The sequence below is a fragment of the Sinohyriopsis cumingii genome, chromosome 14 (genome assembly GCF_028554795.1).
Source record: "Sinohyriopsis cumingii isolate HCF-2022 chromosome 14, ASM2855479v2, whole genome shotgun sequence".
NCBI lineage: Eukaryota > Metazoa > Mollusca > Bivalvia > Unionida > Unionidae > Sinohyriopsis > Sinohyriopsis cumingii.
The window spans coordinates 71,952,896-72,097,074 of NC_142974.1; the positions used below are offsets into that span (position 1 = coordinate 71,952,896).

General features: G+C 35.8%; 2 protein-coding genes across 7 annotated transcripts; one reads left to right on the forward strand and one right to left on the reverse strand.

Moving 5' to 3' along the window:
• Positions 1-52,134: 52,134 nt before the first annotated feature.
• On the reverse strand, positions 52,135-82,789 carry LOC149784130 (lipid droplet-associated hydrolase-like). 6 transcript variants are annotated; one of them, XM_089932224.1, is made up of 4 exons: positions 82,560-82,789; positions 78,853-78,982; positions 58,186-58,329; positions 52,135-53,968 (listed from the first exon to the last, which is right to left on the reverse strand). In XM_089932224.1, the coding sequence occupies exons 2-4, from the start codon at positions 78,959-78,961 to the stop codon at positions 53,286-53,288; spliced, it is 936 nt and encodes a 311-aa protein (XP_089788350.1). In that variant the 5' UTR covers positions 78,962-78,982; positions 82,560-82,789; the 3' UTR covers positions 52,135-53,285. The 6 variants fall into 6 exon arrangements, with proteins under 6 accessions (XP_089788350.1, XP_089788349.1, XP_089788348.1 ...); XM_089932223.1 differs by having other exon boundaries at positions 82,621-82,788; XM_089932222.1 differs by lacking the exon at positions 82,560-82,789 and adding an exon at positions 82,012-82,528.
• A 212-nt stretch (positions 82,790-83,001) lies between these two features.
• On the forward strand, positions 83,002-117,588 carry LOC149784131 (ubiquinol-cytochrome-c reductase complex assembly factor 1-like). Its single transcript, XM_089932229.1, has 9 exons — positions 83,002-83,171; positions 85,590-85,724; positions 91,620-91,715; positions 93,901-93,973; positions 95,893-95,950; positions 98,586-98,694; positions 105,986-106,069; positions 108,827-108,940; positions 111,741-117,588. Exons 1-9 carry the CDS (start codon positions 83,097-83,099, stop codon positions 111,882-111,884), a joined length of 888 nt encoding a protein of 295 aa, XP_089788355.1. The 5' UTR covers positions 83,002-83,096; the 3' UTR covers positions 111,885-117,588.
• The last annotated feature ends 26,591 nt before the right edge of the window (positions 117,589-144,179 follow it).

Sequence of the window (144,179 nt, forward strand, 5' to 3'; positions counted from 1 at the left end):
TGACAATATTGTGTGTATGTTCTGCATCATCTCACTCTGGGCTATTCCTTAGAACATTTAGTGACTCATTTTGATCCTCGTTCTTCTTCTAGAAACGATGTGAAAGTAGATAAATGGTTTTGTGACCATTATGCTTATCTTTTGTCTCAAGCTAGGAAACGTAGTGTCCATCAATGGCCTAATGACTTCCAACAGCGGAAATCACAATTTCATTCACAACGTTGTCAACCCTGTCCAAAATAATGTGTGAGTTGAAACAAATGTTTGTAATTTGAAGAAAAAAAATGTTTGATGTTATATCGTTGATTATTGTTGAAAATGTTATAGTTGTTTTTTAGTATTGAGTGATTTTGAATGCAAAATGTTGTGCTTTGAAAAAAATGCCTTTGTCTTTTGTTTGGCTATAGGAATCTTGATTCATGCTCTTTGACTTCTTACTATCCCTCTCATGACACTCATTGAACGTTCCGGCTCGAAAACCTATAGGGATGTTTTCCTTCACGTCCGCGCTTTTACTTTAAAAAAACGGGGTAGTTTCCAGTCTAACCATTCATTGTCGACTCTTCTTCCTACGAAGATGTGCTCCAGACTAGCTAAGCTAAACGAAGCCTACGTCAATTTGCATAGGGTCAGACAGTCTGATACCGAAGCCTGAAGAGATAGAGAATGTGAGAATGTTAAAAGTCACTGAAGACCTAATAGAAGAGCTCTTCAGAGAAGAAATTAACAGGGAGAAAGAAGAATGGACAGAAAGGTACATACTTCAGAAACAGCAGAGAGAGCAGCAACAGTAACAACAACAACAACAGCAGCAGCAACCTGAACCTGACAGAGGCTTTGTAGACTGTCGTATCGATGCCAAGGAGTTCTTCTCTTTCCGAAGAAGCAGACCTATCGTCAGAAGGCCTATCGTCAGAGGACGTCGCATTCTTAGAATATAAAAGATCGCCCTAGCTTCAACTTCACGCAAGCAAAAAAAAAAAAAAAAAAAACAGCCCTTTTCAGGGCTACCCTAATCTCTAGAAAAGAAATAACAATCGATTTGCCTATGTGTGTATGTAGAGTAGTGTGAATATAAACACTCACTCTTTTCTGGTGTGATTGTATATGTTTATGTGGGGGGGTAATTGTAAGCGCTCAAGTACGTTTGTGTGGATAGTAGATTATGATAATGTTTTTTTGCTGTTTGACGTGTGGGAATAGTAGATTTTGTGTTTGATTTGAATGCTTTGTTTATGTGGATAGTGTATTATTTGTTTAATGAAACTTTCTTTAGAATAGTGATGGGTAGTATAAAAAATTAAGTGAGTGTTTCTTTTAGGTCCGCGCGTTGTTTGGCCATGATCTAGCTAATTTAACTTTTGTTTCGGAGGATGTTTTCCTTCACGTCCGTTCTTTAACTATAAATTGAAAATCGCTCGGCAGTCTAGCTAACCTTGTTGATTGATCAACACTAGAGAATGAGCAGAAAGCTAGCGAAACTGTTGGAACTTCATGTGCACCTGGAATATGCCAGGCTCATACTAAATGAACTGGCCGCGGAGGCCATCGTCGAAGAGGGAAGGATGAAAGAGGAGGAGAGAAGAAAAAAAGAAGAGTAGGAAAAGGAGAGAAGAAATGGCTGTACCACAGACACAAGAAGGAAATTTCAGAATCCCCGAGACAGAAGATTGGGATTCTGAAGCCACTCATTCCGCCTCTGCACTTCCCCAAAAAAGAGTGAAAGGAGATTGGGGTAGGAGATGTGTGTGTGATGCCAGGCCGGGGAGGTGCAACCATTACCCAGGTGCTCTGAAGTTCAAAACAAGCAGCCCTTTTCAGGGCTACCCAAACCTTTAGAAAATAAATAGTAATCCATTTACCAATGTGTGTATGTAGAGTAGTGTGAATATATACACTCACTCTTTTCTGGTGTGATTGTATATGTTTATGTGCGTGTGTGTGTGGGTGATTGTAAGCGCTCAAGTATGTTTGTGTGGATAGTAGATTATTGGGTTTTGTAAGTGATCAAGTAAGTTGTGTGAATAGTAGATTTGGGTTTGTTTATTGCTGCTTCGCGTATGTGAATAGTAGATAATATGAGAAGAGAAAAGTAGGGGACGTTTTCCATCACGTCCGCGCGTTTTAAGTGATGATCTAGGTAATTTTGTGTTATGGGGATGTTTTCCTTGACGTCCGCGCTTTTCGTATAAGACCCACAGTGTTCGTCGTTCGCACCATTCTAAGGAATAAAGACAAGGAAGATGGTGGCTGTAACAGAATTGTTTAACCAGTTGAAGGACATTTGGTATTGGATGGTGGATGGAGCCTATGTAGTGGAAAGGATTGAACGTGAATGGAAGCATGAAGTTACCAGGGATTTTGTCAGAAGGCAAGTGACAAACATGAAATTAGCTATGGATCTGGTGAAGGAGATGATAGAAGAAGAAGCAAAAAGAATAAGACGCTTTATAGATCCATAGTATGTAAAGACTGGTCACTTGAAAGAAGCCATTGATAATGTGCTAGAAGTAAGGTGCTTTTTGGAAGACGTAATGGAATGGATAGAGTGGTCCTTTGTCAAAAATGGCCTGGACCATCTTAAGAAATCGGACGAACTTATGAGAAAAGTGATGGAGGAAGAGGTCATGAAGATCAAAGACAAGTGGAATATAGAACGAAAGGATAAGGAGAACTTAAAGAAAAAATAGGCCTTTGAAAAACTCAACAACAATTGGATCATAATACAGGAGAAATTCAGAGCGATAGGTCATCCAGACTGGATGCCAGAGAAGGAGAAGAAGAAGAAGAAAGGAATGATGGAAAAAGTGAGAATTTGGTGGAAGAAGTGGAGGAAATAAAAGAAGATGATGATGATGAAACCAAAGGCCCTTTTCAGGACCACTCCAATTTCTCGAAAAGACCTTGACTTTCATTGCCTACCCCTTTTTATTTTTTTATTTTTAAAAAAAAATAGACACCCCTCCCTGTTTCAATTTTCGCCTGTTCCATTTCCATAGACCCGTCAGGTCGAGACCTTATTAAAATAGGGTCCCGACCCTGTTCCATTTCCCCTTGTCGCTCAACAGTCCCAAAATATATTCCCCATGTTAAATTCCCATTGTCGCTCAACAGTCCCAAAATATATTTCCCATGTGAATTTCCCTTGTGGCTATATCGTCCCAGCGGTTTTCGTAATGTTAAATTTCCCATTGTCGCTATATCGTCCCAGGGGTGTTTTTAATGCTAATTCCCATTGTCGCTATATCGTCCCCATTCACTACTGTTGCGTTATACAAAACTTATCCAATAATATTAGTGTAAATACATTTTGTGACAAAGGTTAAGGTTTACGCATGCTTATATTCTGTTCCCATTTGCACATGGCTACTCACAAAGAAGTGTGTGCTGGGATGCCCTCTTTCCTGCTTCCTATGTTGATCGTAGGATGGATTTAGTCACTTTTAAATGCCGGTTCACGTCCCCCATTTTGCAGCAATCATGATAAATAGAAGAAAAATGCAGTCTTCAATGTACTAGATAAATGGCATCTGTCAATACCAATGTAAAATATAAACTGCAACCTTCAAAAGTAATTTACAATTTTAATTCCGGCAACTGTAATAATATACAAACTAGAAAATGACAGGACAACATTTACACACACACACACACACACACACACACACACACACACACACACACATATATATATATATATATATATATATATATATATATATATATATATATATATATATATATGGTATTTCATCTGTTGTGATGCAACCATCCATTCATCGCCCAGTAACCTCATCTGTGAGGGAGTGTGTAAAAACACGTTCAGTCATATCGCTATGATATCTGTATTGTGACAATTTATAGAATGTCCTTAAATCTTTTGACTTTGGAGAATCTATTTGTCAGTGATTTCGAGTATTCTGTAACAAGCCAAACAGTTGTGTCATTAATAATACATTTTTTACGTAAGAATGTCTTCACCAGCTTTTACGTGAAGAATTGCTTCGTAAACTCTAAGTCAATTCCGAGAGAGATAGAGAGAGAAGAAAGGAAGTTCAATCCTCTTGAAAGAGGTGTCACTCGATGATGTTGTAAATACAGCTACATATTTGAAAATCTTGGCTTGCGAGGGTAGGGGATCGAGCTGCAAAGACAAAGCCTGTTTGAGCTTCTGGCAAGCAAAATTTATTGAAATACTCAACATATAAACTTACATTTCAATATCAAACTACAACAAGCTCAATTTTCGGATATAAGAAATACTTATTAAACTACGATATTCTTTCACTTACCAACATCATACTTGTATAATAACTGCCGTTTAGAATGTAATACAGATAATTAAATATCGAATAAATTCACGATAGCAAAAGAATCTAAAATTCAATATTTCGGACTAATACCGTAATTGAAATATATTTTACTGAATTAATTCTAAAATGTCAGCATATTAAACTCTATTATTTAAATAGTATTTTATTTCTAAATTGACTATTACTGAGTATGAAGTTGGTAGCGAAAGTTGCTTTTACTATAATCAATAATATAATTATAAGTAAATATAAGTTCTTCAAACAGTTAAACTTTCTAATACATTAGGTTAAATAATAGTAAAGAAATATTAAAATGATCTAATATTTAAACATACTGATGTTAGGTTAACATCTTAACACTAAACATTCTTATAACACTAAAAAGTCTTATACTATGAAAAACTGTACATAGACGGTTATCTTACCTGCAAAGACAAAGCCTGTTTGAGCTTCTGGCCAGCAAAACTGATGTCGGCCCGTGGCTGGGGTTTTTATATCAGTTTCTTAAGACGGCGCAAAATATGGCGCGCTCCTAGCTCTTTGCCATGGCCAGAATCTCAAAGTGAGGCTTCGTAGTCTCTTACAGATTATTGTCTAGGTCTATGTACATTATTACGTAGGTACATCTGCAAGATCAGCACATTTGCCCTCTATAGGAATCTTTGGAATCTGTCTAGTTCACTATTTACGCAACCTAATGAATGTACTCTTTTTGTGCTGAGTCTGAGATACAAGTAATGTGCGTATAAGACGGTTCGTACTTGATCATAATAGCGTAATCATTGTTGAATAGTAGTATATAATTGTAACACGAATAAATGGATTCAATCTCAATATATTTTAGTAGAAGATTACTTCTAATATGATTTATCAATTTACTTCTAATACAATTTAATCAAAACTTACTCTTAATGCAGTTTAGAGGAATTTTCAATCTTGTTACTTGTACTAAAAAATTCTGTCCTAATAATACCCTCCGGTTCATTTGAGCCGAGTCCTCGAGGCTCGAGAGAAAAAAAATTACATTCATAAATAGAAGGAAAAAGGTGTCAGATCAAATTATACAATAATAAAACATTGTGAGACCTATTGTAAGTTCAAAAATACATAAGAAAAACACTGCAAATGCGGAGTAAAATACAAAATATACAATGAGAAAACAATGCAAGTATTCAGTAAAATATCAAAGGTACAATGAGAAGAAACACTGCAAAATACTCAGTAAAATACAAAAAATACAATGACGAGTATTTTTGCAAAATATTTAATAAAATTCCAAATGCAATGAGTAGAACATTTGACAATATTGGATAATATTAAAAAAAAAACTGATACAATAAAAAGATCATGGTACGACATTAAATAAAAAATCTGAAGGAAAAGATGACCAATAGGGTTTTAAAATATTTCAATAAAATTCTACGCAATCTACTTCTACAACTGGGCTTATGAAATAATTATAACACTAATATTATCATACATTTCTTGTTCACTTTATCTTACTTTATGTATGTTTATATTTCTCTTTTTTTTTTTACTTTGGTTTTGTATCGGCAGAACATAATTTGAGAAGATATCTAGAATGTGTGATGCGATGCGGTAATATGCCAGGTAAACCAAGTAACTGTGTAACGTGTGTTCATGATGCATTCATTAAAACTGGAATTAATAATTCGTTTTAAAGGTTGGGACGAAATTGGGATATGTAGCGAATTATATAGGTCACGATCTTTACGTGTTGCTAGAAACAGTAATGCGGATCCCTTGGCGTTATTGAATAACATATATAATAGGTAGATATGATCGTTTCAACTTGATTAATAGATTCCGTAAAAACATGCGGTTTAATCGGTATAGCAGGTGCCTTGCCTGCTGCCGTGTGACTAATTTGCTGATACTCAACCATTTGAGCAGCAATCATTTCTTCCATTCTCTAATACTTTTCACGCATGTTTTCGACAGTGACGAGCATCGCTTGCTCTAAAAATAGTAACGTTTTCGACTTTCGACCAATAGCCGTTACACGTTGTGTTTTTTAAAAAAAATTTAAAACCGATTATTGACCTGTTGGGTATAGGAGGAGACATCACTTCCATATCGAACAATAACATCGATAATTTATTATTATTCTATTGCGTCAGCATATTTATGTGACTTGCTAATGTTGCAACGTTTCTCATTGTTAACGTTCCAAATAGGTATTTACCTATTTTATTAATGAAGGGCAAAACTTCTCTCTATGACACATTTTATTGTAGAAAAGCACCTTTCTGAATTAATTCATTCAATAACAAGATTGTTGTATTAAACTGTACATTCATTGTAAGACGTATTGTATTTAGCTGTGAAAGACAATATTCGATAAACTCAACTGAACAATTCCGTGAGAGTCTGATGTAAAAGTGTGAATACACTTACAGACTGAACCATGCCATAGTGAGAGAGGCTAAAGATAACTCATAGTTTAAATTGTTTTTGTTCTGATATTGCGAACCCTGAATTCAGAGTTAAAAAGAAACAATATCCTACCAACCGAATCCATATTCCATCCATACCTTAAAGAGTAAGAAAAAGGTTTAAGAGATTTGGCGCCAGAAAGAAGAAAAAGAAATAGAAGGTATGAGGAAAGAATGGAATGGAGGAGGATGTGACTATAATTATCTCTCCCATATTCGAAGGAAATCACTTCAGAATTTCGTATTGAATTCAATGACGAAATATTCGACCTAGTCGTTTGCGACGTGTATTCGATTGTGTGCGCGTTCTGTGAAATGCTTCTTTTAATGCCTGCGAAACATTCTCCGTTGGTTGCCATGATGGCGTGGATCCATCGGTCCACTTAACCAGGTAATGTTTCTTTCCAGAAATCCATTTAGATTTCAAAAGTTTATCAACTGAGTACCATTCTGTACTATTGTCAGTTGGTGGGTCACCATTGCTCGTTTCATCATGTCGTGGCCAAGTCGACTGAGGGACTTTGTTAGCTGCATGCGGGGTTGGCGGTCGATAATCCCTAGGGTCTTTATAATACTTAAGCCTGTTGGCGTGTACGAGTGATTTCATTTCTTTATTGTCGGAACAACGGCGTAATCTGTACGTGTTATTCGGACCTAAATGAGTGATGTAATACGGACCCTTCCATCGTGGGTAAAGCTTTTTTGATAACCCTACCGGTATGTGTGCTATTTGTAGGTGTACATAATCTCCAACGCGAAAGGGCGGTTCCTTTGCTTCTGGTCAAACCTCTGTTTCGTTATGTCTTGCGTTTCGCGAGTGTTTGCTTTAGCTAATTCTTGAACTATTTTTAATCTTTGAATTAACTGATCTATGTATTGCTGTGTTTGTTTCTGGACAGTCTCTCGAGGTGTAAGAGACACATCTAAAGGTAAAGTCATTTCCTTACCAAAGACTATGTAATAGGGCGAATAACCAGTTGAGTTGCCAGCTGGACTCATTCGGAATGCCATCATTATGCTGGGCAATAGCGACGGCCAATCATCTTATTGTTTACTACAGTACGCTCTAAGCGATTGACTAATGGTGCTGTTTGTTCGTTCGCACGCAGAATTAGTTTGAGGGTGATATGAACTGGTATGGTGACGTGTTACTTGAAATAGTTCACAGAGTGCTAATACAATCTGGGACATAAAGTTTCGTCTACGGTCACTGACAAGTGTTCGCGGTGCGCCATAACGTGTGAATATTTCATTATACAAAACACTGGCGATGTCCGTTGCTGTCTGTGTACGTAAGAGAAAGGCTTCACACCAATGTGACAAACTATCTGTCACAAATAAGATATACTGGTAGCCTTCCTTACTTTTTGGCATGCACAAAATATCCATGTGCCACCGAGAAAATACGTCTTCTGGAGGCAATGGGTGTAATGGGGCCTTTCGAGCATTTGTGTCCCGTTTAATGAGTTGACATTGAGAACATGATGTAATGTAATCATAAACATTTTGGTACATTTTAGACCAAAAGTATTTTTGTTTGTAGCTTGATATGTTCTTTGGACACCTAAATGACAACCTCCTGCTTTTGAATCGTGATAAGACAGAAGAACATCTTGTCTCAAATTTGTTGGTAAGGCAACTTGTTTTATGAGTTGATCTGATGAAGTTTTGTGTTTTGCTCGAGGCTGGAAAAAATGATATAAGACACCATTTACAAGTTCATACTGTAGTTCTGAAAGAGAATCACTGAGTGTGGTGTCATTTGTGTGTACTGCGGATAGAGTTGGAATGTCTTCGTTAGTGTAGTAAAGTGTAATTTCTGTTAATTCTTTTTGAATACTGTGAACAGCTGGCTCTGAGTGAATAATCTGTGTGTCTATGTAATCTGGAGATTTCTCCGCTTCTCTGCGAGTGTTATCAGTTTGTTCGTAGTGTCGACATGAGAGTGCGTCAGCATTTGTGTTTTTATGTCCTGGAGTATATACGATGTCAAAGTTGTATTCTTGCAAGCGAAGTGACCAACCAATTAATCTACCTGAAGTGTGTTTAACTGTCTTAAGCCACACTAATGCTTTGTGATCTGTAATGACAGTGAATTTCTGATGTGATAGGTAAACATGATATGTTCTGATACCTTCCAAAACAGCTAAACATTCTTTTTCTGTAACTGACCATCGTTTTTCAGCGTCTGTTAAAGCTCTACCACCGTAAGCTATAACATGTTCTTTGTCATCTGTCCCTATTTGAGACAAAATATACCCTAGAGCGGTGCCGCTAGCATCACATGTGAGCCTAAATGGTTTGTTAAAGTCAAGATAAGCCAAGATAGGCGCTGAAGTCAAAGCTGTCTTAAGAGTTTCAAATGCCTTTTGACACTTATCTGTCCAATGGAATGAACTGTCCTTTGTCAACAATTTATTTAATGGTGCTGCTATGGTAGAATAACCGTGAACAAATTTTCTGTAGTAGTTGCACAAACCTAGAAAACTCCTAACATCTTTCTGTGTTTTAGGAACAGGAAATTGTGTAACTGTATTTATTTTTGATTCATCTACCTTGATACCTTTTGTTCAGAAATTATGACCAAGATAAACAACTTCAGATGCTGCAAATACACATTTTGATGGCTTAAGTGTCAAGTTTGATTGCCGCAAACGTCCAAATATAAGGTCTAAATGTTTGAGGTGTTCTTCAAATGAATTTGAAAAAATAATGATGTCATCTATGTACGCAAGGCATGTTGACCACGGTATCCCTCTAAGAACATGACTTAAAAGAACACAATAGGTGGCGGGGGCATTCCTTAGTCCATACGGCATTACATTCCATTCGTAAAGACCACGTGATGTTATAAAAGCACTCTTATGTTTTGATAATGGGTCCATAGAAACTTGCCAAAATGCTGAATTTAAATCTAAAGTACTGAAAAGACATGGCTGAGTTTGTCCAACTGCATCAATAATGTCTTCTAATCGAGGAAGAGGGAAGGTCATCGGTTGTGTCACCTGTTTAAGTTTCCTATAATCAATAGCAAAACGATAATCACCATTTTTCTTTTTGACCAATACAACTGGGGATGCATAACTAGATGAACTAGGTTTAATTAATTGATGTTCTAATAATTCTTCTACCTGTCTATCAATTTCCTTATTGATGTGCGGTGCCGCACGGTAAGGTTGACAACGAACTGGCATAGAGTCACCTGTTTCTATTCGGTGTGTAAACACATTAGTATTGCCTAACTCATCTAAGCTTATTGCGAAAACATCCTTATGTTGATTCAAAAATGAATGAAGTTCCTGTTTTTGGTTTTCTGTCAAATCTGAAGAGTGTAAATCAAAATTAATTGGTTCGCGTGGTTTGCTCGACTGTGTATTCATGATATTAGGTGTGTCATTCCTATCAAGAGTGTCATCATTAATGGTAAATATTGTTTGTGGGTCTAGTACGTCCACACATGCTAATACTGTATTGGCACGTACTTGCATAGCCATTGGAGTGGGGTTAATTATTTGTATAAAGTTCTTCTTAGAAACTGTCAAAATTGTTCTAGCTGGAAGAATTGTAGAATTTGGCATACTATGAGTCGGTTCTAGTAAAACAGATGTTCCTTTGGGAATTCTACTGATACTTATTGCAATTGTACTAACTGAGTTAGGTTGGATCATTGTGTGTTTTGTGGCGCGTGCCAGACCAGCCTGGTTATGAATCAAATTTATGGTTACCGTATCGTCTAACAAGGAGAGCGTTTGTGTATCTAGATTCACGACTGCTTTGTGTTTAGTCAAAAAGTCAATACCTAAAATAATCGAATGATTTAAATTAGGTACAACATAGAATGAGTGAGAGAAGCGTATGCCTCCTACTTTCAAACTGAGTTGAACCATACCGGAAACACTATGACGTTCACCACCTGCTCCTACAATTTTGGAAATATTTGATGGTTTGTAGTGACTTGAATTCAAACCTACGCGGTAAAAAAAAATTTCATTAATTGCTGATATATTTGCGCCTGAATCAACAAGTGCATTAGTTATCTTGTCTCTGACATAGGTAGGGATGAGATTTTTATGAATTGGCACTACCAAGCTAACTTGGGGCTGTCGAGTTCGCTTGTGGCAAGATTGTGTCCCTTTATTTGGCTCGAATTCATATTGTTGTTGTGATGAGAAGCATACTCGTGAAAAATGACCTGTTTTATAACAAGAGTGACATTGTTTATTTCCTGCACGACATACGCGACGTGAAGTACAGAGTCTACCACATCCAAGACAGTATTTGTGGGTACGACTATGTGGTTGTGGCTGGTAGCGCGCACCATGAGGTAATTGATATGTGTAGTTATCGCGAGGATAGTGTACTGAGCTGCAGGAAAATTTTGGAATTTTGGCTGGGTAAGACAAGTTATGATGTTGAGACCGAAATGGTTCCTTATTGACATGTACAAAAGATTGAGAGAATGAATTGTTTTCTATATTCTGTTCTGAGTTGACTGCTTTAATTTCATCTTTAAGTTGTTTAAGTTCCTCTAAAATTCCGTTAAGTGTAGGCCAATCATAGTTATCAGTGGTGGCAATAGATTTCTCTGCTAAATTTGCGGCTTGACGTAAATCATCCATATTTTTGGGGTTTTTATTCTGTACAATTTGTCTAATGGCTGGTTTTAAACCTTGTACTGCGACTGATAACAATATTTGATCTGGGATAGTTTGGTTATTTGCAATTTGTAAAAGACGACTTAAATAGTCCATAGCCGTTTCAGAAGACTCTTGGCGAGTTTGTAAAATTGATAAATCTAAAATGACATCGTCATTGTGAAATCTAGCCTTAAATGCAGTGACTAGGTCGTGCCAATTGGTTATGTCATTTTCTGGTAAGGTATCATACCAAATTTTAGTATGCCCCTGAAGGTGAAAAGGAAAAGCATTTAGAACTTTATCTTCTGATAGTTCATAAAACTTAGCCTATCGTATAAAATGATTTAACCATTTAACAGCATTCTGGGATTAGTCACCTTTAAAAATATCTAATGTGATAACAGACATATCTGTATGTGAGAATCTGATGTTTCCAAAGACAAATTGCACTCCAAGAAAAACTGCCTATATAATTATGAGTCACATTAACTGAATTAAATGTCAGAATGTTCTAGGCACTGACAGTATATGTTAAGTCCAATTAGTTTTCCAAGTAAGAGTTCTGTTAGGATTCTTTAGAACTGGCGGAGGTCACTGAGGGCTGCTACTGCTGAACTTGTGTTATGTGGGGCTTTCTTCGGTAGTCGTCTGCTTAATGTACTGGCTTTAGTTTTCAATCGTCGTCTGCGTAGTATCAAGGGAACCATAGTCGAATGGAGTGTGAATCACTGGAACTGACAGGGTGTTGGTAATGGCGTACACCTGTTACTGGGAAGTTGCGGTTAGTTGCTGGACATTCAAGCAGGAGCGAAGTAGAATGAACCGCGGATCGGCCATGTGGATAGATTAGTGCTGTAGCTGTTCTATGCGAGGCGGCTGCATACATAAGCGACATGAGGTCTGCTAGTCGTAAAGGTTTTGGTGCGAGTCTCTCTCGTAAATCATCAATATGTTGAGTGACACTTTATCCATGCTTTTCACTTCATTTTATTCTCCACCAACTTTTACGTAAGAATTTCTTCACCAGCTTTTACGTGAAGAATTGCTTCGTAAACTCTAAGTCAATCCGTTTCTCAATTCCGAGAGAGATAGAGAGAGAAGAAAGGAAGTTCAATCCTCTTGAAAGAGGTGTCACTCGATGATGTTGTAAATACAGCTACATATTTGAAAATCTTGGCTTGCGAGGGTAGGGGATCGAGCTGCAAAGACAAAGCCTATTTGAGCTTCTGGCCAGCAAAACTTTATTGAAATACTCAACATATAAACTTACATTTCAATATCAAACTATAACAAGCTCAATTTTCGGGTATAAGAAATTCATATTAAACTACGATATTCTTTCACTTACCAACATCATACTTGTATAATAACTGCCGTTTAGAATGTAATACAGATAATTAAATATCGAATAAATTCACGATAGCAAAAGAATCTAAAATTCAATATTTCGGACTAATACCGTAATTGAAATATATTTTACTGAATTAATTCTAAAATGTCAGCATATTAAACTCTATTATTTAAATAGTATTTTATTTCTAAATTAACTATTACTGAGTATGAAGTTGGTAGCGAACGTTGCTTTTACTATAATCAATAATATAATTATAAGTAAATATAAGTTCTTCAAACAGTTAAACTTTCTAATACATTAGGTCAAATAATAGTAAAGAAATATTAAAATGATCTAATGTTTAAACATACTGATGTTAGGTTAACATCTTAACACTAAACATTCTTATAACACTAAAAAGTCTTATACTATGAAAAACTGTACATAGACGGTTATCTTACCTGCAAAGACAAAGCCTGTTTGAGCTTCTGGCCAGCAAAACTGATGTCGGCCCGTGGCTGGGGTTTTTATACCAGTTTCTTAAGACAGCGCCAAATATGGCGCGCTCCTAGCTCTTTGCCATGGCCAGGATCTCAAAGTGAGGCTTCGTAGTCTCTTACAGATTATTGTCTAGGTCTATGTACATTATTACGTAGGTACTTCTGCAAGATCAGCACATTTGCCCTCTATAGGAATCTTTGGAATCTGTCTAGTTCACTATTTACGCAACCTAATGAATGTATTCTTTTTGTGCTGAGTCTGAGATACAAGTAATGTGCGTATAAGACGGTTCGTACTTGATCATAATAGCGTAATCATTGTTGAATAGTAGTATATAATTGTAACACGAATAAATGGATTCAATCTCAATATATTTTAGTAAAAGATTACTTCTAATATGATTTATCAATTTACTTCTAATACAATTTAATCAAAACTTACTCTTAATGCAATTTAGAGGAATTTTCAATCTTGCCACTTGTACTAAAAAATTCTGTCCTAATACATTTATCCCCATGTTTCAGTTTTGAGAGAGGTTGTCACCAAGGATACCCATTAGGACCACGCTTATTTATAATAGGAATAGGAATTTAACTTCTTGTAGTAGAACTAAATAGAACACAGGCATTTTCTATATAAAAATGGAGTTCAAACTGAGCAGTACGCTGGTCATGCTTTTTAATTATTAGACGGTTCTCCTTTGTCCTTCAAGACAACCATGCAGATTTTAAATGACTTTGCCTAGGCATCAGGTCTGCACTGCAATGTTTTTAAATCAAAAGCTGTTTGGAGTGGAACTAAAAAAAAATTCTAATGGAAACAAATATGTCCTGAAATTGATATTAACTGGCCAGTTGCCAATATTAGATTACTGGGAGTAGATTTGCCCCTGAATGTGGGGGTTAATATTGAACATAATTGTTTCACAAAGTTGGAGGAAGGAAAAGTGCTCGGCTGGTGGAGCAGAAGAAATTTGTCCCTTATTGGAATAATTGCTTTCATAAAATCCTTGAATTTGCCAAACTTTATTAATCTTTTTGCTGCTCTACCAAGTCCGCTAGCCCATATAGAAAATGAACTAATTACATTGTTTTTCGTGTTTATTTGGGGTGGCAAAAGCAACAGGAAAAAGGAGACAGTCTCGTAAATCAATTTAACAAAATGGGATTAAGTATGATTCACTTGCACTCATTTATGTGTTATATATAATTGTTCTGGTTAAGGCGCCTTGTGGCAAAAACTGGTTTCCGAAGAAATATTTGGAAATTTTGGAGGTATACTGTTATTAAAATTAGAAAAAACTAAATTGAAATAAATCTCTAAAATAATTAAAATATTTTGGCATGATGTTAATTATGCTTATCTCAATGGACAAATGAGCCATCGACTGTTCAGGAATACTTGTCTCACGACATTCTTAATCTAGTAACTATGGACAATTTTAAATCGTACACAAGGTGAAGAAGAACAAATAACGGTGTCATGCTTATTGAACACCTCTCTGATGCACAATGATCTCTATTAAGTTTTGATGAAATAAAGCAAATAACATAAACTAATAATTTTATACAGTATTTTGCTCTTATCTCGAAGAAATCAGTGAAGTGGAAAAGGAAAGAGTTTTCATTTGGTTGACCATTCGGTGCTCATTAAAAAACTTTCAGCCTACAAGTTTTCTCCAAACTCAGTTGCCTGGTTCACGTCGTATCTTACAAACAGACACCAGGTTGTTTGCACGGGTAAACATATATCCGAACCAAGCCATATCTTAAGTGGTGTTCCTCAAGGATCTATATTAGGGCCTCTTCTTTTTCTACTATTTATCAACGACGATTCGCTGACGATTCGACATTGCATTTATCTGATAAATCTCTAGACTCCATTAAAACTAAACTTCAAACCGACCTCAACAATATATCAGTTTGGTGTCATCAAAACAAAATGCATATTAACATCTCTAAAACGAAATGTATGACAATTGGAACAAGGCACCGTCTATCCACTAACATGGATTTACTTCTAACTCAAAATGGCTTAGACGTATCTATTGTCAAAAATCAAAAACTTCTTGGTATCTACATTGATCAACACCTCAGCTGGAATGCGCATATCGATCACTTATGTGCAATGGTAGTCAAAAGAATAACTCTATTAAAATTGCTTTCAAAATTTCTACCTCCACAATCACTTGAAATTTATTTTTCGGGTTATATACTACCACTGATAGATTACGGTTGTACCATATGGGGAAACACATCAAATTATAATCTGTCCCGAATTGACAGACTCCAGAAAAGGGCAGCCCGAATAATACTGAAACGTCCTGTTATGACTCCCTCAAATGTTTTGATTTCACGTCTGAAATGGCTACCTATACAAAAACGTATTCTTTATTTTAAAGGAATCATGACATCAAGTCTTTAAACGGTCATTCTTCAGCTTATATCTCTAACATAATTGAACTAAGATCATCAAATACTGAGCGTAATCTCCGATCGAGGACAAACAACGATCTCCAGATTCCTTGGTCGAAAACCAATCATTACAAAAGCTCATTTTCTGTATCAGCACCTACTGTATGGAATTCCTTATCAATGAAGATACGCAATTCAACATCCCTTGCTTCTTTTAAATTATCATTAAAGAAATTCTTTCTAGACCAGCTGGAATGATATATTAAAAGCTCTGAATAGAAAACTTTAAAATCATATCCATAATTGATATATATTTGTATGTTTCCCAGTATAGTCACACATAGTCATTCATGTCAATTATGTACGAATGAGTGTGCGACGATATATGGTTATGTGCATGAACTTCTATTTTTATTATTTTATTACAAAAAACTGAGGACCACATGGCCGATGGGCCAGTCATGACCAAATATGTTATCCTCGTTAAAGATAGTTTATTATTATTATTATTGTGGAAATATTTTCATTGTGCCTTATTTGTCGACCTAGAGTTTTGAAACATTTTCGACAAGAAATTCTGAGCTTTTTAAACTGCGAATCGACTTGTATATGGATTATGTCATCTAACTCGCTTTATCAAATGTCACAGATTGCTTACGTAAATAAATTAGTCAAAAGTACAAAAAATAATGTGTAAAAAAATACCTTTTTTTGGGGGTGGGGTGGGGGTGAAAGTGATTGTGTATGAAAATATCTAGGCCTACATATTGAGAAGGATTTAAAAATAGCTGCATAAATGTCGTTATTAAACATTTACGTACATCAGATGTAATCATGAACGGCGTTTGGGGGTGGCAAATGGGGCGACCGCCCCAGCCCCCACTCTTGAGGGGGCCCCGCACTTCAGGCCTAAGGTCGTCCTTGTGAGTCTCTCAAACTATATTCTCCGGTAAATTGGAAACGCTGATACGGGCCGCACATAATGCACGCAAAGATGCGAAGTCAACATAGTCAATTTTGTAACGCAATTAACAGTTGTTTGCAGTAGCATACCAACTAAGATTCCGATACTCTGGCTCCGCGCGGTCGTGGTCGGCCCTAGGCCCTGCGTACTCCTAACGCCGCCTCTGGATGTAATTCCGCTAAAGCAGCATGGACTAGTAATATACGTTGCGTAAATTTGATTATATATGTGTGCATTAGAACGGAAAGTTATAAGATGAATAACAATGGCAGAGACAGGTATTCCATCACATTTTCCTTCCTACATCTAATAATCAACAAAAAAAAGTATGTACCGATATGTGAGAAAGAGAGACAGGCAGACATACATACAGACAGATATGTGTTGTTTATGTACTTACAGCGATTGCCCAAGTGCTATGGCTGTAGTCAGGTTTTCCAAGTTTGAGATAGATTCGGCAGAATTGATCAGCTAAGGTTGCTAATAGTAAAATTAGTCTAACCACAATATATAAATAAACTACCGCACAATCTTTGGATTTTGCCTACTGGACTGTCATCAAAGTAAACTGGAAATGAAGAAGTATTGCTTATATTTTAGTACTGTATATTTACCGTTTAGTTTATTACTGTTTTCTCTCTTTAACAAAAGCTTTAGCTAAACAGGCAGTAAGGTACAAAAACGCATGAAGAAAAACTGAAATCTGTCCCTCCCTTTCTCTCTCTCTCTCTCTCTCTCTCTCTCTCTCATCAGGTCATGTTTTATTTTGATCACAAGGTTCAATAATGAAAATGCGATTGAATACATGTCTTCCCATCCTCTCTCTCTCTCTCTCTCTCTCTCATTATTTCATGTTTTATTTTGATCACTAGGTTCAAGAAGCAAAATTCGATGGACTACATATTTCCCCCTCTCTTATCAGTTCATATTTTATTTTGACCACGAGGTTCAATAAAAACAATGCGACGGAATAGTTATCTTCCCCTCCTCCTCTCTCATCATTTCACGTATTTTTTTGAACACGAGGTTCAAGAAGTAAAATTCGATGGGATTCCCCTCTCTCCTTCTCTCTCTCCAAACAAAACAAAACTGTGGAAAAAGCTTTTAGAATCAATGATGCAATATCCCTATTGCTGATAATCTGAAATAGGATAGTCATATCTTTAATATTCATGAAAAATGCGATGGAATACAAGTCCCCTCCCCATCTCTCTCTCTCTCTCTCTCTCTCTCTCTCTCTCTATCTCTCTCTTCTCTCTCTCTCTCTCTCTCATCAGGTCATATTCTATTTTCATCACGGGGTACGAGAGGAAAACTGCGATGAAATACTCATCTCCCTCTCTCTCTCAAACAAAAACTGGAAAAAGCATTTCAGTATCAATGATGCTGTTTCCCTATTGCTAGCAATCTGAAATAGCCTAAGTCATACCTTTAATATTCATGAAACTAGAAGTTACTATAGTTTAATTCCACATATCATCTCAAAATGTTTTCCCTATCTGCAACTCATTAAAAATTCATCATGATATGTATTCTGTATGGAGCAAACAAAACAAATTGAGCACTTATTATGTGATCGTTTAGTTACTGAACAGTTTTGGAACTTATTTGTGTGTGTGTGTGAGATTTGGATTTTTAACGTAGCTTTAACAATTTTTCAGTCATATCGCTACGATGTCTGCAGTGTGGCAGTTTATAGTGATGTCTAGCAATGGGGCATCATGCCGCAGACATGTAGCATGATTTCCCACCCAGTCACGTTATCTTGACACCAGGCCGACCAGCCCTAGCACTAATCTCTTAATGCTGAGCGTCAAGCGAAGCAGCTGTTAGTACCATTTTCGTAAGTCTTTGGTATGACTCGGCCGGGGATGAACCCACGACCTCAGAGGCGGACGCTCTAATCACTAGGCCACCGGAGCGGTGAAATTATTTGTGGACAGAATCCAAGCTTACGACCTAAATTTTAAACTTACAAGAAAATATGTCTTTATAGGGAACAAAACGTTTGATGATCTTGTGAACTTTCTAATCTCGCTTGCATAATATGTTATATACAGACCACATTGAGCATGAAAACTCCCAAATCTCACCCATTATAAAAATTGTGTTTTATCACACAAAAGGCTAGAAAAATATGTTGCCAAGGTGAATTAAAGAACTGATGAGTTTCAGAAAAAGTGGACCCTTTTGATTATTTTTGGTTTCATTTCTTAATTGTTCTTTACTTTCGCATCAAGTATCTTCAAAATATTCTTTTTATTGTTATCAGCTCTTAACCAGTCTTGTGTCTCAATCTTTATGCGAGTGGTCTTCATGCATTGTCTATTCCATACTACCTCAATCTTTATGTGAGTGATATTCATGCATTGTCTATTCCATACTACCTCAATCTATATGTGAGTGGTATTCATGCATTGTCTATTCCATACTACCTCAATCTTTATGTGAGTGATATTCATGCATTGTCTATTCCATACTACCTCCATCTTTATGTGAGTGATATTCATGCATTGTCTATTCCATACTACCTCAATCTATATGTGAGTGGTATTCATGCATTGTCTATTCCATACTACCTCAATCTTTATGTAAGTGATATTCATGCATTGTATATTCCATTGTCAATCAATATAACCTCAATCTTTATGTGAGTGATCTTCATGCATTGTCTATTCCAATGCTAATCTATACTACCTACATACCCACTCTATGGTAAAGGTGTAAAACGTACGCCTACCGAGTCATGATGTTGATTTGTTAGTTACTTAAAACCACTCCACCACATAACTTCAATTGGGAGCGAGTATGGAGGGCTAGGGTGGCAAGCATGGTGGAGACAAAACGTCTTAATATGACAGGTGAGTAGCAAAACTGTACACGAGATATTATAACAAATATATAAATAATTTTAGGCTTCAACTTGCAACATTGCTTCATTTAAGACATACTCAGCTGCACATGAGAGAGATAGAGAGAGAGAGAGAGAGAGTTCTTCTTGTTGTGGGGTTTAAAGCCATTTTTTCAGCACACGATAGGCTATGGATGGCGGCCAGTATTAATGGTGAAGGAAGAACCCGGGAAAACCCACGAGAAGTTAGTGGCAAGTTTTCTCACATACATACACTGGCCGAATCGTAGACTCGAACAGAGGTGTAATGGCAGTGATCCGTAACAGAGAGCGCTTTAGACCACTCGTGGCCCAGACAGGGAGAGAGAGAGAGAGAGAGAGAGAGAGAGAACAATGCCGAGCATTTTATCAGTTTTTAATTGATGCAATATGAAGCTGTTACAAGTTAATTTTATCGTTTGTTTTTATTTTTGAAGCTGATGTTATAGTGTGTGCACGTGAAAGCTGAAAGCATGCCATTATATTAGTCGATATCGTCAATCACATTTCCTCCATTATTCCATACAAAGTAGAAATTAATAAACTGATTGCCATCTTAACTATGGTACAAATTATCTTTAGTCTCTTGTTAGCTGCTGAGTTAAAAAAAAAAAATGTACAGACTTGTAAAGACTGTACGTCTGAAGGCGCATATCTGTGTGCGAGTCTCTCTCACATATAAAAAAGATGCTAGAAAGGAAGAAAGTGAAACAGCAAAATATATATGAGCCCATAATTCACAAAACTCCACAGCTTGAGTGCACATACATACATACTATACACTTAACGGTATTTCTCGAGGTTCTAAATAGCGTGTGACTTTGTTTTTCTGTTCATGTTATATCTCTGAAGTTGGATTAATTATTGTATTCATTTGTGAATAACATGATAATATAAAGGTAGTAAAGGCCTAATGGGTCTGTTATTATAGACAATTAGGAGCTATTTTTCACAGAACTTTAGTATAATCAAAATGTCAAGGAACTGGGGTTCCCCATGGTTCTGTGCTAGAGCCTTTATTATTAATTTTGTCAGCGATAAAGCAGACGACATCAACTCACAAGCGATACTATCTGCTGATAATACTTCTTATATTGCAACTTCTACAGATCCGTCAAATGTACACATAATTAAAAATAATGAGCTTGAAAAAACGTACTGCATGGACAAACAACATTCTTTTTTTCGTTTATCCCTTCAAAAACGGACATTAATTGCAAATAGGTAGACCGACTTTTCCTATCCCAAGTTCTCTTTACACAATATGCATTTGCTTCCTGATCCGAGTCATAGACAATTTGAACTAACATTATGCACTGAAGCTAAATGAACTTATTGTATTATCGTGATTATTCAGAACACATGTAAATATCTATGTTGTGCGTAACTACAAATTCTTTTCTACGTAAATTTTAGAAAATGTTTCTCGAATCTGAAACATTTGCTCTACTGAAGATACGGACAAATTGGAAAAAGAGTTAAATTGGAAGCTGCACCGATTATTTGCTCTATAGAGTGTTTTATACAGAAATTGTTTGGTAAAACTCTTACGCAAGGAAGGAAGAAGAAATTATGAAATTTCTACCTCCACAATCACTTGAAATTTATTTTTCGGGTTATATACTACCACTGATAGATTACGGTTGTACCATATGGGGAAACACATCAAATTATAATCTGTCCCGAATTGATAGACTCCAGAAAAGGGCAGCCCGAATAATACTGAAACGTCCTGTTATGACTCCCTCAAATGTTTTGATTTCACGTCTGAAATGGCTACCTATACAAAAACGTATTCTTTATTTTAAAGGAATCATGACATCAAGTCTTTAAACGGTCATTCTTCAGCTTATATCTCTAACATAATTGAACTAAGATCATCAAATACTGAGCGTAATCTCCGATCGAGGACAAACAACGATCTCCAGATTCCTTGGTCGAAAACCAATCATTACAAAAGCTCATTTTCTGTATCAGCACCTACTGTATGGAATTCCTTATCAATGAAGATACGCAATTCAACATCCCTTGCTTCTTTTAAATTATCATTAAAGAAATTCTTTCTAGACCAGCTGGAATGATATATTAAAAGCTCTGAATAGAAAACTTTAAAATCATATCCATAATTGATATATATTTGTATGTTTCCCAGTATAGTCACACATAGTCATTCATGTCAATTATGTACGAATGAGTGTGCGACGATATATGGTTATGTGCATGAACTTCTATTTTTATTATTTTATTACAAAAAACTGAGGACCACATGGCCGATGGGCCAGTCATGACCAAATATGTTATCCTCGTTAAAGATAGTTTATTATTATTATTATTGTGGAAATATTTTCATTGTGCCTTATTTGTCGACCTAGAGTTTTGAAACATTTTCGACAAGAAATTCTGAGCTTTTTAAACTGCGAATCGACTTGTATATGGATTATGTCATCTAACTCGCTTTATCAAATGTCACAGATTGCTTACGTAAATAAATTAGTCAAAAGTACAAAAAATAATGTGTAAAAAAATACCTTTTTTGGGGGGGGTGGGGGTGAAAGTGATTGTGTATGAAAATATCTAGGCCTACATATTGAGAAGGATTTAAAAATAGCTGCATAAATGTCGTTATTAAACATTTACGTACATCAGATGTAATCATGAACGGCGTTTGGGGTGGCAAATGGGGCGACCGCCCCAGCCCCCACTCTTGAGGGGGCCCCGCACTTCAGGCCTAAGGTCGTCCTTGTGAGTCTCTCAAGCTATATTCTCCGATAAATTGGAAACGCTGATACGGGCCGCACATAATGCACGCAAAGATGCGAAGTCAACATAGTCAATTTTGTAACGCAATTAACAGTTGTTTGCAGTAGCATACCAACTAAGATTCCGATACTCTGGCTCCGCGCGGTCGTGGTCGGCCCTAGGCCCTGCGTACTCCTAACGCCGCCTCTGGATGTAATTCCGCTAAAGCAGCATGGACTAGTAATATACGTTGCGTAAATTTGATTATATATGTGTGCATTAGAACGGAAAGTTATAAGATGAATAACAATGGCAGAGACAGGTATTCCATCACATTTTCCTTCCTACATCTAATAATCAACAAAAGAAAGTATGTACCGATATGTGAGAAAGAGAGACAGGCAGACATACATACAGACAGATATGTGTTGTTTATGTACTTACAGCGATTGCCCAAGTGCTATGGCTGTAGTCAGGTTTTCCAAGTTTGAGATAGATTCGGCAGAATTGATCAGTTAAGGTTGCTAATAGTAAAATTAGTCTAACCACAATATATAAATAAACTACCGCACAATCTTTGTATATTGCCTACTGGACTGTCATCAAAGTAAACTGGAAATGAAGAAGTATTGCGTATATTTTAGTACTGTATATTTACCATTAAGTTTATTACTGTTTTCTCTCTTTAACAAAAGCTTTAGCTAAACAGGCAGTAAGGTACAAAAACGCATGAAGAAAAACTGAAATCTGTCCCTCCCTTTCTCTCTCTCTCTCTCTCTCTCTCTCATCAGGTCATGTTTTATTTTGATCACAAGGTTCAATAATGAAAATGCGATTGAATACATGTCTTCCCATCCTCTCTCTCTCTCTCTCTCTCTCTCTCTCTCTCTCTCTCTCATTATTTCATGTTTTATTTTGATCACTAGGTTCAAGAAGCAAAATTCGATGGACTACATATTTCCCCCTCTCTTATCAGTTCATATTTTATTTTGACCACGAGGTTCAATAAAAACAATGCGACGGAATAGTTATCTTCCCCTCCTCCTCTCTCATCATTTCACGTATTTTTTTGAACACGAGGTTCAAGAAGTAAAATTCGATGGGATTCCCCTCTCTCCTTCTCTCTCTCCAAACAAAACAAAACTGTGGAAAAAGCTTTTAGAATCAATGATGCAATATCCCTATTGCTGATAATCTGAAATAGGATAGTCATACCTTTAATATTCATGAAAAATGCGATGGAATACAAGTCCCCTCCCCATCTCTCTCTCTCTCTCTCTCTCTCTCTATCTCTCTCTTCTCTCTCTCTCTCTCTCTCATCAGGTCATATTCTATTTTCATCACGGGGTACGAGAGGAAAACTGCGATGAAATACTCATCTCCCTCTCTCTCTCAAACAAAAACTGGAAAAAGCATTTCAGTATCAATGATGCTGTTTCCCTATTGCTAGCAATCTGAAATAGCCTAAGTCATACCTTTAATATTCATGAAACTAGAAGTTACTATAGTTTAATTCCACATATCATCTCAAAATGTTTTCCCTATCTGCAACTCATTAAAAATTCATCATGATATGTATTCTGTATGGAGCAAACAAAACAAATTGAGCACTTATTATGTGATCGTTTAGTTACTGAACAGTTTTGGAACTTATTTGTGTGTGTGTGTGAGATTTGGATTTTTAACGTAGCTTTAACAATTTTTCAGTCATATCGCTACGATGTCTGCAGTGTGGCAGTTTATAGTGATGTCTAGCAATGGGGCATCATGCCGCAGACATGTAGCATGATTTCCCACCCAGTCACGTTATCTTGACACCAGGCCGACCAGCCCTAGCACTAATCTCTTAATGCTGAGCGTCAAGCGAAGCAGCTGTTAGTACCATTTTCGTAAGTCTTTGGTATGACTCGGCCGGGGATGAACCCACGACCTCAGAGGCGGACGCTCTAATCACTAGGCCACCGGAGCGGTGAAATTATTTGTGGACAGAATCCAAGCTTACGACCTAAATTTTAAACTTACAAGAAAATATGTCTTTATAGGGAACAAAACGTTTGATGATCTTGTGAACTTTCTAATCTCGCTTGCATAATATGTTATATACAGACCACATTGAGCATGAAAACTCCCAAATCTCACCCATTATAAAAATTGTGTTTTATCACACAAAAGGCTAGAAAAATATGTTGCCAAGGTGAATAAAAGAACTGATGAGTTTCAGAAAAAGTGGACCCTTTTGATTATTTTTGGTTTCATTTCTTAATTGTTCTTTACTTTCGCATCAAGTATCTTCAAAATATTCTTTTTATTGTTATCAGCTCTTAACCAGTCTTGTGTCTCAATCTTTATGCGAGTGGTCTTCATGCATTGTCTATTCCATACTACCTCAATCTTTATGTGAGTGATATTCATGCATTGTCTATTCCATACTACCTCAATCTATATGTGAGTGGTATTCATGCATTGTCTAGTCCATACTACCTCAATCTTTATGTGAGTGATATTCATGCATTGTCTATTCCATACTACCTCCATCTTTATGTGAGTGATATTCATGCATTGTCTATTCCATACTACCTCAATCTATATGTGAGTGGTATTCATGCATTGTCTATTCCATACTACCTCAATCTTTATGTAAGTGATATTCATGCATTGTATATTCCATTGTCAATCAATATAACCTCAATCTTTATGTGAGTGATCTTCATGCATTGTCTATTCCAATGCTAATCTATACTACCTACATACCCACTCTATGGTAAAGGTGTAAAACGTACGCCTACCGAGTCATGATGTTGATTTGTTAGTTACTTAAAACCACTCCACCACATAACTTCAATTGGGAGCGAGTATGGAGGGCTAGGGTGGCAAGCACGGTGGAGACAAAACGTCTTAATATGACAGGTGAGTAGCAAAACTGTACACGAGATATTATAACAAATATATAAATAATTTTAGGCTTCAACTTGCAACATTGCTTCATTTAAGACATACTCAGCTGCACATGAGAGAGATAGAGAGAGAGAGAGAGAGAGTTCTTCTTGTTGTGGGGTTTAAAGCCATTTTTTCAGCACACGATAGGCTATGGATGGCGGCCAGTATTAATGGTGAAGGAAGAACCCGGGAAAACCCACGAGAAGTTAGTGGCAAGTTTTCTCACATACATACACTGGCCGAATCGTAGACTCGAACAGAGGTGTAATGGCAGTGATCCGTAACAGAGAGCGCTTTAGACCACTCGTGGCCCAGACAGGGAGAGAGAGAGAGAGAGAGAGAGAGAGAACAATGCCGAGCATTTTATCAGTTTTTAATTGATGCAATATGAAGCTGTTACAAGTTAATTTTATCGTTTGTTTTTATTTTTGAAGCTGATGTTATAGTGTGTGCACGTGAAAGCTGAAAGCATGCCATTATATTAGTCGATATCGTCAATCACATTTCCTCCATTATTCCATACAAAGTAGAAATTAATAAACTGATTGCCATCTTAACTATGGTACAAATTATCTTTAGTCTCTTGTTAGCTGCTGATTTAAAAAAAAAAAATGTACAGACTTGTAAAGACTGTACGTCTGAAGGCGCATATCTGTGTGCGAGTCTCTCTCACATATAAAAAAAGATGCTAGAAAGGAAGAAAGTGAAACAGCAAAATATATATGAGCCCATAATTCACAAAACTCCACAGCTTGAGTGCACATACATACATACTATACACTTAACGGTATTTCTCGAGGTTCTAAATAGCGTGTGACTTTGTTTTTCTGTTCATGTTATATCTCTGAAGTTGGATTAATTATTGTATTCATTTGTGAATAACATGATAATATAAAGGTAGTAAAGGCCTAATGGGTCTGTTATTATAGACAATTAGGAGCTATTTTTCACAGAACTTTAGTATAATCAAAATGTCAAGGAACTGGGGTTCCCCATGGTTCTGTGCTAGAGCCTTTATTATTAATTTTGTCAGCGATAAAGCAGACGACATCAACTCACAAGCGATACTATCTGCTGATAATACTTCTTATATTGCAACTTCTACAGATCCGTCAAATGTACACATAATTAAAAATAATGAGCTTGAAAAAACGTACTGCATGGACAAACAACATTCTTTTTTTCGTTTATCCCTTCAAAAACGGACATTAATTGCAAATAGGTAGACCGACTTTTCCTATCCCAAGTTCTCTTTACACAATATGCATTTGCTTCCTGATCCGAGTCATAGACAATTTGAACTAACATTATGCACTGAAGCTAAATGAACTTATTGTATTATCGTGATTATTCAGAACACATGTAAATATCTATGTTGTGCGTAACTACAAATTCTTTTCTACGTAAATTTTAGAAAATGTTTCTCGAATCTGAAACATTTGCTCTACTGAAGATACGGACAAATTGGAAAAAGAGTTAAATTGGAAGCTGCACCGATTATTTGCTCTATAGAGTGTTTTATACAGAAATTGTTTGGTAAAACTCTTACGCAAGGAAGGAAGAAGAAATTATGAATATTGTATTTATTTATAAATACTCAAGTGCCGAATTAAATCGACCTTTTCCCACATTGAGATATGATGCATCTCATTATCGTCTTCGTAACTCCCAAAGCATCACATCCATCTCTACTAAACATATTTTTTTTTTCTTCAGACGTCCTTTCTCCCATGTACGATTTGTCTCTGGGACTGTTTCTCTGAAGATATCCGAAAGCTCCTAATTTTCGTAACATCGAAAAACATTTATCTATATCAACTAACGTTTCCAATTTATTAGTTTCCTTTACCGAAACCTATTCTATTTTACAAACCTAATTACATTGAGAATGAAACGGTGTTCTCAAACCAGAGCACATGTTCAACGGTAGGAACACAGTATTATGCATCATTTATATTCGTTCTCACTTTGAAAAGCAAAATAAATAATAAGAAGGAAAAAGTGACCTCCCTTTATTTCATACTTGACATGCATTATATCCCAAAAGATAAAACATAATTCCACATGGTTCTGTTACGTAAAGCAACAATTTTGAACTTGACGGTAAAAAACAAATTATATATCAATTGTCCTAAAAATATTTTGCCTTAGATAAATTACTAATATAAATATATCTGTGTCGTACTGGGTATTTATTCTGAAGAAGAAAAACTTGTTGAAACTATGTCAGTTGTATTGTTACGTTGGGCCGCATTGTCCAATACCCAATCATTACCAAACTAAACAACATGATAAAGTGCATAGAATTATTCGACTTTTTTGTACAGGCCTTTGCAGTCAACTTTCTTTTTTAAATGGGTCAAAACAACGATATATTATTGTCCAAATTCTTGATACGCACAAAATACAGCCGTAAACAGGTATTACATTTTTACTCATTACTTGTGACTATATCAATGTGATAACAATGTAATCGTAACTTTTAGCCGAGTAATTGCTGAAATGGATATTGTAAATTTTATGTAGCCACGTCTGCCGCGCTTTCATTTGAAGTGCATTGGTACTATTTAAAACTCAGGAAAGACAATGCAAATGAAATATCAGAACCGTCTGCTACTATAAAGAAAGATTGTTTTTTTTTTTATAAATTCTGTGTGTGTGTGTAGGATGCTGTATTCTGCTACAGTGTATAAAGACTGGTTCAGATACACAAGTTATATTCGTTAAAATTGATAGACTTAAAGCCCTTTAACGAAAAGCATTTTGCCAGTGCATCAATTCACTATAAAGCTTTATGTAACTATTTTCAAAAACCTGAAGTAAAATTTGACACAATTATCAATCCCAAAAAGTTTGTGCATCTAATTATGATTGAAAAAAAAAATCCAAGTGGAGCGGATTCTACAATAAAGAACCATTGGTGATGGATGTAAAACTCATGAGTGGAAACCAGAGATTATAAATACATACATGTACAAAACCCAGGTGAAACTTGCTGTTGATAAAGCTGGATTGTTCGTGCTTTATCTCACTAAATACCATTCTTTTTTAAGGTCTGATCATCGTAAAATTCTAATTTTGTACGTTTTTTAATTGTGAATTAAATTTTAAGTTTTCTTCCTGCATTTTTTTTTGCATATGCCTCAAGTACATTAATTCTTTAACGTGTGTCACTGTGCGTATGTGTGTACGATCTCTGCGTATGTGCATAGTCTCGCCCAACTTCGTATCCATTTGAATAATTTGTATGCATGTAAGACGGTACCAAACGAGCGTTTTTGCCATTACATCTGGATACTTTGACAAAGAAGACCCCCCAGAAGGAACCCACATTATTGACCAGGGCTGTTCAGAACAGCCAGTAGTGACTACAAAAAAAGTAGGAAACACTATCACGCAAGAAACACTGTAAGATCAGGGTAGTGTGATATAAATACAGCCCTCAGAAAATGAGCCAATAACAGAGGGGACATACAAGATTCAGGCTAAAAGTACACATTAAAATGGCACACATGAAACTATTGAAAATGAAAGTACGGTCAACAAGGATTTGGAGTGGGAAAACTTTCAGGGGAATTACATTCATGAAAGTCAACACAAGCGTACACCACTGGAAAATGTGGATGATAAGATATAACACAAAATAAGTACCATGTGTTGCAAGATGAGCAGCAGAGAGACTGAGCCCACCAACTATTTCGTCAAACAGAACCTTCTATCGAAAAGACTCTTGATAGAAGGTCTTGTCTTCACAAAATAAACCCTTCTAGTCAGAAAACACTGATAAATAGGCTTTCTTCGCTGACCAGAAGGGTTATCTCATGAAAAATATCTACCTATATAACTACTTCTCGATACAAGGGTCTACTAGACGAAACACTCGGTGTTGTTTCAGTCTCTCTGCTGCTCCTGGAAACACTAGCGTTTCTAATTCTAGAATTTTTAATGCAAGCATTTCTGGAAAAATCCTTTAGGATTAGAAACGCTAGCGTTTCTAGTTAAAAATTGTATCTAACCCAATTCGATACCGTGTCCGAGGATCATGTAAATTTATCGTTACAAATCCGTGTGGTTTTGCCTGAGCACGACTAAAGAAATTTCTGAATTTATTTATGTCCATGTCGCCGCTGCACCAAGTCTGATGTATATTTCGTAACGTGTGTGCGTCAACACCGCGAGAACGTTACAGTTATCTCTGATCACTTTTGGTATTTGTGTATACCGTTGAGTTACATAAATCACATCAGTGTTTTTGTGTCGTCCACGTGAAAATATCCTGGCAGGGTTTGATTGTCGTCGCCGTTTCTGCTGCTGTGAATTAAAAATTTAAGTTAACAATAATGGCCAACATCGGAGAAGCTCATTCCGCTAGACTAGCTCGAGAGCGACTAGAAGCAATCAAAAAATGTATTCCTGTGCGAGACAGTGTAAGACAAAAATTACAAGCACGGCAGCAAGCACAAGTTGAATTTGCAACAGGTGCAGAAGAATTATTTAAACCTGTTACAACAGCTACTGAAAAAGCTGCGATGGTCACTGAAAGAGCTTTACTGGGAGAACCTAAGGATGATATGGAAGAGGAAAAGGAACGAAGAAAGGGTATTCTTCCAGTGCTAAAACAAACCGCTGAGCGGACTGAAAAGATTGCAAAAAGAACCAAACAAACAAAAAAGATTTTACGAGATCTTCCAACTGATATAGTTGCAGCTCAACCTCCACCCACCGCTATAGCTCAACCTCCACCCACCGCTGAAGAAGTCACTAAAGTCGCCGAAGCTGCTGCGCCCAAAGCAGCAAAGGAAATTGTTGAACTAACTGCAAAATTTAATCCGGGTTTTATTAAAATCCTTAAAAACACACCAGAAGAAAAATTACCTGAATTGATATTAGATGGTTTATATGAAAAAGGTAAAAATTTAAACGAGAAATATAAGTCCACGAATGATACAAATTTTGTTAAATGGGCGTATCGTGTATACTACGACAAGAAAACGGTCAAATCTAACGATTCAAAATTTTCAACCCTTGTAAATGCAATGAAGAAACTTGACGAAAGTAGACGACGAGGACTTCCACCTCCCTATTCACCGCTATTGGAGGAGCGTCCAGATGAAAAAGATGATGATGTTCTCGAAGATCTTGGCCTCTATGACGCTACAGGTAGTGGTCTTGGTGGTCACATTACTTGTCCTGATAATATCATCAATGATGTATCACGGCTAGAAATTCTCTTAGGAGGAAGGCGTGCCGGAAATAACTCACTAGAAATAATTAATGAAGCAGCTGATATCTGTCAGCGATTATTTCAAGGCGGCATCATGGATACTCACATCTATCGAGAACTTATTGATGAACTCGTGGACAGCGACTGAAAGTCGCCGCGATTGAAAAGCGCCACAACTAGCTAAATAAATAACTAATTAAATAAAATGATCGTACACAATTCTCATCGTAGACCAGTCATGGTCAGGATGGTAAATTCACGAGTACCCGTATACAGGATAACATATGGAAACGGATTAGGCGATGTTGTTCGGGGTTTATTCGCGAGAATGGCACCTAAAGCAATACCGATCGCAAAACAATTATCGATGAAAGCCATTGATGTTATTAAAGATAAAGCTACTGGCGCTGTTGGTAGAGCTGCCAGTAAAGCATTCCTGGCAATCAAGGATAGACTAGCGCGATTAATACGCAAATCTCAAAGAGATTCACCTCAAAAAGGTCCACTTCCGCCAGTAAAATTACCAGCCACCGCAGACATGCTAGCAAATGTTAGTAAAGTAATAAATGAAACCTCAAATCAAAAACTAGCAGCGCTGATAAATCCTGAACAAATAAACACAAGTTTGGTGGCGGGAAGTGGTCTTCGTTTTAGACGATAACTTCTATAATAAAATGTTTAAACGGGAATCCGACCCAGCATTCGACATAGACGAACCGGTTCTTAAAAATGAATCAGTGCGTGATTATCAGTATTATTCTTATGACGCACGAGAGCCAGATAAACGAGGACGAATTGAATTGCAAGTTCAAGATACAAGTAGATATTTCCTGCCCGCTGAAGCATTTATTGAGGTAGAAGGAGAAATTATAAAAACAGATAATACAGAATACGGACCTGAGGCTAAAGTCGGTTTTGTCAATAACGGAATTATGGCCTTGTTTGATAGTGCTATCTACATGATTGATGGAAAAAATAGTGAATCGATTCAGAAGGATGTCGATGTTGCTACAACAATAATTGGTCTAGCGAGATATTCTGATGATTATACAAGATCAGCTGGTCCATCAATGATGTTTGCCAAGGATACTTCTAATTTTCCTAACAGTGATCAGTACAATATTAGACGACCGAAAAAACACTCTGCCGCTGCCGATGACGCTGATGTGGCGCCGGTGGTTCATGGTGCTAATGAAGAATTTAATTTAGGTTTCGCTGCACGTAGACAAATGTTGAAAGGTAATCGTAGAAATTTTTCATGTGCCATTCCGCTGTCGCACATCTTTGGATTTTGCAGAGATGTCAGAAAGGTAATTTTTGGAGCAAAACATACGGTCGTGCTTGTTAGAAAAGCCAACGACAATGATGCTATATGGCGACCTCTAGGTGACGAGGGTAAGGTAAACATAACAAAACTATCACTGTGGATGCCGGTAATGACTCCGGCAATTACTGAAGAACAGCGACTGCTTTCTTTTATGGATCAAGGTGGTAAAGTGTTGTTATCGTGGCTTACAACAACCACAGATAGTGTTCAAAGTACCAATAACGGTTTGTTCACATGGCATATAGCATCACAGCAGGGGGTTTCTGCACCGCGACATATTTTCATTGCTCTTCAGGATGCTGCACGGGTGGATAATGAAACACGTTCGCATATGATATTTGATCAACTTGGTATCACTGATGATTCTCTGAGAATAAACGGGCATCAAGAACCATCTGAGTACATACTGTTAGATTTTGGTAATAATCATGTTGCACGTGCATATCAACGATTGACAAAGTATCTAGCGTGTGATCTAAATATCGATACTGGTTTGCAAATATCACAATTGGATTTTATATCTCATTATCCAATCTATTACTTCTCGTTAGAGCATCTTGATTTAACCAGACAGTCTGTTGTTGATATACACTTTCGGGCTACCGTGAATAGAGACGTGGGAGCTATAGCTAATTACAGAGCAATCGCGGTCATACTTTCCGATAAAGCAATGTTGCTTGAAGGTGCTGACGGCCGAATGATTTTCGCTGATGCACCAGTACAAAATATGTAACAATTAGATCAATCTCGTATTAAATAAAATGTCTTACAATCACGTTAATGTCACTCTGACTCCTGGTCAGGTCAAGAAATTACAATCGAAGAACGCGAGCACATGTGGGACAAAAATAACACTAAAACACGATCAGCTAATGGGCGGTCCAAACAAACTGTCATTAACTAAAACCCAGCTAAAACATTTCAATAAAGCAAAGCAAGCAACGACTGGAACTCAACTTGATTTCTCTCCTGCAGCTGTCAAAGATATGGTTAAAACAGGCAGTATATTTCCTCTTCTCGCAGCAATACCAGCACTAATAGCTGCTGCTGCTTCCGCAGTCGCAAAAGCAGCCGCGTTAGGGGCTGTTGGAACACCTGCTGGAATGGCATTAAAGAAAGCCACAGGGAAAGGATACAAAAAAGGGGAGATCCGCTCGCGGATCAGGGCCAAGACTTCCAGGAACTCCACCCTCATGGTACCCAAAACGGTTCTAGACATCACTCCAATGTCAAATTTTGATTTGGTCGATGCTGTTAAACAATTAAATATAAAAAATTTCAGAGGCGATTTATGCGAGATCAATTACCAACACGACCGAATAATCCAGAAACCGGAATTATTAATCTTGATAACAGTGATGGTCCAGGAACTCACTGGGTTGCTTACGCGATCGATCCACGTGGAATTATCTATTTTGATTCGTACGGGCTAGCACCGCCAATTGAGTTTCTGAATTATGTCAGCAGAGTACAAAGTACTCTGGTGCCAGGCACTGCAATTTGGTATTCAACGTTACCAACACAAACACTGACCGATCCTCCGATATGTGGCCGTGAAGTATTAAATGTTCTTGATGCGATCTCGAAATCAAAGATTTCTCCTCACAAAATCGTGCACGAGTATACTATGGGTCGATTTAAACAGTTTCCTATCAAATAATGGTTGATATTTACGGATTATCTCTTCTCGAAACAAAGACAAAAAAACGCGCCGATGTGGATTTATCAAAATATGCGACCAAAGATGAAATCGATAATCTTTTAAGTCTGACCGGGATAGAACCAGATGAGGTTGTTATTTTTCAGGACCAGCACGGAAAACTAAAAACCAGCGATATCAAATGGCATGAAATAATTCGTAGGGTTATTGGAGCTACCGATGATAACATTCCAGTGTTTACCGACGGCGGTAAAGTCAAAGAGATAATATGCAAAACATTGCATCAGCCCGTGTAAGTAAATCCGGTGATACAATGACAGGTGAACTTAGCATGAATGGTAACAAAATAGTGGTTTTAAGAGATCCAACATCCCCCGAAGATGCCGCAAACAAACAATGTGTAGACACGAGTGTCCACACAAGCACTAGCGCCGTTGACAGTAAACTAACCACGTTACGGGCAGAGTATGATGTTCATGTAAACGCGTTCTCAAGACTTCGAAGAAACTTCGCAAAAACCGATGATGCCACGGATAAGTTCTTTGGAACTCCTCCCGTCATCGACATGAAACTTTCTGATATCAAGACCAACACTGACACGATCAAACAAACACAGCAGGATATCGTATCGGGTATTCCTGATATCGTTAACAAAACCAGTCTGATTAACGTCCCCACTGGAGTTACCCCCGGGCATATCACCAACATAGTATACACTGTATCATCGGGATTCTCAACATGGTCTCAAGAAAATAATACTATCAAATATACAGCAACAGCCACTGGCGTGTATAGACTGTCTGTGTTCAGTGCCGCTAAGTTTGAGATCTTTACAACATATCCCTGGAGACATTCCACCGATAAATATTCCGGGGTTGTGACTATCATATTAAACAAGGAAACCGAAGAAACATTTATACTGGAAGCCGCAGACAAGAAATTAACCGCAACATCTTACTGGTGGTGTTTGGAATTTGTAGCTGAAACGCCTCAATTGGTTACCGCGTAAAATAATAAAATGAAATCAGCACCAACGACATCATTAGATGCTCAGCAATATAGATATGATCAAGCACGCGAATGGCAGTCAGAGTTAAAAGATACTATTGACAAATGCGCAACAAAGATAAAAAAAAATACAAACGGGGTGTAACTGTATTAGACACAATAGTGTATTCAGTGTCAGCGGTAGTTGCATCTACTGGGGTGCTATTATCAGCGCTGACACCAGTGACAACTGCAATCGCGATTACAATTACAGTTTCAACATCAGCGACAATTGCAGGAGTTCCTAATATTATCGCGAAAAAAATATCCTCGTGTGCGTTAACAAAATTGCACGAGTATGAAAAGTTAAACAGCGCGGCCACAAGCACCTACTCGAAATTGTCGTCGTTGATATCATCCAGTCTTGACGATACAACAATATCAGATTCCGAATTCGCGCAGATGGCAGCCGCGTACAACGATTACGAAAACACAAAGTGTTTTTCAAAGAACTTTTATTTGAAACGACAGCAAATAAATAATGACGGAATTACTTCAGCAGATAGTCGCAAATACAAACCCGTCGCGAACATCTTTGTTAACAGTAACATCAACTAAGCCAGAATTCAGTGTTAATTTTCCAACTGCGATTCCAGCATGCGAAATCGCGTTAGCGCAATTACGAGTATATCACAGTTGGCCCATTATCAGATCAAAATCGTTTGGTGGATTGCCAGCAAATAATTCGTTTGTGTTTTCATACAAAAAAAAATCCGATGGCACGCCAGACTGGAATGTCATTGGGTTACCAACCGGGTCTTATCAAATCGAAGAAATCAATGATGAATTACAACGTCGAATACAAAATATCACAATAAAGAAATCCAAAATAGCAATAACTGTTCACGAGCCAACGCTGTCATCCGCGATCGAAATAAGCACCGGTGCCGATGGCACTGACTACGCCGTGGATATATATCAGAGTTCAATCAGAACAGTGTTAGGATGGCCTGAAGTTGCTCCACCGGCACCACCAATACCACCTGAACCTAAAAAGTCTGATTATGTCACTGACAAACAATCGTATCACGAAATTACACCGTCATACAAAGAAACTCTGGATCACATAAAAGGGTCAACGTCTAGTCGTCATTTTTACTTCACCGACAAGGACACTGTTCAGTGGGGTTTTACCCGGGACCCTGAAACTTTGATTATTACCCTAAACAGTATTACTGAATATTTTAAAGAAATTAATCAAGAACATAAAACACAACTAACACAGCTGCGGTGGTTCTTCCAAGAACATCTTTTTGATATAGCGCTACGTAGCGAAATTATAAACGGATTGAAATATCAAATCAGCTCGCATATGACATGGAATATCTTAACCAGCGAGTAATTCAGGCAACAACTGATCACACTGATACCGACATACATCGTAGTAAGCAAAAATTTTTAAACTTCTTTAGAATACCAGAGGCGAATCTACCAAATTTTAAACTTCCTTGGTATAACGTGCCCAAGTTAAAAAAATCCGTCACCGACCTTATTGATGAGTCCTTCGAAGATATACTTGCACAATACAGAAAAACACTGCCGGAGCCAACTATCCTCAGACATAACAATAACACCGAAGGGCAAGGCCGTCATGAATCCCTGGGCATCGTAAATATAACCGATCTGGTCGCGGTCAATCTTGTGTGTGATGCCATCGATGGCAGTTACAGTACAGACACGACATTATCAAATCAAGCCCAGCAAGGATTTATTCTTTATTCATTTACTCCGAAAGAACCACCTGGATTTCTGATTGTGCAAGAGCCAATCAATCCGGTCTATCTACGATGTCATAATCCATGGCTGACCAGAATAAATTTCACAATGACAGACCAGTCTGGGAATCCCCTTGATTTACGGAATGAAACACTACATATTAGTCTCCTTGTGAAATCGTAAACGATTTCCAATCCTAAAAATCTTCGATTTTCGGGACTTTCATCGTAAAACGATTTTTCAATTAATAATATTATATTATAATAATGTCCCAAAAATCTTCGATTTTCAAGTCAAAGACTTCCCAGAAATGCAAAACATTTCCGAAAAAATGTGATGATGATTTCATTGATGATAGCAGTGACGTAACTGACGATGATATCACTGATGTCACTGACGATGATAGCGCTGATGTAACTGACGATGATAGCACTGATGTAACTGACGATGACAGCACTGATGTCACTGACGACGATGTCACTGACATCACCGACGACGACGATAGCAGTAATGTCACCGTCAACATAAAAAATATTTCAATAAATTATAAAAAATATAACACTAGTAAAAATCGTTTACGATGAAAGTCCTTAGGACTTTACAATTAATCAAGCAAGTATCATATAATGTATCACCACGTGAAATGTTTCATATATGATAAAGTACTTCTTGATAGCGCTGTCAGAACCGGAAAAGTTAACCCGGTAAAAATAATTGTTGATATATACGGTCATGACGATTTTATACTGACTGATGCACAACTGCAAGTATTGATAAAAGATCATGTTGTGATCGCGCATTGCGATGCACATCAAATCCTCGAGTATATACGCTTATTTAGATCGTTAGATTTATATAAATCTCAAATATGTACCACCACATAAATGCTTTTGTGTATGACAAACAAGCACTCGAGCAAGCAGTCAAGGCTGCATTTGCACAAGAAGAAATTAACGTTAAATTGCTCATTGATGAATACGGAGAAGAAGATTTCTTACTAACACAGCAACAGTTAGATAGTCTCAGATGCGAGCATATTACCGCAATAGTATGTGACAGAGATCAAATTCTCAATTATGCACATTCCTGCATTGAACCCAACCAACTAATCACCCTGATTTCATCACCTTGACGAAGTCAAGGATTTCATCTCCTTGACTCTGTCACCTTGACGCTGTCATTGATTTCATCAAGGGGGGAAGTAAAAAAAAAGTAATATATTTTTTTTACTTTCGATTTCACTTCCAAGTACTTGACAAAGTCAAGGTGAGGTATTTACTTCCTTGATTTCATCAAGGATTTCATCACTGACTTTGTCATCCTTGACGCTGTCAAGGGACATACAATGTTTCAATTTTCTAACGCGATTATTTATTATCTTTTTCATCTCATACTCGGCTGCCAATGCCAGCCTGATCTTTTCAATTGCACGAGACAATGGAACAAATTCATTTATTTGTGCTTCTTCTACGCTGGCCAGTGATTTATGTAACTTATTTTGGATCATCTTTATGAAACAATATTGAGCAGGAAGAATATAACGCCCTGCGCATTTAGCTTCATATAATGATTCAAAATCAGACAGAATTGTTTCAGGAGTTAGTGATATATTAAATCCTTGTTTTTCTAATTTTTTAATAGCATCAGTCACATTTTTGATATTTTCGTGATTCATATTTATATATATTTTTATATATTTAAAATAAAAAATGTGGGTCGTTTTGACCCTTGTATTTACAATATTTACAATTGCATATATAACTTAATTCTAACTTATCCTAGGTACTTAATTCTAACTTATCCTAAGACTGTATATAACTTAATTCTAACTTATCCTAGGACGGCACAAACACATAGTATTTACAATATTTACAGTAGAAGCATATTTACAGCATTGTAGAAGCATATTTACAGCAGTTGTATTTACAATATTTACAATTGCATATATAACTTATCCTAGGACGATACAACATATAGTAGTAACTAAGGACAGCACAGACAGATGCGGGGTTATATTCTACGTCCAACAAAGTTGCACTCCCTCCCCGAAATCAATCCCGTTGAGTGGTAAAAGACCACCCCTAACGGGGTGATAACGGGGAAAGTTGTGCAACTTCGTTGGGTTTCGAAACCCGTATATTATTCGGACGATATCGTATATAAACCAACTGATACTTGGAAGTTCAAAAATAGCTCAGCGTGATTTGTTTAAAATGTTTTTTCTTAAATATGATCGTGTGGAAAATACAGATGTACCATAACCCCGAACAAGTGTAATAAAATAAAGATTTTATCTGTGAAAAAAAAGATAAATACGCGTTTGTCCCTGACTTTGTCATTCTTGACGCTGTCACCTTGATAAAATAAAGGGAAGTTATTTACTTCCTTGTACACAGAAAACCGTCTGCTCGTACCTGTGAACGCGGAAGTGTTATAGCGCGCTGTCATCCTTGACTTTGTCAAGGTGACAAGGGGGAAATAATTGTATCATTGACTTTCACGCAGTCACTGTAGAGTTATCTACATAAGAAAATATAATCCAGCTATCAAACTTACGTGAAAAAGTTGATTTGATAATATTTTCTGCAACACGTTGAACCGAATGGGAGTTAATAACAAAATACTTCGCAGCTGAGTTCATTGAGCGAAATATATTTTCTTTATTAGTATTTTTGTTGAGAGATCTGACAGCTCTGGGAATTTTTGCAAATTTACCAGTGCCACCTAGTGCAGAATTCTCGCTCGGAGTAATGGATCGTAAATTTTGGAGAGAGTTATTAAGTTTATTATTATCTTTGTGATCGATTACAAGACCATCTTTGGTCTCTCCAAAGAAACATTCGTACACGGCCCTGTGATTATAATAGTTTTTACCTCCAGCATTAAATCGGAGATAACCAGAATTATTAACGACACCAACTGGTTTTTTCAATTTGCAATGTCTCACTATTCCCTCGCGAGATGCTTCATAATTCTTAATGGTTGGATGTGGGACAAATTCTTGGCTCATTTATATAATAATATATTTGTCTAATTTATAATTTGTCTGAAAACTTAGTTATATAATCACGCTCGGATTTCAGCGCATCTCCATTATTTTTTTTATTGTAATATCGCTTGAGTTCACGGTATCGCTTTCCTCCGCACCCCGCACATAACTGTGTTTTACCTCTGACCCCAATGCCACATCACAGGCATGGTATAGGTCCTGTGCTTCCTCGTTTGATGCTTTGTATGTGTTCACCGCAGAATTCCTTCCTGCAGGGCTTATTACAGATTGTTACAGATCCAACTTTTAACCACTTGCAGTTATTCATTTGTATATATATATAATATTTCTTATTTAAATATTTGTCTTAAATATAATATGAAGGAGTTATTTGGCGCCGGGAGATTCGATCTTGACAGACTAAACAGAGACTCACGACGACGAAATCTAACTGATCTATTTAATATTATCAGGAATGCCAAAAAAGAATTCCGCGACGACGGCGCATCTCATGTATGGTCGTCACTTAAAATTATCCGCAACATTGACGAAGTCAATGTCGTTGATAAAATCAAGGATGACGAAGTCAATGTCGTTGATAAAATCAAGGATGACGAAGTCAATATCGTTGATAAAATCAAGGATGACAAAGTTAATGTCGTTGACTCTACAATGAATGATGCGCGAGCGAAAACAATTATTGATTATCTTCCCCTTGATAAACATCAACGCGGTAAGAAATATTTTTTCAGAATAAAATTTATTGTGCAAACAGATTCCGATATATGGATTATCCGTGACAAACTCGACCCTGTTCTTGATAATGGAAAAACCGTTCTGGTAAGTAAAGATTCCAAACCAGGAATACTGACCGGGATTGATAAACCATATTACGCTCGAGCGTATCCTGTAACCGCAGTCATTTATGGAATCTATCCGGTAAAAAAAAAAAAAATTGATAAACTCACCCCGATGAGAACGACTTTGTCAACATTGACAAAGTCAATGTCGGGGCTGAATTGTGTAGCCGAGCGAGTAATGGAACATTTTAAAAACGCAAAACGAGGAAACGGTTTAACCGATCTGCGACGTGAAAAAATAGCAGCATGGGCTGAGCAAGTCAAGGATACTGGGGCATCAATAAATGATGTTGCTGTGCTATCAAGTAAATTAAAATTTTCAATAACAGTAAAAACACTAACCGGGGAAATATTATATAATTCGAAGCATTATAAAAAGTCAGGATCACCGATTGAAATTATTGATCATAACTCTCATGCCTGGACTGATGCAGTTACAATATTTCCACGAGATCGTGTTGTAAATCTTTACTCGGAAAACATATTTGATGTTATTTACACACTAAGTAAAACCGACCCTGTGTCAGTGTGGTTATTTAAGAGTTCCGAAGATGGCGAATATGATCAATTTGTAAAACCCAACGGTGAATTATACCGGACGGAGTCGTTGCAACAACAAATGAAAAAACTCGCAGAGAAATATGTGAACATCGAAGGAAACATTGAGCAGTTATTGGTTAATTGTTTTACAGTTCCAAGTGTTGCCGCTCACGCCGCAAGAGAAAGAAATTCGTGGAGACCAACCCGAAGTCAGTTTCTTTCGGATATACAATTGAGTTGTGTCGAGTATGGGCATGGCGGGTTGTGGAATACCCGGTATGACTACCGGGATATGATTTCCGTGGATATGATTGCTTGCTACCCAGGAAGCTTTCTCGGGATGGGCGAGTGTCGCGAATATTTTAAGCGATTTGGACATCCCACGAACTCGATGACACGAGTTGCTATAAACGGTCCTTTACCCGACTTTGACTTGACAGGATTTGCTCGTGTGACTTCGTTTGAATTCGCCGCGAGACTTCATCCGTGCTGTTATGTTTGGTTTGGCAGACACTTCAGTGAAAAGCGCTGGGTACCAATAGTGTTATTGCGATATATGCTTGACAGCCGAATACTGGTATCGTTGACTGTCAGTGAAGCAATCATATCATATCGACCGCAGACCTCAGTTTGGTTGCCAACACCGGAGCGTATCAGTCTCGATGAAGTTATTAGCGAGTATGTACGAGAGAGTCCAAATACCCCGATGGATGTCATTGTCGGTGAGGCTCCTAAAGTTCTCAAGATCAAACTTAGCAATAGTGAAAAAACAGCAAAAGATCTTGGACGAAGAATAATTGGTAAATTTACTCAAGGTGCTGCATATGATCACAAACTACATCACTCGCGACTGATTATCGATGATGCTGAATTGGATTTTATAATTGCTGACGCTGTTGCAAGAAATATATTTTATAATCGGGAGGACGCTTACTTGTCCGACGGGAAAAAGTTGGGCACAATTGTAAGTTATATCGACGGAGAATCGCCTCAGTACACACATTTAAGATCTTCAATGCTGGCTTATGTTTCTATAAATTTGCTATCAATGATAAATCGATTTCCTGACACCGCAGTTAGAGTTGCAACGGATTCATTTTATATCAATAAAAGATACTTAGAATTACTGGCTCGTTTTACAAAGAGCGTCGAAGACTTTTGCGATGAATCATGGAGTTCGTGGAGAATAAAAGCGGAGATGTTACATGAATATTGTGAATCCGCTGATGTTGCAATTAAGGATGATTATTGTAAATCAGAATTATCAGAAATGTCTTCGACAACTTCGTTGTTGCCATCTGTGTATGATCCAATCACCAGACACAAAACTGTTTATTTAAACGGGCCGGGTAGGTCTGGTAAAACAACTCAAGCGATTGAATTATTTGGAAAATCGGATATGATTGTGCTAACACCTACACACAGGCTTGCCAGGGAGATGAAACAACGAGGAGTCAATTCTTGTACTTATCACAGCTTTTTCAAATACAGCGGCGGTGTGTGGACGTCAGATCGAATGGGAACAAAATATATTCCCGAGAAAATAATTTGGGATGAGATATGTACGGTGCCCTTGGAAACATTAAAAACATTTCTTGATTGGCTGCTAACGAAAAATACTGCAGTGATTATGTGCGGCGATCACGGTCAACCACCTCCGTTTGTCGGCGCGTCTCCACATGATTGGTTAAAAGATTTTGTTGATTATTAGGAAGAAGTGTCTGATGATCATAGAGCACTTGATGCAACGTTGAAAGAATTTAAAACATTAATCAGATTACAACCGAATAAAATTCAATGTGAAATTATGCGCGAGATGATTCCTGAAACTTCGATGAGCGACTTTTGGGGTGTGTGGAAACCAGACGATTTGATAGTGGCAAGTAGAAAGATAGTCAGAGACACACTTCAACGGCAGCTATTTCAATTACAACAAGAAAAGTTTCCAATGTTGCCAGTGCCGTTATGTCATAGACCAGCTGATACGCGGTTACAAAATATAGATGTTGATATACCAGGGCGCCTGACTGCGTCAGAGTCCGGGAAACAGAATTTAGTACTGAATGATATTGTGTTAGTTGATATTAATGCTGTCAAAGATGCACTAAAAATGAATAAATCCCCGTGGACGCTAGGATACGCAATGACAATTCATTCATCTCAAGGACTAACTATCAGTGATACAACTGTCTGGATTGTTGATGATCGAATCGAATGGTCAAACTTAGTCTACTTGGCTGTGTCCAGAGTCAGAAGAATATCTCAACTGCGAAGGATTGTCTTGGAAGAGTCAATAACTGATAAAAACAACACCGATGGTGATGTAATAAAAAGAAAACTCGCCGGTTACAAACAGAGTGACAAAAAAAAAAATAAATAATCACGATTTCGATCTTGATGTTGACTTCGTTGTTGCGCTGAAACAACAGCAGAATAATCACTGCGCGAGCTGTAACTGTATAATGCTATGGCAGTATTCGAGTAATAATCCAAGACAATTTACCGTAGACAGAAAAGATAACAATCGCGGTCATACACGTAATAATATCATGTTGACCTGTCTTGAGTGCAATCGACGTCCGGGTGCTAGCGCTAGTTAAGTGATCGCGGTGGTAATTGTGTATCCTCTGGAATTACTTGTAATTGCTCACGTGTGAATCCGCGTTGAGGAGCAGTTGAATCCAACCTGTAGATTGCTGGTCTACCAGTAGATCTTGTCACAGTGGATATCTTGTGTGTGGTAACACTCCAAATGGGATCAGTCGCTCTTCGTTTACCACCTTCAAGTTCACCCGGTTCATATAAACATCTAACTGTAACATCACCCAGTATTTTTTGTTTTTCTTTCTTTCGTGGTATATTTTTTTGAAAAACACCTTGTGTTTTTGTGATCGCGATGGCAGGTTTCATGTTGGTTGTTCGTGTGATCTCATTATTTAGCACAGCTATCACGCTTGGTAATCTTGCAACCCATTCGCGCGATCTCGTATCTTGAATAAATTCCTTCGCGTATTGATATCCAAATAACCGCTCAGCAAGTGTTCGATTGAATCGCTCAACAATTGCCTGATCGCGGTGAATTTCAGTATGTCCTCGTCTGATGGTGACGTTATGTTGTTTCATCAGTGATGATACTGCACCCTGAAATTCTTTGCCAGGATCAACTTGTAATAGATTTGGCCATCGCAGACCATTCTGTGGTCCACCACCTCGTTGATAAATTCGTTTAAAAGCAGAAGCAACCTCAGATGCTGTTTTAGTTGATAGCGGTTCAGCATCTTTGTATCTACTTGCAACATCAACTACAGCTAACGTGTACTTGTATGTACATCTTCGGATAGTATCATGTGGCAGAAATAATATATCAGCCTGATGAACCTCATTTGGCACACTAACATCGAAATGTGCAAAGTGAATTTGTTTAGGATGCGGTAGATAAATTTGCCATATTGCCTGTCGGGATAACCACTTTTTAGCAGTAACTTTTGTAACTTTTTCTGCTTCAGCGAATTTACTAATTGCTGCCCTACCTCTCCAATATCTGCTTGGGGAATAATAAATCGACTCCATTATATACCAGCACCTAGCGCTAATTTACCTTTCATTGCAGATTTTATTAACCAGGATGCTAACTTTTCTTTTAAAGATTTATCAGTGATGGCATTTAACGCACGAATTAATTTCACGTCCGCGAGATGGCGCTGTTGCAAATCCTTACTTCGGTAAGCTACATCATGAGCATGACACGCCTTATCAATAGCCTTTATCGGATACTCACCTGGATTGGGCTGATTCTGGTCATCAAGTCTGATATCAAGTCGGGTTCCAGGACCACAGTAATTATATCCTGGAAGATGTTTTTCTGCCGGGTATTTAGCCCACGGTGTTCCTGGTAACTTGGCTAACTTGGCTGCGATATCACCTCCTTTTTACAAAAAATAAATTTAAACTTTTTTGTGCCACATCATTCACACTTGCCTGTAAGCATTTGTCGATTATTTTTTGTAATATTGTTGTCATATCCACAGTTGGGGTACGTGCTCGGCATTTCACACAATATAAATCCATATTATTTTTATGATATATCTAATGGAGATTACTGACTTTTCTGTGTCAAAGCGACGAGAGCCAATTAAACATAACTCAGTGCTACCAAATTCTGTTCGAATGATTATTATAGGTCCATCTGGGTCGGGTAAGACAGAGTTGTTACTTAATTTAATAATGAAGTGAATGAAGTGGGATAAATTATATTTGATAGCACTGTCAGTGGACGATCAGCGATGCTACAGCGTGTTAAAAGATTTTTAACGAAAGTGCAAAATCGATAAGTGAAGATGTTGTTGATTTTATAACTGATATTGATGAAGCACCGAGTATCGATGATATTGACGGGAGTATTGATAATTTAGTCGTGTACGACGATGTGATGTTGGACAAACAATCAAACCCTGCCAGGATATTTTCACGTGGACGACACAAGAACACTGATGTGATTTATGTAACTCAACGGTATACACAAATACCAAAAGTGATCAGAGATAACTGTAATGTTCTCGCAGTGTTCAACGGCGTTGACACACACACGTTATGAAATATACATCAGACTTGGTGCAGCGGTGACATGGACATAAATAAATTCAGAAATTTCTTTAGTTGTGCTCAGGCAAAACCACACGGATTTGTAACAATAAATTTACATGATCCTCGGACATGGTATCGAATTGGGTTAGATACAATTTTTAACTAGAAACGCTAGCGTTTCTAATCCTAAAGGATTTTTCCAGAAATGCTTGCATTAAAAATTCTAGAATTAGAAACGCTAGTGTTTCCAGGAGCAGCAGAAAGACTGAAACAACACCGAGTGTTTCGTCTAGTAGACCCTTGTATCGAGAAGTAGTTATATAGGTAGATATTTTTCATGAGATAACCCTTCTGGTCAGCGAAGAAAGCCTATTTATCAGTGTTTTCTGACTAGAAGGGTTTATTTTGTGAAGACAAGACCTTCTATCAAGAGTCTTTTCGATAGAAGGTTCTGTTTGACGAAATAGTTAGTGGGCTTAGTCTCTCTGCTGCTAGATGTGTCCGTAAACAATGAAGACCAACCCTCTGTGGAGAAAGAAAAATGGGAGACATACAAAAAGAGGGCTTAATAGAGGATCTTATAGGGATGCTACCTTTAACCGGAACTTCAGCAGGGAAAGTGAGGCAGAAGAAGAACAAAAAAACTCACTATCCCCGGAATCAAGCCAAGAAGAAGAAATAACCGGGGAACTGACAATAAAAATTCCCCAACTAAAAATGTCCCAAAAGCATGGCAGAAAACTATCCAAAAATGAAAGATAAATTAGTACAAAGCATTTTACCGGGGCACTAATGTCCCTATGCTTGACGGAGAGGGCAGAGATTGCAAAAATTATACATATCTAGCAACATAAATTATATACTATACAGAAACGATTCCGAAGATACCAAATTGACAAACTGGATATGACTATAACAAATTACGTACGGAATAAGAAACTACATTACATACCAAAGGAATACCTATTTAGAGAAAGAAATAAGGGAAGCATTAACCAAGCCATCACAGATACAGGAAAATATCAAATATTATAGATTAAGGAATCTAAAAGGCCAACCGGAGCACTTATGGGAAGCCTTTATATACACTGGTTTGGGTGGATATATATATATATATATATATATATATATATATATATATATATATATATATATAGATAAGGAGAGAGAGAGAGAGAGAATAAACTGACATGTCAAACAGAACCTCCAAGAAAACTTGCATGCATTAGGTTAATAATAACTAAATATAGGGACAAGGTAACTATATGGGAGGAAAAGAACAACCGTAACATATATAATATAAGGGATGAACTTACAAAACATACAACAATTTAATTTCAGTGGAAGAGTTATATGGAAAACATGGGCACAAATTTAATCAATGAAAATGATAAGTTTGATCTTCATGTATCTAGATGATGTATGGCTAACAGAGGATGCAGTCATACATAAACATATGATTAGAAATATGCCCAAAAGTATGTCATGTAAAAAATATATATTTAGCAAAAACACATAATTTTAAATTGTACAGCAAATAAAAATGGGGGGGGGGGGAAGGATACAAAAACAACTGGCTTTTAAAGGGGATATGATAACCAATTACTGTATTTAGACAAGATAACAAATAAAGAAATACTACATGTAATAACAGGCTTTATGATAAAACGAGGCAATGCAGGCAAGTGATTATTATAGAAACTAAAAGACATGGTAAGAATTTAACTAAAGAGAAACAGTGCATATTAAAACCTTCCTGGGCCACTGGCGGGGGACAACTGTGGGAGATGGGCGCCACCTTTACCGCCCCGCCAAGGGGGGCTGTTCCAGCCAGTGTGCGGGCTTGATGGTTCCCTCTCACACGTCATAGGGGTTATGAGTCTGGGAGGGAGCCTTGGATACCAGTAAAAACTAACAGCTAACCTCACAAGAGGGAAACCTACTAATATAATGTTGACTAAAAGACTAACTTAGGTAGGAACACAACAGAAAGAAGAAAGAAACAAAAACAGTCGGGAACAGGGAACCTGCGTTCCGGAGGAAGTATTGAGTGTAGATAACACTGGACTCTGTCACAAGGTGCTACGCAAAGTGAAACCCCTGACACAGCATATGGTTAAACAAACAAAATCAAGGGGTTGACATGAACAAAATACTAGCAAAATATTCCTCTCCAGAAAAAAAGAGACAGAATGAAAATGTTTTGGCGGTTATATTACCCCCCCCATTTTTTTTTTCTTCGGACAAAACAAAAATGAGTCGAACTGTGCCCCAACAGAGGACAACAATGTATAAATAAAATGATGTCGCCTTCTTAATCAGGCTAGGAATTACCCTCGATAAAGGAATGATAGATTAATAACTAAATCAAACAAAACAAAAATGGACACATCAGCTGCTTTTTCTTTGTACAGTATATGCTTTCAAAGAAGATACAAAAATCTCATATAACGGACATAAACTATAAGTTATAAATTGATTTTTTAAAAAATAACGAATGTAGAAATATACAACTTGGGTAATTTTTTTTTTATACAAACATCCTTAACAACAACTTGTAATGCATACAAACAATATAGCAAAAACACACAGAAAACACAGGACTAGGGAGATCCTGGGGAAAGATCACTGGAAAACATAAGGGTTGGGAATCTGCCTTGGAAAATGAAGTCATTGGTAGGATGAACAACTCCTTAGAAGAATCACCCTGGGTTATTCATACACTAGGGATACACACCCTTATCAAAATTATATTATATTTCAATGAATGTTTTATACAGAATTCTTTTTAATAAAAAACAACACAACAGACCTTAGGGGTACAGAAACATGTAAAAACACCTTTTATTGGCAATTAGGGGTGGGGGCATCTGTCTGGTATCCCCCTAAAAAATGGATAATTTAGAATTGCATGTAATTTTTAGTAAAATCTATTTAACCTGATTTCTCTGTATTTAATTTTTTACAAATGATATTTTATTGGGAGGTGGGCATGTGAATGGATGGGTGTATAATTTAAGTATATAAACAAGACTTATTAATAAACAGTAGTACAAGTATGTATGTATGTATGTATGTATGTATGTGTGTGTATGAATGTACGTATGTATGTGTGTATATATGTGTGTATATATGTATGTATGAATGTATGTACTGATGCATGCATGTGTGTATGTATGTGTGTGTGTGTGTGTGTGTATGTATGTATGTATGTATGTTACAACTTGATAATCGTAAATTAAGTAACAGAAAAAGCAAATAACAAAATAATATAGTGCAACAAATAATATATTTCCATAACATACAAAGTGAAAATTTAAAAGTAACTTATGGTTTTGTGAATAAAATCTCAAATAATCCTTAAAGTCACAAGACATGTACAAAAGTATAGGGTGTTCTGAAAGAAATCCATGTCTTGAATATGCTGATGTACCAACAGCCTTGAATATATTGAAGTGCCAAGAGTCTTGATGTATCACATTGAAATAATCTTTAATGTATTTGAATGAATTCACGATAATCCTAAAACAGTGTTTTAATCCAAATAATCAATGAGTACTTTGTAAATTCCAACAAATAATTTTTAAAAAAAGAAACCTCTCAAATTATATTTGAACACAACTAAAAGACTGTTATTAAGAAAATAAGAAACAACTGTTTACTTCGTCTACCTTATATACAGGGTGTCACTCATCTTATGATACAGTATAATGACCCGTAGATTCGCAAACAAGGTCAGATATGTTCACAATTATTAGTATTATTATTATTAATGGGCTATGAATTTATGTCTAGATCAATCTAGCTTCTCTTTAATTCTAATCCAAATGTGTCTGCTGTAATGTTACATAAATAATGCTGTTTAAAATGAGAAAATCTTTGTTCAACAAACATTACAACTTCCTCTTTGTCATCATTATCCCTCATTTCTAGGATGATTTTTACCTTTACCAAGTTGATTATGGTTGAATTTGTATGCAATAACGATGTCAGATGTACTGCTTAGCTGGACTAATTTATGAAAGTATGTTATAAAAAGCACTGACATCCACGTTAATTTATATTTTTCTTGACGGGGTTGAGTACTGTTGGAAACTTTTACAACAGTTCTGTCCACTCTTATGTTACATGTTTAGGCTCGAATAAACAGCAACACAAGAATGAGTGAAAACAACAAGCTTTGAAAAGTATAACAAATAATTTATTTCCCTGGAAAAATACTGTAAAAATGAAAAAGTAAGAACTTACAGTTTTAAGAATCAAATCCAAAAATAATCCACAAATAAAATTTTAGAAGTCCTAATAATAAAATGTTCTACCGAATTCAAGTTACGAGTCCCAATAAAGTATCCAAGATGGAAGGCGATGGCATATGCTGTATCCTGTATAGTGTGGCTGACTACAGTTCCTTGTAAAACACAATAAATAATCCTCTGGTTTTGGAAATCTAAATAAAATTTTTAAGAAATGTCTTTGTTCAACAATTCTGTATGAGGACACATATATTTCCAGAAAAAAGAATTAATCCTTTTGAATCCAAATAATTCGAAATAACTCCAAACGACACAACAAACAGTTTCCAGTGTAAAAGCTCAACTGAGATTATTTGTCAGAAATGATGGTTTAAAAGTTGACTTTTATATCCCGGATAAGGGTCACGTGATCATGTTTACAAATTTACTATAATCACATAGCCCCTGTATGTCCTTGATAAGAACCAATCATTTTACTCCAAGAATGAAATAAAAACAAGCTGTTTACTTCACTAAATACTATTTACAAGCCATGGGTCACGTATACAATACAGCCTCGATCTCATTCTTATTACTTCCACAATAAAAATGAATAAAAAAAAAAGAACTTGCTGATGTGACTGTTACTAAATTTGAATTAAGGTCGGAAACCAGGTCAGCCTTATCTTTACAGACATGAACAGTCAAGGTCAAACTATTTCTGGAAAAAAGTACGAGTTCCTAGTAAATAGAACTACATTATTTTGGCATATAATAAAACGTAACAAAGAGATTTACAAACTTACAAAGAATTAAATCAGATATAAATTAAATCAAATATACATAACACCACATAAACACACCCTGCCACCACACCCACGGGAAATAGTGTGAAGGACTGAAAGCATGAGGAAATAACCATAGAAGTATTTAGACCCTCCTTCATATATGGAAAGTTTATTTACATGACTTTCCTCCACAATGGTGGTAATTAGGACTTTCCTCCACAATGGTATTTAGGGAATTTCCTCCACAATGGTAATTGCATAAGGACTTTTTGTATACACTGATAATCAGGATTTTCCTCCACAATAGTGATTATATAAAGACATTTATCCACAATGGTAACTAGATTTCATGAGTTTCTGCCACAATGGTAATTACATAAAATGTTTATTGTACAACTAAACTCACTGGATATTCAAATAACATTAATCTAATAATTTAAAAAAAATAAAAATAAATTATATTAATACAAATTAGTCACAATCGCTTAAAAAACAAATGATGAACAAAACTTGACATACCGGTACTTAAAAAAAAAAAAAATTCTCACTACTGTCATATGATCCGAGTCTATATTTGCTAAATACTGTCTTTTATAGGATGAACTAATGAAAGTTGTTGTGAGTAAAGAATTCCTCAGTTTTAATGAAATATAGGCATAGTAATATTTGTATCTGACAATGTATTTAGCTTTTTCTGTATTACTGAAATATAAGTTTAGTAATATTTATATCTGACAATGTATTTAACTTTTCATTTGCATACAAACATTAGAGAAAGCTATCCTAAAGCTTTCATCCTTACAGTGAGCAATGCTAACAGATTTTCCAAGATATGTGGTACTGAAAGCAAGAGTTAACGAACATCAAAGACCAAGTTCAAGCTCGTCTGAGGTATCATGGCACATCCACAATGTTTGCCGTGGCCATACAGTAACTTGAAACTCTGTAAAAATCCTAAAATGAGAACAAACCCGGTTCGAGTGGGGTGCCCGTGTGTTGTGTTAAGGAACTGATTTACATCCATGTGCACAAACCGATGCTGAACAGAAACAGGAGCCATTACAGCCTACCACATATCTGGACAATCTGTTAACATTGCTCACCATTCCATCGTGCGATTTTGACAGTCAATAGAGATCACATTAAAATACATTGTCACATTTTCAAAGTGAGAATGTTTTGTGCAAGTTGAATCAGAGAATTTACATTTACATTACATTGGCAAAGCTCTAAATGTTCTTTAAATAGATTTATAATTTGCCTGCTATATTGAATACATTTATTTTACCAAGAGGCAATATATATAATACAGAAACACAAGTAATGTTGTGCACTGTCTCTTTCATTGAAAAGGTATGAAAATTACAGAACGCAGACTAAACTGTCACAAAATTATCTTAATGTGCTCAATGTATTTGCTAGTCTTAAATATTAATTACAATTACAGTCTGTATCCAAAACTCCCAAACCATATGACCCTTCATTAAAATACATGGTCCCTTTTTTAAGGCAAGCATGGTCATGGACCACATTCTGGTATATCATAGTAATATTATATGTCAATTGTATTTCATTATAAAACAGTGTCACTATAAGGCCATATACACCAAGGTTCCATCAACACCAGTACGATGAATACGTAATTTGTTACAGTACTTACACACAATATCCAGGTTATTGGTAAGCAAAGAGTATCTTTCTGGTAGTATTCTGCATAGCATGTTCAAATTTTATAAGTTGTCTCAGGGGGACAATTCATTGTAAAAAGAAATAAAATTCCACCTTTCTGATCGTACAAGTTACCTCCCTTTGTATCAACACTATAGTTCTAGTTCATTGGCCAGAAAATACATACTGAAAACAATTACAGGAAATTAAGGCAAAATGAGCTGAAGTACCTAAAACTGATATAAATTCTTCCTTCAATATCATTCATTTTTAATTGCATTGATCTTTGGAAGAAAGATATAATCAACAGAAGCATCATTGTAAGAGAAATTTTAATTTTAAAATTCAGGTTTAAACATGGTAGACATCAGCATAAACATCGAAAATTCTGGTAAACAAGAAAAACTTGGTACTAACTGTTTATGATCATTTTATTTGCTCTGCTGCATATTATTACAAGATATAAGAAACCACACAAAGTTAAGATTAAAAAAAAAATACTTAGGTGATGTATCAAAAGACGAGAGCATGCAAACTCTTCAATGCCTATTTCAAGTAAAAGCAACTTTAGCCCATGACCTGGTTTTATCTGGTTACATTTACATAACACAAGCACATTTAAAAATCAAGATAGGGCCCATGCCATGTAGGAAGTTGTATATACCTTGCCTATGGGTTCCCATTCAGTATTGCTAGCTTTGTGAGAAAGCCTGCCAGTAGCTTCTCGTGGGTCGATGGTTCTTCCTCCACCAATTATACAGGCTGCCATTTATAGCCTATCTTGTGCTGAAAAATGGCATTAAAACCCTACAACAACAACCATTCAGTATGCATCACAGCAGTCATCAAAACCAGATGATTAATATCTACCAAACAAAATCTGTTACACCTGAGGTTAGGTCCCCCTTAGCATCGTATATTCTTCATTAAGTCTGTGATGATACATGCTGCATTATATTGGTAACCTGACTTTAGCCCTTTAAACAATTTTCTTACATCTATTGCTTTTTCCAAACAAAGCTTTCTGTGAATCTTTACCTCACTGTTCCTGTATGATTAAAGTGGCTTTAGATCGATTTGTTAGAAAACAAGATTTTCACTAAATTAAGTTAATACATGCAAATTAAGGTTGCTGTAACTATTTGGTCTTTTATTCAAAATTGTCTTTCCGTGTGACTATAAGAATAAGTTTTTGTTCAATAAGAAAAACATCATTAAAAAAATCATATTTTTATGAGTGAGCATAGATGTTTTGACTGTTGCTATAGTTCTGTGAAAAGATGTCTGTTTAACATTATTACAAATTAAGTTAGAAAACACCAAAGTTATTATTAATGTTATTGGCCTTAGACAGCTTTGATATGTGCAAAAACCAAAGAAAAAAAATGATACTTGTTGCTGCTTTGAATGCATGCTATTTACTAAATTCACCATTATGTCTAACAATGTGCTGCAGCATCTCATCTTCACAGCTCATCCTTAGGATCAAAGCTTGTATAAAGCCATTTCCAGACTGTATCTGCCATTTCTTGACTAGCATCAAGTACAAAAGCATGGCTGAAGCCTTTTTTGCAGAGGCGAATGTCACCATGAAAGAATGATTTTCTCATATCATGACAATATTCCTTTGGACACCATCCGTCGCATTGGCCATAATAAAAGCTCAATTTTGATAAATGTTTCTGAACCAGGTCAACATCCAACTTGTCTACTGTCTGCATTTCTTGATGAGCCATGTACATGGCATTGCTGGCACACAAAGGATCAAATAGATTCATAGATGCATTTAAAATACATTGATTGACTTTCCTGTCTTTGAAATACCAAGCTAAAAGTTTGTTCTTCAAAGATGGTGACAGATATGATGTGCAATACACAAAACTGGTAATGAGCCATCGCAGGTATTTAAAAATTGGTGTTGCCACTATCCCATTTGGAGATGTTTTCATTCTTTCTATCGTTGGAAATAAGAGAAAACATCGGTGAACACAAGACTGGTCTATCTCCTCTAGCATTTTTATTATCATGTAACAGCCGATAGAATGACCAATCAAAATCAGGCTTACATCTTTTGGGATGTACTGCTCAATGAAAGACACCTTGTTCTTGATTTGTCCTTCCAGGGAACATACTTTATTTAGGTGTTGAACTGAAAAGAAATGAAAAGTTATATAATTCACAATGAGATTGTTTGTATTAATTGTTTGTTCACTGAGATAACAAATCAGCACAATAAGGCAATATGGCACTGATTGTAATAATTCAATACATGTACATATAAATAAATGTGTGTTAAAGAACTTTAGCAAGATAAAGTCTTACAAACAAATATAAATACACAGTAATCAAAGATTAAAGTAGTAACCTAACAGTAAGTTAAGGTTTGGAGCAGTTAATATGACAAGCAGTGGGCTTGACAGGCCAGTTAATATTACAAGTACCATGTCAGTTAATGTTACAAGTGGTGAGTCTGATGGGTCTGTTAATATTTCAAGTAGTGATACTAATGTGGCTGTTAGTATTACTGTAGTGAGTCAGATGGGTCTGTTAGCATTACAAATAGTGAGTCAGATAGGTCTGTTAATATTACAAGTAGTGAGTCAGATGGGTCTGTTAGTATTACAAGTAGTGTCAGATGGGTCTGTTAGTATTACAAGTAGTGAGTCAGATAGGTCCGTTAATATTACAAGTAGTGAGTCAGATGGGTCTGTTAGTATTACAAGTAGTGTGTCAGATAGGTCTGTTAGTATTACAAGTAGTGTGTCAGATAGGTCTGTTAATATTACAAGTAGTGTGTCAGATAGGTCTGTTAATATTTCAAGTAGTGAGTCAGATGGGTCTGTTAGTATTACAGTAGTGAGTCAGATAGGTCTGTTAATATTACAAGTAGTGTGTCAGATAGGTCTGTTAATATTACAAGTAGTGTGTCAGATAGGTCTGTTAATATTTCAAGTAGTGACTCAGATGGGTCTGTTATTATTACAGTAGTGAGTTAGATAGGTCTGTTAGTATTACAAGTAGTGAGTCAGATGGGTCTGTTAGTATTACAGTAGTGAGTCAGACAGGTCTGTTAGCATTACAAGTAGTGAGTCAGATGGGTCTGTTAGTATTACAAGTAGTGTGTCAGATGGGTCTGTTAGTATTACAAGTAGTGAGTCAGATAGGTCTGTTAATATTTCAAGCAGTGAGTCAGATAGTTCTGTTAGTATTACAGTAGTGAGTCAGATAGGTCTGTTAGTATTACAAGTAGTGAGTCAGATGGGTCTGTTAGTATTACAAGTAGTGTGTCAGATGGGTCTGTTAGTATTACAAGTAGTGTGTCAGATAGGTCCGTTAATATTACAAGCAGTGAGTCTGATTGGCCAGCTGATTTTTCTGCTTGCAATTTCCAGTACAGTGTTTACTTGTAAATATGAATCTTCTCATCAGGACAATATTATGTATTAACTGACAACACAGAGAATGGCACAGAAGGCTGATGCCAAGGCAGTGGAAGTTATGGGCCTTGCAAAAGGGACATACAATTACAGGTCCTCCAAGATGTCCTGGACAGGATTCACACCCGCTACCCAAGACATGTGAATCAAAGCAAATGGCTAAAACAAGATTTGGAAGATGGAGATAATACTGAAGTATAACAAAATGGCTAAAAAGCCATTATTTTTGCATAAAAATCAGGCCACAGAGATCAAAATACAGACCATAGTACAGTCTAGACATTAAAGGTCAAGGCCAAGGAGAAGAATAAATGGCTGAAAATACAAATGTTTCTCTAGTATTAAAATCAGTGACCTTGGTACATTTGAGTTACTCTTGTCGACATGCACCGAATATAAGCTTTCATGCATATGTAAAATAGTGTCCAATGTACTGAGGGCGTAATCAACAAACAGCTAAAATACATACGTCACTCAAGTGTCAATATTAGGTCAGAGTGATGAAGGCTGTAACACGATTCAGTTATGCTTGTTGATTTGCTTCCACATACCAATTTTATGTTGCTCAAGCAAGAAAATGTATGAATGTTGAACAATCAGAATGAGTCTAATTGTTAGACATTGGTCTGTTGACTGGCTGAATAAAATGACTGAACCAAGGTCACTCTGTACGTGTAACATAGAGTGATGCATTTGCAGATACGTTTCTCCGAGGAAAGGTGGAAGAAAACCTTGAATGTCACCACAAATGTTAAAAAAAGAGGAAGGTGAGACAGTATCTTTTGAAATGGGGACCTTGATCAAGTTCATTTCTTCTCAAACTTATGGTATTTGCCAGCCTATACGATGATACCGTTTGACCAGAAAATCTTAGCTTTGTCTTTTACTCTGAATCGACTTATATATGGATTACGCCATCTGAATTACTTTATCATATTTATCATAAGGAAAATAATTCTCCTAGAGTATGAAAAATATTGTGTAATAAATATTTCATTTTGGTGAAGAAATTGTGTATGAAAAAAATATAGGATCCCACATTGAGTATCTTAAACAATTACATTATCATCAGTATTAAAAATTAACACAGACCAGATGTAACTGTGCTAAACCAGCATGTATGTTGTTTGTAATATATGTTGTTTAAATTTGAATACATATATGTGCATTAGAATTGAAAAGTTAGAAGATGAGTAACCATGACAAAGGCATATTCCATCACAATTTTCTTCATGCATGTAATGATCAAATAAAACATATGTCCCATTGACAGAGAGACAGACAGACTGAGATGTCTTCACAATTGTAAATCTATATTGGTCGCTTGCCTGATGACTGATCTTACTCGTGTTCAGACTTATTGCAGTACCATATTCCATTATTAATTAATACCACTAGGTAAACAATGCATCCTAGTTTTTGTTGCCACTTCCATTATTAAAAGATTCACATAGCTTTGAAGTGGTATTTACATGCTCATTAAATATGCTACACTGTATTCAGTCTATCCAAGCTGACACCTGTTTGAGATCAAGATTTGGCAGACCAAATCAGATTAGCGAGGCTACCAATAAGGAAATGAAGCTACCCATAGGTGTTATGAATGCCGTACCATACAATGAAATGAATACCAGATGGTTACTTGTGTAAATTTTTCAGCCAGTGACATTTTTGAACTTGCAGATGGAACCGAAAGCAATTTAAAGTACATCTAGCTTGAGCAAAGATCAAAAACAATTGCTGCCTAAGTACAGGAAGAGTACATGCACTTTAAAAAAAAGGTTATTTGATGGGAATGGAGAGGTTGTTATACTTGCAAAGAAAATTAGCATGCAAAATGGCCATTTTTGGGATTTAACCTAATGGAGTCTATAAGGATATAACTATTGTAAATATTTAAACCTTGACGGAGTATGGTATGTATTTCCATAAGTTTACATTTACTGTTTCATTTATTAATGTTTCTTCTTTTGATGTAAACTTCAGCAACACAGGGGTAATATGGAAAACAAAAACAAACAAAAAATACAAAGAGTAAAGAGCTGAACTATCTCTCTTTCTCAAATATGTTGGCCCCAACTATCATTATGACCATCAGGTGCAAGAAGAAAAATGTGAGGGAATACATTTGCATCCTTCTCTCTGTATCTCTCTTCCTTCCCCTTCCCCGCAAAAACAACAAACAAACTGGAAAAAGCATTTTAGTATTAATGATGCAATTTCCCTATTGCTTGTAATCTGAAATAGCATACAGCAATACAGTTAACATTTATGAAACTGGAAGTTGTTATAATTCCACACAGCATCGCAAGTTTTATCCTCTCTGTAACCCAATAAATTTTCAAGTCAGTGATATCATATGTTGCGAAAAGTACACAATACATTTTAAATAATTCATGTGAAAAAAATTTGGTACTTTCACTTACATTAAATGATCCTGAATGGAAAGTTTACAGAGATACAGATAGGATGAAATTCGTGATGCTATATGGAATGTGAAGTTAAAAACACATTCTGAGGTATTTATCTGGCCTCGTCTTATACTCAGCATCGACTTATATATGGATAAAGGATGGAAAATTTGCCATATTTGCTGCCTCGACTTATATTACGCATTGACTTATAGGCTGTCAAATGTGGCAATCACTAAGCTTCAGTAATTCATACTATTAATTAAAATTTTTAATATAATAGCTGCACTATAGTTCTTGACAGACCGTATGTTTAAGATAATACTGAAGCAAGTATTTCTGTTATGAAAAAACAGAAAGGCAAGCACATCTACTGAACCTTTTGACCAGACAAAGATCTTTCCTTACACTCACCCATCATAATGGGACTAAGTACGTTTGCTATCACTGCACTATCAATACCCACAAAAAAAAAATTTAGAATTGCAATGAAAACTAGTAAAAGATTTTTAATGTACCATCCATTTGGCTGGTTGTGGAATGTTCTTTTGGTATGCTCACATGTCCTGTATGAGCTATTGCCCAGACTGGCACTCGTTTCCCACTGTTTTCATACAACACTTGCATGAAGTGTTCATAGTATTCTGCTACTCCAGGGTTTCCTGAAATAAAAAAATTAATTTCTTACAAATAGTGAATTGGTAATATCCAAGATATTTTTAAAACTGGTTGAGAACAGTGTGGGTTAATGACTGTTATGCAATACAAGTGGTTTAATGATTGTTATGCAATACAAGTGTGGGTTAATGGTTGTTATGCAATACAAATGTGCGTTAATGATTGTTATGCAATACAAGTGTGGGTTAATGATTGTTATGCAATACAAGTGTGGTTAATGACTGTTATGTAATACAATTGAGAGTCAATGATTGTTATGAAATACAAGCATGGGTTAATGATTGTTATGCAATACAAGTGTGAGTCAGTGTTTGTTACACAAAACATGTCTGGTTAAAGATCATTCTGCAATACAAGTGTGGGTAAATGATTGTTATGCAATACAAGTGGTTTAATGATTGTTATGCAATACAAGTGTGGGTTAATGATTCTTATGCAATACAAATGTGGGTTAATGGTTGTTATGCAATACAAGTGTGGGTTAATGATTGTTATGCAATACAAATGTGGGTTAATAGTTGTTATGCAATACAAGTGTGGGTTAATGATTGTTATGCAATACAATTGCTTTAATGGTTGTTATGCAATACAAGTGTGGTTTAACGATTGTTATGCAATACAAGTGTGGTTTAATGATTGTTATGCAATACAAATGTGGGTTAATGGTTGTTATGCAATACAAGTGTGGTTAATGATTGTTATGCAATACAAGTGTGGTTAATGATTGTTATGAAAAACAAGTGTGAGTCAATGATTGTTATGCAATACAAGTGTGGGTTAATGATTGTCATGCAATACAAGTGTGGTTAATGACTGTTATGTCATACAACTGAGAGTCAATGATTGTTATGAAATACAAGCATGGTTAATGATTCTTATGCAATACAAGTGTGAGTTCGTGTTTGTTGCACAAAACATGTATGGTTAATGATCATTCTGCAATACAAGTGTGGGTTAATGATTGTTATGCAATACAAATGTGGGTTAATGGTTATTATGCAATACAAATGTGGGTCAATGATTGTTATGCAATACAAATGTGGGTTAATGGTTGTTATGCAATACAAGTGTGGGTTAATGATTGTTATGCAATACAAATGTGGGTTAATGGTTGTTATGCAATACAAGTGTGGGTTAATGATTGTTATGCAATATAACTGGTTTAATGGTTGTTATGCAATACAAGTGTGGTTTAATGATTGTTATGCAATACAAGTGTGGTTTCATGATTGTTAGGCAATACAAATGTGGGTTAATGGTTGTTATGCAATACAAGTGTGGTTAATGATTGTTATGCAATACAAGTGTGGTTAATGATTGTTATGCAAAACAAGTGTGAGTCAATGATTGTTATGCAATACAAGTGTGGGTTAATGATCGTTATGCAATACAAGTGTGGTTAATGACTGTTATGTAATACAACTGAGAGTCAATGATTGTTATGAAATACAAGCATGGGTTAATGACTGTTATGCAATACAAGTGTGAGTCAGTGTTTGTTACACAAAACATGTATGGTTAATGATCATTCTGCAATACAAGTGTCGGTTAATGATTGTTATGCAGTACAGATGTGGTTAATGATTGTTATGCAATACATGTGTGGTTAATGGTTGTTATGCAATACAAGTGTGGGTTAATGATTGTCATGCAATACAAGTGTGGTTAATGACTGTTATGTCATACAACTGAGAGTCAATGATTGTTATGAAATACAAGCATGGTTAATGATTCTTATGCAATACAAGTGTGAGTTCGTGTTTGTTGCACAAAACATGTATGGTTAATGATCATTCTGCAATACAAGTGTGGGTTAATGATTGTTATGCAATACAAATGTGGGTTAATGGTTATTATGCAATACAAATGTGGGTTAATGATTGTTATGCAATACAAATGTGGGTTAATGGTTGTTATGCAATACAAGTGTGGGTTAATGATTGTTATGCAATACAAATGTGGGTTAATGGTTGTTATGCAATACAAGTGTGGGTTAATGATTGTTATGCAATATAACTGGTTTAATGGTTGTTATGCAATACAAGTGTGGTTTAATGATTGTTATGCAATACAAGTGTGGTTTCATGATTGTTAGGCAATACAAATGTGGGTTAATGGTTGTTATGCAATACAAGTGTGGTTAATGACTGTTATGCAATACAAGTGTGGTTAATGATTGTTATGCAAAACAAGTGTGAGTCAATGATTGTTATCCAATACAAGTGTGGGTTAATGATCGTTATGCAATACAAGTGTGGTTAATGACTGTTATGTAATACAACTGAGAGTCAATGATTGTTATGAAATACAAGCATGGGTTAATGACTGTTATGCAATACAAGTGTGAGTCAGTGTTTGTTACACAAAACATGTATGGTTAATGATCATTCTGCAATACAAGTGTCGGTTAATGATTGTTATGCAGTACAAATGTGGTTAATGATTGTTATGCAATACATGTGTGGTTAATGGTTGTTATCCAATACAAGTGTGGGTTAATGATTGTTATGCAATACAAATGTGGTTAATGATTGTTATGCAATACAAGTGTGGGTTAATGATTCTTATGCAATACAAATGTGGTTAATGGTTGTTATGCAGTACAAGTGTGGGTTAATGATTGTTATGCAATATAAGTGTGGTTAATGATTGTTATGCAATACAAGTGTGGGTTAATGATTGTTATGCAATACAAGTGTGGTTAATGATTGTTATGCAAAACAAGTGAGTCAATGATTGTTATGAATTACAAGTGTGGGTTAATGATTGTTATGCAATACAAATGTGGTTAATGGTTGTTATGCAATACAAGTGTGTGTTAATGATTGTTATGCAATACAAATGTGGTCAAAGATTGTTATGCAATACAAATGTGGTTAATGATTGTTATGCAATACAAGTGTGGGTTAATGATTGTTATGCAATACAAATGTGGTTAATGATTGTTATGCAATACAAGTGTGGTTAATGGTTGTTATGCAATACAAGTGTGGGTGGTAATGATTGTTATGCAATACAAGTGTGGTTAATGGTTGTTATGCAAAACAAGTGTGGGTTAATGATTGTTATGTAACGCAAGTGTGGTTAATGATTGTTATGCAATGCAAGTGTGGTTAATTATTGTTATGCAATACAAGTGTGGGTTAATGATTGTTATGCAATACAAGTGTGGTTAATGGTTGTTAAGTAATACAAGTGTGGTTAATGGTTGTTATGCAATACAAGTGTGGGTTAATACTTGTTATGCAATACAAGTGTGGGTTAATGATTGTTATGCAATAGAACTGTGATAATGATTGTTATGCAATACAAGTCTGGGTTAATGGTTGTTATGAAATATAAGCATGGGTTAATGATTCTTATGCAATACAAGTCTGAGTCAGTGTTTGTTACACAAAACATGTATGGTTAATGATCATTCTGCAATACAAGTGTGGGTTAATGATCGTTCTGCAATACAAGTGTGGGTTAATGATTGTTATGCAATACAAGTGTGGTTAATGTTTGTTATGCAATACAAGTGAGGTTAATGACTGTTATGCAATACAAGTGTGGTTAATGGTTGTTATGCAATACAAGTGTCATAATGAATGTGATGCAATACAAGTGTGGTTAATGGTTGTTATGCAATACAAGCATGGATTAATGATCATTCTGCAATACAAGTGTGGGTTAATGATTGTTATGCAATACAAGTGTGGTTTAATGATTGTTATGCAATACAAATGTGGGTTAATGGTTGTTATGCAATACAAGTGTGGTTAATCATTGTTATGCAATACAAGTGTGGTTAATGATTGCTTTGCAACAGAAGTGTGCGTTAATGGTTGTTATGCAATACAAATGTGGGTTAATGGTTGTTATGCAATACAAGTGTGGTGAATGATTGTTATGCAATACAAGTGTGGTTAATGATTGTTATGAAAAACAAGTGTGAGTCAATGATTGTTATGCAATACAATTGTGGGTTAATGATTGTTATGCAATACAAGAGTGGTTAATGACTGTTACGTAATACAACTGAGAGTCAATGATTGTTATGAAATACAAGCATGGGTTAATGATTCTTATGCAATATAAGTGTGAGTCAGTGTTTGTTACACAAAACATGTATGGTTAATGATCATTCTGCAATACAAGTGTGGATTAATCATTGTTATGCAGTACAAATGTGGTTAATGATTGTTATGCAACAACTGTGTGGTTAATGGTTGTCATGCAATACAAATGTGGGTTAATGATTGTTATGCAATACAAAGGTGGTTAATGATTGTTATGGAATACAAGTGTGGGTTAATGATTGTAATGCAATACAAATGTGGTTAATGGTTATTGTGCAGTACAAGTGTGCTTAATGGTTGTTATGCAATACAAGTGTGGGTTAATGATTATTATGCAATACAAATGTGGGTTAATAGTTGTTATCCAACACAAGTGTGGGTTAATGATTGTTATGCAATACAAATGTGGGTTAATGGTTGTTATGCAATACAAGTGTGGTTAATGATTGTTATGCAATACAAGTGTGGTTAATGATTGTTATGAAAAACAAGTGCGAGTCAATGATTGTTATACAATACAAGTGTGGGTTAATGATTGTTATGCAATACAAGTGTGGTTAATGACTGTTATGTAATACAACTGAGAGTCAATGATTGTTATGAAATACAAGCATGGGTTAATGACTGTTATGCAATACAAGTGTGAGTCAGTGTTTGTTACACAAAACATATATGGTTAATGACCATTCTGCAACACAAGTGTGGGTTAATGATTGTTATGCAGTACAAATGTGGTTAATGATTGTTATGCAATACATGTGTGGTTAATGGTTGTTATGCAATACAAGTGTGGGTTAATGATTGTTATGCAATACAAATGTGGTTAATGATTGTTATGCAATACAAGTGTGGGTTAATGATTCTTATGCAATACAAATGTGGTTAATGGTTGTTATGCAATACAAATGTGGTTAATGGTTGTTATGCAATACAAGTGTGGGTTAATGATTGTTGTGCAATACAAATGTGGTTAATGATTGTTATGCAATACAAGTGTGGTTAATGGTTGTTATGCAATACAAGTGTGGGTTAATGATTGTTATGCAATACAAGTGTGGTTAATGGTTGTTAAGTAATACAAGTGTGGTTAATGGTTGTTATGGAATACAAGTGTGGGTTAATGATTGTTATGCAATACAAGTGTGGGTTAATGATTGTTATGCAATACAAGTGTGGGTTAATGATTGTTATGCAATACAAGTGTGATAATGATTGTCATGCAATACAAGTGTGGTTAATGACTGTTATGTAATACAACTGAGAGTCAATGATTGTTATGAAATACAAGCATGGGTTAATGATTGTTATGCAATACAAGTGTTGAGTCAGTGTTTGTTACACAAAACATGTATGGTTAATGATCATTCTGCAATACAAGTGTGGGTTAATGATTGTTATGAAGTACAAGTGTGGTTAATGGTTGTTATGCAATACAAGTGTGGTTAATGATTGTTCTGCAATACAAGTGTGGTTAATGATTGTTATGCAATACAAGTGTGGTTAATGTTTGTTATGCAATACAAGCATGGGTTAATGATCATTCTGCAATACAAGTGTGGGTTAATGATTGTTATGCAATACAAGTGTGGTTTAATGATTGTTATGCAATACAAAAGTGGTTTAATGATTGTTATGCAATACAAATGTGGGTTAATGGTTGTTATGCAATACAAGTGTGTTAATGATTGTTATGTAATACAAGTGTGGTTAATGATTGTTATGCAAAACAAGTGTGAGTCAATGATTGTGATGCAATACAAGTGTGGGTTAATGATTGTTATGTAATACAAGTGTGGTTAATGATTGTTATGAAAAACAAGTGTGAGTCAATGATTGTTATGCAATACAAGTGTGGGTTAATGATTGTCATGCAATACAAGTGTGGTTAATGACTGTTATGTCATACAACTGAGAGTCAATGATTGTTATGAAATACAAGCATGGTTAATGATTCTTATGCAATACAAGTGTGAGTTCGTGTTTGTTACACAAAACATGTATGGTTAATGATCATTCTGCAATACAAGTGTGGGTTAATGATTGTTATGCAATACAAATGTGGGTTAATGGTTATTATGCAATACAAATGTGGGTTAATGATTGTTATTCAATACAAATGTGGGTTAATGGTTGTTATGCAATACAAGTGTGGGTTAATGATTGTTATGCAATACAAATGTGGGTTAATGGTTGTTGTGCAATACAAGTGTGGGTTAATGATTGTTATGCAATATAACTGGTTTAATGGTTGTTATGCAACACAAGTGTGGTTTAATGATTGTTATGCAATACAAGTGTGGTTTCATGATTGTTAGGCAATACAAATGTGGGTTAATGGTTGTTATGCAATACAAGTGTGGTTAATGATTGTTATGCAATACAAGTGTGGTTAATGATTGTTATGCAAAACAAGTGTGAGTCAATGATTGTTATGCAATACAAGTGTGGGTTAATGATTGTTATGCAATACAAGTGTGGTTAATGACTGTTATGTAATACAACTGAGAGTCAATGATTGTTATGAAATACAAGCATGGGTTAATGACTGTTATGCAATACAAGTGTGAGTCAGTGTTTGTTACACAAAACATGTATGGTTAATGATCATTCTGCAATACAAGTGTCGGTTAATGATTGTTATGCAGTACAAATGTGGTTAATGATTGTTATGCAATACATGTGTGGTTAATGGTTGTTATGCAATACAAGTGTGGGTTAATGATTGTTATGCAATACAAATGTGGTTAATGATTGTTATGCAATACAAGTGTGGGTTAATGATTCTTATGCAATACAAATGTGGTTAATGGTTGTTATGCAGTACAAGTGTGGGTTAATGATTGTTATGCAATATAAGTGTGGTTAATGATTGTTATGCAATACAAGTGTGGGTTAATGATTGTTATGCAATACAAGTGTGGTTAATGACTGTTATGCAAAACAAGTGAGTCAATGATTGTTATGAATTACAAGTGTGGGCTAATGATTGTTATGCAATACAAATGTGGTTAATGGTTGTTATGCAATACAAACAAGTGTGTGTTAATGATTGTTATGCAATACAAATGTGGTTAAAGATTGTTATGCAATACAAATGTAGTTAATGATTGTTATGCAATACAAGTGTGGGTTAATGATTGTTATGTAATACAAATGTGGTTAATGATTGTTATGCAATACAAGTGTGGTTAATGGTTGTTATGCAATACAAGTGTGGGTGGTAATGATTGTTATGCAATACAAGTGTGGTTAATGGTTGTTATGCAAAACAAGTGTGGGTTAATGATTGTTATGCAATGCAAGTGTGGTTAATGATTGTTATGCAATGCAAGTGTGGTTAATGATTGTTATGAAATACAAGTGTGGGTTAATGATTGTTATGCAATACAAGTGTGGTTAATGGTTGTTAAGTAATACAAGTGTGGTTAATGGTTGTTATGCAATACAAGTGTGGGTTAATACTTGTTGTGCAATACAAGTGTGGGTTAATGATTGTTATGCAATAGAACTGTGATAATGATTGTTATGCAATACAAGTTTGGGTTAATGGTTGTTATGAAATATAAGCATGGGTTAATGATTCTTATGCAATACAAGTGTGAGTCAGTGTTTGTTACACAAAACATGTATGGTTAATGATCATTCTGCAATACAAGTGTGGGTTAATGATCGTTCTGCAATACAAGTGTGGGTTAATGATTGTTATGCAATACAAGTGTGGTTAATGGTTGTTATGCAATACAAGTGAGGTTAATGATTGTTATGCAATACAAGTGTGGTTAATGGTTGTTATGCAATACAAGTGTCATAATGAATGTGATGCAATACAAGTGTGGTTAATGGTTGTTATGCAATACAAGCATGGATTAATGATCATTCTGCAATACAAGTGTGGGTTAATGATTGTTATGCAATACAAGTGTGGTTTAATGATTGTTATGCAATACAAATGTGGGTTAATGGTTGTTATGCAATACAAGTGTGGTTAATCATTGTTATGCAATACAAGTGTGGTTAATGATTGCTTTGCAACAGAAGTGTGCGTTAATGGTTGTTATGCAATACAAATGTGGGTTAATGGTTGTTATGCAATACAAGTGTGGTGAATGATTGTTATGCAATACAAGTGTGGTTAATGATTGTTATGAAAAACAAGTGTGAGTCAATGATTGTTATGCAATACAATTGTGGGTTAATGATTGTTATGCAATACAAGAGTGGTTAATGACTGTTACGTAATACAACTGAGAGTCAATGATTGTTATGAAATACAAGCATGGGTTAATGATTCTTATGCAATATAAGTGTGAGTCAGTGTTTGTTACACAAAACATGTATGGTTAATGATCATTCTGCAATACAAGTGTGGATTAATCATTGTTATGCAGTACAAATGTGGTTAATGATTGTTATGCAACAACTGTGTGGTTAATGGTTGTCATGCAATACAAATGTGGGTTAATGATTGTTATGCAATACAAAGGTGGTTAATGATTGTTATGGAATACAAGTGTGGGTTAATGATTGTAATGCAATACAAATGTGGTTAATGGTTATTGTGCAGTACAAGTGTGCTTAATGGTTGTTATGCAATACAAGTGTGGGTTAATGATTATTATGCAATACAAATGTGGGTTAATAGTTGTTATCCAACACAAGTGTGGGTTAATGATTGTTATGCAATACAAATGTGGGTTAATGGTTGTTATGCAATACAAGTGTGGTTAATGATTGTTATGCAATACAAGTGTGGTTAATGATTGTTATGAAAAACAAGTGCGAGTCAATGATTGTTATACAATACAAGTGTGGGTTAATGATTGTTATGCAATACAAGTGTGGTTAATGACTGTTATGTAATACAACTGAGAGTCAATGATTGTTATGAAATACAAGCATGGGTTAATGACTGTTATGCAATACAAGTGTGAGTCAGTGTTTGTTACACAAAACATATATGGTTAATGACCATTCTGCAACACAAGTGTGGGTTAATGATTGTTATGCAGTACAAATGTGGTTAATGATTGTTATGCAATACATGTGTGGTTAATGGTTGTTATGCAATACAAGTGTGGGTTAATGATTGTTATGCAATACAAATGTGGTTAATGATTGTTATGCAATACAAGTGTGGGTTAATGATTCTTATGCAATACAAATGTGGTTAATGGTTGTTATGCAATACAAATGTGGTTAATGGTTGTTATGCAATACAAGTGTGGGTTAATGATTGTTGTGCAATACAAATGTGGTTAATGATTGTTATGCAATACAAGTGTGGTTAATGGTTGTTATGCAATACAAGTGTGGGTTAATGATTGTTATGCAATACAAGTGTGGTTAATGGTTGTTAAGTAATACAAGTGTGGTTAATGGTTGTTATGGAATACAAGTGTGGGTTAATGATTGTTATGCAATACAAGTGTGGGTTAATGATTGTTATGCAATACAAGTGTGGGTTAATGATTGTTATGCAATACAAGTGTGATAATGATTGTCATGCAATACAAGTGTGGTTAATGACTGTTATGTAATACAACTGAGAGTCAATGATTGTTATGAAATACAAGCATGGGTTAATGATTGTTATGCAATACAAGTGTTGAGTCAGTGTTTGTTACACAAAACATGTATGGTTAATGATCATTCTGCAATACAAGTGTGGGTTAATGATTGTTATGAAGTACAAGTGTGGTTAATGGTTGTTATGCAATACAAGTGTGGTTAATGATTGTTCTGCAATACAAGTGTGGTTAATGATTGTTATGCAATACAAGTGTGGTTAATGTTTGTTATGCAATACAAGCATGGGTTAATGATCATTCTGCAATACAAGTGTGGGTTAATGATTGTTATGCAATACAAGTGTGGTTTAATGATTGTTATGCAATACAAAAGTGGTTTAATGATTGTTATGCAATACAAATGTGGGTTAATGGTTGTTATGCAATACAAGTGTGTTAATGATTGTTATGTAATACAAGTGTGGTTAATGATTGTTATGCAAAACAAGTGTGAGTCAATGATTGTGATGCAATACAAGTGTGGGTTAATGATTGTTATGTAATACAAGTGTGGTTAATGATTGTTATGAAAAACAAGTGTGAGTCAATGATTGTTATGCAATACAAGTGTGGGTTAATGATTGTCATGCAATACAAGTGTGGTTAATGACTGTTATGTCATACAACTGAGAGTCAATGATTGTTATGAAATACAAGCATGGTTAATGATTCTTATGCAATACAAGTGTGAGTTCGTGTTTGTTACACAAAACATGTATGGTTAATGATCATTCTGCAATACAAGTGTGGGTTAATGATTGTTATGCAATACAAATGTGGGTTAATGGTTATTATGCAATACAAATGTGGGTTAATGATTGTTATTCAATACAAATGTGGGTTAATGGTTGTTATGCAATACAAGTGTGGGTTAATGATTGTTATGCAATACAAATGTGGGTTAATGGTTGTTGTGCAATACAAGTGTGGGTTAATGATTGTTATGCAATATAACTGGTTTAATGGTTGTTATGCAACACAAGTGTGGTTTAATGATTGTTATGCAATACAAGTGTGGTTTCATGATTGTTAGGCAATACAAATGTGGGTTAATGGTTGTTATGCAATACAAGTGTGGTTAATGATTGTTATGCAATACAAGTGTGGTTAATGATTGTTATGCAAAACAAGTGTGAGTCAATGATTGTTATGCAATACAAGTGTGGGTTAATGATTGTTATGCAATACAAGTGTGGTTAATGACTGTTATGTAATACAACTGAGAGTCAATGATTGTTATGAAATACAAGCATGGGTTAATGACTGTTATGCAATACAAGTGTGAGTCAGTGTTTGTTACACAAAACATGTATGGTTAATGATCATTCTGCAATACAAGTGTCGGTTAATGATTGTTATGCAGTACAAATGTGGTTAATGATTGTTATGCAATACATGTGTGGTTAATGGTTGTTATGCAATACAAGTGTGGGTTAATGATTGTTATGCAATACAAATGTGGTTAATGATTGTTATGCAATACAAGTGTGGGTTAATGATTCTTATGCAATACAAATGTGGTTAATGGTTGTTATGCAGTACAAGTGTGGGTTAATGATTGTTATGCAATATAAGTGTGGTTAATGATTGTTATGCAATACAAGTGTGGGTTAATGATTGTTATGCAATACAAGTGTGGTTAATGACTGTTATGCAAAACAAGTGAGTCAATGATTGTTATGAATTACAAGTGTGGGCTAATGATTGTTATGCAATACAAATGTGGTTAATGGTTGTTATGCAATACAAACAAGTGTGTGTTAATGATTGTTATGCAATACAAATGTGGTTAAAGATTGTTATGCAATACAAATGTAGTTAATGATTGTTATGCAATACAAGTGTGGGTTAATGATTGTTATGTAATACAAATGTGGTTAATGATTGTTATGCAATACAAGTGTGGTTAATGGTTGTTATGCAATACAAGTGTGGGTGGTAATGATTGTTATGCAATACAAGTGTGGTTAATGGTTGTTATGCAAAACAAGTGTGGGTTAATGATTGTTATGCAATGCAAGTGTGGTTAATGATTGTTATGCAATGCAAGTGTGGTTAATGATTGTTATGAAATACAAGTGTGGGTTAATGATTGTTATGCAATACAAGTGTGGTTAATGGTTGTTAAGTAATACAAGTGTGGTTAATGGTTGTTATGCAATACAAGTGTGGGTTAATACTTGTTGTGCAATACAAGTGTGGGTTAATGATTGTTATGCAATAGAACTGTGATAATGATTGTTATGCAATACAAGTTTGGGTTAATGGTTGTTATGAAATATAAGCATGGGTTAATGATTCTTATGCAATACAAGTGTGAGTCAGTGTTTGTTACACAAAACATGTATGGTTAATGATCATTCTGCAATACAAGTGTGGGTTAATGATCGTTCTGCAATACAAGTGTGGGTTAATGATTGTTATGCAATACAAGTGTGGTTAATGGTTGTTATGCAATACAAGTGAGGTTAATGATTGTTATGCAATACAAGTGTGGTTAATGGTTGTTATGCAATACAAGTGTCATAATGAATGTGATGCAATACAAGTGTGGTTAATGGTTGTTATGCAATACAAGCATGGATTAATGATCATTCTGCAATACAAGTGTGGGTTAATGATTGTTATGCAATACAAGTGTGGTTTAATGATTGTTATGCAATACAAATGTGGGTTAATGGTTGTTATGCAAAACAAGTGTGGTTAATCATTGTTATGCAATACAAGTGTGGTTAATGATTGCTTTGCAACAGAAGTGTGCGTTAATGGTTGTTATGCAATACAAATGTGGGTTAATGGTTGTTATGCAATACAAGTGTGGTGAAAGATTGTTATGCAATACAAGTGTGGTTAATGATTGTTATGAAAAACAAGTGTGAGTCAATGATTGTTATGCAATACAATTGTGGGTTAATGATTGTTATGCAATACAAGAGTGGTTAATGACTGTTACATAATACAACTGAGAGTCAATGATTGTTATGAAATACAAGCATGGGTTAATGATTCTTATGCAATATAAGTGTGAGTCAGTGTTTGTTACACAAAACATGTATGGTTAATGATCATTCTGCAATACAAGTGTGGATTAATCATTGTTATGCAGTACAAATGTGGTTAATGATTGTTATGCAATAAATGTGTGGTTAATGGTTGTCATGCAATACAAATGTGGGTTAATGATTGTTATGCAATACAAAGGTGGTTAATGATTGTTATGGAATACAAGTGTGGTTAATGGTTGTTATGCAATACAAGTGTGGGTTAATGATTGTTATGCAATACAAGTGTGGTTAATGATTGTTATGCAATACAAATGTGGTTAATGGTTGTTGTGCAGTACAAGGGTGCTTAATGGTTGTTATGCAATACAAGTGTGGGTTAATGATTATTATGCAATACAAATGTGGGTTAATAGTTGTTATGCAACACAAGTGTGGGTTAATGATTGTTATGCAATACAAATGTGGGTTAATGGTTGTTATGCAATACAAGTGTGGTTAATGATTGTTATGCAATACAAGTGTGGGTTAATGATTCTTATGCAATACAAATGTGGTTAATGGTTGTTATGCAATACAAATGTGGTTAATGGTTGTTATGCAATACAAGTGTGGGTTAATGATTGTTGTGCAATACAAATGTGGTTAATGATTGTTATGCAATACAAGTGTGGTTAATGGTTGTTATGCAATACAAATGTGGGTTAATGGTTGTTATGCAAAACAAGTGTGGTTAATCATTGTTATGCAATACAAGTGTGGTTAATGATTGCTTTGCAACAGAAGTGTGCGTTAATGGTTGTTATGCAATACAAATGTGGGTTAATGGTTGTTATGCAATACAAGTGTGGTGAAAGATTGTTATGCAATACAAGTGTGGTTAATGATTGTTATGAAAAACAAGTGTGAGTCAATGATTGTTATGCAATACAATTGTGGGTTAATGATTGTTATGCAATACAAGAGTGGTTAATGACTGTTACATAATACAACTGAGAGTCAATGATTGTTATGAAATACAAGCATGGGTTAATGATTCTTATGCAATATAAGTGTGAGTCAGTGTTTGTTACACAAAACATGTATGGTTAATGATCATTCTGCAATACAAGTGTGGATTAATCATTGTTATGCAGTACAAATGTGGTTAATGATTGTTATGCAATAAATGTGTGGTTAATGGTTGTCATGCAATACAAATGTGGGTTAATGATTGTTATGCAATACAAAGGTGGTTAATGATTGTTATGGAATACAAGTGTGGTTAATGGTTGTTATGCAATACAAGTGTGGGTTAATGATTGTTATGCAATACAAGTGTGGTTAATGATTGTTATGCAATACAAATGTGGTTAATGGTTGTTGTGCAGTACAAGGGTGCTTAATGGTTGTTATGCAATACAAGTGTGGGTTAATGATTATTATGCAATACAAATGTGGGTTAATAGTTGTTATGCAACACAAGTGTGGGTTAATGATTGTTATGCAATACAAATGTGGGTTAATGGTTGTTATGCAATACAAGTGTGGTTAATGATTGTTATGCAATACAAGTGTGGTTAATGATTGTTATGAAAAACAAGTGCGAGTCAATGATTGTTATGCAATACAAGTGTGGGTTAATGATTGTAATGCAATACAAATGTGGTTAATGGTTGTTGTGCAGTACAAGGGTGCTTAATGGTTGTTATGCAATACAAGTGTGGGTTAATGATTATTATGCAATACAAATGTGGGTTAATAGTTGTTATGCAACACAAGTGTGGGTTAATGATTGTTATGCAATACAAATGTGGGTTAATGGTTGTTACGCAATACAAGTGTGGTTAATGATTGTTATGCAATACAAGTGTGGTTAATGACTGTTATGAAAAACAAGTGCGAGTCAATGATTGTTATGCAATACAAGTGTGGGTTAATGATTGTTATGCAATACAAGTGTGGTTAATGACTGTTATGTAATACAACTGAGAGTCAATGATTGTTATGAAATACAAGCATGGGTTAATGACTGTTATGCAATGCAAGTGTGAGTCAGTGTTTGTTACACAAAACATGTATGGTTAATGACCTTTCTGCAACACAAGTGTGGGTTAATGATTGTTATGCAGTACAAATGTGGTTAATGATTGTTATGCAATACATGTGTGGTTAATGGTTGTTATGCAATACAAGTGTGGGTTAATGATTGTTATGCAATACAAATGTGGTTAATGATTGTTATGCAATACAAATGTGGTTAATGATTGTTATGCAATACAAGTGTGGTTAATGGTTGTTATGCAATACAAGTGTGGGTTAATGATTGTTATGCAATACAAGTGTGGTTAATGGTTGTTAAGTAATACAAGTGTGGTTAATGGTTGTTATGGAATACAAGTGTGGGTTAATGATTGTTATGCAATACAAGTGTGGGTTAATGATTGTTATGCAATACAAGTGTGATAATGATTGTTATGCAATACAAGTGTGGTTAATGACTGTTATGTAATACAACTGAGAGTCAATGATTGTTATGAAATACAAGCATGGGTTAATGATTGTTATGCAATACAAGTGTTGAGTCAGTGTTTGTTACACAAAACATGTATGGTTAATGATCATTCTGCAATACAAGTGTGGGTTAATGATTGTTATGCAATATAAGTGTGGTTAATGGTTGTTATGCAATACAAGTGTGGTTAATGATTGTTCTGCAATACAAGTGTGGTTAATGATTGTTATGCAATACAAGTGTGGTTAATGGTTCTTATGCAATACAAGTGTGAGTCTGTGTTTGCTACACAAAACATGTATGGTTAATGATCATTCTGCAATACAAGTGTGGGTTAATGGTTGTTATGCAATATAAGTGTGATAATGATTGTTATGCAATACAAGTGTGGTTAATGGTTGTTATGCAATACAAGCATGAGTTAATGATCATTCTGCAATATAAGTGTGGGTTAATGATTGTTATGCAATACAAGTGTGGTTAATGGTTATTATGCAATATAAATGTGGGTTAATGATCATTCTGCAATACAACTGTGGTTTAATGATCAGTATGCTGTTATTGTTGTTGTAGGGTTTAACACCATTTTCCAGCAGAAGATAGACTATACATGGCAGCCAGTATAAACGCTGGAGGAAGAACTTGGGAAAACCCCAGAAAGAACAGTTACCGCCAACCCATGAGAAGCTACTGGCAAAGCTTTCTCACATATCCACATTGGCCGAATCCATAACTCAAACCCATGCAGACAGAGGTGAGAAGGCAGTGATAAGTAATTGTTAGCACTTTAAACCACACAGCCACTCATGACCCCGATCAGTATGCAATACAAGCATGAGTTAATTATCAGTATGCAATACAAGCATGAGTTAATTATCAGTATGTAATACAAGCATGAGCTAATTATTAGTATGCAATACAAGCATGAGTTAATTATCAGTATGCAATACAAGTGTATTTATGTTCAACACATACAACATAATTAGTACTGACAACTGATGGATAAATACATATTTTCTCATAAACACAAATGGTAAAGAAATTAAAAAAACTACAGACAGAATAAACATTACTGAAGAGCTGAGATGACAGTTCTTCTTCTGGCTTATAATAGTCAATTATATACAATATGCCAACTAGTTTCAAAAACACCTTCACTAATTACAGACGTAATACAAACCTAAAGGTAAATATAAATATTTTGCCAGGGAAATATATATTAAAGTTTTTATATTTTGTAAATGATACCATTCCTTCCTCTTGTGAGTTATGAAACACCTGTATTAATATGTTTTCATTCTCATTTATTCTGTTTATTTTAAGCTCTGTAGGGAAATATAGTCTTGTAAGACATGATCCCACAGCACTAAAGTGTTTGAGAAAATGAAAATTGAATTCTACTTTTACATTGTTTGTATTTTAATTTGGCTAGGTATTCTGCCTTTTTTACATTTGCTAAAATGGTGATTTAGTGGCCGGCATGCTTTATATTTTTATCTATCCAACATGTACACAGGACTCGTATTTAAATACCATTTTCAGGCTCTTTTTCCAAGCTTCTGACATACTTGATGACCTTAAAAATTATTGTAATCATAACTAATACCATAACTAATACAGAATAAAATCGCCATCTGAAGATGAACCATGTTGGGAATCAGCCATTTGGGGTTTTCTAGGAAGCAAGCATTTTAAAAAACATATTTTAATTTGTAAAACTTCCTTGACACAAGAGTCAAACTACTACATAATGCTTGTTCCAGGGCACATTGTGCCAATACAAGTTAGTTTAACAATTACTGATGGCATGTGACTGACTAGCAATGCAAATGGCAAGATTTAGGTCAAATTTCCTCAATACTGTAGTATCACCTTGTCTGTCAGCAGATTAAAGATATAATGAATGTTATAGTCACAATTATAAATAATCTTCCCATTGATTTCATGCAGGTATGGCCTGAAGTAAGGTTGTTCAAGTTTGCAAGGCTGGCTTGAAAACATCTACCCCAGGCTGATACTGCATTTAATCAGCGAATTCAAACTTTTTGATTGGCTCTGACCCTACACCCAACGCAAATGTCTAAATGTAAAATATATAGTGGTAAGGGTTAGATGACACTGTGGCTACTTTGTGATAAACTGCTGGGATAAAATAATGGCCATGGAGTCGGCGGTGTGTGGGGTGGGTGGTAATATTATGACCCACTATACTTGCAATGATGTTAATTTCTAAATGGCCAATGAGTGGTCATTTTTAACTAAGCAAAACAACTGCCTGTTCAAACAGCTCTCAGATAAATTCTCAATTTACAGAAGAACAAAGCAAATGACTAATAATTGTTGATGACTGCTGAAGATTAAAATAACTTGCAAGTGTAATTTTGTATTGATTTTCTGCCATCTGTATCAATATGTGTTTTGGTGCATCAAAATTACTGATGCATCAATATATATGTATATATGAATCATTCCACCTCCAGTGTTTTTTTTATAACTGACAATACAAAATACTGCTTAGTCTTTATGAACAATGTCACTGAAACTTCATCAGTATCGGCCACATTTTTTCCCCAGACCATTTCTTAAAAGCCTTCCGGAAATCAAAAATTCTCAACAGAAATTTGCTTTAAATTTTTGGGGGCAGATATATCCATAGAATCTTGTAAGTTTGTTTTGATCAGATTCTGGCAACTGTTGTTGTTGTTGTGGGGTTTAATGCCATTTTCAGCACATGACAGGCTATGCATGGCGGCCAGTATTAATGGTGGAGGAAGAACCCGGGAAAACCCAGGGAAGAACCACCGACCCATGAGAAGCTACTGGCAAGCTTTCTGATATACCCACACTGGCAGAATCTTAGGCTTGAACCAATGCAGACAGAGGTGAGATGGCAGTGATCTGTAACAGAGAGCGCTTTAGACCACATGGGGGGGGGGGGGCGCTGAGTGGCCGAGTGGTCTAAAGTGCTCTCCGCTACAGATCACTGCCATCTCACCTCTGTCTGCGTGGGTTCGAGTCTAGGATTCGGCGAATGTGGGTATGTGAGAAAGCTTGCTAGTAGCTTCTCGTGGGTCAGTGGTTCTTCCCAGGTTCTTCCTCCACCATTAATACTGGCCGCCATATATAGCCTATCATGTGCTGAAAAATGGCGTTAAACCCCACAACAACAAGACCACTAGGGGTCCCTGATTCTGGTGACTGAACCCCCTCTCTCAGTCTGCAATAGAAATAGGGGCAACAAGTAACCTGATGCTGCCTCAGATGCAGCTGGATATAAATCTTTGTTTCCAGAGCTAATTAGCCATATTCTTTGTGTTTGGTACAGATGTGTTCTATAAAGTAAATGTTTAATTGGTATAAGTGACTTGAGCCCATTACAGTCCATGACTGGCATCCTTGTAGTGGTATCACGCATTAATGAATCAAGTTCAGACCACAAAAACATGTTGTCTAAGTAAATAATCCATAAAACACTAAGCAGTCCAAAGTGCATCTCACACTCACAGTTTGCAACAAACATAAATTAACAACATACGCAAATGACACTGAAACCTTTTGCCAACCAGTTCAACAAGACAGTATATCCCTCGGTCATTCCTTGTTTGCTATTAATCACATTTGCTTCTCAAAACCCACTGATAGCTTGCAGTTAGCTGCAATCATGTTCTAATAATATCTTATTCATCATCTACCGGCATGATCCACTGACTGCCACAGATATTGAAAACAGGTAACAAGTGGCCCAAGTCGCTTATATAAATGAAAAATAAAAAATTTACTTTATAAAAATTTGTTGCCAACAACTTTCACCAGTCAGTAAAAAGTAGTGCCACTTTCAAAATTCTTTCACATTTGGCGACAAATGTGGAGCCTAGCAGAGGCCCTGACCTGGCTCATATTTATTCATCTCTCAAAATATTTCACATAATGCAGGGCAAATCTTAAAAAATAAAAAAAACTTGTCTGACTAAAAATCCACTTGCTCAAGTAGGCCATATTGTTTTATATTAAACCGACACACCCACTTCATCAACAAAAATTGACCGATGTGGTGGCCAAGTGGTTAGACCATCCACACTGGATGCAGGAGGTTGTGATTCGAACTCCGGCTGAGTCGTATCAGAACATAAAAATGGTACTAACAGCTGCCTCACTAGGCACTCTGCATTAAAGGGTTAGTGTTAGGACTAGTTGTCCTGGTGTCAGTATAATGTGACTGGATGGGCATCATGCTACAGATCTGCGGCATGATGCCCCAGTGCTAGACATCACTATAAACTGCCTCAATGCAGACACTTTAGTGATACAAGTAAAGAACTGTTAAAGCTACGTAAAAAAATTCCAAAACACACAAACACATCAAGAAAAATTAAATGGTTTGTCTCTTATAAAAAGTGACATTGGTCACTGAATCCTCATTTACCTTCTGCTGAAAAAGGGCTAATAGCTAATGACGTTTCCAAAAATTTCACAATTTCTGCATGCTTAGGTGATAAATTCTGCTCTTGTGATTTCTGAATGTATGTCTTCGGGTCAATGTATAGCATGTATTTAATCATGACCTGTATGCAGGGATAAGTGTTTGAGGGCCTTGGAGTACTTATGTGTTCTCAATGCTGCACAAACCTCATGTTTCTTGATTAAATTTTAAAAACAAAAACAAAGACCACGGATCATTTATCTTTTTTCAATTTTACTCTACAAAAACAGTAACTTCAAGTTTGTAAACACATTTGTGTGATAGTACTCAAGGTGTCACTGTCTCACAATTACAGAAAACACTTGGCATCAATAAAATCAGTGGCTACCAACAATTTGAAATAAATATAATGTATTGACTTCCGTTCCTTTAGGGCAAAAGAAACACTGTATTTGGGGGATTTTAAGTCACTAATACCCTAGGTAAGCTTAGTGATCAAACAAAAGTACTGCTCACTGCATATTTAGCTAGCAATGCATTACCAAGTCAGCATTAGCTAGGGACAGCTTATTGTTATTCATGGTGTAAAAGTTAGCATTAATTATAGGAAACCCGTGAAATACTGAGAACAGAGAGAATACTGTTCCCCTTTCACTGATCACTTGCTTTTTTGTATGCATATACTTTATAGCTTTTAATCAGGTGATCTTCTTAATGTGGAGGGATATATGGGGTGGGGTGACCAGGGGGGACCAGTGTATCAATATTTTACCAGTCTCTTTCAAGAATTTCAAAATAAAATTGCATTATTTCATTAGCAGGATCAATTAGATAGCACTGGGGGGGGGGGGGGGCACAGGCTCTGATGAGCAACTTTCTTGTAATAAAAGTGACACCCAATATGGATTTAGTAAGACCCCTGGCATTTAGTTATATGAATAACTTGAACCCTGGTAAATGTACCTGGAATAATGAGAAACAGGAACTTTCTTTCTGCCTTCTTGGATATAACTCCATATCTGAGGACCTGTGTTGCGAGTCCATTGATTACAATAAATTCAGATTCTGCCATCTCTGTCTCCAAACTGATATCCTACAAAATAAAACCCCAAAAGAGGTAAGAATTCAATTTGTACACTCAAGTCTTCCATGATCCAGTTATCTTGCCAGTAAAAGAAACACCTATTGGCAGTTTTGAGGTAAGAAAAATATCAGAAAATTTTACCGTAACTTAACGTTGCTGATTGCATCAAAAATGCACCCAAAAATGTGTACTAGTATATCTATATTGACCATGCAGGTGATCACACAAAAGCAGTCTTTATAGACAAGTAGATTTCATAAACAGGTAAGTATGAGCCATAAAAGTGGAATGAAAAGAAATGATAAATGCGTGAAAGATTAAGACAAAGAAGAATGTGCCTGCGTAATTTGGATTTTTAATGTAGCTTTAAACAATGTCTGCAGTGTGGAAGTTTATAGTGATGTCTAGCATTGGGGCATCATGCTGCAGACATGTAGTATCATGTCCTGTCCAAAGACATTAGCATGACACTAGGCCGATTAGTCCTAACACTAATCTCTTAGTGCTGAGTGCCAAGAGCTAGCTGTTAGTACCATTTTTATAAGTTTTTGCGATGACTTGGCCAGAGTTTGAACCGATGACCTCCTGCATCCAAGGTAGATGCTCTAACCACTGTTGCCAACAGAGTAATCAAAGAAGAAAGAAAGGAACTAGTGGTCCCTAAATATGCAAACAAAAGAACCCTAAACAGCTATAACTGCAAAAAAAATGGTTAAACAACATTAAAACATCGGAACAACTGCTTCTGGGACATACACATAAATTCAAGTCATTAGTATATGCATAAAAATTTCCTAACCAACCAAAAATCTTATGTATGGATTAAGTGATAACAAGTTTTTTGGCATAAGAATAATATTACATTAGCTCCAATCATGACTCCATACCATTTATACATGTAATGCATATACTGAGTTATTTATTGTTCTATTTTCAAAGATTAGTAAAAACCATATTTTTCAAAACACTACCTTGTCAGGGGTTTTGGATGTAATGTATGTCAACATCTTGAAAATAAATTTCCATTTTTTATCAGTGCGATCTAAGCTTTCTTCTACAAGCCTGAAGGGCTCCTCACACAGAATATAGGAGGGGCCCAATCTGATATTAGAGAGCCTCTGGGGCATTAGGTTATCTAATTTGTTTTAGCACTGTGTTTCATCTGAAGCCTGATTTTTAATATACTGGCAAACGATATTATCAAACTGAGGTATATACACCTCCAAATGTTAGACACTTAAATACCAATGCTCAGTGAAAAACTGAGTTAAACATATTGGGCTCAAGTCAAGTAACATATCACAAAAACAGCTGGGATGGCAAATATCTCGAATTGCATCTAGCTGTTTAGTACATGTTTTTCAAATTATCAAATGTGGAAACAGACAGCATATGCAATGAACTTACTCTTATTTATCAGATCAATATTAAAAAAATGTATATGGGGAAAGGGACAGCCATTATATTACATGATCTTATCAGATCAATGAATATGGGGATGAATCAAATGGATTATATTCTTATTGTTTCATTACTACCATGTATGCAACTGTAATGGATCACAGTACAGATGGTGTTATCATGCTTATTTATATAATCAGTGCTATTTTTACTACATTATGAGGTCATACTTCACTATACCAGATCATGCGAGTACAGGTCAAGGTGAACACTTGGAGGTCAACTAAAACAGCTAACATTAACTTAAGTTTGTTTGTGGGGTTAGTTTTACGGCACACCAAGACAGAACTAACTGTATGGCATCACACAGTGATGAAAATGTTGATTTCAATCATATCTTATTTTCAACCTAGATTGAATGTTAAGTACAACAATGAAAATGTTTTTATTTAAAACTACAACCCGAGAAAACATTTTCAAAACTGTTCAAATACCTATACATTCTCTTCCTTTTTTACCACAGTTAACATTCTTTAACAGATTTAGAACAGAAAATTATTTAATTATAAAAATAATAATTAAAAATTTTAAGTATAATCATGATAATAATTAATAATAATAATTAAAATAATGAATAATGCCCTCAATCACCAGCTGCTGTAAGACTCATCTATTATTGTCGTACACGTTATTATGTTAACTTTTGAACTATTATGAATAAATATCTGAATAATGATGCAATGAATACAAAAAATATGATTTTTAAAATAATAACTGATTTACCAGTTGCTTAAACTTTTCAGCAAATTCTTGGAAGTATGATCAAGACTGAAATATCACTTCATTTGGAAAAATATGCTTTTAGATTACAATGGATATATCTTCCTGAGTCAAACCTTTGTTATGATTTAAGTAATCAATTATAGTAACTGACTTCTGCCTAATTAGCAAGAACAGAAAAGGCAAAAGTGAAAATGGTCTATGACCATATACTGTCACATGCACTGCATAGCTATCTAGAGGTTATTTACTTTTTCATCTAACTGAAGGAATTATATTTTTTCTTCTTTGTTTTAGGTTGATGTGGTATCAAATATGAACATAAAAACTGTTTCTTGTACTCTTGGGTCCAGGCTTTGCTTTCCAATGGAACAAATTCAGCTCATTACAGATTTGTTCTGTACAAGTTTAATTTAAATTTTAATTTACTGTCATGGTCAGCCCATACCATCCAATAATGTCAGCTATGGCATAGTTTGCAGTTCTTTTGTGATCCTTAACTTTTGCTGTACCTTTAAAAGATTGTCCTTTTGAGCAAAAGTTTGTAACTTTTGTGATCCCTACATCTGGTCTTGTATGACTTCCCTAACATTTGCCACTGAACAATAAATAGCAAACAATGTCGGTTTGTAGAATGCACACATTGTTTGTTGAACAATTTGACAAAAGATTGTTCTAAAATACAAAAAACAGTTACCTTCTTGTGTAAACTGATGCTCTGAGTTAAAACAATGAATCTGACATTGAGTTTTTCATAGAATATATATATATATATATATATATATATATATATATATATATATATATATATAAAACCAAAATTACACAATCATATCAGCATATCAGTGGGTACTGACCACTGTCAAGTGTTCCAGTGTAACAGCAAAGCAGCATCCGCTTGCATCTGATTCCTTATGGGAACAAAGAGTTTGTAACTGAGGTGTGTTACAATAGTTTGTTTGGTACCCAAACTTCATTTGCCGTGACTTGTAACACTCATTACGGTAACAGTCAGTACTGAATGTCTACATGACCTGTATCAGTGTTAGTCCTACATGTAAGACCTGACGTTAATATTATTGCTTTGGGCGTCATAGCACCTAAACAAAATCAACTTGTGCTATGTCTTACATGTAGGACTAGTATCAGAGTATGAAGTACGATTTCAATGGATACTAAAAATGATAATCAGATGTACCGAACATAAAGAATCTCAAATGTAAAAAAACAACAAAAAAAAACAAAACATAATGACTGTTGACAAAGAACATTACCACCACATTACTAGTTAGTCCTACATGTAGGGCATAGCACATGCTAATTTTGTTTAGGTGCTATGACGCCCAAAGTCTTACATGCAGGACTAATGAATAGCATGCCTACATTTTTTTTTTATATAGTATACATAATTATTTCATCGTTAAGGAAGTCAGTGCAACGTCCTGGTTTGCCTGGGGATGACCAACCCCGTCAACTTTGCTAATTTCTTTCAAACTGCATGACTGAATACAAGCATCGTCAAAAAACGTCAGGATCTTGATTCTCTTTTACACTGCTGTGGACCTTGTACGTTGGACCACAGTGGTTGACCAAGTACTTTACACGTGCACGTGACAGTTTTTGTTGATATGCACCACCAACAGCATTAACAAAGAATCCTGCTTAGAGATGATGTGCATAATTGTAATTTTGGGAATACAAAAATTATGCACTAAATTTGTTCCAAAAATAAACTGATAGAAAACTATTTATATCGCATTAACAAACAAAAGAAAATGTTTCCTTTCATTGTTTTTAACGGTGTAAGTGATCGCAATACCTCCAATCTAAGCGTCCTCGGCCTTAGCACCGAAAGAGACGAGGAGGATCCGAATGAAGGTGATCCAAATGACATTTATGCAACATGTGGATGGTGTAGGAAGATAGCAGCGAGAGTTCTAAGATGAATTGTTTCGCACATAACCTTTTGGGCTCGCACAATATGGGCACAGTTATCAGAAGTTTCTCTCTAAAAAATGTAACTAAAGATTGATCTTGAGGATCTAACTTCATTTAATTTGCATGTCTTTCTAATCAGATATCATGTGACATACAAGTCATGAAGACCATAGTCTTAAGTTTCCTTAGTCCTACAATATAAGACATAGCACACGTTGTTTTTGTTTTAGTGCTGTCTTATTATCCAGATAACGACTTTGTATAGCGTGTTCCGATTTCGTTGACATCGGAATGAGTAATCAAAGTTTCAGGAACATCTAACACACTTGGCAGGCTATATCGACACTTCATTAATTTAAGTGTAATTAATATACTTACTGTGCTGTCGTTATCTTGGCGGAATGAAATTATACTAGCAAATGGACGCCTTTTTACGTTCCATTGACATACATTTGAATTTGTTGCAGTGTGATGGTAGTCTGCCGTTCAAGTAGATACATGTTGATGATATATTTCTTGAACAAAATGAACCGTTGCTTACAGTTCCAATAGGCATAATATATTTTGTATTCATTTTGTTAAAGAATAATATTTCAACTTCACCCGATTCGATATTTCAACTTTACCCGATTTCAGCATTCCTGGCTTTCATCACTTTACAGCCAACTGAAATGTAGGTCAACGAAACTTAAAAACAGGTCCATTTCTATTGTGAGAATTTGAATTTATTAGAGAAAAGACATCAGAGTAAGTAAAGCCTGACTAAAACATGGTGTTACTTTGTAGAAAAGCGTCGTTATTTTAGTTGTCAGTTGTGTGAAATATTCCTGAGAATGTGACTTTCGTAATGATGTTAGTTGACATCAAAACACGTTACACAGCGCCGATAGTTAGGTAGTAAGACCTTGATGCCCACAACGTAAATATCAACATCAAGATCTTACATGTAGGACTAGAGTTACCTCTGACTCTTGCCACCCCATTTTTTATATTTGGACATTTATGTTGGGGTGTATGGTCAGAGTCCATTCCCTATTGAAAGTTGGAATTTGCCAACACCATTTCGTGTCGGCATGGGGTAGCTGCTTTCTAGCCAGTCCAGCAAAGGACTATGCAAATGTCACAACCAACAGTTACAACAGAGATTATATAGTCACATGATATGGACAATAAACAAATTTCCAAAGTTGTTGTACATAGAATTTGGACATATTATATAGAAGTCACTTAACTAAATATAATGCATATCTAATTTTCAACATATTTATTCTGAGAACAACAACCAGAAACTGGCAGTATCGCAGCAGAGTGAAGCAAACCATTTTCATGAAGTACCAAGCACATGTCAGCGATGTTTTTGTTCTAGTCACATGACTACCACATTGACACATGTTCTCTGAACTAGTGAATCTTGTTTTCTTCAGATTGCTGCAACATTTACAGATATTTGGTTGTTGTTTTTACAATAAATATTTTGAGAAGTTTGTGTTTTCATTTTTCTATAAAAATTACCTGACTTTCATTTATGTTTGATTTGTTTACCTACAGCAACACTAGAAATTGTTTATTGTTGATATCACGTGACTATGACCTCTGATGTCATTGCCATGTAGGTTGCGAGAGTTGTTTAGTCATTTGACTAGGAATGCAAATGGCCAGATCCAGGTCAAATTTCAGCAATGATGTTCTTTCATCTTGTCTGTCAGCGGATTAAAGACAGAACAAATGTTATGATTGCAATTTCTTAGAAAATAAATCATTCCTATTAATTTCATGCAGGTATGTCTCGATGAAAGGTCATTCAAGTTTGCTGGGCCAGCTAGTAAGCGGCAACCCATGCCAAAAAAAGTGTCAGTGAATTACAACTTTTTGATAGGGAATGGAATGTGACCCTACACGCCTACATAAAAATGTCTAAATATCAAAAATGGGGTGACAAGGGTCATATGAACCTCAGACTATTGCCGGCCCAGCAAAAATTAATGAATTAAAAAAAAGAAATTGTTTACTTGATTCTCAATCAAGACCAGGAACTAGGTCAGCAAGAAGATACTATTTTTAGGTGTTTTCAACTGAATAGTCTGGTCAAGCTAATTTCTGGAAAATATCACATTCTTAGTAAACAAAATCATATTACTTTCATATGTAATGAAATTGAAATAAAAAGATTGTAAAACTTATAAACAGTTAAATCAAATATACATAACATCAGCACCAATTAAAGTTGATCTAAATGAAACATTTCTAGTTTTATGCTTACAACATTAGTTTTTTTAATTTAAAGACAATATATACAATATCTTCTTTTTATTATGGGGGGTTGGTGTATTTTCTTTTTCATGGCAGTTCAGAGTCAACTTAGCTTTCCAAGCTTATAGACAAATAATTGAATAATTGATGGCCAACAGCTGTTATTTCACCTGATTGGGCCCATTTGTGTGAATCTTGCAGTAGGTTTGTAATGTTGACGTATGTGATTATGAGATGTATTTTCCAGGTAAAGAACTATATGAGATTAAGTCAAACAGATTTCCTGTCAAACTGTGAGCAACAAGGTTCCAAGATTCAACATTGTCGTCAATCCACTTGGAGCAAGGTTATGGTGCCATGCCTACAGGGAAACACAAACACAGTGAGATACTACTTTTGTTTTAATGACCAACAATTTCTTGTTGGCATAGGATACAAAAATGCTTTGTCTGTCCATTCCTCCATCATGCTTTCCTTTGTAAATTTAACAATTTATAACATCAATAAGGAAACATGCTGTAAATTGCCCTAATTGGACTGTTTCTACAAAATCCATGAGATGTATTTTATGCCTGCATTGTTTGCAGAAGGGACATATTGACTTGGTTCATAGATCTATCCATCTATACAAATATATGCATGTTAGTCCAATTTTTAGAATATATACATGTCAGTCCATGTGTGTTAATACAGATCTGGATCTATTAATATCTGTCAGTACAGCTGCATGAATATATACATGTAAGTTGATATGTATGAAAATGTAATCTGTCATCCAGCTCTATTAATTAGTGTTGTTCTAATTATCGATTATAATAGATAATCATTTGGTTGATTGAACCAGCAATATTATCAGTTGTGAAACTCCATGATCAGTTGTGTGGAAAGGGAGACTAATTCTTTTTAGTTGCATGCAAAACACAAAGGTTAGTAAAACTCCTGGGTAGATGGTAAGCTTTATAGGACTTCCAATCAAATACACTTGATTTGAATTATTTATTCCCTTCACAACTTACAAAACTAAAACCATACCATATTCAGTAGGTGCAAACTTAATTAAGAACATATCATCATGATTACATGATTTTGATGCTAAATTTTAGAGTTAATTGAAAAATAATTTTGATGACTTTTCTCAGTTTAAATGTAAATTTCTTTGTAGTACATGTATTTAAAATTAATGACAAACAAGAAAACCTTGTCATTCTTTACTTTAAATGATAGACACATCGCTAATGAATGAAAGGGTTTTGGGGATTGCAACAGATTTTCAGTTACATAAAACTGATAAGTCATTAAAAAAGTTGCTTTCATTTAGCAATGTTGTAAAACAAAAAAAACATATTAGAAAAAAATGTCCTATTTTTATCAGATTAACATTTTGAAGTCCGTAGCAAAGATATTGTATAACAAACAAAAAGTAAAATTTGCTCTTAGTAACCAATTACAATTGATTATGAAATTCTGATATATACAACTGTCAGTTGATCTTTTTGATATATATATATCTGTCAGTTGATCTCTGTTTATGAATATTTACATCAGTCAGCGTGTATGAAATATGCATCTCTCAGTCCATCTGTATTAATATATATATATATATATATATATATATATATATCTCTCAGTCCATCTGTATTACAATATATATATTTATATATATATACATACATATATATATATATGTGTGTGTGTGTGTGTGTGTGTGTGTGTGTGGATGTTTTTGTCTCAGTCCGTCTGTATTAATATATACATCAGTCAGTTGATCTCTGTGAATATTTACATGGCAGTCCAACTGTATTACTATATACATTTGTCAGTCCAGCTGTTTCAATATATACATCTGTCCGCATACATGTTAGTCCATCTTGAGAATCTTGATTACAAGATTTGACCAAAACCACTCAGTTTAGGCATTTAAATGTTAGCAAGCTAATTTGTTTACATATATAGATCACCTTTGTATTGTGTGCCGTTTTTGTACCATGAGATATATTTAATTTGTATTATATACTTGACCTTCGTCCAAAATGGAGGGTAGAATAGTTGTGGCCTACATGTTTTTTGTCATGTTTGTAATTTATAAATAAGTTGTTTACTGATAGTTTAGTTCAGCGTTTGGCCTTATTTACAGAATTTAGAATGTTCTGGTAGCAAATGTTTGACTCTTATCCTAGTCATTTTATTGTCTCTTTATATTTTTTTATAAGTTTGAAGTAAACAAAATTATGTTCAGTTGGAATTATTTACTATTGTGTTCAGATATAATTTGAGAGGAATCATTCTTTTAAGAACTATTTTTTGGAACTAAAAGTTCTCATTAACATTTTGGACTAAATCATTATTTTGGGATTATTGTGAATTCATTCAAAGAAGTTTTGGTTTATACCATTGTGACACATCAGGACTTGGCACATCAGCTCATTCAAGACTATTGGTACATCCGCACATTCTGTATTGGATTTCATATGGAACACTATACTTTCAGATTATTTGGGATTTAATTCACAATACTTTAAATTCCCCTAGTTTTTCACTTTTTAGCTTAGTATTATGTATACTCATAATGTGTTAATTTTTATGATTACACTGGACAACAAATTTTTACAAAAGTCATGTTACTGAAATAAAATTAGTCAATTCTTATCAATTTTTATGTGCTGAACACGAATATGACAGTCAAATTGCAAAATTGGCTCTAGTTTTTTTTGTAATCTGCAAGAAATTAATGTTTACATAACGAAATGCATTCCAATAGTAAAAGGTCAACTGTAATAGCCTACCTATAAAAAATCAAGTCATTGACTACATCTTAGATTTCTTCGCCTGTCTCTTGTACAGCTGTTCGGGAGCATCTCTGAGGAGTGTCCAGCAGTAGTCAGCCAGCATTGTAGTGGACCATTTTCCCTGGTATCTTTGTTCCATTGTTGCGATATCTTGATGAAAACGTTCGCCGTGTTCATCACTAACAATACCACAGTTGCTAGGAAAGAAATCCAAATGGGAATGAAGGAAGTGAATCTTTAGAGACATATTGCAGCCAAGTTTCTTATACTTCATCAACATGTCTTCTACTAGTTCCTTATAGTTTTCTGCCCTAACATTTCCGAGGAAGTTTGTAGAAACTAGGCGAAAAGCATTCCATGCTTGTTTCGCGTCACCTTCCAGCAAGTTGTTGAACCGGTCATCTTTGAAAAGCTCTCGAATCTGAGGACCCACAAAAACTCCCTCTTTAATCTTTGCTTCGCTGAGTCGAGGGAATTTTTCATGCAGGTATCGGAATGCTGGCAAAGTCCGGTCAATGGCTTTCACGAAGTTCTTCATCAAACCTAGTTTGATGTGAAGGGGTGGTAGCAAGATTTTCTGAGCCTCAACCAGAGCTGGGTGTTGGATATTCTTCTCTCCAATGGCTACATTCTGCCTGTGAGTCCATTCCTTCCTCATGTAGTGCATTTCCCTTGCTCGGCTATCCCACTCGCATAAGAAACACATGTATTTTGTTTATCCTTGCTGCAGTCCCATTAAAAGGGCAACTACCTTCAAATCACCACAGAGGTGCCAGCTGTACTTGTTATACTCAATGGAATTCAGTAGCTGCCTTAAGTTATCGTATGTCTCTTTCATGTGGACAACATACGCTACTGGAATAGATGGAAGAATGTTTCCATTGTGCAAAAGCACAGCCTTGAGACTCAGTTTCGAAGAGTCCACAAATAGTCTCCATTCTTGTGGGTCATGAGTGATTTTTAAAGCATTCATGAGGCCCTCAATATCGGAACAGAATATCAGATTACTTTCCTTTCTGAAGAAAGGCTCCAATTGCTGGTGGCGCTTTCGATATGCAGTAATTGTGACATCTTCTTCTAGAAGATTCCATTGTTGGAGTCTTGATCCTAGCAATTCTGCCTTGTTCTTTGATAAGTCCAAATCACGAATCAGGTCATTTAGTTCTTCCTGTGTTATTCTGTGTGGGGTTGATGATGCACCACAGTGAAAATCTGGATCACTGCATGCTGATGGACCAGGAGAAGAACAGGTCGACTCACCTTTGTCTTCGTCAGATGAATCAAGAGAATATTCTGCTGGAGGTTCTGGAATAGGAAGTCCCTCACCATGTGGAACTGGTCTCAATGCAGACGGAATGTTTGGGTAGACTATTCTCGACTTCTTTCGCTTCGTTATTCCGCCGGAAAGAGGAGGAACCAAGCAGAAGTAACAGTCATTTAGGTGGTTGCTTGGCTCTCTCCACACCATTGGGACTGCAAACGGCATTGATGACCTTTTGCAATTCAACCACTGTGAAAGCTGTGTTGTACATGTAGCACAGCATATATGCGGAGCCCAAGGCTTGTCTTGGTCACCAACCTTGCATCCGAAGTAAAGATGATATGCCTTCTTCACTTGAGAATTGATACTTTTCTTCTGGTTGGCAAATGTCACTTCCCCACAAATATAGCAAAAATTGTCCGCGGTATTAACACACTTTCGAGGCATTACTGTTCTTTATTGTACGTAAATGGATAAAATAATAAGTTTTATGTAACAGTAGCTTGAACTGTCTCGCACAACGTCTAAAATATTTTAAATGCTGAACCTATCTGATTGGGCTTTATATAGTACACTGCTTACGTCAGCTTCAGCAGCCGCCTGGCATTAGTATAATAGGCCTACACATGTATAGTACACTGCTGACGTCAACTTACTTCAGCAGCCGCATGGCATTAGTATTGCATTGCATCAGAAAATGATGCAATCAACTGTGGATGATGTGAGCATGATGGTATTATGCAATGTTACATCATTATTCCGGATGTTGCTGCAGTCCTACTGGAGAAATTTACACAGTGAAACATAGAAAATGAGGTATATGAATATCTTCAAAACGAGAGCCAATACAAATTTTTCACGGTTATATTCGTGTTCGGCACACCAAAATACTACAGATTAGGGCCTTTTCAAGTCAATAATGATTTCACTGTTGACCAGTGTTATAGATTACAGGGGTCATCTAGTAGACGATATACTAAAGAGTAAATTTTGTTCATTGTGTGTTTTTACTTTGGGATGAGGTGATTTCATTTACTAAACATGCTAACTTGGAAATTCTGTGGTCACACTGAATTCTGTATGGTTGGCTGTCAAAATCTCTGTGAAGGATTTGATCTTACTTACACATTAGAATGATTTAGAAATGAATATTTGGCCCTCATCCTGGCTCTGAAATTGTGTCTTAGTCTTTTATAAAAGGTAATGAATAACAAAATTATTCCTATTTTAAACATTTGTAATGGCAACAGTGGTTTTGTTATGTTCTAAGTTCAGTTATTATTTGGGAGGATTTTATTTATTTTAAATATTAATAGGAATTACAAGGTGCTTGTAAACTTCAGGACTAAGTAACTAATTTGAAATTATTGTGAATTTATTTGAAGATGTTTTGGATTATATCATTGTGATACTCCAAGACTGTTAGCATATCAACAGTATTCAAGTTCATTGGCACATCAGCACTCTAGATTGGATTTCATTTGGAACACCACTGGAACTTGTTTGGAGTTCTGTATAGTTTTGGATTTTTGATACAACTTTTAGGACTATTTGGGATTTAATTCACAATACTGTAGGTTAATTTTAAATTTTAACTTGCATTCTTGTCAAATAAATTATAATTGGAATTCTTTTTTAAAATGTTGGTTTTTGCTTTTTTCTGTTACTTAGTTTAAGACCATAGAGTGGTAATACTTACATAAACACATTTATCTGTTCATCTTAATAAACTTGTTGGTTTTTGCCTCTTTCTATTACTTTGTTTAAGACCAGAGAATTATATTACCTAATACCTGAATAATACCTAGAGCTATTCGGATTTTACTGATTTAGTTTTAGATCTTATATATTCAGTATGTACAAAGAGTATGGTCCATATTTCACTTGTTTTATTGTAAGGTGCTGCTGAGTGTTGTTCAGTGAGCCATGCTTGTGAAATTTCCTCTTCTAGCTTTACTTCCCTCCCCTAGTGTTACTTTCACTCAGTTACACCTTCAATGTGATTTCACCTTGCCATTTTGTGCAGGTAGTAACATCATGGGTCTTAAATCAATTAAGTCTATTACCCTGCAGCATATGTACATTGTAGATTAGACCCAACTCTACCATTCAATCCTGGTGATTTTACTGTGTAGTTGGGTGTACTTGAATTGATACTAGACAGATATAAGTGGAAAAGTGATAGTACACTTTGTGTGTTCTTTAAATACATACTTAAAAATCATTTCAGAGACAGCAAAGTACAGTCATAGAGAGTGCTGTAGATACTTCTTTGTGGGATAGAGTCAAGAAAGGCTTGGGCATTAAAAAGAGTTACGGCAAATCGGTAAGTATGGGAATCACCCTGATTACAATTCTGCAGATGAGTTACGGCAAATTGATAAGTACCTGAGTTACAGCAAGTTGTTAAGTATAGAAATCACACAGATGACAACTGCAGATGAATTGGAGCAAAATTGGTAAGTATGGGAATCACCTGGATGACAACTCTGCAGTTGAGTTATAGCAAATTGTTAAGTATGGAAATCACCTGGATGACAACTCTGGAAGTTTTTACAGCAAATTGTTAAGTACAGAAACCACCTGGATGACAACTCTGCCTTAGAGTGAACAGGATATAAGAGCAAGTGTTTGGCAGCTTTTTGAGAGTATATCTTGGACCTAAAGGTTTTCTTTGAGAGAGAGAGAGAGAGAGAGAGATTTGATGATATAGTTGTTGTTGTAGGCTTTAATGCCATTTTTCAGCACAATATAGGCTATACATGGCGGCCAGTATAACTGGTGGAGAAAGAACCCTGGAAAACCCCTGAAGGAACCACTGATCCACGAGAAGCTACTGGCAAGCTTTCTCACATACCCACATTAGCCGAACCTGAGACTCGAACCGATGCAGACAGAGGTGAGATGGCAGTGATCCTGAACAGTGAGTGCTTTAGACCACTCAGCCACTTGGGGGCCCCCTGATGATACAGTAAAGATTGTTTACAAATTTTCACATGTGACTGGAACTTTCAAAATGTTATGCCCAAGAAACATATCCAAATTCGTCATTTGTTTTTCTGAATTCTACATATTTTTCAGAATATTTATGTATTGCCTGTGTCAATTACATTGGACACCACATCCATTTAGTAAATAATTTATATTGGTATGATTACTGTCAGAATTTTTTGTGTAATAACATTTTCAGAAAGTACATTTATAAAATGCATGTTATCATGAAAACAGATAAACTAGTATGTTTTTAATGAAAGTGTCAGTATACATGTAAAAGCCAGTGAATTATTAAAATCACTTTTATTTGAAAATGTTTTTATTCATTAACAATGTAAATAATAGAATTGTTCATTGTTTATTAGGATCGAAAGAAATTATCAGGAAACATATGTGTTTTATAAAGTAGTACTCGATTAGTACATACTGGTATTGAATAAATATTGTGGAGAAAGGACTATTGAGTTTGAGACCACAGTTGAGTCAGAATCAGCCAGATTGATTCCTATCATCACTTTTGCTGTTTGCTAAATGCAGTGCCACTTTTCAACCCGAAAGTTAAATTCTACCATAATTCACCATTTAAAAAAGTCAGCACTTCTATTTAATTCAGTAGTCCAGTGCTGTCCAACCTTATTGACACCATGGACCACAGAAAAGTGTTTTTCTTGAAGCCAAGGGCCGCAGCAGAAAACTGAAAAGCAACAACTGTATAACTGCTTGAGCACTGGCAGGCCATTTAAAATCAGCTCGCGGGCCAAGGGTTGGACAGCACTGCAGTAGTCATACACACAGCTAATATAGAAACCATGATGCTACATGTATTTATGAGTAGCTGAGGAATAAAGTCTCAGCTTTTGTTTTGATACTTAGTAACCAGTTTGCTGTTAAAACAGTGATACATATCAGAGACAGAACCAATCTGTTCCTGACAGACCCAGATTAGAAAATATTTTGAAATAAGTTCATCACTTTATCAATCATTCAGTTGATCTGGAGTGATATTGCTAAAACCAACTTTACCCTGAATGGATATCAGTAAAATTGAATATTAGATATAAGCAAGAAGTCAGGAGCAAAGAGATTTATATTAAAAAAAACTAATTTGTCAATGAAGGAAATGTCAGATAATATGGAAATGATTTACCACCTGTGGTTTTCCATTGACATTTAAATGTAATTTTTTTTACTTATTGGAAACATTTTTAGACTATTTCAAAGTTAAAAGTCACTGAATTACTTTACTGTATGGTAGTTACCAATAATTGATGTATGGGCACACAAGCACAAGGACAGGTTATGCAAAAATTTTAGTGTATGCATTTTAGGACATGGTGGGCAAAATTTTTAGTGTGTGCAAGTAAATGGATGCATAATGTTTAGTGTAAGTGTTTTAGGACATGGTGGGCAGAAGTTTTAGTGTGTGCAAGTACATGGATGCATAGTTCTTTTAGGGTAAGCATTTTAGGACGTGTTAAAATAGTTATGTCACTTTTGTCTTTATATATTTTTTTCAGAAACTTTCTGCGGCTGCTTTTAATATGTACACATGTTGTGCTGAGATTCCAAATTATGATGAAATGTTTCGAGGTGAGTGTTTGTAAAAGGAAAAATTTAGTTTCTTTTGTACTACTTTTAATTGAAATATTAAAAGTCCTAAGCTGTTATTCTACACAATTCTTTTCACTATTTTTGTTATTCAGTCTGTTGATTTCATTGTTTGCCTATGGTGTAATGTTTTGTTGTCTTAAACAGATTTAAAATTAGCAAAATGATCACTGTTTAAGTTCCTTAGCCTTTTAATACAGCAAAGCATATATAAGGTTACAGGATGGGGATCGCATTAGCCCCTAAGTTTTGACTTTTGGTCCAATTAATAGTTTCCAAGTTTTGACTTAAAGACTGGTCCCATTTAATGGTTTCCAAGTTTTGTCTTAAAGACTAGTCCTAAATAATAGTTTCAAAGTTTTGCCTTAAAGACTGGTTCCAATTAATAGTTTCAAAATTTTGACTTAAAGACTGGTCCCAATTAATAGTTTCCAAGTTTTGACTTAAAGACTGGTCCTAGTTAATGGCTTCCAAGTTTTGACTTAAAAGACTAGTCCTAAATAATAGTTTCCAAGTTTTGACCTAAAGACTGGTCCCAATTAATAGTTTCCAAGTTTTGACTTAAAGACTGGTTTCCAGGAGGGACCTGAAAACCTATGACTGCAAAAGTTATTCCCCTGGCGCTGCAAGTATGTTTATATGTGTTTATGGTGGATTTTGTGCAGTTTATTTAACTTATAACCTTGGATTCAGTCTCCAGATGGTAGGGGAAAGGCCTAGGATCTGGCTGTGTAAATAAATTATTCATGTGAAGAAAGTGTTTAGAAAATTGCAGGGCATGGGTGTCGATGGTTTTTCAATTTGTGTCTGAAAAGCCTAAGCAGATAGGGGCAAACTCTAGGGCATAATCTAGAGCCATTTGTGGTTAAAATTATTTACCAAGAAAGTAAATTGCTTACACTCTATTGCAAAAATAAAAATAATATATTACTTCAAAGCAAATTCCATCGAAATTAAGGAGTGACCTTTGACGTCTGCCATTTCTTCCTTCCTATTGGTGAAATTACACTGGAGGCAGAAGTATTTTCCATACCATAAACATTAATTGTAAAAAGTGTCATAAAATTTCTTTAGGTTGTTTATTTTACACTAGTGATATGTAAAATAAATCTGTAAATATTGAGTTAACACTGACTCTGATGGTCGTGCATTTATGAGTTTATCTTAATATTATGACAAAGTATTGATAGAGAAGTCACTTTATGTCATGACAAATATGGGTCAGTGTAATTTGCAGTTGAACTTCTACAAAGAAAAGAGCTATACCGTCTACTCATTGTATGAATAAATTTATTTATAGTGCCATTTTGAAGTAGGGCTTCATCTTTATTGAACGATCTTGCATTATTGCTTTTTTGTGATAGATCCATGCAAAACAAGTTTTGTAACTATTACAGCCACTGATTGAAACTTAACTCTGTGCAAGTGTAACTGTATATGTGTGTGTGTGTGTGTGTGATTTGGACTTTTAATGTAGCTTTAATAATTTTCCAGTCATATCGCTATGTTGTCTGCAGTGGCGCAGTTTATAGTGATCTGTAGCACTCTGGTGACATACCACAGACATGTAGCATGATGTCCCACCCAGTCACATTATTCTGACACCAGGCTAACCAGTCCTAGCACTAACCTCTTAATGTTGAGCAGCTAGCAAGGCAGATGTTAGAACCATTTTTATAAGTCTTTGTTATGATTCAGCAGGGGTTTGAACCCGCGACCTCCCGCATCCAAGGCTTATCTGTCTGAATGTTGCAGCTGTTGGTATAAACATAACTTTGTAGTTTTTGTGCAAGGAATGAATATTGGAAATTGATTTCCAGATCTGTGTGGTGTATGTCATCCTTAGTGATGAATATGTGTTAAGTACTTTCATTATGACCAATCTGAACTTCTATTTTTAGTACTGAAGATGCCAGACTCACTGAACTCCTTCTTTCTTCTTGTAGAGTTACATGTATGGTAAGTGAATGTTGGTTCATTTCTTTGCAGTTCCTGCAGTAAATGCCTTTTCTAAAACAAATATATTGATGTGGGTAATCACCCTCCTTCATTTTGAAAATAGTATGAGATTGTTTGTTTTGAGCTCTACTGGTCATTATCTGGAAAAGCTGATGAGATGGTCTGTTGTCTGTTTTCTGCATTCCATTTAGACATTACATAGCTGCCAAGTGTCCCATTTTTTTCCCTTTTTGCCCTGTATTTTGGACGTGAATACAGGTGTAGAGTTTTGTTTTGTTGCAAAAGATACTTTTTGAATTTTAAAAAAATATTAAAAAAATTTCTTGCAATTTTCTGTTTAGAATGGGCACTCGGTTCCATTCTGATGGAAATATTATCATATCATATATATAGGAATACAGTTCTAAAACTTGAGTGGTTCATTCAGAATCGAGGCTACCATGCCCGTCTTTATCTGCCATATTTGATTTTGCAAACAGTTACCGCTATCACTGTATCTCATCTTCATAATACTCAACTTCTAATCACGTTGAATAGGAAAGCAGAATATTCAGAATTTTCTCCAGGAAGGACAAGAAGATAGAACTGGTAGGACAATAGTGCTGTCTTGTTTAGATTTGAGAAACCATCTAGTATAGGAGAAATCTTTCATTTGCAAACTGAGTAATGTAATTTCGCTAACGGGCATGGAGGCGCCCATGAAATAAAGAGCACCAAAAAGTTAATAAACATCAGCTTGCAGCATCATCATACACAACTAAACTTACGACATATAAAACACCAAGAGATAACCTTGATGTAATTCGATCACCAGAAAACCTAATATGTTGGTTCGGAATGGAAATCTGATGTCCATCATGGCCACCATAGCAGCCATCCTGAAAATCTCATTACATTTTCAAAACAAAGCTGTGTCAACATTGGGTTTTCAACCAAAGACTTCTTTTGACATCATGGTTGGTCCTGAATGAGGTCTACTTGGTCCTATATGACAATGGTACAAATCTGAGATCAGAATGTTCACCACAGCAGCTAATTTTAAAAAACTGAATAGCTGAAGAATATCAGAGATCGTTACAAGGAAGAAATGGTCTTTCCTTAAATTCCTAGAAATTCCTTTCACCCAGTAGGGAATCAGTCCCTTTCTGGAACTCATTAAATTTTATGGGTGAATTAAGCAACAAGTACATTCCTAATTTCATATGAAATAGTCAAACACAAAGTTTTAGAAGATTTATCAATTATTTATGAGTGTTACTAATGCAGAGATTCTTATTGAATCCATCCTGGCATGCAGATTACAAAATATTTATGTTCTATTTTCTGGCTGTGTTATTCCTGACTTGTATGCCATGTTCATATGGGCATCTTGAGTGACAACTGGTTAATGAATAGTAACTGAACAGAAATCCAGAGCTTGCATCAGTTGCAAACATTAAAGTGTTGTGTAGCATCATTCTATTGCATCACACTGTATTATGATGTCATGAAACAATCATGTGATCAAAGACAGCAGACCTAATGCAACTAGAATGAGAAGAAAAACCCAACAAAATAAGCAATGGTTCCAACATTGCAAAATTTCTCTGCCATATCATAATAGTATTAATAATAATAATAATGCGGACTTTGTCTAGCGCCTAATCTTTAGAAGCTCTAAGCATTTTACAACATTAGACAACACGTATAACATAAAAAAAATATAATGATATGATTACAGAAAATAAACACCATGAAATTAGAAAAGAGATATGATGACACAGAAGGAGACAGGAGATAAGATTTTACTGAATACTTTATTTATCTGTGCAGGCTTAGTATGACTGTTTCCAATGAATACTTTATTTATCTGTGCAGGCTTTGTATGACTGTTTCCAATGAATGCTTTATTTGTGCAGGCTTTGTATGACTGTTTCCAATGAATACTTTATTTATCTGTGCAGGCTTTGTATGACTGTTTCCACTGAACACTTTATTTATCTGTGCAGGCCTTTTATGACTGTTTCCACTGAATACTTTATTTATCTGTGCAGGATTAGTATGACTGTTTCCAATGAATACTTTATTTATCTGTGCAGGCTTAGTATGACTGTTTCCACTGAATACTTTATTTATCTGTGCAGGCTTTGTATGACTGTTTCCACTGAACACTTTATTTATCTGTGCAGACTTTTTATGACTGTTTCCACTGAATACTTTATTTATCTGTGCAGGCTTACTATGACTGTTTCCAATGAAAACTTTATTTATCTGTGCAGGCTTAGTATGACTGTTTCCAATGAATACTTTATTTATCTGTGCAGGCTTTGTATGACTGTTTCCACTGAATACTTTATTTATCTCTGCAGGCTTTGTATGACTGTTTCCAATGAATACTTTATTTATCTGTGCAGGCTTAGTATGACTGTTTCCAGTGAATACTGTTTCTTTATATGAGCAGGCTGTGTTTGGTTGGTTCCACTTAATATTTATTTATTTATCTTAATTGGCTGTGCTTGGTTGGTTCCACTTAATACTTTTTTTTTTTCTGAGCAGGCTGTGCATGGCTGGTTCCACTTTATACATATTTATTTATCTATATTATTAGGCTGAGAAATATCAGTTCCATTTTATACTTATTTATTTATCTGAGCAGGCTGTGCATGGTTAGGCTTCAGGATGAAGGTGATGATGGCTACTATGTGAGGAATGCAGTGGTGGAAAACATGTGGTCTGACATTGTGCACAGAAGCAAGGAACTTGCAGTAAGTACACATAATTATTGTCAAGAATTTCCATGTCTTTTATGGTTGTTGTTCTTGTAGAATTTAATGCCATTTTTCAGCACAATATAGGCAATATATGGCGGCCAGTAAAAATGGTGGAGGAAGAACTCGGTGAGGGGGGGAACCCAGAATGAACCACCGACCCACGAGAAACTAGTGGCAGACTTTCTCACATAACCACATGAGCCGAATCCCAGATTCGAACCCACACAGACAAGTGAGATGGCAGTGATCTGTAACGGTGAGCATTGAAGGACACTCTGCCACTTGGGGCCCCTTGTCTTTTATGGAATATATAGTTCCAACCTTGCCAATAAATGTAACATTGCACCACTTAAGTCACTAGCTTTAGCCAATAGTATGGATACCAGTCACTGCATAGTTCAAAGTAAAATGACATGGGCCATGTTGTGGAAACAATAACAGCCAAGCGAAATAACTTGTAAGCTTGTGAGAGCATTAACTGTCAAGTTAAATAAAACATGGGAGCAGTATGTATGCTTTTGGCATTAGGATTTTAAAAAACCCCACAAACACTGAAAATTCTGTGCAACTTTTTTAACATCAGTAATCACTCCCTACTCGATTTTTCTTTCATGCCAATAGATATTGTGCATGGTGGCATGAATAGACCCATAAAGGAAACTTATTAGATTGATAAGTTAGATAATTTGTATCCTAATTGCCTTAGTGTCAGTGTATCCTAATTGCCTTAGTGGCAATATATCCTAATTGCCTTAGTGTCAATGTATCCTAATTGCCTTAGTGTCAATGCAATATATAAAGGGTATAATTTTTTTAAATTGATATTTTGTACCACCTTTAGAACAGTATAATTATATGTATGACTGTCTCTATTTTATTCTATTATGCTTTTGGCAGCAATGATTGATATGTTAAATAACATGTTAGCTTAACTTTGACATGGATCAATAACTTTTCTAAAGTATGCTTAAAGGAGACCAGAAACAAAAAATTTCCTTTTATGTATGTAATTCTCTACAAATTTTAATTGGACTTTGATGTTTGTAAATTAAATATCATAGGCAGGTGGTGATTATATTGCACGGAAGATACAACGATTCCGTAAACTGCAGAGTTTTTCAGAGCTTTGATGAGACGACAGATCACGCGGTCCTGTGACGCAATACTAGCCAGTCCTCAAATACAAACATATACATGGTGAGACAGACAGGAGGAGACCAGATTTGGGTTGCTCATGCAAAAGTTGAATATGCTTCCGAGTTATGCTCATAACTATATCTGTTGAATTGTGTGTTAACAATGTGTTTAAGACCTGACAGCAGAAAAGTACAACAGTAAGAAGGTGCTCATATTTCATATCTTGGAATTTAAAAAATGCAATGTAATTTTTAAATAAATATTTATATATCGTGTGCTGTGCAAAAATGTGATAAGGATTAAGTGATGGTGCCCAGTGTAAAAATTAAAAATTTACCAAAATGCAATAAATTCATTTAAGAAGGATGAGGTTCAGTCGTATTTTATGTAAATGACATATTCATTACCTACACACACACACACACCAACACCACCGAAGTTATGGTATCTTGAAAATATACATCCAACACTGAAACGCTGAGAGATAATACTGAATTCTGGGCGAAGAGACTAGAACGGGGACAGACGTGTGTGAAACAATATCCATTACTTTGGAGGTGTAAAATGCATTGAGAACGGTTTTCATCGGTCGAAACTTAAGCATTAGTTTTTCACACACAAAAAAAACCCCACAAATAAATCTGCAAAGCAGAAATCATAAGTAATTAATTTAAACATTAAGAAGCTTCCTTCTTATGATTAAATCACAGTGTATTTTACATGCAGGCTACATATAGCGTATTGACAAATCTGATAGTACATACATGTCTGGTATAAATAGTTTATGTACCTACTGGTCAGTGCTGAAAGAAATTTTTTAGGCCCAGGCCCAGGGCTGGTGACTTAAATAAACTCACTAGCCCTGACTGAAATTCCACAAGCCCGGACAGTTCATACCTGTCAACTCTCAAGCCGGGAGAAAAACCTCCCGATTTTGGGGGTATTTCCACACCTACCTCCTGATCTCGTACTATGTCCCGAGATTTCGCAGAGAACTCCCTATTATTACATTATGTCTGCCATATTTCATTTCTCAGAAGAAAAAACCCATACATAAATAGATAAAATGTATACAATCCACATGTGCCATATTCTATTTAATCACTTGTGAATATTATAGTGACGAAATAATAAATATCACACAAGTTTTTTTCTTCAGTAAATAGAATGTTAAGATTAAACATTATTCATGTAAATTTCTGATTTTTTAAAACACTATAACAGAATTGTAGTAATAAAAACATAAAAAAAATAAAATTGTCACCAATTAGCTTAAATGCCATGAATGATCACTGTGAATGTTGCCTACTTTCCTCTGCAAACAAAATCAGTCTCCATTTCCACCAAAGAAACTTGGCCAGTTAACACCTGACATTCCTCTAGTGTATATGTAAAGTTTTATTACCATGATTAGATCAAAAGAAGGAATAAAATAAAATATGTCACGCAGTATATGTGCCCCCAAAGAACTAATTCAGAATAAATATTTTATTCAGTAAACAGTGTTACACGCCTTAAGACTTAAACCTAAGGAAAATAAGGTGGGATTTAAATGTGGGAAAAACAGATTTTAATTGTTATAATGGAGTCCTAGGCATCATAAGTTACAATAAAATAGAGCATCATTTATTTGCCAATCAATGCTGGTGTTTACATATTGTAGAACATGGTTTAAGTATGTCTGAAGGGCAGTCCTTTTCACAAGATAAATGAATTGATAAGGATTAACTGTTAATTAGTCACACTGGCCTTATGCTTGTGTACTCAAGTCTAACCTTTAGCTATTATGCAGTTTAGCCACAGCTGACAAGAATATGAAAAAGGGTCTTGTCCTGGAGGATAATAAGGCGTATCACAGGGAGAAATGGTGCGTCCCATGGGCGCTCGCACATTGGGGCAAGGGGTGGGGTCAATAGTAGCCTCCCCCCAATTTCTATTGGCAGCCAGTTAAATTGAAACTTTGATTTTATAACTGACCTCTTTTCTTTTTATCGCTGCTATTTAAACATCCCAAGGGATAGTTTTATATCAGTTCCAGTCATTACAGATTACCGTTTATACATACTACGTGTACAGGCATAGACTGAAAGTTTTTTTTGTATTTTTTTTCTTTGTTTAAGATTACTGAAAATGGTGTTTTCTCGAAACATGACCGTGGCATGGGTTTATAATCTTATTTTTAGCAAAGCTTCCATTTGATTAAAATCAGATCTCAATTTCACCTAGGACAGAGGTGATTTGATTTCGATTGTGCAGTGTTAAGGTATGTATGTCAACATGTTGAAAATACATTTACTCATTTCATAAGCACGATCAAAGTTTACTCAGGAAAACAATTTTTTTCCGACAAACCCGACGGGCACATAACTTTGAATACAGGATGGGCCCGAACTAAAATTAGAGGGGCTCCGGGTGTCGGGCTATCACATTTTTAGCACTGCTGGTGTAGATAAAAGATCTGTGAATTGATTGTTTCATTTTGTGGTCACTTACTCGGATTTCTGCTTGTTTTCGTAACTCACATGTTTAACATTTTTCCCAGGATTTAAAATATCCAACAGTATGTCTGGAACAGCGACAACTTTTAGTCTAGGTCTAGCATTTGCATATCCTAGAGCTGTCATTTGTTTCAGGATCATTCTTGTAACATTCCTTTAGAAATGTAATGATCACAGAGTGCTGTATGGTGTTGCTTTGAAATCAACGTGCTTGTAATAATGTATCCATACTTTCTTTATGCCTTTATCTTTGGAAAAAGAAAAAAAATGTTGTCCACAGGCTTTTCTTAATGTGCTATTACACCCGTAAGCAACGCAAAACGGCATTGTCTTTTACTATGGCAACTCCCAGTTGGGATGCTAGAGTCGCTACTATGATGTCACACCCCGAAAGTAACCGAATAGGCGCGAAAATTTTGCATACGAGGTCACAGAAATTCAGCTCCTAGAAGATATGCCAATATTTAAATATTGGCATTACCGTTGCAGATGATACTTCAGAATCAGGTTTTCTTCTATAGTGCTTTTATTATTATTCTTTATTTCCATTGATTTCTGGTCTCCTTTAAGATGAATCCTATATTTTTCAGTAAAGACATATCCTAGATGCAGGCATCTTTGCAAAGAATGCTTTATCATTGTGTGTTTGAAACATGTGCTTTCAGGTCTGCATCAAAGAATCTGTTTTGTTCAGCTTCAAATAGGATAAACTTTCTGATGATTTTAACTAAAATGTTATGTTCATTATCAACAAATTCAGGTCATCCAATCCCATGTAGGAGGTAGTTGTAACAGTTACTCCCCTTCCAAATGTAACATTATAGTACCAAAGGGGAACACAATTGTGACACAGTATACCATAAAACAAGAAATGAAACTGAGAGGTAAATCTCCCATTCCTTGCACTTATATATGAACTAGTATTTGTCTTTGACTAACTTGACCATGTACTGGTTTTATATTAACCTGTAATATATTATATTACCAAGAATCAGTGGTATATTAACCTGTAATTTATTATCTTAACCACAAATCTATGCGCAATCCAACGCTCTTGCATTAAGGAAATCAATTAATGCATATGCACCAGATAATCACAGATACATTATGCTAAGAAAATTGTCTAATGAATATCAGAGATAATTTTTAATAGTACCAAGTTGTGCAGATTTTACTTGACAGCATGACATTTCAGCTTTGACTAATGAATCACGATCTGATTTCTTCACAGTAGCATTGTAAGTGATTTCCTAAAACTGTCAGTTGATTAAAATTATCAGATAGTGACTCATTTCAATGAAAAAGTGATATTTGGTGATTGAAATTTTTTTATGCTGTTGTCAGCCTGTTTTTTCCTTTGAAGCCACTGATTACTGCTAGCTTGACATATTTTTGAGGTTGTGTAAATAATATAAGGGACTAAGTTTCTCAAGAAAGAAAAATGCAGCAATATATGATTTGGCAATAATTCACACCTTTATTAGTTTCTGAAAATAACAAAGTCTGGAGACAGACTGGAGTTACAAAGGAAAATAGTTTTTAAATAAGGAAGACTTGAGCCTATGATTGAATAAGATCCAGACCTAGAAGGGAAAATTCCATAGTGCAACCCTTTGCCGGTACTGCATAACTTAACTCCGCTGTTTTGTTGGACAAAATTTGTGAACTACATGGAAATTATGGTGCCAACCTGGAACCCTTGTGCATGTCCCATGAATGTATATTTAGTTAACGTGTTGCTATATTGTTATGCCAAGATATGTTTGCCTCATTTATTTTCCAGTTTATTCAAACATTTTTGATTTCCCTAATTAGTTAAGTAATGGTCTTTGCTGTATAAAGATGTCAAGATGGTTCATTTCTTAGATTGCTGTCTTCAAATTAAATGAATGTGGGTTCAAATCCTTCCTGCAACAGACCAGATCAGCTACCTTGGTGTATTGCTGTTCAAAACACAGCTTTAATTGCCATGGAATAATTTAATATTGTGTTGTTAAACATCAATTAATCAGTCAGTATTCATCAGGAGTAGGGACATTGCAACTAGATATGTGTTGAAAATCTGTCAACCTTTTTAGTCACTGGTACAGTTTGGAGATGTTTCAGAAGCAACTTTTCATCAACTAAGATCATAAGAATTTGTGTTGGAAATCAAACACGGGTTCTAGGAATAATAAATTCTCACACACAAGGTCAAATCAGCCATCATGGTCTTTGACTTCAAGCAAGGCATGTTGTATCATATGTCTCAGTGTGCTCAATATTTTAGGTGTTGATATGCTTTTAAAATGCCAATGAGTCCTTGAACAACTTAAAGAAAAATTACAGCTATGTAAATTGGTGTCCAGCAAGATGAAGTCAGCAAAGTTCTATAATAATTTCATGCCCCCTCATCAATCATCTGTCTGAAATCTGCTTTAACTGGGAATGGTTTTATTTCAACCAGATATAGCATGCAACTTTACAATGAGATTGAAATCGGATATATGGCTAAGTATTGGTAAGACATTTACGAATGAGTTTTTTCCACTTTCCTGTAATATTCTTTGCAGGAATCTTGCACAGAACTTTTCCATCTTACTGATGTTGATTTCTGTAGATTAACTTTGGCAAGGTTTGTTTTAATTTTTTTTTTAGATATGTAACTTAATGTTGATGATCCCTTGAATGCTTCTTTTTTATTTCCAGTATTCCATGGCATCATTAAAAGGAGTTGTTTGATTGTCCACCCTACTGAATATAGTGTACATGATATTTACTTTATGGAAGTAAATGGGCATGAGCTGTATACAACTTCATTTCCAGTGTTCAGCAGCATCATTTAAAGGAGATATGGTCTCTGATTTCACATCGTCTACAGTTTGGTTTCAGCAGGATAATATTGTTAAGTATCGTTGGATTTCAGCCAGACTTAACATGGGTTATGGCCCATAATTGGCTTTTCTCTGGACTTAAACTTCCAATGCCTTTTCCAAGCATTGTTGGATTTCAAATTAATTTGGCCTTCAGCTCTACCTTATCAGTACCTAAAATAAGTTAAATTACCAGCATTCTGCAGAATGATTTACAGGAGTAGCGGCTCATTGTCTGTCCTTTTAACTTTGGTTTTTACACTTCATTTGTCTTTCTAATGATTTCTGGATTCCTTTAAAATTTGGCATGCAACTTCATATTGACTAGACCCAGAATGAGATTCATTCCTTGGTTCCACAATATTGATTAGAATAGTTATTGCCCCTGGGTACTCATGTTTTTTACTTGTTTTCAGCAGCATAATTTTAGTAAGGATTGCTTGTTTTCAAACAAATTAAGTAATTTTATGTCGTTGTGATTTTAGATGTGTGGGATTTCAGCCTAGCCCATCAACATTTAGAGGAGTTAAGGCCCCTGAATGTTCTTTCTCAGAATCTTGGTTTACCAACACCAGTCCTGCCACTGACTCTTAAATACAAAATGCTGTAAGCAGGTAAATGCATCACTGATGTGGACACTTCATTATACTGCATCATTATCCATATGTTGATCTAATGCTTAAGGCAACCAATCTTAACCAATCCGATTTTCAAAATAATCATTGAAAGTTTGTTTATTCTCAACTAGTTGCTGCCGTTTCTGATTAATAATACCTGATTTTCATTCTTTTTTTCCAGAAAGAGAATCAGATCAGGATCCCCAAATCAGACTTTAATTGCATGAATCAGCATTTTTACACTTCACTTATTTATTACGATGAGGTAAGAAGTTGTCTCTTTATCTGAATCTTAGGTTACTTGTCTATAAGCCACACTCTTCATATTGCCAATGCCTGCTCTTATAATTATTATAATTATAATTATTATTATTATTATTATTATTATTATTATTTTATCTGTTTTGAGCTAGTAGAAAAACTTGGATTTGTTAAAAACACTTAACACAGATTCGTATAACAGTACAGTTTTGTCTCCATGTACAAGACGTCTTAAACATTAACACTTCGATTATAATAGTTAACAGGATTTTTATATGTGTCTTTGCAATGTCTCAGTGCATTGGCATAAGGAGCACATTGTTTTGGTGTCATCCATCCATCATTTTATTGTGTGAGTATGTAATCTAGAGCAATTTTAAATTGTATATACTTTTCATGGTCATAGATTGAAAGCTAATTAAACTTGAAGGTTTCTCCAGCAAGTTTACAGTTTCTTAGTTAATTTGGACAAAATCATTATGAGATGAAAACATGAACTTGATGAGAAACAGCTGAGGCAGTGAGATGAAATTTAGTGGGAATATTTTTTTCTATGTGTCTTTGACCTCATTGGATATACAGGCCACTTCAGCGATTTTTCATTTTGTTTATCTAAATTTATTTGTTGTACTCCCTCTATGGCAGCATGATTTAGCAATAAGCACTTATGGAGGACAGACAGAAGACAGAATTCATTGTAATATGTGTATTCATATGAAGATGGCCTGAATCGATCTCAGTGTTAGTATATAAAATTTTGAAATTTAATGGGTTTTAAACAAAATTGCATATTGCAGTGAATGCATTCAAGTTTTACATAGACAAATCTATTGCTTGTTGAGGGTTTGTATTAATGTGTGCACCAAATAGAGAATTATATGTGACTGCGAGTTGATTCTTTCCTTTAGTTTTATACTGTCTGCCATTACCAAACTTTGGAGTACTTGCATGTGGATCAAGAAAGATGTCTGTTGAATATGTGAATAGAGGAAAAAGGTCAAGGTCACTGACTGAAAGAAGAAAATTGGTTTCCATACATAAACTTCAGGTCTAGATCACAGACTTGAGCTAAACTTTGTGGAGGCTTGTACATGGAATAAGAAAGAGGCATTTTGATCCTGGAGTAATGTATCGATGGTCACTGTCATTTTTGCAGAAAGATATCTTGATGTTTGGATAATAAAGATTTCCTATAGATTTTGTTGTCTGGAGGAAAACTTTCATGGTAATTGTAAGCCAAATAAGTTGCAATGGTAATTGTTTGCCATGTAAGATGTCATGGTAATTATATTCAACATAAGACCTCATGGTAATTGTAATCTAAATAAGGTGTCATGTTAGTTGTAAGCCATGTAAAATGTGTTGGTCATTTTATGCCAGTATGTCATGATAATGGTATGCCAGGTAGATTGTCATGGTAATTGTTATCCAAGATGTCATGATAAGTGTATGTCAAGTAAGATGTCATAGTAACTGTATGTCAAGTAAGATGTCATGGTAATTGTATGTCAAGTAAGATGTCATGGTAATTGTATGTCAAGTAAGATGTTATAGTAACTGTATGTCATGTAAGATGTCATGGTAATGTCAAGTAAGATGTGATGAGAATTGTAAGCCAAGTAAGATGTCATGGTAATTGTATGTCAAGTAAGATGTCAGGTAAAATGTCATGGTAATTATAAGCCAAATAAGACCAGCTGGATAGTAAAATGTGGTACAGTTTTTCTGACATTGCCACTGGAAGGTACATAGAGATAAAATGTTTTTCAAATATACAATCTACTTTTTAGCCTTCAGGTTGCATCACATAGCCATGCTCAAAGCCATATGACCAGATCTGAGAAAATGTAATTCGTATCCACCGTCTCTATTCAGAGAGGTTGATCTCTTTGGCTTGCACCTTCACAAGTCTTCTTGTTTTGTTGGCCACTTTCAATAATAATGATGATGTCCCAAAAACTGAATGTTGTGTATTCAGCAGTGAATATACAGGTCTGTTGTATCATATGACCAGCTCAGATCTAGTCTGTAACTTTCTGCCGTTCCTGAGGACATTCCGTGATAGTTGAAAGTCCATGACAGCTTGGTACTTTGACTCTGATATGGTTTCTTTTCCTGTATGACTGTTTATTGTTCATATATATATATATATATATATATATATATATATATATATATATATATATATATATATATGTCTGCAACAAATTGTAAATTATGTTATCTACCATTACCAAACACCAATTACCATGACAGCTTGACACACACACATACATATACATATATATATATATATATTTGTGTGAGTGAATACACCAACATGGTTTGCAGCATCATAGGCAACTTTTATCTGCCCAGATGTCTTGCTACAAAAAAAATTGATTCAGACTGAACAAAGTAATCAATCACCCCATTAATAAATCTTGTTAGAAAAGCTTTCAGTAAACTCGACATTTTTTGCACACTTTGCAAGTATTCAAAGTTTGAAAATTTTGTAATGCTTCTATCATGATTATGGAAAACAAATTTGAGAAGAATGATACTGTTGCTTTGGATCAGATTTTTGCTTGAAATTGATAAGCATGCAGAGTCAATGTCTCTGTCAGATATACATTTTTATAAATTTTAGATATATCAGCTTTATGATACATCAACCTTAATCACATTTCTGTAATGAAGCAACATTTCATATCTATCAAGTAGTCATGGTAAGTGAATGTAACTGCTTTCAGTGTTATCTTATAATTTCATTACTTTTCAGGGTTTGTTTCACAGTGACAAGGTCTTGGCTAATAATTTGTGGGATATTTTGTTTGAAAAAAGAGATGTTGACCCAGAGTCTTTAGAGCTGATGGTTCAGTATGTACGGAAGCAGGTAAGTCCAGTCCAGTGGTCCCTCACAGTAAAACCCCTCACAGTAAAACCCCTCATGATAGTGAATATTAGATTAGTCTTCTGTTTATCGTTTGATTTGTTAAGACTCTGTGGTCTTAACCCATGTCACAGAATAAAAAGTGAAGCCATATAGTTTATTACAATTTTGAATGAACTTACCATATTTTGAATTAAATTCCAAATAATCCTGAAAGTTCTATTCCAAGTCCAAAAGTATAGACTGTTCTGAATTAATTCTGAGTGTGTTGATGTGCTGGTAGCATTAAATATGATAATGTTTCACATCAATATATTCCAGAATGTCCTTGAATGAATTTACAGTAATTCCCAATATTGATTTAGATTTTGAAGAGTCAATAAACACTTTGCAGATCCAAATAAATCCTCAAAAATGATAACTGAACATAACTAATAGACTGAATCCACTTGATAGATATTAAAAAAAAGGAATGAATAAATGTTACATACATCCCCACCTGACATAATATTACAGTAACTTTTCTGGAAGAAAAAAACTTAATTGAATATTTTCCCAATGAGTAAAAATGGTCAGGTCTGTTTACTTAAATTTTAGTGAAAACAATCAGGTAAACCATAAAATTTACAAATTAAAAATATTGTTTAGATCTCATATTTGAGTAAACATGTTTACAGATATTATCTTAAGGTTTATTCAACAATCATGGACAAAAGTTAGCTATGTAATATGTTGTTTTAAACAACACAGTCTGCAGTCATGGAGAGAAGTTAAACACACAATATAGATATACATATTAACTATGTAATATGTTGTTTAAAACAACATAATCTACAATGATGGAGAGAAGTTGAACACACAATATAGATGTACATAACAGTTTTGCTGGCTAAGATTCTGCAGGTGAAGGGAGGCTCAGTGCAACAAATAATGTTAAAAGTGGTAGCTTATGAGAATAATCATGGATGCCATTAAATCCATTTTGTTCCTTTATTGCTACTTAATTTTTTATTTTATTTTATGAAAACCAGTTAGAATGAGGTTTATTTCAGTTTCATTATTACACGGCCCTCATAAAGTCTGAATATTTGTGTGTGTGTGTGTGTGTGTGTGATTTTAATTGTTAAGGCAGCTTTAACAATTTGTCAGTCATATTGCTATAATGTCTGCATTGTGGCAGTTTATAGTGATGTGTAGCACTGGGACATCATGCCTCAGACATGTCACATCATGTCCCACCCAGTAACATTATCCTGAAACCAGGCCGACCAGTCCTAACACTAACCACTTAATGCTGATAGCCAAGCGAGGCAGCTGCTAGTACCATATTTATAAGTCTTTGTTATGACTTGGCTGGGGTTCAAACCTGTGTCCTCCCTCATCCAAGGCAGATGCTCTAATCACTTAGGCCACTGGAGTGGTCGATTAATTGAATGTTGTGCTACAAAATTCACTATTATTGAACAGAGTGTCAGTTGTGTCCTCTCAAAGTCAAGTACTCTCATGCATCTGTTACAGCTGTAGGTCATAAAATATTCAACAGAAACAAAATTGAAAGGGGCAGTTGAGGTGAAATTAACAAGCAATTTATTTTTCTACCGTACAAAGTAACAATTACAGAGACACAATATTTTGAAATAATCCCCAAATAATCCTAACTGTCCTATCACAAGTTAATGTATAGCATGTTCCGATTGAATTCCAGTAGTCTTGAACATCCTGATGTACCACAGTGATGGAATCCAGAATGACTTCACAATAATTACAGACTTGTGTTTAATCCAAAAAGTGAATTAGTAATTCCAATTAATATTTTAAATAACATTAAATTCTGGTTGTCGGTGTATTCCTAGAGTCAGATCTAAAACAGGAAATTATTAATTCTTTATCCAATCATTTTCTCTCATCCTAGATGTGAATCATTCAAATGGAAAATTTCAGTCTTATTTAAACATCATATTTACAACTTACAATCATGGACAAAAGTTAGCTATGTAAGCATTATATTTACAAACTATTATCTTAAAGTAAAACCTACAATCATGGATAAAAGTTAAGGACACTATTTATCTATCTACTAGCTATATCTATCTATCTATATATATATATATATATATATATATATATATATATATATATATATATATATATATATATCCATTATGTTAATGTGTTACATTTCCCTCCAATTTATTGTATAAATATCTTTAAGAGACATGAGTGTATATGGTAGTTATAGTTTAAAGGATTTGAAGCGGTCAGATATGGTAATGTTCGAAACAAATTCTACCTTTTTCACACACCTGATGCTGATATAGATTCTGACCCTAGGACTTGGAGTCTGTATTTGCCATCACTGTAAAAGCAAGAATTTATACTGTTAATGAACCCTGATTGTGTATTTATTCTGTAGTTTTGATAAACTAGTGCCCTGGTGTAAAACCACCAATCTGTTCTCGGAAAAGTGCAGTCGTCTTGAGCCCAAGCTTGGGTGAACATTAAAATTAGCTTGGAATCTACTGTGTTGGACGTTATTGTTAGCAACTTTTGTACCCTGTACCAATATAACAATATATATATATATATATATATATATATATATATATATATATATATATATATATATATATATATATATATTACACCTCTAAATACTTTTGAAGTCTGTCTATTTATAAATGCCATTTGGTTTTCTCTTTTTGGCATGTTGATCATATATTGGGAAACTGTATATTCAGCTAATGAGAAAATATATTGTAATAAAAAGGTTGTTTAAAAAGAATTTTACTTTCTTTTGTTTCAGTTGAAGCACTTGGATAGCCAAGATTCCAGTTTGCTTCTCACCAAAGGAATGGTGCATTTCTTGCCGCTACAAAGTGATAGTCTGGACCTAGAGAGGGTTAATCCCATACTGTTCAAGTTGCACCTTGGTCATTTTAAAAAATAGAAAGATTATGGAAATAATTGTCCAGTGCATTGTGGATGAAATAGTAAATCTTTGTTGTTGCTTGGACATTAGAAAAACTGGACAGAAGTTTGACATTTTAATGTAAAATTATAAGAGTAAACAAAATTTTGTCAAGTTGCTCAAACTGAATGACAGTTTTGAACAAATGCTGCACCTAATGCAAGGAATTGTCCCAGATGATAGAGTGGACCTAGCAAATATTTTTATTGGTTATCTCAGTTGGTAGAAAATTCTGGAATAGACATGAACATTATCTGTATGAGCTATAACTATATAACTTTCCAAAAATTTCTTAACACATTTGAAAATAAAAAATATAAAGTGACATTGGGACCATTATGCGATCTTCTTGACACGGACAGTGTAATTATTTGTCTGCCTCTACAGTGTTATATAGCAATCCTCATTTCCTTTTATTTTCTTTCCATTTTTCACATGGTCTTGTCGCTACAACAGGTCCTGCTATTTTTGGCGGATTACCATGAAACTTGGTAAATGTCAACATTTTTATGAGGTGATCTTATATCTTAGTTGAGATTATGAGCATCTCGTATCTGATTGGTTGACCTTGTGGGTATCTTGTTTTTGATTGGTTGAGCACATATATTGTATCTTATTAGTTGTGCTCATGAGCACTCTGGATGTCTTATTTCTGATACAATCCCGTTCAGATTTGGCTTGTATCACCAGGGTCTTGTGTGACTTTGATTATCAGCAAGATCCATTTATGTTAGTGAGAATCAGGCTGATCAGATGGTGTGAATCAAACCCACATCCTTCTGGTTACAAATCCTTTGCTTTAACCACTGAATCCCCATGAAGTCAGCAGAATCACTGCCTTCTGGGCCTGTTGTTAATGAAAATTAGTAAACTTTGTGATCATTATCGTAAGGTAAGATATGCATATTGACAAATCTGTACCCCAGAGATTTTGTTAGAGTTATTGCCCTTTCTGTCTTGGGCTTTCATGTGGTGTATGACCTAAATCTTGTGTATACAATTATTCTTACTGGTGGATCACTATGAAAATTTGAAGATGTACATTTCGACAAATTACTGTCCTTCCAGAATCTTTTGTTGGAGTTGTAGTCCTTTTCGACTTGGAACATAATTTGGTGTTTGACATTCATCGTGAGCATGGCTTTTCTCTTTTCCACAGCAGATTGCTGACCATTCCTATGGTTGTCAGTGGAAGTTATAAACAAGTGAACTTATAGTTTTCAAAGTTTTAGTTTTGTTTCTAAAATCAGTTTTTAATATAAATTAAGCCTTAACTTTTAAAGCACTTTATTTTGAGAGATTTATCTTACCATATTTTATTTTAAAACCTGAAAAAATGTTAATGCCTTTCATTATATCCTGATACTATAGATGGAGCTAAAACTCTATTGTCCAGCAGTGTGCTATAAGCTAAACATTTTGTTAGGCAGGCTAAATTGTTTAATCTTTTGTATATTTCTTTTAAACTTTAGATTTGAACAATTTCCCAACCCAGACATTGTGTCATAAATTAAATCCCCAAATTTCTCTGTAAAGTACTTTTGGTAGAACAGCATATTTTCACACTGTCCTTAAAAAAAAAAAATTTCAGCAAATAAAAATAATAATATTAGTAAGCATAATCAGGAAATTTTTAGATTGGGTTTATTTTTTTTCAGATGTTATAGCTCATATTGAAATTACATGGCATATTTTGGATGATACTTCTATTGTTTTCAGAAATGTTTGCATGTAGAATTAAATTTGATGCTTTTTAAGTGAAATATACAGTTGGTATACAGTTAGACCTCTAAATTATAACCATCTTTCAAACTTGTAATTTACGCTGTATACTGGTATAGCCAGAATTGTGCTGATCTGCAATTAAACCTATTTCATACATATATAATGATCAAAATTAGTTTTATTCCAGTATTGTCCAAATTTCCAATGTTGTTTTGCTATATACATGGGTAAAAAGAAATATATATTGGGCAATAGTCCTATTTGGAGGTTGTTGCATTTGAAAGTTTTGCTGCTTTTCTTTAAATTTGTTTGAACTAGAGGATAATTTCCAGTTTTATCTCGTGTGACCTTTCCTTACTAATGTAACCAGATTTGCATCTCGCACATTCTTGTTTTTTCATTGAAACAGTTACAGTGGATATGTCATTACCCTAACCTCAATTATCCACATTCTTGGGACACCCAATCCAAAATTAGTCTAGAACACATACCACAACAGACATAAGACATATCCTGGGCAAAGATCTGACATACAAGACACCTTCTAGAACAAACACTCCAACAGACAGGACAGATGTCTATAGCAGATGCCAAAGCTGAAAGAAATGTATATGACAGAATCCCCTTTAGTAAGGACACAAGAAAAGAGCATGCACCTCAAGAGAAAGCATGTCTAAAGCAGTCACCTTAAAATAAAGAATAGTTGTTCATAAAGGACATGCACAAATTCTTGTAATTTCCTTTTTATACTCATGCACTTTATAAGGGACACCTGTTCACAAAGGTCAGGGGGTTGTGATCCTTTGTTTGTCCTTGCATATTTGTTTTGATAGAGATCTTGAAATGTCCGAGTAATATAATAAAAATGTAGTCCGGGTGATTCTTTAAAACAACATTGTAGTCACATTATTGTAACTCTATCACTTGGTATTGGGGTGGGTGGAGGGTTGGTAAATGTGATTTCTTAACTAAGCTATATTACTGCTAATGACAGTTCATAATTAAACCGCAAATACAGTAGTGTCACTCAATTGATGTTACAGTTGGAAATATTGCCATGGAAGATGGTCATGCAGAATAACTCGCCATGAAATCTTGAGTTTAGTTTGCAGTATAAAATGTAGCTAATTTTTTTCTCTGCAATCATTAATGCCAAATTCACTCTTTCAGAATAGTCATTACTACATTGTGGCAATAATCAGATGCCTTATGATGATTAGAATCTAATTGTTTATTGGTATAGAGTTTTTGTGAATTCATTTTTATTCCTTGTTTACCAATATTTCATTGATTTCATGGATTATTCAGATCATGAATCTCAAAACAAAGGTGTCCCTCATGTTGGAATCCCATCAGTTTGAAAGGCATAGTCAGTATTTTGAAATGCGTGGTCAACAACTTGAAATGCATAGTCATCAATTTGAAAGGCATAATCAACAATTTGAAATACATTGTCCTCAATTTGAAATGCATAGTCATCAATTTGAAATGCATTGTCAACAATTTGAAATGCAGTCATCCGTTTGAAATGCAAAAGTTATAGTTGTTGTGGGGTTTAACACCATTTTTCAGCACAAGATAGGCTATACATTGCAGCCATATAAATGAGGGAGGAAGAACCCAGGAAAACTCCATGAAGAACCACCGACCCACAAGAAGCTACTGGCAAGCTTTCTCACATAACCAAATTGGCCTAGTCTGAGACTCGAAACCCATGCAGACAGAGGTGAGATGGCAGTAATCCACAGCTGTGAGCACTTTAGACCACTTGGCCACTCAGGGCCCACAATGCAAAGTCACAAAAATTATACTTAACAAAACCATCAAACTAATACAGAGAAAGCTAATGAAAATAACATGTTGTATAATATTTATTTTGTATGATTTGTCATGGACAACTAATGCCATCTTGAAATAACTTACATTAGCTTTTAAGAACTTTTCTTGCCTTACAGACCGATTAACTTTTACTGCTGTTATATTTATTTAAAGAATGCTGAATTTGAAAAATCAGTCTTTCTTTAAAAATTAATGGATGTATTGTTAATTATTATATTATCTGTGTCTTGCATAAAGAAATATTAAAAAAATTCAACTGTACATGAAATTTTTAACATCATTGTATTTTAGTGAATCTTTAATTACAACTTATTGCCAATTTTTTATATTTTCTGATCGTTGCTTGGTTGGATGGTTTCAGCTGATTTTTTTATGCATTATCATGCGAAGGAAATGCGAGCTAAGTGCCTTTACTAAGGATACACTGAGTCACTTAACCCAAACTGGCCTGTTCATCAAACCCATGACCCTTGCATTACATGTCTTAGGCACCGCAGGCTAAGTACCGCAGGCTAAGTACCGCAGGCTAAGTACCAGAGCTTCCGAAAATTTTACTATCCTACTGATTTATCAGAATATAGATTTTGGTGGCTATTGTACTGACACACGTGCCTAATTGTGCCGTCCTGTTTGATGCAAAAGGAAATAGTGTGATATATATATATAGTGTTGCATATGAGTCAAGTCCAAATGCAAACAACATAATTACTGATCTACCATCACACAATGCACTGGCATGTTAGAGTCTGTACTGTTTGCTCACCAGGTTATTCCTAATAAACTGCATTGATCCAGATCAGCTGGTGCATTATGCATTGGCAAATCTGGGTTTGTGCAGGTTGTTGTTGCACAAGATTTCCTAATAAGAATGTTCGTGTTAATGCAGCATAAAGCTTGCAATACATTGGTTGCTATTATCTGATTCTTGGTCGGGGACTGTACATCTAGTTTCCACTATATGCATTATTGTCTGATGTATATAAATTTGAAGCAAAAATTGGTTATGTAAAATTTCTCTCAAATTTTATGTTTGCTAATATTTTGTTTAGTTACAGCATTTGTCTGTCAATCACGTGCATATATCACCATATATACATGCCGATAGGAATAGTCAAGCAGACAGACTGGTAAAAAGACAAACATACAATGAGATAGTATTGGATGTTTCTTATAAAGGACACTTGCATTTAATGAATGACATTGAGACACACCCAAAAATTGAATGTGCTTTCCGATTAGTCGACTATTACAAAATTTGTGGATGGTAATATCCATAACATTATCTTTTTTTTTTGAGTCCACTGTTATGGTATGGCTCCTTTTGTGATATTTTGTCACTGAAAATTACATCATTTTCCATTTGTTTAATAAAGTTTCATTGGAGTGTTAGGGTAGTGGTATTTTGCTTAAGAATCAGTGGGTATTTATGGTTCTGTTACTGTCCGGAATATGTTTTGTCAACTCCACTGATATGTTGCCGATAAAACTCTAACTTTGACATTAAAACCACCATTGCTGTCCTTAAATCCTCAAATGCAAGACTGTTGTTCTCTTATATCCTGTACATAGTGTACCTTTATTTAAATCACACCTGTCCATTGAGAACAAAATATTGTTTGAGAATTCTTTAAAGAATGGTTCCTCCACAATGTATTTCTATTCAAATTCACAAATATTTGGGGTTGGTTTGTTTTTTTTAAAAAGAAAAAAATTCTGAAAAAACTGATGTAAATTCAATTTCCCCAGGAATTTTTATTATTATTCCACCATCCTCCATATGCCACATGTACTGACCTGCAAGTTGGGTCCAGTTGTAAGCAAAATATTAGACCATGGTCTGCCAATGCAGAGCTTTACTGATAGCTTATGATCCATGTCGTTTGTTTTACATAATAATCTATACATGCTGCCCATATCCAGATCTGTCACTGCGGATCTGGATCTATGCAGTTTGCAGTTGGAATAGATTTACACCCATTATATCGTTGATTTTTTAAACAAAGTATCAACCACAGTATGAACATCATTTTCATTGTACACTTTGCTTTACATAATATTTATCTTTCATATAATTTCCATATGCCTTTTTTTGTTGTTGTTCAATAAATTATTACCTTTACCCATTGACTCTTTGGATTCTTTGTGAAAGATTACTTTAAAAAATGTAACCAATGAGACTAAAGGCTGAACTTGTGACTGTCTTTCATGTGTTTTGTCTATTCATCTGTCCATCCATCCATCCATCAGTCCTTAAGCTATGTGATATTTTTTCAAGTTTTTTTTTGTTGTTGTTTTCATGTGATTAATTTCTAAAATGCAGAAGGTCACAGTCATGTTAATTTGTGCAATGAGTTATGAATATTTTATTATTACATTGTTAATTATTTGAAGCTGTCAAAAAAAAATTCTCTGATAGATAAATAACATTCAGTATAATGATTTGCATGTGATGTAACATAGGTAAATGACAGTGACCTAAATATATTGGAGAAGAACAATTCTGCCACTGTACGAAGAACATAGTGTAAATTCTGGGTGTGTTAAGTGTACTCTGAGACTGATATCGTGGCCAACTTGTATAAAGTTTGCAGATGTAATTCTTTGTCATATCCAACAATTTTGAGAATTGTTTCATCATTTTAGAGGTGGCAGCGAATTCATGGAATATGGCCTGAATTTTGGAAGATGGTTATCTGCAGTTGTTTAGTAAGAAATGAATTCTGTACAGTGAGCAAATTATGCAGATGTTCTATACACGGTGGAAAATATTTATGTTATCAGAGACATTAATTTGTAAACAGTTTCTAATATATTGAAGTGTCACTTGAAGCTCATAATGGTTTGTCCATGATGGATCCTACATTTGCTGATGGCTGCTAAAAAACAGACGGGGTGTTTTAATTGCCAAATGATACTTGCCAGATATGAGAAGAGTGACCAAACATGTTTGAAGAACATTGACACAGGTGATGTAACGTGGATTTATTGTTCTAAAAACGATGGGAGAGAAAAAATAAAGATTCAGTTTTGAAAGATGACAGGACCACAAGTCGCTCTATGCAGCTGGGCTGTTGAAAAAGCACAGATGTCCAGGTACATGTGCCAGAATCCATTAGAAGGCAAATGAATTTTAATCTGCCATGGTAACAGACTTTCTAAAGGAACATAGGAACCAAACTTTGCCATGTTTAAGAAAATGACATATCACAATTTTTTAATGAAGTCAGACTGTTGAAGAAGCACAGTTGTCCAGATACCTGTGCCTGACTTGGCTAATCTCACTGGACATTGTTTTGCTTCCAACGTGTTGCCAAAAGTTGCAGAACAACTAAACCAGGCATCCATTCACCTATATCAGGAGCACATTATCCAAACTTTGCCACATTGTCCAAGTGAGTTTTGGGTGAACCTTGTTAACATAGATTTGCCCTGTTGCAGATGATTTGAAATCTCCTAGTTGGTTGGCACTACAGCTGTCCACAGTATGAACAACACACTAAAACAAGTACAAAATGGCATGTAATTATTTGACAGTCGGAATGAGAAAATTTTTAAAGGTGAATGGTGGGTACTTCGAGGTGATGGACTAACTGTTTTCCTTAGTAAAGCACTTTTAATTCACACTAATATTCAGAATTTTTAACTTTTTATATAAATGTTTAGAGATTTACAATGGGGGGGGGGAGTATTATGAACCATCTCTGTATAGAAATTTAAAATTATCCTGATAATGCATTTCAAGTTTACACAAGTGATTGAGATTTGCTGCAGTTTCCAATATATAAAAGAATCTGAACACGGTTTAAATCAATTGACCAAATCTGACATCATGCAACTAACCCATATTACTTGACCAATGTTGCATTTAGCACTAATGCTGATACCTGTGGGTGTGACTTGTTCAGTTTCACTTGGAAAATAATTAAAAGGTATTTTTTTTCCTTCATATTGTTACACCTCTAGGTCTTAAACTATGTAACAAAAAAAAGCAAAGATTTGTTCTCTAAGTAACAAATTAAAATTTAAGAGATAGGCTATTGTGAATTAAATGTATTATTACAAGACCAAAAGTATAGAATGTTCCAAATTAATTTCAGTAGGCTTGAATGCCTGATATGCATCAATGATGGAATACAAATAGTTTTGAATGAGTTCTCAATAATTCCAAAATATTTCAATAATTCCAATGAATAAATAATCTTGAATTATATCTTAACACAGCTATCAAATCCGATAACAGTTGGATTCCCTAGACGTTTTTAAAATAGGAATGAGTTATTTCCAAAATAATAATGCCAATGAAATTAATGAAAATAATTTTGAATTGTTTCTGAACACAACTGTAAAATCTGATAAACGGATTCCAGGGACTGACGCCAAATAGGAGTTTTTTGTTTACCAAGTCACACACACACACACACACACACTTGACCTATGACAATAGAATGTATTGGAAAACTAATTATACCATTGGAAAATTCCACTCCCTCATAAGCAAGGTTAGGCCTTGGTCTCAAATTCTAATAAACGTAATGACAAAAGTCATATATGCAAAAACTCCCTCGATCACGGACTAAAGAACACAAGATATATTTTCAACAGTAAACTCTACTTCGTTTATGTCTAGACACGCGTATAAAAAATTTTGTTTTAAAAATGTGATATCTTTTTTTATTTTAAGTTTGGCTACCTAATATTGGTACATCAAATTATCCCTATCACTTTTATTAAAAAGTTCTACCTCCGACTGAAAGCTCCAACACTCACCTCATACCGTTTTTGTGAGAGGAAAGAATTTGCTCAACACAAGTTCATTTCAAAGTGGAGTAAGCGTGACACAAAATGCGCATCTAAGAGACAATGTTTATGCAATAGGGCATTAGAATATGTTAAATGGTTCCTGAGCTATGGACCGCTCTGGTGGCTTAGTGGTTAGAGCCTCTGCCTTGGATGCGGAAGGTCGCGAGTTCGAACCCTGGTCGAGTCATACCATAGACTTATACAAATGGTACCAACAGCTGCCTCTCTATGCGTTCAGCATTAAGAGGTTCGTGTTTGGACTGGTCGGCCTGGTGTATGGATAATGTGAGTCAGTGGGACATCATGCTGCATGTCTGCAGTATGCTGCCCCAGTACTAGACATCACTATAAACTGCCACTCTTCAGACGTCGTAGCTATTTAACTGAAAAATTGTTAAAGCTATGTTAAATATCCAAATCACACATGCACACATTTGAGCTGTTACAATAAACAGTCCACGTAATGAAACGCAGTTGTCATGGGCGATAACTCAGTCCAAACTAGAGTAGACTATACTAAGCCAATGAAAGTAACACACTTTTCTTTGAGAAAAGGGAGATAACATATTGTATTCATAATATGCTGGTTGGTTTCTGAATAATACGTTTCATAAGGCCACGCTCGTAGCAACTCCCTTACAGTTTGACTTTAAAAGAATATGTAATAGGCAATTCAGCTATTGAATGGCATACAGTCGTGCGGAATAGTTTCAGGGCTATGGTTAGAATAAATGTTAGCGTTAGGGATAGACGGAAGAAAATAAAGCCCTTTACTATAGTACTTCCGAATGCCAGTGTGGAACCCTGAAACTACTATTTGATGTTATAATCAATTTAGTCCTGCATGAAATTGAGGACGATATTGGTCCAGTTTTTCACAATTTATATATCTTTGAAAGTTTTGTCTGTATAAATTACATCTTGTACATAGAAAATCAAATAGTCATGCTGATTTCTAATGAAACTCAAACTAGGGTTTTAAAAAGATTTTTATACTTGACAGCATCGAACGTTGAGCATATTCAATGAGTATCACACGAAATGACCGCAGGTGTAATACTATTTTATCACATTGTTCCGAATGCATGATTTTAATAAACAAATTAATTTTCATCTGAACTATGCGTGTGAGTATATGCGATTTGGATGTTTACGGTAACAAGGTTTCAGTCAAATCGTTGATTATCTGCAGTGTTGTTGTTGATAGTGGTGTCTAGCACAGGGGCATTATGCCGCAGACATGTAGTATCATGTGCCACCCATTTATTTTATCTTGACCCCAGACCGACCAGTCCTAACACTAACCTCCTAATGCTGAGCGCTAGGCGAGGCAGCTGTAAGTAAAATGGTGTAAGTCTTTGGTACGACTCGGCCGGCGTTCAAAACCGCCACATCTGAGGTGGACGCTTGAACCATTAGGCCACCGGTGTGGTCCTCCAAACTACGCTTTGAAATTAAGCTTATGCATTATTTATCATCATAATGTAAGATTAAAACATTATAATGTAAACTAAAATATAAAATAGGTTAATGAAACGTTATATTTAAGAGTTTGTGTATTAAATCTCTCTTACATGGTGATCATTTATTTAAGAGTTTGTGTATTAAATCTCTCTTACATGGTGACCATTTATTTAAGAGTTTGTGTATTAAATCTCTCTTACATGGTGACCACTTTTCTTTCGAAGAATGGGGCTTAAATACCTCAGTTATCACTAGATCCAGACTTCGCCAGTGACTGACCATGTGCATCGTGCTTAAAACACATTACAATAAAATATAAAATAAACTGCATTATGCAACTATACAGTGCTTAGAATTTTCATTAGATTTGTTTTCCTAAATTAGAGGTTGGTTGTTGTTGTTGTGGGGTTTAACGCCATTTTTCAGCACGATAGGCTATACATGGCGGCCAGTATTAATGGTGGAGGAAGAACCCGGAAAACCCCGGAAAGAACCACCGACCCACGAGAAGCTACTGGCAAGCTTTCTCACATGCCCACATTGGCTGAATCTTAGACTCGAACCGCCGCAGACAGAGGTGAGATGGCAGTGATCCGTAACGAAGAGCGCTTTAGACCACTCGGCCACTCGGGGCCCCTAGAGGTTGGTCGTTAACGATTGATGCTATGGAATCCACTTTTGTGGAAAAATTATTCGCCCCGCTGTTTCTAGCAGCGGTTGCCAGGTCATGTGGTTTTGGAGCAAAGACTTGTTAATCTTCCGTATCTTAGCCATGTATTTGACCATGGTGTTAATATTACTCGCATGCTGTATTTGTGTTTTATGTACAATTAATATTTTAGTAATCGTAGATCAATTTAACTTTTAATTTTCATACTTAGGATACCAGAACAGTTTTATTAAAAATAAAGATGACCATTCATTGGCTGAAAGGAAACATTTGGTCTTTGCATTAGCTATCAACTTAGGGACGTAGCCAAGAAACGTTCTTCATGATTCAAATAACTGGTCAGTCAATACACAACGGCAGTGATGGATGATCGACACATTTTGGGATGAAATCAACCACAACATGAAACCAGGTCCTCATCAAGAAGGATGATAATGTCGACAAGTTTAGGCAATTTAATCTTCATTGGTTTTATTGCTAAATCCTGAGAATTGGGACTAAATTGTACTGGAGAAGTAGAGTTTTAATTCAGACAAAATATTCTGCAAACAGTGGGACAGAAATACGTGTTGAAAGTTTTCTAGATAGGTGATGACCATTTCAAGGAAACTGAGTATCAACTCAATCCAGAGGAAATAACAACTTGCATGCCAACAAAACCACATTATTATAAAATCTTCAAATTCAAGCAACCAACTTTATACTTGATGCAGTATTATATTCTCACATTAGGAGTGGAGAGATATATGTGGTGCAAGCTATCACCTTACTGACTGAGTACTATGTGTTATTGCAGGTAGAGTACTATGTGTTATTGCAGGTACAGTAGTCCATATAATAAGAAGCTATTGTAGTCCATAACAGGTATTGTAGTCATTAGTATGTGTTGTAGTCTGTAGTTGTTTCTGTTTAATTTGTTTGTCTATGTTTCGTAGTTGCATCTGAAAAAGACTCATTAAGATTCGAAAGCGTTCAGGCTAGTTAGACCCTAGTTTTGCACTGTTCATTGTCAGTTTATTGCATTTATCTTAATCAGACTATATATATATATATATATATATATATATATATATATATATATATATATATATATATATATAATAATAATAATAATAATAAAGTTGGTTTCTTCGTTTTCAGTTAGAAATGAGAAATGCCAACTCTTCCTTTTAAACCTCATTTTTTGAAAAAAATACAACACGTTTCGCAAAACCTCGTCTTAAGCCGACAGATCTAACACAGTTATTTCAAGTCACCACATAATCTATTCACTTTTAAATGAAGGACATAACACATAATGCGACAAACAAAGGTACCGTGGCCTGAATACAAGCTGAACGTCCCTTTAGTTATTATATTCAGGGCCGGCGCTATTTCGTACAGGGACAAATAATCGGGTACATTCAGTCTGACCGAAACACCAGATATTTTCCAGGGGGGAGGGGGGCTAGAATCTAACCTTGCCTAGGGCGCCAGATAGTCTGGCGCCGGCCCTGATTGTATTTATTATTGTTTGCTCATAACGATTGGAATCCTTGTAAACGAACGATTATCAACGTATCCGTGCATTGATCCGTTCATTCTCAGATTCATTCATTCTTTTGATCGCTGTTTTTTTCTTTCTCGCGCTCGTTCAGTTGTTGCCACGGTGCATGGAGTGTACATAGTCAAAGATAGTATGCACAATTATATTTTCAGTTATATATGTACTTATGCATAGCTATATAATTACATCATTGACCTTAACCTTATGTAATAGCTAGGCGATATACTGAATACTGATGACGCTCTTTCAGCGTGGCCGTCTGACTGTATATATGTTCGTAAAAATTAGCGTTTCCGGTGCATGTCTCTCAAACAGTTCAACGAACATATATTCTACTAGTGCTACTGAGGTTTTCGTGTGCTTTTCACAATTCTATAATTTCAACATTTCATCTTTTCATCATTTTTCTGTTCACCTACCAATCATTTATCCAGGTCAGTTTCTGGTGCCCAACACTCAAAATCTTTGATAATATCCCTGCCCAAACTTGGTACATTCATTAGACCTGTGGCTCAAATCCTTTTACTTTCAGCATATGTATGCTTTTGTCCGTTTTTCTGTCTACCCATCAATTACCCACACTTTCGTTGCTCGAGTGTAAGTCTGAACCGTTTATGGCATGAAACTAGGTACACATTTTGGGCTAGCAGTCCAAATATTCTTGTTATCTTTTCCGTTCCGCAGTTTGAATATTTCTTTTTTATTTCTTGATATTCATCTATTCATACATCCATTATCCAAGCTTCTTATTTCGGATTATACCTATCGGATCCCTCAAGACCGCTCCCGTGACCTAGGGTTAGAGAGTTAGTCTAGGATATGAGAGCTTGCGGGTTGGATCCCCGATCGAGTCAGATCGAAGACTTATAAAAATACAACTAGCAGTTGCTGCGTTGGTGTCAGGATAATGTGACCGGGTGGGTCATAATGCCACATGTCGGCGGCATGACGCCCCAGTGCTAGACACCATTATAAATTGTCACACTGCAGATATGATAGAAATATGACTGAAAAGTTTTTAAACCTATGTTAAAACTCCAAATTACACATACACACACACGCACACACAAACATTCTTCAAGTTGTCTCTATATAATTTGATGCTCATATGGGACTAGTGGTTTTCTTGTTTCTTTTGCTATTCAAAATTCTTCAAATGAAATATGTATTTGACTTTTGTCTGTTTTTCTCTTCATTCATCCAGTTTTCCTTTCCGGTGCGTGACTCGCAGACTATTCAGGATATCCCTATGAAGCTTGGTGGATATATTAAGCAAGTAGTCCAGATTTACTATTGTATTAATCATAGTCAACAATTAGTCAATATGTACTATTTTATTAATCATAGTCAACAATTAGTCAATATGTACTATTTTATTAATCATAGTCAACAATTAGTCAATATGAACTATTTTATTAATCATAGTCAACAATTAGTCAATATGTACTATTTTATTAATCATAGTCAACAATTAGTCAATATGTACTATTTTATTAATCATAGTCAACAAGTAGACCAAATGTACTCTTTTACTATTCCTACCAAACAGGTAGTCCAGATGTACTCCTGCACTCTTCCTATATTCTTCTTGTTCGTATTACTTGTCAAGGTTCCATTCGCGGTAATCGGATGCATCTGAAATTTCACTTCCGGATCAGCATCAACGCCGTATTACTAACTGTATACTGTCGCTGAAATACACATAGGGATCCACACCACAATGACCATTTTCTGAAGAATAAACAATCGTCTGTCAATCAATACAACGAACGCCTAATGTAACTCTTGTATCGCCAACAAAGTGAGAGAGAAAAAAATGGTCTAAAATTAGACTGCGGCTAAATTAGTGGTTACTTAAGCGGAAATAACAATTGTCTTGAAGATTAATAATTAGTGTTACTTTAACTCATTCGCTTTCCTTTAAAAGGTTTTCTGAAGGCATTCATGTATGGGTTATGTTCTTCAAGTTAAAATCGTATTTCATGAACATATGCCATACATGACAATGGTGGAGTACGGAAATTCCAGGGAAGTTTTCCAGTCGTGGTATCAGAAAATTTATAGATTTTACACGTTGTAGATATCCATAATTTGAAGAGGTTCAATAAGCAATGTTATTTGAATAGTATAGAATATTTAGTTTGCTCACTGTTTAGTTTTCATAGCCTAGGATATTCTGTATTGGGCTCATTGTTAGGCGCGGATAAGGAATTAGTTCAGGGGCTAGAGAGTTGCTGCTCTTTTCTGTGGGCTGGATCTAACCGTTTCTTGGATTGTAGTATTAGGCTGTTTACTTGTCACACTGTTGCATTCATCAATGGATCCAACGGATGGCGGCTCTTTTTGTGGGACTTCCTAAACTCGTATGTATATGAAGTAAACCATTTGTCTCGTATAACAAAGTTCTTTCATCTAAGTCTGTTTTTCCATAATATTTCTAGAATTTAATATGCCAGCAAAATTCACTATTCATAAACGTATTTGATAGTTCGTTATCTAAACGATGTTCACGACTTCATCAGCTCTCATTCTAGGAGAAGCACCTTCTATTCCACAGTCAACACCTCTTCTATAACCTCTTTCCCGTCGTGCACATCTTTCTTTTTTGGATCTTTCAAAGCTTGTACCCCTAACATGGTTCCGTTTGAATCTTGCAATAATGAGGTTATATATATATATATATATATATATATATATATATATATATATATATATATATATATATATATATAATGATTAAATGGTCCTGTTATGTTACAAAACTGAGCAGACTGTGTTTTAAGAACCGTCCAGGCTTGGTGTATTCAAACTTTAGCTACGGTGACGCTGTCTCTTTACACTGGTGGATGGTTGTGTCTATTTGCCTCTGACTACACCTCAATATGTCATTCTCATTTGAACTTGTAAAGCACTTGTACATGCATTAACTATCGGCATGAGGCTTTTTTCCACCATCCATCTTAGTTACTGGGAATTACCAAAGGCCAGATATAGAATAATTTCAACTGATGATACATTTTGTAATAATTTGTAGCATTTCTACATATAAATACAACCACATTATACATAAAGCATTGCATGTAATGCAGTTTGTTTGCAACATACGGTGCACACACAGTCTGGGGGAAATGCTGTAACAAGAGTAATGCAGATATATCATGCTGGGCAACATGCAAGTACCAAAAGTTTCAATTAAATAAAAGAGTGGTCACAGTTTCTATATTGTATGTATTATACATGCATTTAATAACATTTTTAGCATCTGGTATAATATTTATGCAAATTTTCGCTTTTTTCAGAACACCAGGTTCTGGCATTTTGTTAAAATAAATTTCGGCTGGATTTGAATTACGTTTACTCGCTAGAGTTATCCATGTGCATTGATGTGAAATGCAAACAAAATGTTATGGTTTGCACTTTTACAATTATGTTGCTGATATTATGGAATTATGCATGTAGTTATAATGATTTTCTCTCGCCAGTATGTACACTACTACTTGTTATAATAATACGTGTAAAGTACAGCATCACAATTAGGGTAACATATTGCCAGAAAAAGATATCTTGGTATAAGAGTTTGTTTTACTTGTGAGAAATATGACTTGGCAAGTGCTGTTCGGTTACAGTGATATTGAATGTTACGACAGTTGTCAATTATATTTGCTATGCATATCTTTGACAAACAGGACATCGGGTCATTTGCATTTCCTTGACCTATATAAGGGTTTCTTGAAAATAAGCTGGAGTTAGGCGAGCGGATTTTCTGCTGGTGAGAGAGCTTTTAATAAATATGATATTTATCATGGAATCCTGTTCGGGCCAATCACTCCATCGTGTATTATTTCACTGGGTGATGGAGCGATGCGATGGAGCGATGAAGCGATGCGATGGAGCGATGAAGCGATGCGATGGATCGAGAGAGATTTAGTGATATGGGCTAAAGGTAACGAGTTCCTTGTTCAAGTTGTCAAATCCCCAATCCCTTGATAAGCATGTGTAATTGTAGTGAAACAGGTAGTAACACTCGTAGTCCTGGATTGTAAGACATACACTCTATTTATGATAGGGACTGGTGGACCCGTCAATGCCATACATGTAACGTTCAACGTCTTACATTGCAGAACTGAATTGTAAAAGAGGAGGCTCAATGCAAATAAAATGAACAGTATCGTTCAATATACATTATTGCAGGCCTGGACCCCCCCCCCCCCCACTTCCATCTATCCATTACCTGAAACTTGATTGTGATACCGTGTATGAAAGGAATAGTCGGCCTCTGATAATGATATTGTTGTTGTTGTTGTTGTAGGGTTTAACGCCATTTTTCAGCACAGGATAGGCTATACATGGCGGCCAGTATTAATGGTGGAGGAAGAACCCGGGAAATCCGATAATGATATTGTAACGCCCCCACTCTTTGTAAAGGGTGTGGGTTGATTGGCTGATTGTACCTTCTTTCAGGGTGTCCGCTTTATTCGGTTCTCTTTATCTAGGTGATGATATACCTCTGTGTTATTGCCCGGATCGAGTAAACTTATAGGTAGAATAAATAGAGATCTGAACAGATAAATAGAACAGGTGGATATGTAAGCATGTAGATACACATATACTTGGATATATCAGTGCGTAGTACATCTGAGGATACGTCTGAGAATACGTGTGAAGAGCTATTTTCCCCTTTAAAAACAAACAAACAGAGAACAACCTAAATTTCCTGTCGGTTATCCTACTGGGGATAGATCATAACTCCCCTCTCGTTATCAAATCTTAATATCGGTATTGAAACAGATACCAAAGGCTATTAAATCGGGTCAAGCATGGCAGACAAAAACAATACTAGTTTCATAAGATTAATTTGTACTTTCTAACGGCTAATTCATCACTTCGCATTAACACACGAGACATAACAGTTCCGTTCTAGTCTCAATTATACAAAGGAATGAATGAAATTCATTACATGTCTAAACGTGATATCATCTAAGATCCGTGAACACAAACGGATTCTCGTAACTCATATCAACTAAATACATGAAATCTTAACATACCCAATTCCTATACAGAAGACGACACATTCAAACAATTCGACAACCTGATATAAAGAAGATTAGTGTACGAATTCATATATATATATATATATATATATATATATATATATATATATATATATATATATAAACTCAAAACAGTTTTACTCATATCAAGAGAATTGATCTACGACTTTAAACAACTAAATCCATGTACATGTAATCAAATAATTAAAGCAAATCATTATATTGGTATCAACGCATTTCATGAAATTGACGCAAATACATTTGTGCTATTAAACGTTTCTCGCTTCTACTACCAAAATTGTGTCCGTCGATCTTCCAGACATCCTGTCACTTGGACAAATGTTTTACGAGGGAATTTCTTTCAAATTCACTCTTGGAGTTCCCGGTATTTTTACTCTTGCCGCAAAGCTTAAACTAATCAGATTTTTCGATGAGGCGATATTTAAAACTAGGAAATCTCGTGTGGGAAACATACTCCTTATTTAGGGTAACCAATCAGGATTAAGTATATTTACCGCCTTTTATCTAGGCGCCTAAATTGCGTTCAGCTTGCCCTTCCAGGTTTTCGACTAACGGTTTCTGGAATTTTTCGAGTTTGACAGTTTCACTATGAAACAGAAGTTAGCCCTGTCCCTAACAGTATGTCTGGCTGCTAGATAAACGAAAGCTTAATTAAGAATCACTATCTCCACCGACCAGACATTAGAAATCATTGCAGTATAGCGATTTAACAAGTACCTGGCTCCATAAATAAATTAATTGTTATCTGGCCCAAACTAATGCACTTTTCGTAGATCGACAATTTGCCCCCTCACGTATATAATTACATGATACAGTGTAGGAAAGGAATATTCGGCCGCTGATAATGAGTAGTAAAGTGGGACGGTATAACGACTATGCGAATTAGCATTAAAAACACCCCTGGGACGATATAGCGACAAGGGGGAATTAACATGGAGAAAATCGTGGGACGATATAGCGGGAAGGGGAATTAACATGGAGAAAAATCGTGGGCTTGTATAGGGACAATGAGAATAAATCGTGGGACTGTATAGCGACAAGGGAAATTAACATGGGAAATTTATTTTTGGACTGTTGAGCGACAAGGGGAATTGAACGGGGAATAGAGTTTGGGCTTGTCTAGGGACAAGGGGAATTTAACATGGGGAATAGATCGTGGGACTGTCTAGGGACAATGGGAAATTTAACATTACGGAAACCCCTGGGGGATATAGCCTCAAGGGATTCTAACATGGGAAAAAGTCTTGGGCAACTCTAGCCTCAAGGGGAATATAACATATGGAAATTGAACATGGTGGGTCTGTATAGCGTCAAGGGGAATTGAACTAGGTGGGACTGTCTAGGGACAATGATGGTCGAGGGTCAAACACAACAGAGACAGAGACATACATACACTAGTACAAGCGTGAGATTTATATATAAAGCTTTACCAAGACCTGAAATCTTGCTGGGGTGTTCAAAAATTTGCATAAGTGTAATGATGCTATAAATAGCTATAATCACGGAAATGTTCAACGACAAAATGGATGTGACTAAAAGTAACGCTAAAATGACGAAATTGTCCCAGAATTTAAAGAAAAATAAACATATCCCCGAAAATTAAGTTACAGTGGTTTAGACTAAAATGGATAAAATTAGTAACTACTTACAATAGCAACTTGTGTGACGATCGTGGATAAATACCTATGTATCTATTTATAGCTATAATCAGCTAAAATTCCTATGAAATCCCACTATCTATTTATACTACAACTTGTGGGTTATTCCTTTGGAAAACCCCACTATCTTTTTATAGCCTCAGCTTGAGTGACGTTCCTGTTTATGAACTCTAGTACATATGTATAGCTACAACCTGTGGAAATCCCCAAGTCCATATTTATAGTCTCGAAATTTCCAGCGTCAGTGACGTCACTGTACTGAACACTAGGGGATAAATGTCAACAGTGTTGCAAGTGGCTGACCTGAATACACGCTACTGCTGGTAGGTAGGTAGAGTGTATCTGATAGGGATAAAGTGAGTTTTATAGGGACAAACAGAGACCAATACACACACACACACACACACACACACACACACACACACACAACGTACGCTCGCAGACACACGCACACACACACATACACACACACACACACACACACACACACAGAGAAGAGGAAAAAACAAACCCCAAATATACTATCAACACAGAAGGGTGTGTGTGTGTGTGTGTGTGTGTGTGTGCGTGTGATTTGGATTTTTAACGTAGCTTTAACAACTTTTCAGTCATATCGCTACGATGTCTGCAATGTGGCAGTTTATAGCGATGTCTAGCACTGGGGCATCATGCCGCAGACATGTAGCATGATGTCCCACCCAGTCACATTATCCTGACACCGGGCCGACCAGTCCTAACACTAACCTCTTAATATTGAGCGCCAAGCGAGGGAGCTGTTAGTACCATTTTTGTAAGTCTTTGGTATGACTCGGTCGGGGATCCAACCCACGACCTCCCGCATCCGAGGCGGACGCTAACATAGAAGGGAGATAATACAAACCCCAAATAAACTATCCACACAAACGTACGCGAACGCATACAAACCCCAAATATACTATCCACACAAACGTACGCAAACGCATACAAAACCCAAAATATACTATCCATAGAAACGTACGCGAACGCATACAAACCCCAAATATACTATCCACACAAACGTACGCAAACGCATACAAACCCCAAATATACTATGTACACAAACGTACGCAAACGCATACAAACCCCAAAATATACTATCCACACAAACGTACGCGAACGCATACAAACCCCAAATATACTATCCACACAAACGCACGCAAACGCATACAAACCCCAAATATACTACCTACACAAACGTACGCGAATGCATACAAACCCCAAATATACTATCCACACAATATCGCTAACGCGTACAAATCCCAAAATATACTATCTATACAAACGTACGCGAACGCATACAAACCCCAAATATACTATCCATACAAACGTACGCAAACGCATACAAACCCCAAATATACTCTCCATACAAACGTACCCGAACGCATACAATTCCCAAATATACTATCCACACAACGTGGCTAACGCATACAAACCCCAAATATACGATCCACACAACTTCGCTAACACGTACAAACCCGATATATACTATCCACACAAACGTACGCGAACGCATAAAGCCCCAAATATACTATCCACACAACGTCGCTAACGCATGCAAGCCCCAAATATACTATCCACACAACGTCGCTAACTCATACAAACTCCAAATATACTATCCACACAACGTCGTTAACGCATACAAACCCCAAATATACTATCCACACTCGGGAGGAAGAAAAAAAAAACAACCAAATATACGATCTACACAACGTACGCGAACACACACACACACACATAAACACACACACACATACACACGCACACGACAGAGGGAAGAAGAAGAAAACCATTATACACTATCCACACGGAGTGAAGAAATAACCCTTTATATATACTATGAACAGAAACTCCAAATATACTATCCATACAAACGTACGCGAACGCATACAAACCCCAAATATACTCTCCATACAAACGTACCCGAACGCATACAATTCCCAAATATACTATCCACACAACGTCGCTAACGCATGCAAACCCCAAATATACTATCCACACAACGTTTCTAACACGTACAAACCCCAAAATATACTATCCACACAAACGTACGCAAACGCATACAAACCCCAATATATACTATCCATACAAACGTACGCGAACGCATACAAACCCCAAATATACTATCTACACAAACGTACGCGAACGCATACAAACCCCAAATATACTATCCACACAATGTCGCTAACGCGTACAAATCCCAAATATACTATCCACACAAACATACGCGAACCCATGCAAACCCAAAATATACTATGTACACAAACGTACGCGAACGCATACAAACCCCAAAATATACTCTCCATACAAACGTACCCGAACGCATACAAACCCCAAATATACTATCCACACAAACGTACGCAAACGCATACAAACCCCAAATATACTATGCACACAACGTCGCTAACTCATACAAACCCCAAATATACTATCCACACTCGGGAGGAAGAAGAAAAAAAAAACCAAATATACGATTTACACAACGTACGCGAACACACACACACACACATACACACAGACACACACACACACACACACACGCACACCACAGAGGGAAGAAGAAGAAAACCATTATACACTATCCACACGGAGTGAAGAAATAACCCTTTATATATACTATCAACAGAGAGTGAAGAAAATAACCCATTATATTCCATCAACACAGAGTGAAGAAGAAAATTTTTTTGAAAGCACCTAAGCCCTCACCTGCAATGACCAACTCTGCCAAACACCTACACCCCACCCCCAACACTACAAAACCCATTTAACCCGTTATTTTATGGCATCAGTGTGTGATTTAGGAAACATCAAGACACAAAATGATGGATGAATAGACTGACTATTGTTTACCGACTTGCATGCCTAAAGAGCGTGCCTGAAGGAAAACATCCTTCCATTTCAATTCTAACTAAAACATGATCCAGAGGGATAGAGAGAGGTGAAAGAGCACAATTTCATAAAGTGTGAGTAAAAACAAAACACGCCATCCTTATTATACAATGTCAAGACCAAGAGATACTTACGTTTTCTTTCTGGTCTATTTTCATTTAGAACGTAGTATGAAATTTCACATCAGGGCCAACGCATCGGCTCACATTGTCAATTTTTCCATTTCCATGTCTTCACTGGCACAAGTTCTTCCTGATCTTCAATTTCTTCTTCTTCTGAATCCCTCTTCTCTTTTTCGTCTTGTTTCTGTTTCTTCTCTTTTCTCTTAGGGCACTCTGAATCCCAGTGTCCTTTCTCCTGACAACGATATTAGGTATCTTGACTTTTGTCTCTCTTTCTTAGACGAAGCAGGTATTCTGGAGACAAATACCCATTTACCTTTGCAGATATAGCATACTTCATCAGCACTTATACACTTTCGTATGACTCTCATCAAATCAACGACCAAAAGAGTAAGTTTGTTTGCCACTTTCGCCTGTGAATTATGCTTTCGTATGACTTTAGCATATATTTGACCAGCAGGTCGATCTATGCTGACTCTTCCATCTTCTTGATCGTTTGAGAGTGAAATGAATACTCTGACGCTAAGACACTCTCCTTATATACAGGGACCTGCTGCGTATGAAACCTAGTCAAATGTAATTTTGCAATAAGATGAAACGATTTCATTGAGAAAGTAAAAGGCAATGACGTGCCGTGTCGCCTCACACAAGACCTGAAGTGTTAGCTCAGATCCGTGTCAGCGATTTCGAAGACGACATAACTGAGCTTTAATCAATGCTCTCCATTTATGCCACAAAACCACGAGTCCTGATTCACGCAAAAGAAATTTCGTTCGGTCCATAAAAAAATAGTATCACATCTGAGAAACGCAAAAACGAACTTCCAGAAAACTGAGAACGACGGCTTACACCTACAACGTGAAATGTATGAGTTCAAGTAGTGCGTAAAACTTAGTCAAATTAAATTTGTATAGTCAAGACGAAACGATCTCTTTTCGAAGAAGAAAGCAGACACCAAGCGACAATGGCGATCAGTGTCACACAACACTTTTCAAAATGTGTATTATTAGAGGTTTGTTCTAGCGATCTGCACGGTTAAATTAAATGCTGATGTATTTTGCAATAAGACGGACACAATTTCCATGGGATCGCCCATGGTACCATTGTTCGTGCATTAGTTTAATTTTTTTAAATATTTTTTTTATATAAATCGCCTATAGGATAGACCCAGTAAAGCACGGCCATTCTCGTCACTGTGTGAATAGCTACTCAAGTCAATTCGAAGTGAACGCGGTAAGAAAATAAGTATAGCCAATGAAATGGCTTACAACGGGTGATGCATTGTTTTGTTCTAGGACTGTGTGGCATAATAATCCCTACGCTCTTGCGTTGTTACCATTACAGTGCAGACAGACTGGAATGTGAACTTACAAGCCCTCTTTGTGTATTGTACCATTTCTTCTTACCACATCAAAATACTGAGCGTCACAGTATTGGTTCGCGTTTTCAAGCTGACCATTTTTTTATATCTTACTTAAACATTTTAACATAAACACTCACACTCACATCGGTAGAGTCAGAACAGACGTGTTACACTATTGATGGGCATGTTATCTTTTTTTTTCTTTTCAAACTAATAAATTTGGGGTTTGTATGAAGTAAAGAACCGAAAGTACAATGAACCTCAAGGATGATGACCCAATCTGTCTGTCTATTGATGCGTGTATTTATTTAAGAAGAAATATGACCTCTAAAACATAAAGTGATACGGCAAGCATGATTAGAATGAACACAACGATGTTTTCCTTCACGCCCGTGTAATTTAGAGTTTCAATCCTCTTTCAAGACAAACTTGTTCTCCTTTTGTTGGGCTTGAAACAAAAAAAAAAAACTGAAAAATCTTAAGCACTTTGCTATAGATAATTTCATCAACAGACTAAACAACATAAATACCGTTACAACACTAGAAAGCCTTAAATCTTCTATAAAAAAGAAATGCATCAAAAAATTAAAGATTAACGATAACTAACCAATGAAACCGAATTTAACAAAGGCACATGTGAAGAAATGTCTCTCACTTTGGAAAGGTAGGCGAATGTAATCTGTCATGCACCATCAACTTGAAAAAAAATTATAAACAGAGAGAAATCTGAATTCAAAATTCAGTTGTCTTTTTTTCTTCAAAATTGTTTCGTTTCTTTTTTCTTTTGTGGAACAAATCTAAGCACTAATATAGAGTGGAAAAGGGAAAATGCACCTAAAAGCTTTGATATTTCTGAAAAAATGAGGGGATATTCCTAATGTTCATAATCACCTATATATGCTTGGACTTGTCTCTGACTTATCCACAAAGCAAGATGTACATATTTCTGGTCAAGCTGCAACTGTGTGCGTGTTTTGGAAAATGGTAAAAATTGGATATACAATTTTCTCGTGACACTTATAAAGTGAAGAGTCTGTGCAAGTGTCAAAAGCCAAAGTTATATAAGTTTTGTATTTTGTACGGCTTGCAAAGATTTCCACTTTAGAAAATGTGAAGTATCACAAGTTATTATCACAAACAGAAGTGGAACATAGGGGCTTGCAAGAAAGAAAATAACCCAGACAGCTGGTGTCATCAAGAGTGTTAGAGACGGTACCCGAACTTGCTTGCTTGCTTACTTGAATTAAAGTGATTTTCGCTCCAATGGAGCATGTATCACTGGTTTAATCACGCACCGCGTGATTTTTAATTACTCCTGGGGAAGGAAAGAGAGCCTCATCCCCTAGGCTTTTATGTATTCACAGACTACTTTTAAATTTAGCCACTCAGGTGTAGGACTAACTAGTCCTTAACAACCTGACGGAAAGGCTTTAAACATGAGTGGGAATAGTCTTACCACACACTCATTTTTCTTAGTTGGTTTGAAATGCCTCAGGTGTCAACCCAAGCAGTATGTAAAGCCCGCTACGATTGGTCGGTAGCGATGACGTCACATTAGGACACATGGGCGTGTGGCAGGTGGAAATCGTTCCACATTCTGCCACGTGTACGATGTCCGAGCGTGGTGAAGGAGGTGTAAAGGTGCTCAGCAAGCCAGCGATGGATGTTAAGTACTCCCCAAAACGCCAGCCCGTACTTATTTCAAATCAAGTCCCGTTTTTGCTAATGGACAATAAAAAGTACCAATAATGTGTTTTCCACCTGTGCAATTAGTTCAAATATAACGAGTCTGTTAAATTTCCTACTTCCTAACGTATCTATCTAATATCAGTACTTAGTATACATAAAAATAACCATACTGGTCTTATTTAAATTAATATGTCTAAGCGACATATACAAGTTTTGTCACTGTTAGGTTTAACAAGTTAAGTTTGTTGTGGTGTTCCAGTGGGTCAAGTTTGTTTCGAGAATAGTTTAGTCAAGGAGGGATACCATGCCAAATATGGTTCCCTATTTAATAAAAGGCAATCTTTTGGAGCCCTAAAAAGGGCTGTTTTTTCTGCTAGAAGGTACCACGTCTCTCTTCCGCCCTCACGATCTTTCCCGCACTCCTAGTCTCATGATTCTTCATATCAGGAAATGCGTAGCCATGATGGGCGACAATGTAAGCAGCAGCTTCTACAAGTTGACCGAGGGGGTATCCAGTGTAGGCTTGTCTGTAGAATTGGGGGGAGAACTCTGACCCCAAATCTCCATTGAGAAGGTCTTGGTTTAAAGGTGTCTAGAGATTTGCAGGCAAAGTATTGTATGGCTCTTATACACTGTCTTGCTTTGTTGACGTCATACAATGCTTGATCTAGCCCCATTTCGGTGTACTTCTCAAAGAGAGTCAGCATCCCCCTCCTCCTCCTCAACCGCCTCTATTTCCTCTTCTGGTTCTGATACTAATTCTTCAGTTGAGGTAGATAGTTTCAAATCCGCTGCTGTGATGTCTGTCACTGTTATTGTTGTTGTGGTTGTTATTTCAGCTGTGATTGCCTGTAGTATCGGAGTGTGAGAAGAGCTTAGTGCCTCCGATAATTGAGTCTGAGTTTGCCATACCGTTTGTCTAACATAATTGGCCCTTTGTTCTGCCACCACTCTTTCCGGGGTGGGTTGTTTGTTAAGTATAGTCGGCTGTTGACTAGATGTTATTTGTGGTCTCGAGGTGGGTGGAGTGCTAACTGGCTGGCTCTGCATTTCTTGCTCCCGCTGCTGCTGCGTATATTTCTTCCCTCCACGCCGAGTTCTGGGTCTAATTATTTTAATTTCGTTGTACCCGAACTTACATTATCCATATTATCACCAAAAAAAAAAAACGGAAGTGAGTCTATAAGCACATGATTTCTTTATCTTGGTTAGAAAGAGTGACTCTAAGCCCTTCGGTTCCGTCGCCTATCACAATTTTTAAAATAGTGATGGTCAGTAAAAAGTGAGTGAGTGTTTCTTTTAGGTCTGTGCGTTTTTTGTTTTTTATTTGGGATACCCCCTCAGTCAACTTGTAGAAGCTGCTGCTTACATTGTCGCCCATCATGGCTACGCATTTCCTGATATGAAGAATCGTGAGACTAGGAGTGCGGGAAAGATCGTGAGGGCGGAAGAGAGACGTGGTACCTTCTAGCAGAAAAAACAGCCCTTTTTAGGGCTCCAAAAGATTGCCTTTTATTAAATAGGGAACCATATTTGGCATGGTATCCCTCCTTGACTAAACTATTCTCGAAACAAACTTGACCCACTGGAACACCACAACAAACTTAACTTGTTAAACCTAACAGTGACAAAACTTGTATATGTCGCTTAGACATATTAATTTAAATAAGACCAGTATGGTTATTTTTATGTATACTAACTACTAATATTAGATAGATACGTTAGGAAGTAGGAAATTTAACAGACTCGTTATATTTGAACTAATTGCACAGGTGGAAAACACATTATTGGTACTTTTTATTGTCCATTAGCAAAAACGGGACTTGATTTGAAATAAGTACGGGCTGGCGTTTTGGGGAGTACTTAACATCCATCGCTGGCTTGCTGAGCACCTTTACACCTCCTTCACCACGCTCGGACATCGTACACGTGGCAGAATGTGGAACGATTTCCACCTGCCACACGCCCATGTGTCCTAATGTGACGTCATCGCTACCGACCAATCGTAGCGGGCTTTACATACTGCTTGGGTTGACACCTGAGGCATTTCAAACCAACTAAGAAAAATGAGTGTGTGGTAAGACTATTCCCACTCATGTTTAAAGCCTTTCCGTCAGGTTGTTAAGGACTAGTTAGTCCTACACCTGAGTGGCTAAATTTAAAAGTAGTCTGTGAATACATAAAAGCCTAGGGGATGAGGCTCTCTTTCCTTCCCCAGGAGTAATTAAAAATCACGCGGTGCGTGATTAAACCAGTGATACATGCTCCATTGGAGCGAAAATCACTTTAATTCAAGTAAGCAAGCAAGCAAGTTCGGGTACCGTCTCTAACACTCTTGATGACACCAGCCGTCTGGGTTATTTTCTTTCTTGCAAGCCCCTATGTTCCACTTCTGTTTGTGATAATAACTTGTGATACTTCACATTTTCTAAAGTGGAAATCTTTGCAAGCCGTACAAAATACAAAACTTATATAACTTTGGCTTTTGACACTTGCACAGACTCTTCATTTTATAAGTGTCACGAGAAAATTGTATATCCAATTTTTACCATTTTCCAAAACACGCACACAGTTACAGCTTGACCAGAAATATGTACATCTTGCTTTGTGGATAAGTCAGAGACAAGTCCAAGCATATATAGGTGATTATGAACATTAGGAATATCCCCTCATTTTTTCAGAAATATCAAAGCTTTTAGGTGCATTTTCCCTTTTCCACTCTATATTAGTGCTTAGATTTGTTCCACAAAAGAAAAAAGAAACGAAACAATTTTGAAGAAAAAAAGACAACTGAATTTTGAATTCAGATTTCTCTCTGTTTATAATTTTTTTTCAAGTTGATGGTACATGACAGATTACATTCGCCTACCTTTCCAAAGTGAGAGACATTTCTTCACATGTGCCTTTGTTAAATTCGGTTTCATTGGTTAGTTATCGTTAATCTTTAATTTTTTGATGCATTTCTTTTTTATAGAAGATTTAAGGCTTTCTAGTGTTGTAACGGTATTTATGTTGTTTAGTCTGTTGATGAAATTATCTATAGCAAAGTGCTTAAGATTTTTCAGTTTTTTTTTTATTTCAAGCCCTACAAAAGGAGAACAAGTTTGTCTTGAAAGAGGATTGAAACTCTAAATTACACGGGCGTGAAGGAAAACATCGTTGTGTTCATTCTAATCATGCTTGCCGTATCTCTTTGTGTTTTAGAGGTCATATTTCTTCTTAAATAAATACACGCATCAATAGACAGACAGATTGGGTCATCATCCTTGAGGTTCATTGTACTTTCGGTTCTTTACTTCATACAAACCCCAAATTTATTAGTTTGAAAAGAAAAAAAGATAACATGCCCATCAATAGTGTAACACGTCTGTTCTGACTCTACCGATGTGAGTGTGAGTGTTTATGTTAAAATGTTTAAGTAAGATATAAAAAAATGGTCAGCTTGAAAACGCGAACCAATACTGTGACGCTCAGTATTTTGATGTGGTAAGAAGAAATGGTACAATACACAAAGAGGGCTTGTAAGTTCACATTCCAGTCTGTCTGCACTGTAATGGTAACAACGCAAGAGCGTAGGGATTATTATGCCACACAGTCCTAGAACAAAACAATGCATCACCCGTTGTAAGCCATTTCATTGGCTATACTTATTTTCTTACCGCGTTCACTTCGAATTGACTTGAGTAGCTATTCACACAGTGACGAGAATGGCCGTGCTTTACTGGGTCTATCCTATAGGCGATTTATATAAAAAAAATATTTAAAAAAATTAAACTAATGCACGAACAATGGTACCATGGGCGATCCCATGGAAATTGTGTCCGTCTTATTGCAAAATACATCAGCATTTAATTTAACCGTGCAGATCGCTAGAACAAACCTCTAATAATACACATTTTGAAAAGTGTTGTGTGACACTGATCGCCATTGTCGCTTGGTGTCTGCTTTCTTCTTCGAAAAGAGATCGTTTCGTCTTGACTATACAAATTTAATTTGACTAAGTTTTACGCACTACTTGAACTCATACATTTCACGTTGTAGGTGTAAGCCGTCGTTCTCAGTTTTCTGGAAGTTCGTTTTTGCGTTTCTCAGATGTGATACTATTTTTTTATGGACCGAACGAAATTTCTTTTGCGTGAATCAGGACTCGTGGTTTTGTGGCATAAATGGAGAGCATTGATTAAAGCTCAGTTATGTCGTCTTCGAAATCGCTGACACGGATCTGAGCTAACACTTCAGGTCTTGTGTGAGGCGACACGGCACGTCATTGCCTTTTACTTTCTCAATGAAATCGTTTCATCTTATTGCAAAATTACATTTGACTAGGTTTCATACGCAGCAGGTCCCTGTATATAAGGAGAGTGTCTTAGCGTCAGAGTATTCATTTCACTCTCAAACGATCAAGAAGATGGAAGAGTCAGCATAGATCGACCTGCTGGTCAAATATATGCTAAAGTCATACGAAAGCATAATTCACAGGCGAAAGTGGCAAACAAACTTACTCTTTTGGTCGTTGATTTGATGAGAGTCATACGAAAGTGTATAAGTGCTGATGAAGTATGCTATATCTGCAAAGGTAAATGGGTATTTGTCTCCAGAATACCTGCTTCGTCTAAGAAAGAGAGACAAAAGTCAAGATACCTAATATCGTTGTCAGGAGAAAGGACACTGGGATTCAGAGTGCCCTAAGAGAAAAGAGAAGAAACAGAAACAAGACGAAAAAGAGAAGAGGGATTCAGAAGAAGAAGAAATTGAAGATCAGGAAGAACTTGTGCCAGTGAAGACATGGAAATGGAAAAATTGACAATGTGAGCCGATGCGTTGGCCCTGATGTGAAATTTCATACTACGTTCTAAATGAAAATAGACCAGAAAGAAAACGTAAGTATCTCTTGGTCTTGACATTGTATAATAAGGATGGCGTGTTTTGTTTTTACTCACACTTTATGAAATTGTGCTCTTTCACCTCTCTCTATCCCTCTGGATCATGTTTTAGTTAGAATTGAAATGGAAGGATGTTTTCCTTCACGCACGCTCTTTAGGCATGCAAGTCGGTAAACAATAGTCAGTCTATTCATCCATCATTTTGTGTCTTGATGTTTCCTAAATCACACACTGATGCCATAAAATAACGGGTTAAATGGGTTTTGTAGTGTTGGGGGTGGGGTGTAGGTGTTTGGCAGAGTTGGTCATTGCAGGTGAGGGCTTAGGTGCTTTCAAAAAAATTTTCTTCTTCACTCTGTGTTGATGGAATATAATGGGTTATTTTCTTCACTCTCTGTTGATAGTATATATAAAGGGTTATTTCTTCACTCCGTGTGGATAGTGTATAATGGTTTTCTTCTTCTTCCCTCTGTGGTGTGTGTGTGTGTGTGTGTGTGTGTGTGTGTGTGTGTGTCTGTGTGTGTGTGTGTGTGTTCGCGTACGTAGTGTAAATCGTATATTTGGTTGTTTTTTTTTTTTCTTCCTCCCGAGTGTGGATAGTATATTTGGGGTTTGTATGAGTTAGCGACGTTGTGTGGATAGTATATTTGGGGTTTGTATGCGTTTGCGTACGTTTGTGTGGATAGTATATTTGGGGTTTGGATGCGTTTGCGTACGTTTGTGTACATAGTATATTTTGGGTTTGCATGGGTTCGCGTATGTTTGTGTGGATAGTATATTTGGGATTTGTACGCGTTAGCGACATTGTGTGGATAGTATATTTGGGGTTTGTATGCGTTTGCGTACGTTTGTGTAGATAGTATATTTGGGGTTTGTATGCGTTCGCGTACGTTTGTATGGATAGTATATATCGGGGTTTGTATGCGTTTGCGTACGTTTGTGTGGATAGTATATTTGGGGTTTGTATGCGTTCGCGTACGTTTGTATCAATAGCATATTTCGGGTTTGTACGTGTTAGAAACGTTGTGTGGATAGTATATTTGGGGTTTGCATGCGTTAGCGACGTTGTGTGGATAGTATATTTGGGAATTGTATGCGTTCGGGTACGTTTGTATGGAAAGTATATCTGGGGTTTGCATGCGTTAGCGACGTTGTGTGGATAGTATATTTGGGGCTTTATGCGTTCTTGTACGTTTGTGTGGATAGTATATTTCGGGTTTGTACGTGTTAGCGAAGTTGTGTGGATAGTATATTTGGGGTTTGTATGCGTTAGCGACGTTGTGTGGATGGTATATTTGGGAATTGTATGCGTTCGGGTACGTTTGTATGGAGAGTATATTTCGGGTTTGTATGCGTTCGCGTACGTTTTTATGCATAGTATATTTGGAGTTTCCGTTCATAGTATATATAAAGGGTTATTTCTTCACTCCGTGTGGATAGTGTATAATGGTTTTCTTCTTCTTCCCTCTGTGGTGTGCGTGTGTATGTGTGTGTGTGTTTATGTGTGTGTGTGTGTGTTCGCGTACGTTGTGTAGATCGTATATTTGGTTGTTTTTTTTTTTCTTCCTCCCGAGTGTGGATAGTATATTTGGGGTTTGTATGCGTTAACGACGTTGTGTGGATAGTATATTTGGGGTTTGTATGAGTTACCGACGTTGTGTGGATAGTATATTTGGGGTTTGCATGCGTTAGCGACGTTGTGTGGATAGTATATTTGGGGCTTTATGCGTTCGCGTAGGTTTGAGTGGATAGTATATATCGGGTTTGTACGTGTTAGCGAAGTTGTGTGGATCGTATATTTGGGGTTTGTATGCGTTAGCCACGTTGTGTGGATAGTATATTTGGGAAATGTATGCGTTCGGGTACGTTTGTATGGAGAGTATATTTGGGGTTTGTATGCGTTTGCGTACGTTTGTATGGATAGTATATTTGGGGTTTGTATGCGTTCGCGTACGTTTGTATAGATAGTATATTTTGGGATTTGTACGCGTTAGCGATATTGTGTGGATAGTATATTTGGGGTTTGTATGCATTCGCGTACGTTTGTGTAGGTAGTATATTTGGGGTTTGTATGCGTTTGCGTGCGTTTGTGTGGATAGTATATTTGGGGTTTGTATGCGTTCGCGTACGTTTGTGTGGATAGTATATTTGGGGTTTGTATGCGTTCGCGTACGTTTCTATGGATAGTATATTTTGGGTTTTGTATGCGTTTGCGTACGTTTGTGTGGATTGTATATTTGGGGTTTGCATGCGTTCGCGTACGTTTGTGTGGATAGTTTATTTGGGGTTTGTATTATCTCCCTTCTATGTTAGCGTCCGCCTCGGATGCGGGAGGTCGTGGGTTGGATCCCCGACCGAGTCATACCAAAGACTTACAAAAATGGTACTAACAGCTCCCTCGCTTGGCGCTCAATATTAAGAGGTTAGTGTTAGGACTGGTCGGCCCGGTGTCAGGATAATGTGACTGGGTGGGACATCATGCTACATGTCTGCGGCATGATGCCCCAGTGCTAGACATCGCTATAAACTGCCACATTGC

Bases quoted from the DNA above. Each gene is read 5' to 3' on its own strand.
- LOC149784130 (XM_089932222.1), bottom strand. From the start codon at position 82,131: ATGAAGTTTGGGTACCAAACAAACTATTGTAACACACCTCAGTTACAA. The intron at 78,983-82,011 runs GTCAGTACCCAC...TTTATTTTGTAG, and splicing joins CACTGGAACACTTGACAGTG to GATATCAGTTTGGAGACAGA. The intron at 58,330-78,852 runs GTACATTTACCA...TTTTTATTTCAG, and splicing joins CCTGTTTCTCATTATTCCAG to GAAACCCTGGAGTAGCAGAA.
- LOC149784131 (XM_089932229.1), top strand. From the start codon at position 83,097: ATGAATTGTTTCGCACATAACCTTTTGGGCTCGCACAATATGGGCACA. The intron at 106,070-108,826 runs GTAAGAAGTTGT...ATTACTTTTCAG, and splicing joins CACTTATTTATTACGATGAG to GGTTTGTTTCACAGTGACAA. The intron at 108,941-111,740 runs GTAAGTCCAGTC...CTTTTGTTTCAG, and splicing joins TTCAGTATGTACGGAAGCAG to TTGAAGCACTTGGATAGCCA.